Source organism: Lutra lutra, chromosome X (assembly GCF_902655055.1).
Source record: "Lutra lutra chromosome X, mLutLut1.2, whole genome shotgun sequence".
In the NCBI taxonomy this organism is placed as follows: domain Eukaryota; kingdom Metazoa; phylum Chordata; class Mammalia; order Carnivora; family Mustelidae; genus Lutra; species Lutra lutra.
In genome coordinates, this window is record NC_062296.1 from 86,617,420 (window position 1) to 86,733,360 (window position 115,941).

The 115,941-nt window shown below is 42.3% G+C and overlaps 2 protein-coding genes across 6 annotated transcripts; one reads left to right on the forward strand and one right to left on the reverse strand.

The window, feature by feature from the left end:
* Positions 1-15,162: 15,162 nt before the first annotated feature.
* Positions 15,163-37,392, forward strand: RBBP7 (RB binding protein 7, chromatin remodeling factor). 3 transcript variants are annotated; one of them, XM_047714697.1, is made up of 12 exons: positions 15,163-15,443; positions 16,286-16,430; positions 21,109-21,254; positions 24,481-24,654; positions 25,701-25,816; positions 29,547-29,707; positions 30,461-30,587; positions 30,708-30,785; positions 31,564-31,640; positions 33,532-33,589; positions 36,127-36,237; positions 36,939-37,392. In XM_047714697.1, exons 1-12 carry the CDS (start codon positions 15,428-15,430, stop codon positions 37,005-37,007), a joined length of 1,278 nt encoding a protein of 425 aa, XP_047570653.1. In that variant the 5' UTR covers positions 15,163-15,427; the 3' UTR covers positions 37,008-37,392. The 3 variants fall into 3 exon arrangements, with proteins under 3 accessions (XP_047570653.1, XP_047570652.1, XP_047570651.1); XM_047714696.1 differs by lacking the exon at positions 15,163-15,443 and adding an exon at positions 15,798-16,004 and having other exon boundaries at positions 24,508-24,654; XM_047714695.1 differs by lacking the exon at positions 15,163-15,443 and adding an exon at positions 15,842-16,004.
* Positions 37,393-38,184: 792 nt separating this feature from the next.
* On the reverse strand, positions 38,185-95,854 carry TXLNG (taxilin gamma). Of its 3 annotated transcripts, XM_047714692.1 has the most exons (10): positions 95,702-95,854; positions 64,816-65,119; positions 61,749-61,840; positions 55,951-56,121; positions 55,064-55,258; positions 51,783-51,902; positions 50,179-50,253; positions 44,629-44,721; positions 41,981-42,076; positions 38,185-41,153 (listed from the first exon to the last, which is right to left on the reverse strand). In XM_047714692.1, exons 1-10 carry the CDS (start codon positions 95,804-95,806, stop codon positions 40,833-40,835), a joined length of 1,572 nt encoding a protein of 523 aa, XP_047570648.1. In that variant the 5' UTR covers positions 95,807-95,854; the 3' UTR covers positions 38,185-40,832. The 3 variants fall into 3 exon arrangements, with proteins under 3 accessions (XP_047570648.1, XP_047570649.1, XP_047570650.1); XM_047714693.1 differs by lacking the exon at positions 50,179-50,253; XM_047714694.1 differs by lacking the exons at positions 50,179-50,253; positions 51,783-51,902.
* Between the last annotated feature and the right edge of the window lie 20,087 nt (positions 95,855-115,941).

Here is a 115,941-nt window from a genome sequence, read left to right on the forward strand (position 1 = left end):
TTACAGCCATTCTTGTGGGTGTGGAGTAGCATCTCACTGTGGTTTTATTTATATTTCCCTCTTCATAAACTTGTTGGTCATGGGGTTCAGAACATGCTACCTCCGTTTACTTATTCATAACTTTTCTGTCTTATCATTTTCCCATGTTTGTTCATTCTTCATCAAACCTAGCATGAAAGCACTTCAATTTACCTGCTTCATCAGGTCTTCATTTCCTTATGAAAGCACTTGTGTGACATAAAACTTATGTTAAATAAATTTGTATGCTTTTCTCTTGTCAATCTGTCTTTTGTTACAGGGGTCCCAGTAGAGAATCTAGAAGGGCGGAGGGGAAATTGTTTTTCTTCCCCTACATCAGCCATTTGTATATCTTTTTTTATTAATTAATTTATTTATTGTTAGCAAGGGGGAGAAGCCAAGGGGGGAGAAGAAAGAGAATCTCAAGCAGGCTCCACACCCAGTGCTGAGCCCGAAGAAGGGCTTGATCCCAGGACCCTGAGATCATGACCTGAACTGAAGTCAAATGCTTAATCAACTGAGCCACACAGGCGCCCCTCCTTTGCCCATTTTTTAAAAGGCTTTATTTATTTATTTGACAGAGAGAGAGATCACAAGTAGGCAGAGAGGCAAGCAGAGAGAGGGGGGAAGCAGGCTCCCTGCCGATCCCAGGACCCTGAGATCATGACCTGAGCCGAAGGCAGAGGCTTACCCCACTGAGCCATGCAGGTGCCCTGCCCATTTTTAAATTGGGTTTTCGTTTATTATTGAGTTGTAAGGGTCCTTTATATATTCTATATACTTTCCTTTATCAGATACATAATTTCCAAAAATTTTTTCACATTCTGTGGGTTATCTTTTAGGTGTCTTTATGGTATCATTAGCAGCACAGATGCTTTGATTTTGATGAAGCCCAGTTAATCTTTCCTCATTTGTACTTTTGGTGTGTCATAGCTAAGAAATTGCCTAGCTCAAGGTCACAAAGATTTAGCCCTATAATTTATTCTGAGAGTTCTGCAGTGTGAGTCCTCCAACTTCGTTCAAGATTGTTTTGGCTTTTGCAGGTCCCTTGACCTTCCAACTGAATTTGAGGGTCAGCTTATCAATCTTACAAAGAAGTTAGCTGAGATTGGGCTAGGAATTGCACCGAATCTAGAGATCACTCATCCTGTTTCATAACCTGTTTTTTCCCCCAGTTAAATATATTGAGAGCATCTTTCCATTTCAATAATTATACTATGTCATATTTTCTCTTATGTAATAATTCAACAGATATTTATTAAACACTTACAAGACATGAAGTTTTCTGGTTGCTGGTTATATGGAGATGAATCAGACACATATCCCATCTGTGAAAAGGAGCTTTCTACCTAGAAAGGAAAATAAGACATGAACATAAATAACTCTAAGTATAAGAAAGAGATAAAAAGCTTCCAAAAATAAAGTTATTTACAGAAATGAGAAAGGAGGTAAAACTTCCACATACATATAGTCATTTGGTTAGACTAGGGTCTTTTAACCTTAGCACTATTGATATCTGGGGATTTTTCTTTGTTGGGGTGGCGGGGGGGGCTGGCCTGTGTGTTGTAGAATGTGCAGCAGCATCCCTGGCCTGTACCCACTGGATTTTAGGAGCACTTCCCTCCCCAAGTTGTGACAATCCAAAATGTCCCTGGACATTAACAAATGTCCCTGGAAAGGCAAAATCACCCCTGTTTGAGAACCACTGAGCTAGAACTTACATGATCATTTTTAATGCTGGTGTGGTACATCCATGGACAAACTATAATTTATGCAACTAATACCCTATAATTGTACATTCTTGTTGTGTTCAATTTTCTACTGCTTTTTAAAAAACATAACTTTTAGGATCTATTACATCAGTTCCTTAGGATAAATAGATACATCATGCTAGATTTTTTATGATAAAAGTTATACATGTTAAAATTTTTAAAACGTAGGCAGATAAAATTAAAAGGTGCTCACTCTCTCAGTCCCACTCCCCAGAAACACAGTCTATGGAGTATCAATTTTAAGTTTTTATATTTATTCAGAAGTGAAGTGGTCTATTCATTGCACATTTCATCTGGAGCTTTCTAAGCTATGTTTTTGAAACTGGGGTCTTGGTCCATTAGTGAAATCAAATTAGAGAGTCATGATTGTATTTCATTAATCAAATAGAACAGGATAGAACAGAACAGATCAGATCAGAGAGTATTACCACATAGTAAGAATAGGTACTACTTTTGTTTCAGTATCATAAAAAGAGAGATAGATAATAGGTAATGTGAAATGTACATGTTACTGTGGGTTCGGGCCAAGAAAAAAATTTAAAGCCACTGCTTTAAGTAATCTAAATATATATGCAACATTCCTTTCTATAATGGGAGTGAAGTGGTGGATGTGGCAAGTCTATTTTTTCTTGACTAAAGGAAAACAATTAATATAACATAAGCAAAAATACTTAGTATTAACAGTTACTCCCCAGAAAAGTAGCAACACTAACTCCCATACTAAATATTGGTTTTAATGTAAATTTAGAATCAGGGCTCCATCAACTCAAGTTTCCTTAGGAATTAAATGATGCAACAAGAATCATCTACAATGCTTTTACTTTTTTTTTTTAAGATTTTATTTTAAACTTTTTTTTCTTACAATTTTATTTATTAGTTTGACAGAGAGAGAGCACAAGCAGAGGGAGTGGGAGAGGGAGAAGAGGCTTCCCGTAGAGCAGGGAGCCTGATGTGGGGCTCGATCTCAGGACCCTGGGATCATGACCTGAGCCAAAGGCAGATGCCTAACAACTGACCCACCCAGGTGCCCCTAAGATTTTATTTTAAAGTAATCTCCAAACCTAACACGGGGCTCGAACTCACAACCACAAGATCAAGAGTCACATACTCCACCAACTGAGCCAGCCAGGTGCCCCTATAATGCTTTTATATGTTTGCAATTTAAATAGCATTGTTGTATATATTAAGAGGGTTGCTGATGGGGGCACTTGGGTGGTTAAGTGGCTGTCTTTGGCTCAGCTCATGATCCCAGGGTCCTGGGATCGAGTCCCACATGGGACTCACTGCTCAGCAGGAAGCCTACTTCTCTCTCTCCCTCTGCCACTCTGCCTGCTTATGCTCTTTCTCTTGCTCTTGCACTCAGATAAATTAAATTTAAAAAAAAAAAAAGAGGATTGCTGATGTTTTTCAGTCTGCTTCTCTGGTACCTCTTTCTTCATTCAGTTGAATCATTAGATATCATTATCAAACATTTATGACTATCTGTAGGGAACACGGGATGCAGTAACTTATATAAATGTTGTTACTCCCTTCTGCTGGAGTGGCGGTTTATACAGCCAGGATGTTCTTGAATGTCTTTATTTCATACCAGGATAACACAACAAGGTCCTTGTGACCAACTGATTTTACATTATCATATAAATTTTTGTGTTTATTTAAGACTAAACTATTGTGATATTTGCTACAAAGCCAGGTCATTGAACTTTTAATATAACTAAGATTTCTCCCAAAAGTTAGAATATTTACCCTAACTTGAAATTATCACATTTTCAAGGTTGCTGAAGCCTAAATTGTAGCTGAACACACAAAGCAGCTTTCAAACAAACATGGACAGGAAACACGTGATAGACATAGAAACAAATTTTCCCTGAAGTTCTGTTCAAAATATCATCGAAAAGATTTGATAAAGAAAACTTTTCTGCGTGAGTCTATTCTTTGCCGGAACACACCCACCCAAGTGATACCAGCTCCAATGCAGGGCTCGATCCCAGGACCCCAGGATCACGACCTTAGCCGAAGGCATACACTCAACGACTGAGCCACCCAGTTGCCCCAATTCATCTCTACTTCTAAGGACAAAATTTCATTCTGAGATCTAGTACAATTCCTCACTTCTGAGAGGAGGAAACCGAAGCTTCCAGAGGATAAGACTTCAATTAAGATACTTTTGTGGGGGGGGCGCCTGGGTGGCTCAGTGGGTTAAGCCTCTGCCTTCGGCTCAGGTCATGATCTCAGGGTCCTGGGATCGAGCCCGCATCGGGCTCTCTGCTCAGCAGTGAGCCTGCTTCCTCCTCTCTCTGCCTGCCTCTCTGCCTACTTGTGATCTCTCCCTCTCTCTCTCTGTCAAATAAATAAATAAAATTTAAAAAAAGAAAAAGAAACAAAACAGATGAATATAGGGGAAGGGAAAGAAAAATAAGAAAAACAGAGGGAGGCAAGCCATGAGACTTAACCATAAGTAACAAACTGAGGGTTGCTGGAGGGGAGCTGGTGGGGGAGGGTGATGGGATAATTGGGGGATGGGCATTAAGGAGGGCACTTGATGTAATAAGCACTGGGTGTGATATGCAACTGATGAATCACTAAATTCTACCCCTGAAACTAATAATACATTATATGTTAACTGACTTGAATTTAAATTTAAAAAATACTTTGGGGGCACCTGGGTGACTCAGTCGGTTAAGCATCTGCCTTTGGCTCAGGTCATGATCCCAGAGTCCTGGGATTGAGTCCCACGTTGGTTCCCTGCTGAGCAGGGAGCGTGCTTCTCCTTTTCCCTCTGCCTGCCACTCCCCCTGCTTGTGCTCTCTCTCTCAAATAAACAAATAAATAAATAAATCTTTAAAAAAATTTTTTTCACAATAGTTTTGCTGTCCTAAAAATTCCCAGTGTTCCATCTGATCATCCCTTCATCCTCCTGAGCCCCTGGCATCCTTGCATGTCTCCATAGTTTTTAGCCATTCTAACAGGTGTGTAGTAGTATCCCACTGTTTTCATTTGCAATTCTGCAGCGACATTTGATATGAAGTATCTTTTCATGTGCATACTTGCCATCAGTATATCTTTTTGGTGAGGTGTCTCTTCAGATTGTTTGCCCATTTTTAAACTGGGTTGTTTTCTTATTCTTGAGTTTTAAAAGGTCTTTGTATATTTTGGATACCAGTCTTTTATTCTATATGTATTTTGCAAATATTTTCTCCAAGTTTGTGGCTTGTCTTTTCATTCTCTTAACAGAACAGAGCAGTCGTTTTTAATTTTAATGAAGTCCAAAATATCAGTTTCTTTTTTCTTTTATGGATCATGGTGTTGGTATCATATCCAAGAAGTCATCAACAAATCCAAAGTCACCTAGATTTTCTCCTATGTTATCTTCTAGGAGGATTTTTTTTTTTCAGCATTTCCCCCCAAACCTTATTCCCCCCAAACTAATTTTAAGACATTTCAAGTGTACAGGGGCACCTGGGTGGCTCAGTCCATTAAGCATCCAACTCTTGATTTCAGCTCAGGTCATGATCTCAGGGTTGTGAAATCTGGTCCCCCACCAGGTTCTGCACTTAGAGTGCAGTCAGCTTGGGATTCTCTCTTTCCTTCTCCAGCTGACCCTCTCCCAGCTCTCATGCATGTGCATGCTCTCTCTCTCCAAAAGAAATAAATATTTTTTTAAAAAGTATACAATGTGATGATTTGCTATACATATACATTGTGAAAGGATTCCCCTCACCAAGTGAATCATCCATCACATATTTACCTTTTTAATTTTTTTGGTGAGAACATTTAAGTTCTAGTGTCTTAGCAAATTACAAAGAAACAACATAGTGTTGTTTACTAGAGGGACCATGTTGTACATTAGCTCCTCAGACCATATTCATCTCATTTCTGAGAGTTTGTACCCTTTGAACTACCTCTCCCTATTTCTCCCACCCCCAGCTCATGGCAACTACTTTTTCACTTTCTGTTTCTATGAGGTCAACTTTTTTGTTATGTCTTTTTTTTTTTGTTATGTCTTTTTCTAGGTTCCTCATAGAAGAGAGGTACACATACCATGAGGTATTTGTCTTTCTCTAGCATAATGACCTCCAGATTCATCCATGTTGTTCTAAATGATGGGATTTCCTTTTTTAAGGCCAAATAATATTCCATGGTACATACAGACCACGACCTCTTTATCCATTCACCTGTCCACTGACTCTCAGATTGTTCCCATACTTTGTCTATTGTGAATTATACTGCAATGAAACATGGAAGTGCAAATATCTCTTTAAGGTAACGATTTGGTTTCCTTTGCCTATACACCCAGAAGTGGGATTGTTGGATCATTTGGATACTTCTATTAATTTTTGGTTAAATATAAATTTTGGATAAAGAATTTTTTAATTAATATATGGAGGAACCTCCATAATGTTTTCCATAGTGGTTGCATCAGTTTGCATTCGCACCAACAGTGCACAAGGGTTCCCTTTCCTCCACATCCTCGCCAGTGTTTATCTCTTGTCTTTATTTTATTTTATTTTATTTATTTGACAGAGAGAAGCACAGAGAGAGAGAGAACACAAGCAGGGAGAGAGGGAGAGGGAGAAGCAGGCTTCCCGCTGAGCAGGGAGCCCGATGCCGGACCCTGGGATCATGCCCCAAAGGCAGACGCTTAACGAATGAGCCACCCAGGCGCCTCTATCTCTTTTCTTTTTTTTTTTCTTTTTCTTTCTTTTTTTAAATTTTTTTTATTTTTTATAAACATATGGAATACTATGCAGCCATCAAAAGAAATGAAATCTTTTCTTTTTGATAATAGGCATCCTAACAGGTGTGAAGTGACAGCTCATTGTGGTTCTGATTTGCATTTTTCCAATGATGAGTGATGATGGCCATCTACATGTCTTCCTTTGGAAAATGCCTATTTGGGCCCTTTGCCCATTTTTAAATTCTTCTAGGAGTTTTATAGTTTCACACTTAGGTCTATGATCTATGCTGAGGTAATTTTTTGTAAAAGATGTAAGGTCTGTGCCTAGATTTCATTTTTTTGCACGTGTATACCCTGTTGTTCCAGACTGTTGTTGAACAGACTATCATTTACACATTGAATTGCCTTTGCTCCTTTATCTTAAAAAAAGGGTAAGACTTTTCAGCAATACATCCGGGTGTTCTTCTCATGTCGGTTCTTTTTGCTGATAAACTGACCACAGCCGTGTTTAAGGGAATTCCTCTGGAGTCAGAGACTTAGTTTTTTAATCTAAGCTCTTTCAGTTACAAACTGTGAGACCATGGGCAAGTTACCTCTCTGTGCCTCAGCCTCCTCAAATATATGACTTTAATAATAATAGGATTGATAATAACATAGGGCTATCATGAGACAAATTAGATAATATATGTAAAGTATCGGACATATACTAAGTGCTCAATAGATGTTAGCTGTTATTATGATAGTATTCTAAGTTTAACTTGCCTTCTGCCTCAGGAGCTCACCATCAAAATATATAAAGAAGAATATGCATATATTTTTGTTTTCTTTTTTTTTTAAGATTTTTATTTATTTATTTGATAGACAGAGATCACAAGTAGGCAGAGAGGCAGGCAGAGAGAGAGGAGGAAGCAGGCTCCCTGCTGAGCAGAGAGCCCGATGTGGGGCTCGATCCCAGGACCCTGGAATCACGACCCGAGCCGAAGGCAGAGGCTTTAACCCACTGAGCCACCCAGGCGCCCCGCATATATTTTTCTTTAGTCTCTATATTCCCTTCTAATTTTTATAAAAGCATGTACCATTTATGTTGTTGTCTTCAAAACCACACTTTCTGTAAACTCATTTTAGTGACAGAAAGCAGATCGGTGGTTGCTTTGTGGCCATAGATGGAGGAAAGCCATGCAGGGGCCCCTCTGTTATTTTGAATTTTTTAAAAAAGGAACTTGGGGTGCGTGGCTGCCTGGCTGGGCTCTGTCAGTAGAGCATGTGACTCTTGATCTCAGGGTTGTGAGTTTTTTTTTTTAAAGATTTTATTTATTTATTTGACAGAGAGAAATCACAAGTAGGCAGAGAGTCAGGCAGAGAGAGAGGAGGAAGCAGGCTCCCTGCTGAGCAGAAAGCCCGATGTGGGGCTTGAGCCCAGGACCTGGGATCATGACCTGAGCCGAAGGCAGCGGCTTAACCCACTGAGCCACCCAGGTGCCCCGAGTTTTTTTTTTTTTTTAAGATTTTATTTATTTATTTGACAGAGAGAGATCACAAGTAGACGGAGAGGCAGGCAGAGAGAGAGAGAGAGAGGGAAGCAGGCTTCTTGCTGAGCAGAGAGCCCGATGTGGGACTCGATCCCAGGACCCTGAGATCATGACCTGAGCCGAAGGCAGCGGCTTAACCCACTGAGCCACCCAGGCGCCCCTCAGGGTTGTGAGTTTGAGCTCCACATGGAGCAAAGAGATTACTTTGCTCAAAGACCCCCAGGGGCGCCTGGGTGGCTCAGCCGGTTGAGCCTCTGTCTTCGGCTCATGTCATGATCTCAGGGTCCCGGAATTAAGCCCTGCATCGGACTGTCTGCTCAGTGGGGAGCCTGCTTCCCCCTCTCTCTCTGCCTGCCTCTCTGCCTACTTTTGATCTGTCAAATAAATAAATAAAATCCTTAAAAAAAAAACTCTAATACCCACAAAAAACATCCTCAGTAAAAAATAAATAAATAAATAAACTGTTAAAAAAAGGGAACTCTTATATAAAGATGCATGTAGAAATATTTACAAATGACATGAGACGTGTGAAATATGCATCAAAATAATGAGGGATGGCACGATTGGACGGGGGCATAGATGAAACACACTTGACCATGAGCTGATAATTATCAAAGCTGGGTAGTGTGTACATGGGGGTTCATTTCACTGCTCTCTTTTCTTTTGTATTTCTTTGAAATTATCCATAATTTAAAAGTTAAAAAAAAAAACCACACATGCTGGGGGGGGCCACCTGGGTGGGACAGTCAATTAAGCATCTGACTCCTGGTTTCAGCTCAGCTTGCAATCTCAGCGTCCTGAGATCCAGCCCCACATCAAACCCATCAGGTTCCATGTTCACAGTGGAGTCTGCTTAATTCTTTCTCTCCCTTTGCTCCTCCCCACCGCACCCTCTCTCTCTAAAATAAATAATCTTTCTTTTTTAAAAAATCACACATGGTGGCGCCAGGATGGCTCATTCTGTTGGGCATCTGCCTTCGGCTCAGGTCACGATCCCAGGTCCTCGGATCGAGCCCCACATCAGGCTCCCTGCTCAGCAGGGAATCTGTTTCCCCCTCTGCCTCTGTGCTTCACCCCACTCATGCGCTTGCATGCGCATGTTCTCTCTCTCTCTCTCTCAAATAAAATCTTTTTTAAAAATCACCTATGTAGGAACTATTGACTTTAATTCAGTTAATAAATGGACCAAGACTGAAAGCATTGCGAAGGTTTTTTTTCATGGTTACTGTGCACCACTTTTAATTTTAATTTTTGGTTAAAATTTTTGAGATAATTGTAGATTCATCCTGCATAGTTTCCCCCAAAGGTAACATCTTGCAAAACTAAAGTCTAATATTACAACCGGGATACTGGCATTGATATAATGCACTCGTCTTCATCAGACTTCCCCCAGTATTACTTGTATTCATTTGTGTATGGTTGCTTGTGTATTAATTATATGCAATTTTATGACCTATGTAGGTTTGTATATCCACCACCACTGTCAGGATACCAGAAAGTTCCAATACCACAGGATAAGGATTCCTCACTTTGTCCTTTTATAACCGCACTCACATTCTTGAATCTCCGCTCCCAACTCCCTAACCCCTGGCAACCAGTAATCCCTCCTTCATTTCTCAAGTTTTTGTCACTTCAAAAATGCTATATGAATGGAATCATAAAGTATGTAACCTTTTGGGTTTTTTTTTCCATGCAACATAATTCCCTAGAGATTCATCCAAGCTTTGTGTATCAATAGTTTCTTTTCTTGCTGAGTAGAATTCTGTGGTATGGATGTACCATAGTTTAATATCTAGGCTGATTTCAGTTTTTGGCTATCACGAATAAAGCTGCCATGAACATTCATAGACACATTTTTCATCTAACATTTTGTTTTGCTACTAGTATAGTAATTTTCCCTTCTATTCATTAATCATAGAAGACTAGTAATTTTGCAAACTTTCAAAATAAAATCTGTTGGCTTAATCAGTCTATACTTTTGAAGCATGTGTAATTTCCCTTAAGTGAGACTATAAAGTATTTTCTCAGTAAGATAATGAATTTCACTGGCTTTTCTCCTAGCATATTTTGAAAAACAATTCTCAATAGGAATTTGTAAATGACCTTACAATTACAGATCTTTTGATGACTAAGATAGGTCTACATCAAAGCTGGTTTCCTCTTTGTAATAATCAAAGAGAACAATTTTGCCATGCATCCTGAACCTCATAAATATGCATTAGGAGACAAATTTTCCAACTGATACACCCATATGCCATCACTAAGGCCAGACAACATGTTACAGGTTTGAAATTTGAGCCCTTAGGCCTTTCAGCATAAAGTATAATAATGATGCAATTTATATTTAGCCACAGATATACTGAAAATTTCCAATTTGCTTGGGAGTTCTATTTTCAGAAACCACTACTGGTCCTTTAAAAAGCAAAGCATGCTTTTGTCATGGTTATTTACCTGCCACCATCTCTTAGCTCTCAACTACCTCTTTTTTCCTCTTCTCTGTGATGCCAGGGCTGGGATTCTACAAACTGCTTTTTCCAAATTCCCATGCCCATTTCCTTCTTATTATGTTCTGTCAATGGAAGGTTCTGATGGCAGATTGAAAGGAAGAAGGGACCTCTGGTTGCCACCTTCTATCACCCCGAGGGTGAGGTATCTTGATGGACAATCCTACCAACCTGTAAGACGTTTGGAGAAGAAAGAGGAACTCAACCAAAAGAAATTTAGCATGCTGTTTCCTCGAGAAGGAAGAATGGATGATAGCCAGCAGTTATAACAAATTTTCACTATATTGAACTTCAGAAGCAGTCTTCCGTTGTAAATTACAATGCATCGTGTACTAAAACTTTGAATAAAAGAACAACGATCTTGGGGTGGAATGCTCAGAGCAATTTTTCTAAAAGAAGGTTCTACATGTGAAGCCTTGTTATCACTACTTATGGACTGGGACAGACCAGGAGGAGTTTCCTATTCAATATTTTTCATTTGACAAATATTTATTTACTCCGCCCCAGTGATTCTAAGTCTAAGCCCCAGGGATTCTGGTCTAGGTCATTTCCTTTATACACTGTCACCAACGCAGAGCTCATGTTGCTTAACATTAACAACCAGCACAACGGGGTAAGTTGGCCTTTCAGAAATCCAGAGGGACACCCATGAAAGTTAAATATTAACACATATATAAGTATAAAACAATGACCTCACTTTACCTAATAAAATATCACAATACTAAATGAAAGCAAAGTACAAGTTCAAACAAGTACAGTGTTTTCTATTTTCCAGTAATTTCCTTCAGCTCCCTCTAACACAAGTGCATTAAACAATATTTTAAGAGAAATGACTAAGAATTCTATTACATTAAGACAATTCATTTGTGTGCCATTCTTCGTATTTTTTTTCAAAAATGTGTGGGGGTTTTTTTCCCTGCTTATAAGAGTAGTGTTTGTCCACTGGAGAATTCTTTTAAATAGAGCAATGTATGAATAAGAAAATAACCATCATTCATAATACCAGTAACCAAGAGACAATAGCTATTAATGTTTTCTGTACCTTCTTCCACTCCTAACAATTTGGATGAAAATCATTTGGTCAGAAACAAAATTGGTATTCTTTATGCTCCTTTTTGCTTGTGTAATTTTCAGATTTTTCTGTAATGAGCTTTGCTTTTGTGATTAAAAAAAATAAAGGAATGTATAAAATAGAAGGAATGTTTGTACAAACAAGGACTGTATAGAGTAGGAGCTCTATATGTCCTGTTCATACCAGGTACCTTCGGTTCCCAGAACAATGCATGGAACACAGTAGGTACTCCAAAATTTTTTTGAACAGCTAAGATTTTCACCAGAAACTAGTGAGTGTTGCTTACAAACACAGAATGTCTGGGTATTATATCCCTCTCTCATTTCTTTTGGTAAACAGTTCATTCTATCACACAGAATCACTTTTGCTGTCTTGCTATATAAGACAGATTGAATTCAAATTCCAAGTCCAACACTTACTAGCTATGTGGCCTTGGCAAGAAACCACCATTCTCTGTCTGAGGTTCCTCATGTGGTAAGCACCCGTCCTGGTACTGGGGATAACAAAACAAAGATCCTGCAACTTATATTTTAGTGTAGGGAGAATAACCTATGAATAAACATTTTTCAGGTGGTGAAAAGCATTATGAGAGAAAAGATAATAGAGTAAGGGGGATAGAATGCAATTACCTGTGTGAGGGGGGCATGGGGTATGTTGGTATTTTTTTAAAAAAGATTTTATTTATTCATTTGAGAGAGATAGCAAGATTTAGCATGAGCAGCAGAGGATGGGGGAGGACAGAGAGATAAGCAGACTCCCTGCTGAGCGGGGAGCCTGGAGCACCTGCCCACTGGCCTTGATCCCAGGATCCCCAGATCATGACTGGAGCTGAAGTCAGACACTTAACTGATTGAACCACCTCGGCACCCTGGTATGTTGCTATTTTATAAAAGATGGTCAGGGACTGGCTAGAGGCTTCAAAAATATCCTAGTGCCTGTGTTTTTCAAACTTCAAGTTGTGACTAAGTGTGATCATAAAAGTGCAAGGGACAGGGTAATCTGTATATTTTTTAAATGAAATAAAATACCAGACTGCATCACACATATTAAAGGTCAGCACGGTTTGGTGTAACCTGTTTCAGTTTATAATACAAGTAAAACACAGTAGGCATGGAGAAAGTGGTGGCTAACAATATAGCAACTTCAATGTAAGCAGTCTTAGGGAAAGGTACCTAAACAGGGCCTCTCTTCGGTAAGAGAGCCCATACTTTAGGAATGCACCTGTTCATCCTTGCTCATTTAGCAGACTTAGCTTAGTGTAAGAGAGACAAAAACATAGAGAAGGTGGGAGAAAAAGGACCAGAGGTAAAAAGCTGGGGTGAAAAACAAAAACAAAACTGAACAGTTTAGCAAATTGAAGGAAAAGGTATTTCCTTTTTGAGGCAAAAAAAAAAAAAAAAAAAAAAAAAAAAAAAAAAAAAAAAAGGACCTGACTGGAAAAACAAAAACAAAACAAAACTCAAAAAATTAGAAAAAAGGATTAACAGATTCTCCTTAGGAACAACAACAACAAAAATCCAAAGCTAATAAAATATGTTGTACATGATACTTTTGGATTAAGTATATGATAGTGCCTGAGTATTTTCAGAAACTCCTGAAATATCTACTTCATACTTCTGCCTCTGACCCTCAAGTGAGGTGGACAGAATAAAGATTTTAAAGCCATAATGTCTGTGAAGATTTCTTTCAACTATTTACACATGTAATAGTTTTTGGAAATCATGCCTACTGATCAAAAGGCAGACTGGAAATTGGCAAGCCATCTCTTACTGTGTACATGAGGACATTCCCACTGAAGCAAAGCCCTTAAGACAATTATTCTAGAACAAGTTGGACAAACTATAGAGTCCTCTGGCTAAATATAACCCACCACTTGCTTTTGTATAACTCGGAAGCTAAGGATGATTTTTCCATTTTAAAGTAATTGTAAAACAAATCAGAATATTTTGTGGCACGTGATATTTATATGAAAATTCAGTGAAAATTTATACAAAATTTCGGTGTCTATAAACTTTTATTGGAATACAGCCAGGTTCGTCCATATTGTCTGGGGTTGCTTTCTCACTGTAAGGTGGCAGAGCTGAGTAGTTGCTCCCAACGCCTAAAATATTTACTCTGACCCCTTTCAGAAAAACGTTTGCCAACCAGTGTTCTAGAATACAAGAACTGTGCAATTTAAACACCTTCCAACCCTTGTCCCTCTCTAGCCGAGGCCCTCTCTGCCCCAGCTTTAGTCCCTAACAAGATTCCTGGGCCTGACATGAAGGCAGAGTGTTATAATAATGAATTGTAACCTATTGGAAAGTAGAGACACCAGACAGTAAATTTCTATATAAAGTAATATTACTGGTTCTGCCACCGACTACAGTAACGTGTGGGTTTGTTTCCCGATCAGAAAAGCGGGCATGACAGAGGCAACTGAACAATTTTGTCTGAGGATCACCATGGTCATTCTCATGAAAGCACTTGGAAAATACCAAAGCAGCGAACGTTCTGGATTGCTTTTGCAGGGAGAGTCTCTCTCCGAGTCTAGATGTGCACTGAGGCTCCCTTTGCACGCAGGCATTTTGGCCACCTCCCCCCACCCAGTACCATCTCGCCCTTCGGGCCCTGCAGCCCCCTTTCTCTGCATTCCCACGCACTCCTCAGGGGCTACCAAATTCCAAGGTAGGGCTGCGCTCAAGCAAGCCATCCCCGGTCAGCTTAGGGCAGCTCTCCCCAGCTTCGCCATCGTGGAGTGGGGTCGCCCCAGAACCCCTGCAGGTGACAAGAATGACTCAGCAGGGGCTCGGACTGGGGCAGAGACAAGAACGCCGGGGTAAGGACAAAATCCGCTGCAGTTCGAGAGGGCGCAAATCATTTTAAGGACCCAAATGTGCAAACAAACGAAAATGTAATTCAAGTCAGCTTTGAGCTGTCGGCGGCCTGTGCCAGTACAGGCCGCAGGTTTAGCCTAATAGGGAGGCCCGGCGGCTTCAGCAGCCAAAAGACGCCCGCGGCCTCTGTAAAAGGTTCCCTTCGCCTCCAACGAACCCCACCTCAGCTCGACCAGGCCCAAGGAAAAACCAGTCGGCTGGAGGGAAACCTTTCAGGGTGCACAGAACTGCATGCCCATGATGATCGGGGAGACTTTGAGGGCACAGTAATCTCTCGAGACTAGAAACCATTTTCCTCCCTCGCTCTGAAATTTTGCTTGGCTAAGCGGCGGCAGTCTCCCTGCCCCCTCCTATCCCACCGCCACGGCCGCTGCAAGCAGCCACGCCCCGCGGCCCCGGGGCTCGCGGGCCCCCGCGCAGCCCGCACGCCGCGCCCCCATCCGCCCCACCCCCGCGCGCCCCCATCCGCCCCCGCGCCCGGCCCTGGGAGCGCTGGGCGAGTCCTCGCGCCTGCGCCTCGCCAACTTCCTGCCGCGGAACGCCCCGCCCACCCTCAGAAGCCCGCCTCCAAATGCCGCGTGAAACCTACCTGACGCACCTCATTGGTTGAAACGACCGAGCCGTTGGCTCCCAGGCCCGCCTCTCCGCCGCCTCTCACTTTTCCCAGGGCGGATGCGCCTGCGCTCAGCTGCCTGGGCGGGCTGGGAGGCGCGGGTTGAAAAGTCTCGTTCCAAGTTTGGAGAGAGAGAGAAGAGCGCCTCAGACCTCGGTACCCGCGAGCGGGGAGGAGGCAGGAGAAAAAGACGCAGCGTTTGGGGAGCACCCAGGCTGTAAGACGGAGCTCACGCTTCGAGAGCTAGAAGAGTGTGACGCGCCTGGGCGAGGCAGGAGCGCCTGCGTTTGGGCTGCTGTTGGCTAGCGAGGGGAGTCCGAGGCGGCGGCGGCGGCGGCGGCGAGGGGCGAACGACCCGACGCAAGATGGCGAGTAAAGAGAGTAAGAGGCCCTGCGGGGCGGCGCGCGCCGGGACCGCGGGGGGCGGCGGGCGCGCGAGGCCGCGGCACGCGCCGGCGAAAGGCGCGAATTGGCGTGAGGAGCAGGGGGCGGGGCCGGGCGCAAGGCTAGGCGCGCGCCTCGAGGGGCCTACTCGGGACGGGACCAAGGCGCCGGAGGGCTCCGAGCACTTCCGGAGCTGGCCGCGGGGCCGCGAGTTGGGCCCCCTTCCCCCTCTGCCCCCCCCACTCTCCCTCCCCCCGCTCCGGCGGCGGCGCTCCCTTCGGCGCCCTTGGCTCTCGGGCGGAGGCGGCCTCCGCCACCGGAAAGCGGACACGGCTGCTCCTTCCACGCGCGCGCGTCGATCGCTTCGGGGTCGCGGCCCTTGTCCGGGGGATTCTGGAACACGCCGGCCTATGGCTGCTGACGCTGGCTTCGTGGAAGCGGAGGCCGCTCCTGGTGGGGGATGGAGGGAGCGGGCCGAGGGGTTGCTGCTACACGTGGATTCGTCTCCCCGCGTAGGTCGTGGAGCCTCTGTACAGACGGGTCGTCATCTTAGAACAGGTGCGAACAGCTGTAACTGGCGGAACAAAATCGTTGTCTTTGTAATTACCCAATTCTGTATGCGCAAGCGGTATTGATTTCTAAGTGCAAAAAATAAGCTTCCTGGTGTTAATAAATATTCTCTTCACGTCCTGGAAGAGTAGTTAGTTCGTGTCCAAATTAGAGGTAAATCTGAGTGGATTAGGTGTGGCCATCTCGAGGTGACCTCCAGTATCTGTGTACAGATTCTGACTTCGATTTTTCTCAGCCGCTTAATTGTATGGGCTTTCTCCAAATTTCAGTGTTTGAAGATACTGTGGAGGAGCGTGTCATCAATGAAGAATATAAAATCTGGAAGAAGAATACACCGTTTCTGTATGACCTGGTTATGACCCATGCTCTTCAGTGGCCGAGTCTTACCGTTCAGTGGCTTCCTGAAGTGACTAAGTAAGGGTTTTTGGCACCTTTTACTTTGCATAGATTTAACTATTGCCGTGGATTTCCTAGTTTCAGCATTTCGCATATAGAACAGGAGTATGTAATCAGTTTAGCCCTTGGATGAGGTAGCAGGTGATTTATATTTTCGAAACTTAAGTGATTTATGGGATGGCTTCTGATATGTAGATGTGGGGATAAAGTGCGATTAATGATATTTGTGGGACTCATCTGATATATTTGACATTTTTTTGGTTTAAATACAGAGCAGCATTTTGGGGGGCTGCTGACCCCAAAGAAATCCAGCCGCTGGGGGCCGGATTTCTTTACAACTTTATTGAAAAATACGGTATACACGGGAAAGTGCACAAATCATAAGCATATGGCTTGGTGGATTTTTACCAAGTGAGCATATCCATGTAATCAGCTACTCCAGTATGAATAGGTTTTAATTGGCAAAGGGGGGAATAATTTAGCAACGGTTCGCCAAAGAAAAGATGTTAGTTAGGCTAATCATGTGGAATACACTTTGAGGTTGTTGTTGGTCTTCGTAAGAGTGTTCTTTTCAGCCATTTCTAGAATTTCCCTGGTAACAATTGCTGGCGTTATTGAACACTTAAAGTAAGGCCTGGCACATCTGAAGTTTTGTGTCCCCTTGTTTGGTTTAATACTCAAAAGTGTACTGTGATTACTTTTTGTCATCCTTGTGTTATGGAAACTGGGGTGGAGACATTGAGTAAAATTCCCAAGATCACACATTCTGTAAGTGGTGGAAAGGGATTTTGAGCCCCCAAAACTGAGTATCCCTGAGTTGAGCCAAGCCCTGTATTAAATCACCTTTCTCATGCCCTTGCACTTTTTCTAGTAGGAACTTGGCTATATACTTTAAAACTATAAAACTTAGGTAATGCGAGCATACAATTTAATGAGCATTAACAAAATTAATCTAGGAAGGGGATTTTGAGACAAGTTATGGAAATAAGAGCAAGTTACTTTATATAAGGTTACTCCTTTAACGGACAGATTCTCCATATGCAAACACCGTCTTCCATACAGGTAGGACTTCCATTGGGGTTCCCAAAAAATCATAGTGTAGATATACAAATGTGGGAAGAGTAGCCAAGAAATAAATGATGGAGACTTCAAAGCACTGATATAACCATTTTGAGCATCAAATACTTAAGGGTATTCGGGTTCTCAGAGCACCACTTAATTTTGATTCTTGGTGCATTCCTGTTAAGTAAATTAAAAGCTTTAACAGCTTAATTTACATTCTTCTAGATCTTTTTGACCTACCTTAACAGAAGAAAACAGTGGGGGTCGGTGGGACTCTAAGGTTAGAAACCAGAGTTTGAATCCTGCCCCCTGCTTCTTAGTAGCTAAATTAAGGCACATTGGTCAGTATCTGCCCCCAAACTGTCTGATGTGTAAATGGAGGTGCTGGCGGTTCTGACTGCTGACTTTTGAGAGAATTAAATAAGATCCTGCACTGTTGAAGTGCTGGCATGGAGTAAGTATGCAGTAAGTGGTGACCGGTGCTGATTTTCCCACCCCTTTGTATTCAGAAATAATTTATTAGAGTGTAATAACTGTATTTCATCATTTGGATTCCAATGAAAACTGCGTATTCGAGTCTTTTAAAAATGTTACCTATGATATGTTTTGTGTAGCAGCTTTAAAGATGATAGATCTGTAAGTTCTTAGCCCAGATACTGCTTTTTTAAAGAGTTTTATTTTTTTAAAAGATTTTATTTATTTATTTGATGGAGAGACAGTGAGAGGGAATACAAGCAGGGGGAGAGGGAGTAGCAGGCTTCCTACTCAGCAGGGAGCCCAGTGCAGGGCTCCATCCCAGGATCCTGGGATCATGACCTGAGTGGAAGGCAGACACTTAACAACCGAGCCACCCAGGTGCCCCAAGATTTTTATTTTTAAATAAACTGTACACCAAACGTGGGGCTCCAATTTACAACTGAGATCGAGAGCTGTATGCTCCACCTACTGAGCCAGCAGCCCCCCACCACCATGCTACTTTTATATTAACACTTAAGAACTTAAGAGAAGATACTCTAAATTGTGTATTCCATGGTGTTCTTTGCATGCAAAGAAGTGGGATCTGGTTGTGGGATGTGCAGTTGCTCTGGGAATGCAAGAAAATGCCAGGCAGCCTGCATTCTTGGATGTTGAGGATAGCTTTGTGGTGCTTTTGCAGGATTTTGTTTGGAATATGAAGGGACTTTGATTGTGTTTTGTTACTATATGGAACACTGGAAACGTTGGCTATTCTTACTCCCTGAGTCTTTGAGGAACTAGATCCTAGTCAACCTCATAAGGCCTGCCTTCTACCTACGTACTACATAGAGCATACTTCTAATAGTTACTTACAGTTTCTGAACTCTTGTCCTTAAAAACTGAGTTAGGTAATTGTCCACATAGTGGATTTGCCTTTAAAAATTTCTATTTAGGCATTTCTAAGAAGTAATTTCATTATTCCATATATCTTTTATTAAATAATTTGCTATTAAACACATTGAGACTAAATCTCTACTTAAGAATCTTTGTAATCATTCAAATTCAGGTGGTACAAAGTGCATGGAGTGAAATATAAGTTTCCTTTCCGTGTCCCCTATTCTCCTAGTTTTATTACCCAAAGCAGAGACAGTTATTTTTGGCATTTTTTAAAACCCATCCAGAAATAAGTACATATACATATTTCCCCTCCATCTTTTTTTCTTTTAAGAGAGTATGTGCACATCAGCAGGAGGAGGGGCAGAGGGCAAGGGAGAGAGAGAATGTTAAGCAGACTCCCTGCTGAGTGCGGGGCCAACATGGGGCTCAATCCCAGAACCTGTGAGATCATAACGTAGCGGAAACCAAGAGTTGGACGTTTAACCAAACGAGCCACTCAGGTGCCTCTCCTGTCCATCTTTTTTTTATAGTAGCAAATTATTCATTATTCACTTCACTTTACAGTTGGTAGTTTGTATTGGAGACTTTTTCTTCTCAGCATGCTTAGATAGATACGGTCTTTTGTTTTAAGGGCTCCGCAGAATTCCATTTATGAATATATTATAATTTATGTCACCAGTTCTTTATTGATGGATATTTAGGTTGTTACCGATCTTTTGCCACTAAGACAATGCTGAGAATAACCTTGTAATAATCTTTGCTTGTCAGGTGAATTTCTTAGCAGTGGAGTCCAAGTGATCAAAGGATTCTGGCACTGAAAATGGACGAGGTGTTTTAACATTAGTGCTTCTGCAGTGTTAGGTTCATTCAGCATTGGAGGAAAACATTGTAATATTGATTGGTTCAGGAAAATAGGTTTGTATTTTAATGATGGAGATGAAAGGATTTCCAGTTAAAAAAAAAAATCCTTATATGATTATTGTGTCAGGGGATACGTGAATTGAATTTTAGAGTCAAGGAATTTTTCACAAACTCCAGTCCATGTTTGGACCATGCTCCTTAGAAAGGTGCTGTTTTTTTCTGTTTAAGCTCCTAAAAAGTCACTTCTTTTTATGTTAGCCATAATATTGCTCTGCAATGCCTCCTTTCTCTCAAGCATTCCTATTTCTCTTCAAATGATTCTAATGAGATGTGTTTAAGTTCCCTTTCGTTTTGAGCTACAAAGATTTTGTTTTGTCTCAGTTCTCCCATACTATATTGCTTAGAGCCTAGTTTTCTAAGTATGTCTTTTTTTTTTTCATTTAAAAACAAGTGGGTGTGTGCTCGCATATATTGCCTCCCCCCCCCCCCCCATGTAAGTGCATCTAAGAGGAAATTAACTGTTTTGGTAGCCGTATCCTGTTTTTGGCCACCGAACATATATTGACTGAGACTCATGCCTTTTTTCAAACAAGCTGCTATTGCTTAGCCATGGCTGCCTTATTCTGTTCTTGGACTTGTGTATTGTATTTATTGTTCTTTTTTACATTAAACCAAATCATGGTAAAATTTCATCTTGTATTTTTATTAGTTATTAGTAAATTATATTTGTAGAAGCAATCCTCAACCTTTTTTTTTTTTTTAAATCCACTGAATCCTTTGTACAACTGAACTTTAGAAACCTAAGTAGCCTAATTTGTCTGGTGTTGGGGCCCTAGAGCCTTAGGTTTTGGCCTTCTTCACTGAGGTGGGACCACAGAGCATAGGCGAAAATTGCTATTCTAGATAATACAAATGGGGAAACATTGTTAATAGATACTGATGTAAAACTCACTGTTTGGTCCACAGTGCCAAGGAGCATCAGTGGGTCTTTAGTGTCAGAATGAGTTCTATGGAACCAAGGTAACAACGTCAGCCCTCCCCCCATAAAATTGAGAAACCCATTTCATAGACTTTAAGCACCATGAACATTAATAATGAGTTTTCATGCCTTTTGCCCTCATAACCTGTTTTTCGGGTGAAGAGACTGGGGCCCCAAGGAAGTTGTGATTTAAGGAATTGCATATAGTTAATTTTAGTTTGAGCCAGGATTTGAACCCAGTTTTTCTGGCTCAGTGCTTAAACTTTCTATTCTGTCTTGTTGCCTCTTACTGGAAAATTTAGAAATGTCTAGTTTCTTAAAATGGAAGATATTTTTTAGGTGAGAAGTCAATGATTATGAGTGTGGAGATTGGAGATGGACTGAATTTGTTAGCAACTGATTTCTTTAGGGTTAGTGTGACTTATTTTCTTTCCTAAACAGACCGGAAGGAAAGGATTATGCCCTTCATTGGCTAGTGCTGGGGACTCACACATCTGATGAGCAGAATCATCTCGTGGTTGCTCGAGTCCATATTCCGAATGATGATGCACAGTTTGATGCTTCCCACTGTGACAGTGAGAAGGGTGGTAGGTATACCGTATATTCCAGTATTGGTGTTTAAGGAAGTGTGCCTTCTTTTCTAATATGTTTTTACAGTTTTCTATTAATATCTTTGGGCCCAGCAGTTTAACTTTTAGGAGTTTATCTCATAGAACTACTTGCTCACATGTGTACAAGGATTTCACAATAGCGTTATTTGCGGGATTGAAAAATTAAGATAAGCCTAGCAACCCAGATGTTAATTTATAGGAAATTGGTTAAACACATTATGGTATGTTTGAAATACTGTTCAGCAATTCCTAAGACTGCGATAAATTTGAAATTTCACACAGACTCACAATGAGGCAAATCTGTATGCCCTAGTATGGAAAGCTGTCCAGGATAGATTAACTCCTTTGTGTGATTATAGTACCCATTTTGGTAAAAAGTAATAATATGTATTGGGTGTATATAGGAAAAAGTCAGAGGAGGCGTATGTACCAAACAGTTAACAGTGGCTTTTTTATGAAAGCTATTGATTTCCCCGTTTCCCCTGTCAAACGTGCATTCCCCTGATTTGGTCTTCCCACCATCACCCAAGGTTGGTCATTGTGCTAGAAGGACTCACAAGACTCAGAGCAAATTATACGTATGGCTAAAGTCTGTTACAGTAAAGAATACAGAACAAAAGCAGTGGGGAAAAGATACACATCAGGGAGTCTAGGGAGGTCTGGCACAAGGCTCCTCCAGGGTTGCACACGACGTGCTTTCTCTTTGGCAGCAAATAACAGGGACATGTGCAGAATCTCTCTCTCCGGCCCAGGGAAACCCATTTGAGTGTCAGGATCTGAGGCTCTGGTGGGGGGTTGTTTTCACAGGCACGTCCTTCTGGCAGCCAGTTAAGACAACTGAAACTCAGGACCCCAGTAATGAAACCAGGTGCATGTCGTCAATCTTGGTATCTGTGCAGAGCAACCCTGACAAACTGGTACAGCATGGTCCATTGCTCCAGGTGTACTCCACAAAATCATCAATCCATCAGTGACGTTGAGAACATTCTGAGGTCCATGTTCCCAGGACTTGGCTGAGGGTCATTCATGGTCCCAGTGTCCCCAGAGCTGAAAAAGCTAAGCAACCAGACCTGTTGGGTTAGCGCTGTCTGCACAGCCCTAAAAGGTTTAATCTTAACATTTTAAGGAATTTACTTTAGTTTTTTTCATATTGAAAATAAAACATTATAGCTAAAATCCTGCCACCCCATACCCCTTTCCTAACCTGCCTGCCTTTGAAGAATTTACCACTGTCCTGAAATTATTGTGCCATTTTTAACTGTTTGTATTTTTATTATTCATACAGTAGTAAATCTGTATAAAGGGTTTTTTTTTCCACTTTTTTTCTTTGGGTACTGTTTTGTGTATGTGTGTAAACCACGTAGATGTCTGCCTCCTTTTAACTCCCATGTCGTGTTCCGTTGTGCTTAAACCTTCCTTTATTCATTCTACCAGGGGGCAGTTGGACTGCCTCTGTTTGGTATTTTACAAACGGTGCTTCGGCGAACATCCTTGCCATGTCTCCTTGTACACATGTGGGAGAATTCATCTAGCGGAGTAGGATTGCTGAGTCCTATGGTGTATTCATTGTCAGCTTAATATAGTCTAAAACTATTTTCCAAAATGATTTAATCCCTTTGCCACTGCCACAATTCACAGTCCGTTTCCCTACAATTTTATGCGTTATTTCTGTAAAAATCGTAATGAGAAATTTTCAGTGGATTTTAATCCTAAAGTATGTATTTATTGGACTTTTGGCTTCAGACTTAGTCTCTGTGCATAATTTATGGATGTATCAAGTTACCGAAGTCACTTGTTCTTTGTATTCCATTCCAACAAGTGACTGAAATAATTTACGGTTAACACCTCTCTTTATTTTCAGTTGCGGTATTTTTTAATGGATAGTATTTTATCATTAAAATGGTGGTTTTTATTTTCGAACTTTTGAATTTGAGAAAACAAGGCCCTGTGTTGAAAGTAAATCTTACTGGAAATCCGTTTTTTTAGAAGAGGAGAGCTGTTCAGGTTGTTCTAAGTAAAGGAATTAGGGAACTTGAGCGTCTTTATATTAGAAATGTTAGAGCCCTTAGCATCCACGGTGGAGGGTTGGGTGGTGGGTTGAAAAGCAAAGTTGGGGCAGGTTTGGAGCAGAGTCTCAGGGTGAACAGCAGTCTTAGAAAGGCTGGGCCAGATTTCTCCCACTGACAGGATGGAAAGGGAACATGCTGAGAAGGAAAAAGGTGATTGTATATGGTTGTGTAGGCGTAGCCGTGCGGACTGGTCTGTGATTTTCAGCCACACAGAAGAGTAAGCTACGTTTGCCACAGAGAAGAGTGGCCGAATGCCAGTATTAAACCATGGGAGCCAGTGTTCATTAAGCGTTCCGGTATAGCAAGAGCTGGCTGAACCTGAGAAGTGGTTTGCTGCTTTCAGTTGGTTTTCTTTAGGACCCAGCCAGTCCGTTTTACTTGTTACCTGCCTGGCTCCATCAGGCATTTGAGTTAGTGTTCCCGAACCTGAGATACGGGGGAACAGAAAAGGAATATGCGGAGAAGCGGCATTATAGGTCAGGAAGAAGTAACACAATCACGAGGTGAAACCTCCAAACTTTTTAAGCATCAGCAACTATTCCCGTTCCTAATCTTTGAACGTAAAAAAGAAAATGTTCTTGTTTGCTGTTATCTGCTTAGATGTTCTCTACATGTACTCTTTCTGCTATTATTTTGCTGCTTCTCAGAAGTTCCTTATACTTTTTATATGACTTTGTTGTTTTTCCAAGGCCTTTTTAATAACTATTCAACACTGTAGTCTCATTCACACCCAGCCCCCTCATTTGAGCTTTGGCACTCCGCTAGCTGTTGAATTCAGTACGCTGGTGGAACCAGTGTGTCTCTGTCTTAGGGTTAGGTGGGGATTAGTTAGCATCGATTTCTGATTTTAGGAAATAATTACATCCTCTTTACAACTGAAAGAGGCCAGTTTTTAATTATTCTAAATCCAAGGTAAAACAATTAACTTGCATAAAATAGCTATCAACATTTTCCAATTCAAATGGGCTTTGAGAATAAACTAATTCCACGTGGCAAGTAAACCCAAATTTTTGTGTTCTCTAGTTAATTTGTGTTGTGTTTTGCCAGGTTAAAATCTGTTGGGTGGATTAAACTAAATGACTTGTGATTTTTAATCGTAAGTGTATGTGTTTATTTCTTTCTTCTCACATTAGAATTTGGTGGCTTTGGTTCTGTAACAGGAAAAATTGAATGTGAAATTAAAATTAACCATGAAGGAGAAGTAAACCGTGCTCGTTACATGCCGCAGAATCCTCACATCATTGCTACCAAAACTCCATCTTCTGATGTGCTGGTTTTTGACTACACAAAGCACCCTGCTAAACCAGGTATGTAGTAATGAAATCAGGCCATTGCTTGAACATTTTTCTTGAAAAATAATTGCTGTGAGGTCGTTCAAACTAGTGTAATCTATAATTTTTAAAGGTTTAAAAATCATCTCAGGGGTCCCATCACCACCCTCAAAATTCAGTTGATGTAACGGAAGGACCTCCCAGACAGGTTCTACTCCTGGCTAGACTTACTATAGCAGAGACTACAGAGCAAAAGCAGGAGGAAAAGATATGCAACAGGCAGAATCCAGAGAGGTCAGGCACAGGCGTCTGAGTCCTTCCCCACTAGGGCCACGTAGAGCATGCTTTTTCTCTAGCAGTAGACCGAAGGGGCATGTGATCAATGTCTCTGCTTAGGGAAGCCTGTATGACTCTCAGGATCTAGTGTTTTTATAGAGGTCTGGTCACATAGGAACATGCTGTTCTATGACTAGCCATGGCAACGGCAACTCAGGACCCCAGCAGTGAAGCCAGATACATCATGAATCTTGCTAAACAACCCTGCAAGTCTTGACGAGCTGCTACGGCATGCCTCACTGCTCTGGGCATACACAGCTTCATCAGTCAGTGACATGAATTTTGTGAGGGTCACATTCCTAGGGGTTGGCTAAGGGTCAGTCATGGTTGCGGGCTACCCTGGAGACATGCAGGGGCTGAGCAACCAGACCTGCTGTGTTAACTCTTTCCTCACAAAAGCGTTTGAAAAAAATTGATCCGGGGTGGGGCAGGTTGCCACTCCGATCTGAGGGCATAGCTGTAGTTTTTTCAGTGTTTTGCGTTGGAGCTAGTACTCGGTTTCGCAAAGGAACTCATTACTTTATGGTCTTGAGACTTGGTTTGCGTTGAGTATTTGAAATGAAGCACAGAGAACAGCTTTTCAGAGTGGCTGTGGGTCAGACCAAGTCCCAAGTCATCATTTGTATGTGACGCTTCTTCAAACATTATAATGAATGTTAGGGCTCATTCAGTGAGGACCGAGGATTGCTTTTACTACTATAAACAGAAAATCACTTCGTAGTTAATGTGTTTCTTTCCTTTTTTAGACCCAAGTGGAGAATGTAATCCTGATCTTAGGTTAAGAGGCCACCAAAAGGAAGGCTATGGTCTTTCCTGGAATTCGAACTTGAGTGGACATCTCCTAAGTGCATCAGACGATCATGTGAGAGACTTATTCTTCCTAATCGCATGTACTTAAAGACTGTCGTGGAGAGCTGTGCACTGAAGAGCGCTGTGTAGTTGAAAGGTTTTCTAAGATAATACTTCTGATTATTGTGATAACGTTTTCACAGGATTTAGAGCAATGGTTATCAGACTGCCCTGTTGGAGCCTTAGGATTCCACAGAGCTCTTTTTTTTTTTAAAGATTTTATTTATTTATTTGACAGACAGAGATTACAAGTAAGCAGAGAGGCAGGCAGAGAGAGAGAGAGAAGGAAGCAGGCTCCCCGCTGAGCAGAGAGCCCGATGCGGGGCTCGATCCCAGGACCCTGGGATCATGACCTGAGCCGAAGGCAGAGGCTTTAACCCACTGAGCCACCCAGGCGCCCCACAGAGCTCTTTTGAAGCAACCTTAGAATGGAGGGAAGGTGGGCAAAAGGTGTCCCATTATTTCCAAATGTATCTTTGTAATGGAAACTATGAAGTGTTTGTGAGACAGAAATTACCTTTTAGTTTATTTTTTAAGTGTAGAATTCATTGGGTTTTAGTATATTCACAAAGCTGTGCAGTCATCACTACTATCGAATCCTGAAACATTTTCAGCAAATGGCACAAAAAAGAAACTCCAGACCCCTTAAGCAGTCACCCCCCCCCCCTGCCCCGCTGCCCCCAGCTCCTGGCAACCACTGATTTACTTTCTATGTCAATAGAGTTGTCTCTTGATAAATCATATAAATGGAATCATATGTGCTTTTTCCCTGTCTGGCTTCTTTTCACTTAGCATAAGTTTTTCAAGGTTCATCCATGTTGAAGCATAGGTCAGTATGTCACTCCTTTATATGGCTGAATAGTCCATTATATGGATGTGCTGGAATTGATTCATTCGTCAGTTGATGGACATTTAGGTTGTTCCTGCTTGGGCCTTTTTGCTTTTCTTTTGTCTTTTTTTTTTTTTTTTAAACACTTTGGGGCTATTTTGGCTGATGCTGCTGTGTGAACATTTTTGTATTAAGTTTTGTGTGGATGTAGGTTTTCATTTCTCTTGGGTAATTACCTAGGAATGGAAATACTGGGTCATATGGTAACTCTGTGTTTAACTTTTTGAAAAACTGCCAAGCTTTTCCAAGGCAGCTGCAGCATTTCACAGTCCCACCAGTAATGTGTACTCCAGGGTACCAGTTTCTCTACTTCCTTGCCAGCACTTGTTGTCGTCTGTCTTCTTTATTCTAGCCATCCTGGTGTGGGTGAAATGGTTTACCTCCTTGTGGTGATGATGACTAATGATGTTGCATATCTTTTTTATGTGTTTATCGGCTATTTATAGCTCTTTGGGAAAATATGTATTCAAATCCCTTGTCCATTTTTAAATTTTGGTTTTTTATTGAGTTGTAAGAGTTCTTTATGTATTCTGGATACAAGTCCTTTATCAGGTAGGATTTCAGAAGATTTTCTCCCACTCTGTGGGTTGTCTTTTCATTCTTGGTGATGTGCTCCAAAGCACAAAAGTTGAATTTTGAATGTAGTCTATGTGTTTTTTATTTTGTCACTTATGCTTTTGATATCGTGTCTAAGAAACCATTACATGATCCAGCATCACAAAGATATTTACATCTGCATTATCTTCTAAGAATTGCACACCTTTAGCTCTTACATTTAGGTCCTTTATTCATTTTGAGTTAATTTTTGTATATGGTGTGAGGTAGGGGTTCAAGTTCATTCTCCACTTGTGGTTATTGTGTTTTTTCTAGCACCATTTGTTGGCAAGACTAACCTTTCCCTATTGAGTTATCCTGGCATCCTTAATACAAGTATTTTAACAAAAGTACCACACAAATGGAAAATGATCTTGTTAATTTATTGTAGATCAATATTTGTAGCATTCTTTCCACCTACAGCTCCATACCTTCCTTCATGGATCCCATACTGTAACTAAAACATGTTTGCTGTAACTCTAGCCCAGAGCTGAGAGTAGACTTCTGGAGCTTTTGAAAGCTCTTGTAACTTGGCCACAGGTTCTTTACCTTCTTCCTTCGTATATCCTCCTGCCTAGAACGGGGCCTGTCATGTCACAGACCTTCTTTATATTTCTACTGGTCACAATTTCTGTTATGCTTTTTTTTTAAATATTGAAAGTAGGTAATTGGCCCAGTTAAGAATCTTTAGGTACAAGCAAGCAAAACCAACTCTGGCTGATACAAACAGAAAAGAAATTTATCAGAAGGACCTTGGGCAGCTCACAGAATTGCTGTGCTGTCTAGAAAATGGCCTACAACCCAGAGAGGAGGCTAGTGGATGTTACTCTCTGCTGTGTACCCTCCCCACCCACCCCCCACACTGGCAGTCATGAGAACAGATTTCCCTGTTGATGTTCACAATTCAAAATCGTGGCCAGACTGATGGAGCCAACATCGTGTCCCAGCCACAAGAGAAGCTGGGAAGCAAGGGTCTCCCTTAGTTCTCTGAAAGGAAGCTTTCCTCCACGTCCCTCAAAGTGGGCATGGTTGAGTCCCTAAAACAGGGAGGATGGGTTATGCTCAGTAACTTAATTACTAGTGCATTCTGAAGACTCCAGGCTGGGAGTTGCTAGTTATAATAATAGCTGAAGTTTTCCAAGGGCTCTGCATGTGCCAGCCTTCTTGCTAATCTTCCCAGGATCCTTCTGAAATGAGCAGGGGAGGATGGCAAGAGCTCTACATGTTACTTTCTCTTCAGTGCTTGTAAATTGTGCATCTGAGTGTGTATCAACAAAGACTCAGGGTATGTGTATTATATAAAACTTTTTTTTGGTACTGGGTAAATAGCTATTACTGGGAAATAGCTTTGTTATAGAGACTCGGATAAGAAAGTGATTTTTGAAGAGATGAACCCCCTACCAGTGTCAGTGGAATTATTGCAGCAAATTTACACTTTCCTCTTAACTTTGTGATAATTATCATTTGAAGCCTCAGGTTGCAGAGCCTACTGATCTGTGATCTTTGGGGCCTGGGGAAGGCCCATGGCCTCTCCTTGGGTTCTGCTGATGTTTTGAGGAGTGCACTGTGGGGATCTGTCCGCAGGCCCTAAGCTTTGGCCTCTCAAAGTAGCCTAGTTGGGGTTTCTGGGTTATTCACCTGTCCCACTTCTTAATGTTTGTAGTGGTTTCTGCTATGAAGTCAAAGATTTATCCAAATATTTTTGCTGTTGAAGAAGCATGTTTTAGTTTTAATTTCCAGTCTCCCAGCCCTGTGTGAATTTCTAGGACACAAATATCTGTTCAGTAGATACTGAATGTTGGGCTCTGTGTTGCATTGTGTAATCTAGATGAATTTTAGATACTTGACTGAAGATAATGTCAGTAGAAACTCGGAAGGCAGCTATGCTCACCACTATACCACCAACACTGTCAGTAGAAACTCGAACCTGATTGTCTCTTGCCTGCCGTCATGCTCGGTTTCCCCATCCCCCTTACTGTATCCTTACCTTGCCCTCTGCATCTCAGATGATGAATGGTACAAGCATACACTCTTCTGTTTCAGAAGCTTCACTTTTATTTATGTTTCTTCTCGTGTTTATTTCTACCTTTTATATAGTTAGATAATTTTTTTGAGTTTATTTAAGTAATCTCTTCACCCAGCACGGGGCTTGAACTCATGACCCCGAGATCAAGCGTCACAAGCTCTTCTGACTGAGCCAGCCATGTGCCCCTTGTTCAATAATTTTTTAATGAAGGTTGTTTATTTTTTCCTTCTTTAGACTGTCTGTCTGTGGGATATAAACGCAGGACCAAAGGAAGGCAAGATTGTGGATGCTAAAGCCATCTTCACTGGCCACTCGGCTGTTGTAGAGGATGTGGCCTGGCATCTGCTCCACGAGTCCTTATTTGGATCAGTTGCTGATGATCAGAAACTTATGATGTAAGGTGGAAGGTTCAGTGGGGTCTTGCTATGTAGGTGTCCTGAATGACCATCAGTGATTGTGGTGGCCTGTGGTTTGACTTACTTATTTTTTTAAAGTTACATACTGGCCTTAAAAACTTCACTGAGGTATAATTGACATACAGGAGACCATACATGTGTAATGGCTTTTTTGTATAAAAGTCACTGTGACATATGAGTAAACACCATTTTTTATTGGAAAAAAGAAAACAGATAAGTAAATATGAAGAAACATGCTTGGCAGTGGCAAATGTCAAAATTGGGGTCGCGGTGACTTTGAAGATGAGGGCTAAGAATGATTCTGTCGGGTCATGGCCACGGGGCTGCATTCAGCTGCCTGTAATGTGTTTGATTTCATAAACTCCTATCTGAGGCAAATGTGGCCAAGTAGTAAGACTTGACAAGGCTAGGTTGTAGGTATCAAATTGTTAAATTGTTCTCTGTGTAGTAGTTGGTGTATGCTTGAAATAGTTGGTATTAAGACAGGAATCTAATAAACGAGTAACTGGAAATGATAGCCCTAATTTATTTTCTGTAGGTTTAGAATATGTCGCTTAATGGTTGGCAGTCTGAATTGGCAGCTCTGTACATGGTTGGGGTGTCCATGAAGGGGCAAGCATGGCAGAAATAAGGGGGGTGTGGAGTGGCGTGGACCCGGAAACAGGTGTGAGAAGCTGGGGAGGGGCGGGTGGCTCTGTCTTGTGCTGTGTGCCTTGTACCTTTGTGTTTTAGATGGGACACCAGGTCCAATACCACCTCCAAGCCGAGCCACCTGGTGGACGCGCACACTGCCGAGGTCAACTGCCTGTCGTTCAACCCCTACAGCGAGTTCATTCTTGCAACTGGCTCTGCAGATAAGGTTTCCAAGTCTTTGTGTATTTGGTGTTTATGAATCCAGTTGTCTTGTGCTAGTCAGATATTCTAAAACTCAACGTAAAGTGCAGAAATGAATTCCTTTTCATTTGTTATTTTTCTTCAGACTGTAGCTTTATGGGATCTGCGTAATTTAAAGTTAAAACTCCATACCTTTGAATCTCATAAAGATGAAATTTTCCAGGTATGTGGCAGTTTTCTAGTGTCTCTGTCAGGTTTTGGTAATTTCTGATGGGGGAAATGTAAAATCTTTTTGCTTTTATAGCAGGCATGCTATTTTTTTTTTTTTTTTAGTTCCTCTTCTGTGTAGGTTAACTAGTCGGAAGTAACTTGGAGCTCTGTGAGATTATAACTTTAGAAGTAGAAAAAGTCTTTCAAAACAGGATCAGTTTAAAAAGTGAAATCCAAGGATTCTTTAGTTAAGGTATCCAGCATGGTAGGTCCTCTGGTGGGAAAAAAACAAACAACCTTGTATATCGTTTTAAGTTGTTTCAATTGCATAGGTTTGTTTTTTTTTTTAAAGACTTTATTTATTTGACAGAGAGATCACAAGTAGGCAGAGAGAGGGGGAAGCAGGCTCCCTGCTGAGCAGAGAACCCGATGTGGGGCTCGATCCTGGTACCCTGAGATCACAACCTGAGCCGAAGGCAGAGGCTTAACCCACTGACCACCCAGGCGCCCCTCAATTGCATAGGTTTAAGATACACTTAATTGAAAAGTTGAAAAGCTTCTGGGGTAGTTAGGGGGCTGAGTAACTTTATGGGGATTCCTAGCTGAGCTCCCTGTATTGGGGTGTGACCTTCCTGGAAAGCAGGCTGAGGAGATGGGCCATTTAAGAGCACTTGAAAGGATAGGACAAGAAGAGGATAGAGAACAGAAGATGGGAAGGTCTCAAGGATTAGAATAATACCCACAAACGTAGGAACAGATGATACTTGACACTTTCCAATCTGTGTTGCTAGGTCCACTGGTCTCCACATAACGAAACTATTCTGGCTTCAAGTGGTACTGATCGCCGCCTGAACGTGTGGGATTTAAGGTAACTCCAAGTCCAGTGACAAGAAACTGCATAAGTATGCCGATCTGACAGATGATGTAATTCATGAAGTCAAGAGTCGTTTGCCGATCCCCGTTTAATAAGCCAAATTTTTTTTTAAGATTTTACTTACTTATTTGACAGAGACACAGTGAGAGAGGGAACACAAGCAGGGGGAGTGGGAGAAGCAGGCTTCCTGCTGAGCAGATAGCCTGATGCGGGACTCGATCCCAGGACCCTGAGATCATGACCTGACCCGAAGTCAGACTAATAAGCCAAATATTAAAGCAACTTCCAAGTACCTTCCTGAAGAGTCTTGGTTCTGTAAAACAGAAGTGAATCAGCAAATGGAATGCAAAATGAATTTATATGATGAGTTTTTGTTGTTGGTATTCAGACATGAAGTTGGGGGTGTGTGTATGTCTTAACGATCCAAATAATTATATTGAAAACACTGTTGGCATGGAAAGGGGTATAGATGTTAGCTGTTTATGTCTTGTATGTGCGCTCTTAGTTTATGTCTCTTACCTGCACTCTTAGTGTTTCTATCATTTGCTCTTCTGTGCTTTCATTGTTTCATTTTGAGGAGCTGAGCTCCTGCTGTGGTCTGTGTAGCTGCTGGGGATACACTTGGGAACGGGATAAGCACAGGCCGTGCTGTAAGCGAGCTTACGTTCTTTTGGGGCTCAGTATAGAGTTCTTCCAATTTTGTAAAGTTCCTTGATCTCAGAGTTGCCATTCTAAGAATTTGAGACTCCTTTACTTTTCTTGAGCCTTTAGAGCCATTAGTAAAGATGTTCAGTTATATAAACTTCCTTCTCAGATATCATTATCCTAAGTTTAAATCATTACCAAGAAATAACTTATTTAAAATCCTTATTTTAAATGTATTGCTTTGAAGTAGACTAAGTTTTTAGTTTATTAAAACCAAGGCCGCCTTCATCACAGACCGCAGACCAGTTCTTCAGTGCACAGAACATGAAACACTGGAATAAAATACTTGTAAAACTTCTGAACATCTAACGTTCTGTGTTTGTACAGAACAAACTCTAGCCATGATTGAATCTTGGAAATGTAGAGAATCTTGAAAGCGGATATTTGAGTCTACACTGTTTGATTTGAAAACAATTTTAGTAGTAAAAGTAGAAACTGAAAACTCCGAAGTCAAGCAGCAGGCTTTGACAGTCTGATGCCCTGGCGGCTGAATTGTCCCTGGAGGTGCCAGTCGTAAATTTGGAGGCTTTGTGAAGTTTCTTAATTCTTTTATGACTTGCGTACTGTTAGAATTACATTGCATTGGATAGAATTACAGATTGAAATAGTCCTGACCGGAGGATATACATCATTGTCTAGCAGTCCCATGTGTCTGGTTTAAATTTGGTAGGAAGGAAGAGTATCACTTGGAAGGTTAAATATGTATTTTGGCTGCTTTTTCGGCAGTTCTTACTAGAAAGCCCATCTTGGGGCAGGATATCAAGGCTGATACTCGGTGTGTGACTTAAAGAGTGTTGGGGCTGCTGGCAGATTTGGCATGTTGAAGTTGTTAGGCTAAGTTTTTTTTCCTCTTTTCCTTGGCTTATATCTTAAGTTTTACCTTTTAAATCCAGTGCAGCAAACAGCCACAGTTAAAAATAATGAATTTTAAATTAGTATTTATTAGAAACAATTTCTGTGCTGCATCCTCAGTTATGAACAGCTTTTATCATTTCCAGAAGGTGAACATCCCACTGTCCCACCAGTAACTAATACAGAAGTTGTCATTGGCAGTAGTATAGAAATGTCTCTAGAGTGTGTGCATTTTAAGACGCCTTTTGTGGGCTGATGCAGGTTTTGTGAACGCTGATACCTTCCGCAAGAATTTCAGTGTTGACAGCAGTATGTTCTTTTTTGATAGCAAAATTGGAGAAGAACAATCAGCAGAAGACGCCGAAGATGGGCCTCCAGAACTCCTGGTATATATTGGCTTTCTCATGCAGGATGAAATGTCATGTGCAGATTGGACTGCCTGTCATTGATCCATGAATCTGGAAAATGAGTCAGAACTCCAAATGCTAGCTCTTGGAGAGGATTTCAAATTGGTCTTAAAGGTTATTCTGACTGGGTTTTGACATTTGTTGAAAATAGTAAATAGAGCACAGTAGGTTTTATGAATATTTCACTAAGAACTATTGGGGCTCCTGGAAAATCATGAAATTTCTCACTAATTCCCACTTGTAGTATTTCTGAGGGGGTTTTGGGGGGGGGGGGGCTCGGTATTGATACCGAATTAGCAATACTTCACATTATCTGACAGTACAGAAGTATTCCAGTGACTTGATTTTTAAGTTCCCTGTCCAGAAAAAGAAAGCATTCTGGATCTTGTTGGTGCCAAGTGTTTACCATCTCCCTCCTGCTCCTAACTGAATCACTCGGCATCTCTTCGGCCCTTGAAGGTTTTGTGGTGGGTCTGTCCTGTCAGTCCTCATCCTTCCCGTTTCCGAGCTCTGCAGTGTGCGCTTCAGGTCCCCTTACCGTTGCGCGTGGCTGCACTTTGCGGCGGTTCCCCCTCACTCAGAATCCACGTTTGTGTCCACCAGTCGTTTGGCGGATGGTAGTCCAGTCCACTGTAGCGTATTTCATTCCTAGGTCAGTACCAAGTCTTGGTACACTTGGGCTTCGCCCACCGCTTTTAAAAGGTAAAGAAGGCCCTCGAAGGTGAGCCCTACGTACCGGAGATGCTCACTGAAGACCACGTGGCACAGACGCCCTGGATCCCCGCACTCCTTGAGCAGCGCATTGCCACACCCCACCGCAGTGGCCAGAAAGGGACACACAGGGTGTGACAACACAGACATGCCAGGGTGTTCTGTGCACTGCACTGCTGATTAAAGAAGAGCAATTCTCAATAAATCCCCTAGTCAGACGACAGCACCTAGACGGTGTATTCTCTGTTGAGTGACTTAGTCTGCAGAGTCTGTGCTGTGCTGCGTGGCTTCATAGTTCTAAAGTGTCTCTAGCCGAGGCGTTGCTGTCACCTGTTGTCCTCCATCGTCCAGCCGTTTGTACTTACTTTACTTTGGTAAAAACTTGGAGATAGAACTCACATACCATACAGTTCACCTGTTTAAGGGCTATAATTCAGTGGTTTTAGTCTGTTCACAGAATTCTACAACCGTCGCCACAAGCCAGACGTTTCCTTCCCCTCAGAAAGGAGCGCTGCTCTTCAGCACCTCCCAGTCCGCTCCTGTCCTCGGCCCCTGGCAGCCAGCGGTCCGCTTTGTGTCTGGGTCAGCCTAGCTAGCTCCGTAGAAGTGTGATAGGAGGTGACTCTGTGACTGATTCTTCGGCTTGGCGTGCTCTCAAGGTTCCCAGCTATTTTGGGGTACCCTGTATAGTACGATTCTTTAACAGTTTTGTGGTCCTTGAGGAAATTCACTGGGATTTTGCTCCTTTCACAGGAGAGCCTGAAATCAAAGGACACCTAACTTGTGGCAAGCTGGATGCTCACCATAATTTTAGTACCACAGTGTCTTGATTTGAGGACACTCTGTACATCCCAAGCCTGTAGTCTTAACGTATTTTCTCTCAGTGTCCCCCCTTAACACGATTCTGAAAAGCCATTTTTCTCCTGTCATTTTTAAACTGAAAAAATGATTAGGTAGAACAGTTAACATGTAACATGTAACAGTTACATAACTTGTAACCTAATTGTCAACCTGAGTCAAATTAGACTTCGTTAGGAAATGTGACTTCGGTCCAAGACTGTGCATTCACATTGTCCCCGTGAGAATGGTTCCTTCTGATTCTTAATTCTGAGGTAAGGGAGGTCCAGTGCTTTCCCATGAGGCTGTGTCTTGTAGGGAGGGAGTCTCTGCCGCCTTCATCATTGTACAGCAAAGCCCTCTGCTTACCCTTTGGGGGGGCTTTGCTTTCGGACCCTGGGGGTTGGTTGGTTTTTTGAATCCCTACTGGGAGTGATGCCCCTTGGGGAGATGGAGGGTGGCTGGGCGGTGTGCTAGAGGGAGAAGGGAGTGTGTGCGGGCTGCGGAAGAACCAGGAGGCTCCTCGGGTGGGCCAGTTTGGAGTCTATAACAGAACTTGAAGATTTATTGTCTTAACTGTTTGTACCGAAGTACATATATTTGATAATGAGACTGAATTAATGTTAAATGTATTAGGTATAGAAATGGCATTGTGGTTGTGTAGGAAGATGTCCTTACGTCTGGGTGATGTAGGGTGAAAGTACTTAGGGGGGGCCGGCTTAGGTGTGTGTGTGTGTGTTTGTGTGTGAAAAACGCACCTGTGCACATACATGTATCGGGAGTGTAGGCAAAGGGTAGCCAGGCGTTCCCTGGACTGTCCCATCTTTCTTGAGGGTCTGGAATCTTGCAAAGGCAGCAAGGGGTGGATTACTAAGCCTGTAAACCCCTCCTTTTAAACCTCAGTTGCAAGATTGATGCTCTGAAAACTAAGATCTGAAACAAAGGCTTTTTAAAATTCTTATTAACAGTTTATTCATGGAGGACACACCGCCAAGATATCAGATTTTAGTTGGAACCCCAATGAGCCTTGGGTCATCTGCTCGGTGTCTGAGGATAACATCATGCAGATATGGCAAATGGTGAGCTCAAGTGTTTATTTTTCCTGAATGAAGAGACATCCACTCAAAGTGTTTCTATTACAGATTGTTGCTTTTCTTAATTTGGTGTAATGTGCACAGTCTTAAAAGACATTTCTCCATTTTAACAAGTCTTTAAGTTCAGCATGCACCTGTCAGGTCAGGAGAAATCTGTGTCTGCACACAGACGGGGACACGGCCTCTGTTCCGCTTTGCGTGATGTCGTACGCTTCGTCCACTGGGCTCTTGGCGTCACTGCTGTAGGTCCGGGGTCTGCTCCGTCATGGGCATGAAGGATACAGGAGCAAAGCGTCCACGAGTCCTCGGAAGCGGAGTACTGAGCACCTAGTGTTTCTGAGGTGGTGTTAACCCTCTCATTAACCCGCAGGGCCGGTGCTTCGTCTCAGGGATGCTTGAGATGCTTTTGGAAAACACTTTTTACTACAGAAAGTGGTAGCACGTGGGCAGCTTGGTGGCTCGGTGGGCTCCTCCGCCAAATGAGAACACTGGCCCTGGGTTTTCCTCATTCAAATCCGGGGGGGGGGGGGGGGGACTGCTAAGTAAATTACTCAAAGTGTCCAACACAGAAACACGCTGACCAGTGAATCCTAAAACCTAGACACAATTAAATGCTGTTTTTAGGCGGTTTTGTAAAAAAAACAGGGGGAGTTTTACCTATGCATTTATTTGGTTGTCCTCTCCAGGCTGAAAATATTTACAATGATGAAGAGTCAGATGTCACAACATCGGAACTGGAGGGGCAAGGATCTTAAAACCCAAAGTACAAGAAATGTTCCTGTTGAATGTAATGCTACATGAATGCTTGGTTTATCAAGCGCCGAAAAGGCCTTGTGTAGTAGGAAATGTAAGTGGGCTGGCGTATGGCGTTCTTTACCTTCTGATTCTAGCACTTTCAAGTGAGCTATTGCGTACTGTATCATATTGTAGCTTTTAGGGAAGAAAGGAATGTTGTTTAAGAAAGAACATCACTGTTGTTTTAAAATACCAGTAGCAGGGTACTGCCTTTGATTCAACTATTTTAAGTCCTTGTTTTCTCAAACTAAGTGCTTGCTGTTCCCAAATATGCAAGAATAACTTTTACACTTTTCCCCCCAACACTTGTTGATTGGCTTTGCAGAAATAAAGTTTTAAAATAAATTCGGTTTTGTTTTCTTAGAACCCGGGTAGGAGAGTATGAATGTGTTGTCCGTGTGCGTCCCTTCCCGTGAGAAAGCTGGTATGTGTGTGCGCGCGGAATTACTTTGCAGGATACGGGAGTGTCCGGATCCAAAGATTGGGGAAGCAGTTAGACTTGGAGACACGGACCTACTGTAACTTCTACCCGCCCCCGCCAAGAAAGCTTGCTCGCTTATGCAGCAGGGCTCAGCCAAGGGGATATACCAGGTTGGCCCCTCAGCCTGTTTTGCAGGAGCCGCCAGCGTGATGGTTTTTAATTTTAACAGATCAAAAGTCGACAACAACGACCTTGTAGCCCATTAAGTCTAAAATAATTACAGTCAAATATAAGCGGGGCCAGCCAACTTTAATGTGCTTAAATACTTTTTGCTCATCTTCAAATTAAATCGTTCCCTATATGCCTCTGTAATATGCCGAATTCTCTTGCTGTTCACATAGGTGCGCCCTGAAATGTGCTGGGAAGCAGCTCAGAGCTGTGGAAATGCAGGGTTGGGTTTTTTTTCCTTTTTTTAAACAGTTTGACAGCAGCTAAACTATAGGATTTTTTTTAGGGTCCTTTTTTTTTTCCCCCTAAAGGTGCAAAAAAGTACGCACAGGGGTCTGGCTCCATAAAAGGAGTCCTCTGCCACCCAGTCCCAGGGTGAGCCAGTGGCCCGCCCTTGCTAAGGCCTGAGAACCCAACCGTGTGCAGCGGTCCTTGCGGTGGCTCGACAGGTGAGGTCGCGTGGGCAACGGAAGGAGACACAGACGCTGTCAAATTTATCATACATATTTACTTAATCTATACAGAATCGCGTAGATAAAATCAGATTCACATTAGTGAAAAATCTCTACAAAATGTCTTTGAAAAGCAAAACAAGACTGCCTCTGAACAATTCGTATCCTCATGAAAGACGTGGGCTGTAAAAATAAAGCCGTGTGTTTAGCACAAACTAGAAGATCTCTGCATCTTTTGTTTTTCACAGTTATTTCCATCTACAGTCTGAAAGAGGTAGATTTTTCTGCAACACCTGAGAATTGGATTGTGATAACCAGGTGTAATAAAGGCAGTTGCATACATAACTAAAAAACACTGGTCTCAAGACGAAGAAATGTACTCCTAACACGTCTGAGAGTGAAATGGTCCATGATCCAAGACCCAAGTATTCTCTACTCCTCGGAGTCTATGGCCACTACGAGTAACACACAGCAAGATCCCATGACGGTGCGACAGATGCAGCTGAAGTGAATGTGACATTTAAACCTTTTCTGGACCAGCCTAACAGCGGGACAGTGTTCTAGAACACGGACACAGGGCGTGCTACAAAGCCACAACACTGGGCTGGTGAGGTGATCGCTCTAGGAGGGTGTCTGCAGAGGGGCCTGTTTGTATTCGCAGGGTGATGGGCGGAAGGATTCCGAAAGGACCCCTCGTGCATCCCAAACAGAATCGACCTCCTTTAAATACCATGACCGCATCTAGCTACAGATACATAGTCAAAGCCGAAAGCAGCAGGCCAAGGACTGTTAATCACATCGCTTTAGAAAGCCCTTGAGAATAGGCAACGAGTCCGAGAATTACCTCTTCCACACAGGACAAGCACCACAAAGACACGTGGTGGGCTACACGAATGGCTTCAGTGAGAGCTGTACATCCAGCGGAGTTCTTGTGAAATAGGATCATTAGTACTAATTGTAAAGTAGATTATATTTCTGATAAATACCTTCATTCCTCTAGGGGAAAGGAGTCCAACATTTCATCTAGTAGCTGAAAGGAGTATTTATACGAGGCCGTCGGAGGAGGGGATATGTTTTTAGCTTCCGACTCATTTTTGACAGTCATGAGAGAACTGGCTCTGGTTTTCTTTCCCTCCACTCTCTGGCCCCTTGATTCCTATGACCAATGGTGGTGGAAGCTTCTATGAGACAACTTTCAATTCATTCAACCCACTTTAGACCATGAATAGGACAGGACTTTACAAAGACACTTTTAAAGAGAAAACCCTCTTAACTGGACAGAACGGACTTTGATTTAGTCCAGTGAGCAATTTGTGTCCGTTTGATAGTTTTGCTCTGTGGAATGTGGTAATACCAATTCTAGTAGAGCCTATTTCATAAATTATTTCAATGCAAGTTTTATCAGGGACAAAGTCCAAGCTTGCGTGGTACAACTTGACTTATTTGCCTATCTCAGCCATATTCAACACCCTTAGGAACAAAGAAAACTAACTGAGAAGTGACGTGCTTCATATGAAAAGTTCCCCCTTGATCCTACTACTGGCTCTTTTCTTAAAAAACAGTAATTAAGAAAAGGGTTGAGAACCAGACCAAAAGCATCATCGATCTTGACTACTAAAAACTCTCTGCCAAGTCTTCCCACAGTTAAAAGTGTGGGTTCCAGTCTTTATGTTTTAGAAATAAAACCCATTTCAGTTAGCATGATCCGCAATTCAAATTAACCTTTTTAAAAATCTGGAGAACTTCGCTGGCGGGATTCGCAAACAGTTGAACACCAAATTTCAAGTAGCTAGGAGGGCAGCGCAGTAGCGGAGGGACTTCTGCTTGGTGAAAGCTACACATGAACTTAACCCTCATTGTCTTACAATGACAACTACCGATGGCTGCCTTCTGCGGGAAGGGGAGGATGCGTACCCAAATCCCGAAGTAAGCAAACAAGCCGCCATACTCCAGAGCGAACATCTAGGTGGTCCGAGCTCAAACATGGATTCTAGTTCTAACCTGAAACCAAAGCAGTAGGATTGTTCTTAGTCACAAACATTAAGCCTGTTTTGTTTGCCCAATGATTGGTCTGTATCTACTACTGTAGAAGTGACACCTTTATGTACATCTGCCACGACTGAGTATTCGAGGCTTGCAGCCATGTCAATTTGATATAAATATTATCAAAAAGCTAATCTGAATCAAAGATGCTATGCTTATTTCTGACCCAACCCTAGTTTAGTTTTACTTGGCATTAAAGTGGGCTATTAGAGAAAACTAAATCATCTTGATTTTTTTTTTTTTTTGAGTTATATTAATGGAGGGGCGGGATGTTTGAATCAATATTGTTTTCACATCAGGGAACCATTATCAGAACAAAGTTCCCTTGTGATGATCGGCCCTATCTCGAGTGAAATTTGAGTAATTCTGTCCAAGGAACAGGGAAAATAGGACAAGGTGATGGTCACATGCATTCCATGGAAGGGAAATGAGGCAGATGTGCAACACGGCTGAGGAAAATGTATAGAGGAAAACTATTCAAAACTGCTAAGCAGCCTCCTGTACCACGTAAGTCCAGTAGTTCTAAGAAAATACAGATATGGTAGAAAAAGTAAGAAAATTTTCACCACAAAACCAATAGGTACTACTAACAGAAAGTTATACACAAAATAGAGCTCTCGATACAGTGATCATACTTCCTTTCAGTCAACGGACTCGATGCCCGGCGCGGCACCTGCAGACACGGCCGGTTTCTCCTTCGCGGGCCTGGGGGCGGCGTCCAGGGGGGCCCCCGGGGCGCTTCTAGAAGCAGTGTTCAGCTCCTTGGGGGCCTCCGGGCCAGGGCAGGGCTGCGTGGCGGGCAGCGCCGGATCCTCGGCCGCAGCTCTCCCGGAGACCTGCTCCTTCAAGACCTCCACCCTCTCGTTGAGCTCGTTCCGCTCCGTCTGGAGCGCCCGGCACAGCTTCTCTAACCGGTCCAGTTTGATCTGGAAGGCCTTGTACTCTTTATCACGGACAGTTTTCTGGAAGGGAAAAAGAGGGCTTACGTAACCTCGCTGAACACCAGTCCGTTCACGGGACACAAATTAACCTGAGCCGCGCTGGAAACCACTTGTTCAATCACGTCTCGGAGGAGGCGTTAGGTCTCCTCCGCCCGCACCTGAGCGGAAGCGGCTGCTCCGCCCAGACGTCTACGCGCACCAGGTGGGACTCACCGGTTCCCCACTGTGGGGGGGGGGGGGGGGGGGGAGGCAAAGAAATAACCGAAATGCCCTTTTAAAAGCATTTTGTATTGATCAACTACTAAGGAAATTTCAAGATACTCATCACAAAGCTAAAGATCAGAAACTTAAGGGCCTGATTAAACACGGAAAAGGATTCTCTTCCACATAGATTTCTCTTGTTCTACCACTTAGGTGAGAACGGGAGCGAGCCGGGAAATTGCGGGCGCGCACACGGTACATTTGGGCCGCAAAACCCCTCCTCTGCCGCCTTTTCCGAAGCCTCCGTCCAAGCAGGAGGGCAGGCAGCGGGGGCCGGTGGCGGCATCGCCGGAGGTGGGCCCCGCGGCGGCGGCGGCGACGGCCCCACCCGGATTCTTGCACACCGCCGAACTCGGCGATCAGACCGCGTGGACCCCTGCGACCCTCACAGGCTGCGGGCCCGCGACACCCCGCCGCTCTGCGGCCGCCCCCGCCCCGCGAGCCCCGAGGACGCTGGCAGACCGCGCGCAGCCGTCCCCGCCCCGGCTCTGGCAGCGGTGTCACCGCGCCGCCCTGCCCTGTGCGGGGCGGCAGCTCCATCCGTCCCGTGACGACGAACACACCTTAGTCGTGGGAAACCACCTCACCTCCTCAGCCATTTGCAGAAGCGCTTTGTTATTGTTTTCCCATTTGGTACGCCATATTATTGTTTCTTTTTCCAGTTTTTTAATTTTCTTTGTCATCTGTCAATCAACACAGTTGCAAATGTAAATTCTACGTTCCATCTCTCGCCACCCCGTCCCACCACAGAACCACGTTGCTCCCCCCGCCCCTCACCGCACCGGCCTGGCGCAGGGCCGCGCGGGAAGCGAAGGAGGGGCCCGCAGCGCGGGACACGCCGACCTGCCCCGCTCCGGAGGCCGCGGCGCGCGGAGGAAGCGGCCCGACGGCGCACACTGGCCGCTCTGACCTCGGCCGCCGCGCGCCTTTCCTTCTGCCTGGGGTTGACCGGGAGAGACCCGTCCCCGGGCCGGACGGAAACATGTCCAAGTTGGGGTCTTCTATTCACTAATCTGTCTGGTTCTTGGCAGGACAGGGGTGTCCAAGCTCCCTGCGAAGATTCAGAACTGATGATCTACCACAACATCCAAGACCACATCCGTTTCAAAACTACAGGCAGGGTCACTTCGGGAACATTCTAGCGACCAAGAAAAAAAGGGTCGTTTTATCCTTCGCTTTGGGCATCCTCCCAACTCTGCAAGACTGACTTTAGGTTTTCCTGAAGAGAAAATGGGCCCCCAAATAAGCGGAACATTCTTAAACCTGTAAGAACCCAGTTTTCAGAAATTCACAGCGAGACTTCTCTCGCCGCCCGGCCCCGAGCCCCGTTTTCAAGATTCCTCCGCGCACTGCTGACTGCGCCCCCGCTCCGATCCCACGCGGGGCGCCAAGCCAGGTGCCATCAGGGGAACAAGGATAGGACAGAGCCAGCGCCCTGCCACAAAACTGTAACACGAGGCAGGGTGGGACAAAGACCACGGGAAGAGCTAAGATCTGGGTCGAGTGTTGACCGACCGCGATCTCCAAGCAGAGAGCAGCAAGGACAGTGACCCCCAGAGCCTGTCTTAACCTCTGTTCAGCCTTAACAGGGCGCTCGCTGTGTGCAGGGACCCTCGGCTGGAAGGACCGGCTGGAAGAACCTGCTGGAAGGACCGGCTGGAAGGACCAGCGGGCCGCACTAATGCGCCACTCCCCGCACTCCCCGTCGCCTGGGTCCAAAAATACCGGAAGGTGGTAATTTGAGCACTTAACACGGCTAAGCAATGTCTGAAATAGTCCACTTTAGGGAGGTAGGTGTTTGTTATTTATACAGAAGACCCAGAAAGGTTCAACAGCTTGTCCCCAGCCACACATTATATGACGCAGCTGGGACACGACCCAGAGCCCACTCCCCCAGCCACTAAGTAAGACCTAGTTATAGTCACGACGAACATCTACTGGATGCTTACGAAGTGCCAGGCAATGCTGTACTTCTACCCAACCCACCACCATTTCATAAAGTCCCATTTTAAGGGGAATATGCCACATAAAATAAGGATGGATGGATGGACGGATGGACGGATGGATATACTCTGGTTCTCAGCTTGGTTATCAAGGATATTGCTTTCCTTAACGTAGACAAGAAAATTAAAAAATAAGTCAAATAAAGAATGAGTTTGGTTGAAGGAGAAAGAATTTAGTGGGAGGGGCGCCTGGGTGGCTCAGTGGGTTAAGCCTCTGCCTTTGGCTCAGGTCATGATCCCAGGGTCCTGGGATCGAGCCCCATATCAGGCTCTCTGCTCAGCAGCGAGCCTGCTTCCTCCTCTCTGCCTGCTTGTGCCTACTTGTGATCTGTCAAGTAAATAAATAAAATCTTTAAAAAAATTTTTTTTAGTGGGAGTATAGTCTAAAAAAAAAAAAACCAAAAAACTAAAGGTAGAGGGGCGCCTGGGTGGCTCAGTGGGTTAAGCCACTGCCTTCAGCTCAGGTCATGATCTCAGAGTCCTGGGATCCAGCCCCACATCAGGCTCTCTGCTCAGCAGGGAGCCTGCTTCCTCCTCTCTCTCTGCCTGCCTCTCTGCCTACTTGTGATCTCTCTGTCAAATAAATAAATAAAAATCTTAAAAAAAAAAAAAAAAAAAAAAACAAAACTAAAGGTAGAAACACTGGGGCACCTGGTTGGCTCAGTCATGGAGCGTGCAACTCTTGATCTCAGGGTTGTGAGTTTGAGCCCCATGTAGGGTGTGGAGATTACTTAAAAAAAAAAAAAAAAAAAAAAGATGGAAACACTGACATTTTGATTACATATAAATAAAAATACATAAATACAAATATACATAAATGTGTATGTGTGTGTGTGTATGAAATCAACCAACCAAAAGGTGTAATTACTATTCCTGGCTTGGATATCTTCAAATAATCTCCAAAAACACAAAGCTTTGGGAAGGAGGGGCGGGGTGCAACTGAGCGAATAAAACAAAAGACACAACAAAAAAGAAACCACTTTATGTGTAACAACAAGTTGAATTTAATACAGGAATTCACTTTAATAAAGCTGGTATTTAAGCACAGAGACCACTGGCTACATGGGGCACACCAAGGGCAAAATGACCAAATGGGATGCCACTGGACGGTCAGAGAAGAAATGAAGACTGTACCATAACAACAGCAACTCATCCAGGTCGTGTTCGTGCTTAAAACAGCTTCTTATATAAATTCCCTTTTAGGTAATATTCTACTAAAAATATGCAAGTACCTTTTCCATTTCCTGCCGGAAGGTTGTAAACAATTCATTGCTTTTTGCCATGGTAGTCTGGAATTCTTCAAACTTATCCATATAAAGAGAAAGCTACAGAAAAAAAGTAATGAAATATCCTGAGTTCCAGGTAAACAATTTAAAGCAATTCCTAAAGACTTTCTAAAAGGACATAATATGGTTAAACATTAGTTATCTGATACAAGTGACAGAAAGAGGAACACACACCCAGCCCTTGGCTACCAGAGACACCTGAAGTTCTATAACCCACTGAATCCCCTGAAACTGAGGAAATTTTGTTGACTTAAACATCTTTAGATGTAAAATGTTTAAAATGTACAAACAGGGGTGCCTGGGTTGCTCAGTCGGTTAAGCGGCTGCCTTCAGCTCTGGTCATGGTCCCAGGGTCCTGGGATCAAGCCCTGCGTCCAGCTCTCTGCTCAGCAGAGAGCTTGCTTCTCCCACTCTCTCTCTGCCTGCTGCTCTGCCTACTTGTGATCTCTGTCAAATAAATAAATACAAATTTTTTAAAAAATAGAATGTACAAATATTTACTAGCTCCAATCCACCAATTACCTCTCCTTACATTTGAGAAATTGTCCATGGAAAAAGAACATTCTTTTAGAACATCACCTGCATAGTTCCTAGCTTGGTATCAAGGATAGCTCTCTCTTTAACATAGGCAGGAAAACAAAACAGAAGTCGAAGCACTGGCTTGGGGGGCGGGGGAGGGGGGGTGGCGCAGGTGTGAGAATTCAGTGTGATGGATTGTTTGGACATTCGATTTGGACTGATTTGGGTATTGGGGGCCATGGCTCTAAAGTACACTTCAAATACTGGAAATTGTGATAACTATAATAATATTCCTGGTGTGTTATAGAATATCAAAAGTTTTAAATGCATGTTCATAGCTGTTTTCCTCGAAGATGGAATATCCAGGTAGACTGTTCCATCTGAGAGCTCAAAACTGGCCCATACTGGGTAGTCAGTAAGTGGCAACTACCATGACACCGAGACTTACATGCCTGCATTACAGAATAACGGGTCAACAAACACCAATCCAACTCTCTCCTCAACAAATGCTGGAAACTGACATGGTAAGAGTATAGAATGAGACCAACACTTGGCAAGGACAGCCACATTTAGACTAGGAAAAGTAAGACGTGACAGCCAAGGAGACAAACTAATGATCAAATAACACGACCCAGGGTGACACATATCGCTGACAACAGAAGTTTCACTGGTTAACAATCCAGCGGAATCCGAGCTGCCTGGGAGCTTCATAGAAGGGTCCTCTGGTGCTTTGCCCTGGAGAATTAGCAATGACTCCCACATTTAAGTCCATCTTCCAAAGCCATCTACAAATAGACTATATGCCTTTTCCACATCAATACTCTTCTCCATTTATATGGACAACTCAGAGCTAATAAGAGGTTCAAATTTCCTAGACGCAATCTAGCACAATCCTAGGTTATAGTGGAAAGTTAAAAAAAACTTGAATTTTCAAAGTTAGGCTACCTTTACAGGAAATGAGCATCACCACATCATAAAACATGCCCAAAGACAAAACAGCATTCAAAAGAGGTGCTCTTAAAGATTCAGACCAGTCTCAGGGCGCCTGGGTGGCTCAGTCGTTAAGTGTCTGCCTTTGGCTCGGATCATGATCCCAGGGTCCGGGGATCGAGACCCGCATCAAGCTCACTGCTCAGCAGGAAGCCTACTTCTTGCATTCCTCTCTGGCTGTGTCTCTATTAAATAAATTGATTAAATCTTAAAAAAAAAAAAAGATTCAGACCAGTCTCAATGTATCAAGTGCATTTTAGAACTAATTTAGAGACCTTACAAGATTAAATATAAATGTGTTGTCTAAGAAACTTTTAAAATAAACACTTTTCTCAACAGAATGTAATCTAGTTACTTGGAAAAGGGTGGACTATAGGTAAATGCCTAATTTCACCTGTCCATAAAGACATCAGAAGTATTTTCTGTACCTTTCCTTTGAGTGAGGAGGCAGTATCTGCTACCCTTACTACACATTAGACAAACACAGTGAAAGACTGCATTAGCACAAACAAGGGGTTTGGACTGAAAAATAGGGAAGCAACAAAGAAAAGCCTAGGCCCAGATGGTCTCATGGGTGAACTCCACCAAACATTTAAAGATGAATGAATGTCAATTCTTCCTAAAGTCTTCAAAAAAAAAAAAACAAAAATACTGAAGAGAAGGGACACTCCCCAATTCATTTTATATAAGGTCAGCCTTTACCCTGATATTAAAGCCAGATAAGGATACTATTAGAAAACTATAGGCCAACATCCCTGATAAATATAGCTGCAAAAATTCTCAACTAAATACTAGCAAACCAAACTCAATAGCACATTAAAAAGATCACAGACCATGACCAAATGGAATTCATCCCTGTGATGATGCAAGAATGGTTCAACATACACAAATCAATAAATGTGACATTCCACATTGATAAAATAAAGGAGAAAAATCATGATAATCTCATCAGGTGCAGAAAAAGCATCTGACAAAATACAACGTCCATTCATGATATAAACACTCAACAAATTGGGGACAGAAGGAATATACTTCAATGTAATAAAGGCCATACATGACAGACTCACAGCTAATATCGTACTCGACCATTAAAGGTTTAAAAGCTTTCCTTCTACTAGAATTCCTAGCCAGAGCAATTAGGCAAGAAAAATAAAAGGCATCCAAATCAGAAAGGAAAAAATAAAACTGTGTCTGTTTGCTGACAAAATGATCTTACATACAGGAAATCCTGAAGACTCCACCAAAAACCTGTTAAACTCAGTAAAGTTTCAGAATGTGAAACCAACATACAGAAATCAGTTGCATTTCTATACACTAACAACAAAATATCTGAAAAAGAAATTAAAAAAAAAAACCAATCCTAAATTTACAATAGCATCAAAATCACTAAAATACTTAGAAATAAATTTAACCAAGGATATAAATGATCTACTCACTGAGAACTAAGACACTGATGAAAAACTTGAACAACACAAAGTGGAAAAATATCTGTGTTCAAGGATCAGAAGTTAATATTATTAAAATGTCCGCACTACCCAAAGCCATCTATATTTAATCCCTACCAAAACCCCAATGGTATTTTTACAGAGATAGAAAAAACAAACCTAAAATTTGAATAGAACCACCAAAGAGCTGGAATAGCCAAAGCAATCCTGAGAAAGAACAAAACTGGATGGAGGCACCATGCTCCCTGACTTCCAACTATATTACAAAGCTAAAGCAGTCAAAACAGTATGCTACCAGCATAAAATCAGACACACAAAGGAAAAGAGTTGAGAGCCCAGAAATAAACCTATACACTATGGTCAACCAATATTTGACAAAGGAGCCAAGAATACTCAATGGGGAAAGGACAGTCTCTTCAATAAATGGTGTTGGGAAAACTGGACCCCTCTCTTGCCACTATTCACAAAAATTAAAGACTTAAACATAAGACCTGAAACCATAGAAACTCCTAGAAGAAAACACAGGTAAAAAAATTCCTTGAGGGGCACCGGGGTGGCTCAGTGGGTTAAGCCTCTGCCTTTGGCTCAGGTCATGATCTCAGGGTCCTGGGATCGAGCCTCGCATCAGGCTCTCTGCTCAGCGGGGAGCCTGCTTCCTCCTCTCTCTCTGCCTGCTGCTCTGCCTACTTGTGATCTCTCTGTGTCAAATAAATAAATAAAATTTTTTTAAAAATTCCTTAAAAGCAGTCTTGGAAATTTTGGTCATGATACCAAAGGCACAAGCAACGCAAGCAAAAATCAACAAGAGGGACTACACTGAACTAAAAAGCTTCTGTACATCAAAAACAACAAAATGAAAAGGCAATTATGGAATGGGTAAAAATACCTGCAGACCATATACCTGATAAGGGGTTAATATACAACATATATAAGGAGTTCACACGACTCAAGAGCAAAAAAACAAATATAATCCAATTTAAAAATGGACAGAAGACCTGAACTGACATTTTTCCAAAGACCTACAAATGGCCAACAGGAACATGAAAAGGTGTTCAACACCACTACTACTCAGGGACATGCAAATCAAAACCACAATGAGATGTCATCTCACCTGTTAGGATGGCTATTATCAAAAAGACAAGAGATGACAAATGTTGGCAAGGGTGTAGAGAAAAGAGAAATACTGGGCACTGTTGGTGGGAAGGTAAATCAGCAGTTACTGTGAAAACCAATATGGAGGTTTCTCAAAATTAATAACAGAACTAGCATGTGATCTAGGAATCCTACTTCTGGGTATATACCTGAAGATGATGAGATCACTATCTAAAAGTGATACATATGCACTCCTATATTCACTGCAGCATTATTCAAAATAGCCAAGATATGGAAACAGCCTAAGTGCCTACTAACAGATGAATGGATAAAGAAAATGTGGTATAAATACATAATGCAATATTATTCAGTCATTAAAAAAAAAAAAAAAAAAAAGAGGGGTGCCTGGCTGGCTCAGTGGGTTAAGCCTCTGCCTTCGGCTCAGGTCATGATCTTAGGATCCTGGGATAGAGCCCCGCATCAGGCTCTCTGCTCAGCGGGGAGCCTGCTTCTCGCTCTCTCTCTGCCTACTTGTGATCTCTGTGTCAAATAAATAAATAAAATCTTAAAGAAAAAAAGAAATAAATCTTTCCATTTGTGATAATATGGATGGACCTTTAGGGCATTATGCTAGATGAAATAGGCCAGAGGAAAGACACTGTATGATCTCACTTATATATGGAATCTAAAAAAGCCAAACTCCTAGAAATAGAAAGTGGAGTGGTGGTTGTCAGGAGCTGATGGGAAGGGGACATCCAAAGATAATGGTCAAAGGGTACAAATTTTCAGTTAGAAGATGAATGCGTTTGGAGGATCTAATGTACAGCATGGTGACTACACTTAATAGCGTGTCATATACTTTAAAGAGAAGAAAAAAGTAGGGAAGGCCCCATTAAAATTACCATCTCCATGGCTCTGAGAGTAGAGTGGTTAATAGGCAATTTTTAAAACGGGTTATATGTTCTCACAGCACAAAATTGTGAAGATTTTAGGTTCAACTATATGAAACTGCCATTTCTGTAGGTCAAAGAAGTATCAGCGATTTCATGTAATTCAACTTAATACAAAAGAGTGCCGATCTGCAGACTCCTCGGTTCTTCGTTAGTTGAAAATTAGCAGACCCACATGGAAGCAGACTGAGAAAGGGACGAAACACCTGGGGTATTGGAAAGGGGACGCTGCAGACAGTATCACCAACTGTCCCAGTCTACTGAGACCTAAGTGCTTCCTGGGACACAGGACTCTGAGTGCTAAAACCACAAAAATCCTGGGCAAATCAGGATGAGCTGGTCACCCTAAATGAAGAGGAAAACTCCAAGAGGGACACGTGATCTACTCTCAGTTCTGGCTGGGAACAAGCATAAGCACCTTAGAGAAGATTCAAGGTATATATCAAATGAACCATAGATTTTTTTTTAACAAATGCTACTATACCCTGCTGTCAAGTTACCTGCTGTTTTAGTTGTACTTCTTGCTGTTTCATTTGTTCATATTTGTGCCTCGATTCTGTTGCTTCTTTTAATAACTAGAAAACAGAAACATTCTGGCAAAATACTAATAGTAATTACAAATATGATTATAATGTCAAATGACCAGAGAGAGAGAGTTAGGCTTAATCCTTCCACTCATTATTTTACAAAAACTACAAGCCTATAGATAAAATTTTCGGTTACATCAATTGCTCATTACCTCTCCAATCTGTTCTACTTGGTAACATTCAGGAATGTTGGAACACTCTTTTACTGCTTAGAAAGAGTACCCTGGAGGCCGAATAATAGGTTTACAAAACTCAGGGTTAAACTGTTATGTTTCAGGTGAAAATAATTAGAAGTTTGGTATTAGCAGAAAACATGACTAGGAATCTTGACAGTATCTCGACGACTCAGAAATCCACTTTACTCCTTGAGAGTCAGGATGAGGCAGAGTGAAGGAGTATGGAGCAGAGCAATGAAATCAGAGACCAGTTTCTGATCACTTCTTAAAAAGCAGGGGAGAAGTGGTTGAGAGCTTTAATTTATATACTTGACTTTTCAAGAAAAAGTTATACAGTGAAACAGTTAGTAACTGTTGAAATTCAGCCCCTGAAGTAAAAAGTCACATGTAGCCCAAATAAGCCCTAAAAAGTCATTAAACCAACTATAAAGTATATACGTGCAATGTATGTATGTGTGTGTGAACATATGAAATTTATACCCTCACTTTGGAAAGAACGGTTTCTTCAATTATACACAGGAAAGCATTATTAATTCTCACAGAAGATGGTGCTGTATGAAAAACAGGTCTCTCTTAAGCCTAGACCCACACTCAACATGGTAAGTTCACATCATGAGGGCCGCTCACAGAGCCTTCACACCAGGCTTGCCTCAAGGCCTGTGCTACTTGAGTGAGAGCTGGATGAGCAGTCCTCATTGCCATCATCATTTCTCATCTTTATTGGGGGGGGGGGGCGCGCTAAGCACATAAAGTTGAATTTGCGTTTGTTAAATATACATACCCAATGAGACTCCACTGTATTCACAATTACTGACAGGCAATATAGTCTGAACATACACTCTGGGAACGAAGCTGAGTGATTAGGTATAGAGAATTCTGTTAAAATTTTATCATAAAATTATACCAGAGTAAATAGACAAATAGGTTTCCTAGTTTCAAGTTACTTGTTTGAAAGCAAAGTATCAGGGTATATGGGAGACCAGTGTTTGGTAAGCTCAATATTAAACTGAACCACCACATTTAATGTGTTGAATACTGGTATAATTCTTAAACCTGGTGACCATTACCAAAGTGAAATAACTGTAAGCATGAAAAAGTCGAATGAGTGCAGATCTTTCTACTAATTTGGTCTAATCTCTCCCATGTGTCTTCTGTATAAAAAAAAAAAGTTAAACAGAAATAAATAGCCAAATACTTTCTAACACACACATGGCCTTCTCAGTCTAGAACAAAAAACCAATTAGCATGACCCAGGTGCTCTATTAACATAGAATAAGTATTTTGAATGGCTTTGGTTACAATTTTGACAATAAATTTCTTTTTTTAAGAAAGAGAACTTACAAACTCTCTCTCTCTTTGATGTTTTTCATCAGCTTCTTTTATTAGCTGTGTCGTCTGCTGAAGCTTGGCATCCACAAGCTGTTGTTGTAATTCCTTATGTTTGAACACTTTATCAATATGCTATGGGAGAAGTAAAATTTCTTACATCACTTAATGAAAAAGGAACACAGTGATGAGGAAACAACACGAGTTACAATACCTTGCTTATTCTTACCCTGCTTTTCCTGCTAATACCCCCATAGCTGAGGACATTGGGTCCATGAGTTTCTAGAAAAGTGAGCTTTACCTCACCTTGCAAGCCCTCCTGGGTTTGCACTTGCAGGAAAGGAGCCTTCCAGCTGCTACCCTGTACCCCTCCCTTTCGGAGACGGACTGTCAAGGAGCCTCATTAACCACACACTTGTACCTCCTATTCCTGCCTTACAATGAAAATGAGGCTCAAAAATGTATCAAGAAAAAGACGGATGAGCTCATCAAACTGTTGGCCCCATATACCAGACACAGCAACTCCTGGGTATTTTTCTCCCCTTTAAGTTTCCCAAATTTCTCAGCCGGACGCAGCATGCTGTGACAACTGAAGTGGCCCCAGGTCAAGTCCTGGCTGGCGCGTGGCCTGGGGGAGATTTTGCCCTTGCTGACTCTCGCATCCCTCCTCCAAGCGGAGATAGCCACATTTGCCGCAGAGCTCTAAAAGCCAATGTGGTGGTTCTGCTGTGTAAGGTGCCCGGTGCCCAGCACATATTAGACATTTGCTAAGATGTCATTACGATTTCCAAACAAAATTGTTAAGTAGTTATTTACTACAATACAGTCATCAGAACACCCCTTCTCAGATGTACAGAGTAACTCTTCCTGACCAAAGAACATCCGATAACGCTCAAAATAAGACTCATATGTAATGTGCTTAAATGTACATAGTTTAAGTTTCCTACATCTATCATGTGTCAGACTGTCATATTAAAAACTAAAAGAACAATTTTAGGAAAATTGAGGCCTTTATAATCTAATATAAAATTTATTCTCTAGGGCAAAAAAGTTCCTTCAATAAACACTCAAAGGAAAAAAAAAAGAGTGAAGAGGAAATCATTTTTTTTTTTAAAGATTTTATTTATTTACTTGACAGAGAGAGACACCAAGAGAGGGAACAGAAGCAAGGGGAGTGGGAGAGGGAGAAGCAGGATTCCTGCTGAGCAGATAGCCTGATGCGGGACTCGATCCCAGGATCCCGGGATCCTGACCCGAGCCCAGGGCAGATGGTTAACAACTGAGCCACCCAGGCACCCCTGGAAATCTTCATGCTACAGACTTGAAACCGATCAATCAGTGAAACAGATGCACTTTGTTTAGAGCTTGATTCAAAGAGCTTAAAAAAAAAAAAAAATTGGGGGGGGGGGGGAGAGACACAACTACAGAAAATTCAACGATGACTCAGTGTTTAACATTAAGTAATTACTGTTAATTTTGTTACGTGTGAAAACAATAGCGTGGTTGTGCTTAAAAAAAGAATCCTTATCTTTTTGAGGTACACCCTCAAATATATATGAACAGAATGGAATAGAACACCTTGAAGTTGTATCAAAATAACCCAGGGCAAGCTGATGGGAATAAAGCTGAAACTGTGATTTCATCTGCTAAAACCAGATGACATATTCTCTACTTTTAAGTTTATAATTCTCCATTTAAAAAAGGGAGAAGAAGGCAGAGAGTGATTAAGGGGCACTGGGTGACTCAGTCAGTTGAGTGTTCAACTCGTGATTTTGGCTCAGGTCATGATCTCAGGGTCCTGAGATGGAACCCTGCTTTGGGCTCCTGGGCTCCGTGCTCAGAAGGGAGTCCGCTTGGGATTCTCTCTCTCCCTCTGCCCCTCCCCCCACGCCCGCATGCACTCTCTCTCAAATAATAAAGAAACAATCTTTTTAAAAAAAGTATTTTTTGAAGGGCTGAATGTAAGACTCTAAGTTAGCATGATCTACAGTTTGCCTTCAAAACTGAATACAGTAATCCACAGAGGGGCCAATCTTTTTTTCCCTTTAACCAGCTATTTTAATCTACTTGTGTAGGGTTACAACACACACAAAAGCACGTTTCCCTAACTTCAAAGGCAGGGGATGCACTGTATAAAAAGCCTGATGCCAGCAGAAAGGACGGATACCTACCATTTGCATCGACATGGATGAACTGGAGGGGATTATGCTGAGTGAAATAAGTCAAGCAGAGAAAGATAGTTATCATATGGTTTCACTCATATGTGGAATATAAGGAATAGTGTAGAGGACCACAGGGGAAGGGAGGGAAAACTGAATGGAAGAAATCAGAGAGGGAGACAAACCATGAAAGACTCTAGACTCCAGGAAACAAACTGAGGGTTACAGAAGGGACGGGGGTGGGAGGATGGGGTAAACAGGTGATGGGCGTTAAGGAGGGCCCATGTGGTGACGGGCACTGGATGCTATATGCAACTCATGAATCACTGAACGCTACATCAAAAACTAATGATGTGCTCTATGCTGGCTAACTGAAAATAAGGGAAAAAAACTTTTAGCAGATAAACATGTGAAAGAAATAAACATCATTTTCTTTGAATAAATAAATAAATAAATAAAAAGCCTAATGTCTCTAATCCTGCCCATTTGGCCTGTAAAAATGAGAAGGCTTTAAAAAACAAAAAAACAGACCATCACCTGTTTGCTTTTAATTAACACCTCTGAATTGCCTGACTAGCCTGAAAAAGTCTTAGTCGGAGACCAATGACCAAGACCAGCAGGCATGGATCCTTCCAATAAGCTTTTTACTTCAGTGGGTATGAGAGTTTAGAAATAGGTTCTATTTTTCCTCTCAAATAGTATAGAACCTCCACTAAAAGAAAGAATCTAAAACGCAGGTATAATACAACGGTAATGTAGACTGTATAGGTTATCACAGATGTCTGAGTTACAGTGTATCTGAAGGCCAAATATTTATTATTAGTCTAGATAAGGGGGGAAATCTGCATGCTAAAGATGCAATCTTGTAGCATCAGGTGGAAGACAAGGAGCACTTAACACTTCTCTAAGAAACCGCCTCACCTACCCACAGCCACAGACTCTTCTCAACTATCTAAGTGACAACCCCCAAGACTCCTGTTCTTGTGGTGGCTAAAGTTTTCCTGAGAAAAACCCAACTTGCACTACGCAAATATAAAAGTTCTAAAACATCCTGTGACGGTAGTATTCCTCTGGCAGTGAATGGGGAGAAACCCCCGTTGATCACGAGAAGCTGTCTAACCAACAGAATGGCTTTACCTCCTCCCTCAGAGCGTACTGTTCAATGAGCTTCTTCAGCTTCTCTCCCAGCTCAATGTTTTCCTGGCGGAGCTTGGCGTTGTGTATGTCATGTTGCTCCAGCTGAGCCTGGATTTCATTTAAAGTGATCTGGAAGTGTGCGGTGGCTTCTTTACGTCTTTCTTCCTCCTCTCGTGCCTGCTGCATATTTTCTTCCTTATTATCCAAAAAAACTCTTGTTAATGGTATAGACTTACACAGAAGATACTCATAAAAGCTGCCGCTGCTCCAGGGGTTTACTTATTGTGACCCTAAACGGTTGCTTCTGAACTCTGATTCCCCTTCCCTTTATCTGGAACCAGAAGGTGATCATCTGATAAGCACACAGCTTTTCCTGAGTAGACAATCAGAGAGGCAAACTGCCCTGCTGTAAAACGAGTGCTATGTGCTATTCTAAAAGTACTTAGCCTCTGGGTACTGGGGGTAGGCAAGGGTGGTTTGGCCATGCAGCTGGTGAACAGCTCCTAAGGAGCTCAGCGGCTGTTTTCCCTCCCCAGATCCAGTCTCTGCCTCAAGTCTGTTTCTGTTCGGCTTCGCATTCATGTCAGCTTCTCCTACGTGGTAATCAACTACCTCAGTGCTCAGCAAAAAAATGGCAACTCTGAGTTTCCTAAGCCAGGGCTCCAGGCAGGTAAGCTGTGGTCTAAAAATCAATCTCAATTAGATTTCCCATGGCCAGGTATGAGGTCCATTAAGAAGCACGAGGCCAAGCAAAATAGTAGACAACTGGTTGCTATCTGTCTCCATGTAGAGACAAAAGATTTACTTCAAATAGGTACACAGTGATTATAAAATAAGCCAAGCCAGTGTCAGTCCCTCCTGAAAAACAGAAAACTGAACCAACTAACCTTTAATGTCTTATTGTGACGCTGCAGTTCCCGGCAAAGAGACTCTAGTTTGCTTCTTGCCAATATAGCCTTGCTGTGCTCACTCTGCAAGTGAACTTTCTCTTTCACAATTTGGGCTTGTTTCTTCTGCAGAATCTTCATTTGCTTCTGAACATTCCTGCTTTCCTCCAGCTAAAATTAATAAACACTTTACAATCAGGAAGTACAATGAAAACCTTTGAGTTACGGCTGGAGGAATTACACTAAGAACTATGGAACTACATTTTCGAAAACCAAGTACTACAGTATTTTTTAAAACTTATTTTGTAACATATTACTCTGCCAACCTTCTCTTTTCTAGTCATGATAGGAAAGTAAACAAATAATTAAGGATAGGGGAAAAAACAATCTTAATCTACTTAAAAAAAAAAAAACAAACAAAACTCTACCCCTAAAGCGGGGCTCAAACTCACAACCCTGAGATCAAGAGTCACACGCTCTACCGACTGAGCCAGCCAAGCACCCCTTAATCTCTTATTAAAAATTGTTAAATGGTGTTTTTGGAAAAACTTTAGAAATCAACACCATGGAGTTTTACTTTTCTGAAAAACACAGAGGCTGCTCTATTGAAATGGTCCTCCAAATTAGAATAAGCAGTACTGGGTCACCGGCGTGGCTCAATCAGCTAAGCATCCAATTCCAGATTTTGGCTCAGGTCAGGATCTCTGGGTTGTGAAACTGAGCCCCGCACCGGGCTCCACGCTGGGTGTAGAACCTGCTGAAGGTTCTCTCTCTCTGTCTCCCTCTGCCCACACTCCCCTCCTCAGCTCAGGCACATGCACGTGCTAAGAAAAAAAAAAAAAACAGAAAAGAAAAGAAAAAGCAGCATTCAAGTTTTTTGTGAGAAAGAGAGGAATTGCTGCAATTTTAGGTTTGGAGCAAGTAAGTATATCTCAAGGTTAAATCAACGCTAACAGATTAAGACAGCAATCTTCCTGACGGTTTCACAGAAAAGATGCTGAGTCAATTTCAAGAGCAAGAGTGACACCTTGTGGCCTATCAAAACACACCAAGCATCCTTAAATGCCATATGCTCACAGCTATTAAAAACATCCTTACAGAAATTCTTGCAGAAAAAATAATTTTATTTTTGTATAATACTTTTGCAAAGTAACGTTATTATGACCACAGGTGCAGCACAGCTGCAGGAGGCTCCCCGCCTGTGCAGACGATCTGTAACTCCGCAGAGAGCTGCAAGCCCCGCCCTCTCGGGCTCAAGGTGATCACAGTCCCGAATCCCAGGATCACCGTTCCTTTGCTCTTCTCGTTCACCTCATTTGTGTGTGGTCCTAAAAGAACTGTTCTGGTTTCAGTTATTTTGACTTTTCTGTGGCTAGTGCAATTAAAAAACTGAATATCTTCTTGAATTTAAATTGAGCTTAAATAGCTGCGTGTAGCTAACGGCTACCATTTTGGACAGCACAACTGTATATTATATTGCTAGAACGCATCCAAATTGTTTGCACAGATCAAGAAACAGAAAACCGTTTCTGTAAATGGCCAAAAAGTAAGTGTTTTAGGCTTTGTGGGCCACATACTCTGTTGCATTGTCGTCTTCTTTTCCTTAAACACTTTAAAAACGTAAAACCATTCTTAGCTTGAGGGCAGTACAGAAACAGGCCTCCGCAGATTTGGCCCCACTGGTTACAGGACATCTCACTTAAAAAATATGCCACACACAGCGTACTTTACTGACCCATTCTCAAGCCAATGGGCATTTGGGTTGTTCCCAGACTTGACTGCTTACAGTGTCATGAACACTGTCCTATGTGCTCCCTGCTGTACACACGCAAGAACTTGTCTGGGTGCAAACCTAGGAGTGGGACTGCTAGGCAGTGACTCATGTTCTACTTCACATGACAATGCCAAACTCTTTTTGAGAGTGGCTGGCAAATTTATTCTCCCATCAGCAACTTAGAAGAGATCATGTAGATAGAGGCACATCCTCTCCAAAACTAAGTACAATCAGAATTCTTAATTTATGCCGCTGCAGTGGATATAAAATCACATCTCATTCTGGTCCAGATTTGCATTTCCCTGATCACTAATAAAGTCGAACATCTCTTTATATGTTTATGTACCTTTATGTTAAGGTATCTTTGTATCTTCATGTTTTTCCACTTCTCTAAAATGCCTCTTACCTGTCTCTTGCCCAGTTTCCCATTGGGTTATTTGTTCTTTTTGTATTCATTTGTAGGTGTTCCTTAGATATTCCTGAAACTAAATATTCTGTTGGTTGTATTTGCTGGAATATGTTCTTCCCAGTTTTTTTAATGTGACGTCTCACTGTCTTTTGAAGTGTCTTTTGCTGAACAGAAAGTTAATTTCAACACAGCCAATTCTTGCAATCCTTTCTCTGAGAGTGCTTTCTGTGTTGTAAGAAATCCTTCCCTTGCGGCGCCTGGGTGGCTCAGCTGGTTAAGCATGAGACTCTTGATATCAGCTCAGGTCAGGGTCTCAGATTTGTGAGACAGAGTCCCGCATTGGGCTTCACACTTGACAGTGAGTCTGTTTGTGGTTGGTTCTCTCTCCCTCTCCTCCCACTCCTCTCTGTCTCTTCCTAAAATAAATAAAATAGGGGAGCCTAGGTGGCTCAGTCATTAAGCATCTGCCTTCAGCTCAGGTCATGATCCCAGGGTCCTAGGATCAAGCCCCGCATCAAGCTCCCTGCTCAGCAGGAACCCTGCTTCTCCCTCACCCACTCCCCCTGCTTGTGTTTCCTCTCGCCATAGCTCTCTGTCAAATAAATAATAAAATCTTTTAAAAATATATCTTTTGAAAAAATCTCTTAACCCAAGTTTAGAAAAATATTTATTAATATATCTAAATAAATCTAAATATCTAAAATCTTTAAAGCTTAATTTTTGACATTTAAACCCTTAATCCATTTGGAATTAATCATTGTGTGATTAATTTCTTTCTTCACATTGTGCGTAATTTCTTTCCCATAGGATATACACTTAAAAAAAAGATTTATTTATTTAAGTAATCTCTACACCCAACATGGGGCTCCAACTCATGACCCCGAGACCAAGAGTTGCATGCTCCATCAATTTAAACAGCCAGGTGTCCCAGGATATACACTTTTTAAGTTCCATTAATTTCATGAAGATGGCAAGTCTCCCCCAAATGCACCAACAGAATCCATGAAATGTTCTTCTAAATCCCCAAATGGTGTTTTTTCCAATATTTCCCAGTAAGTTGAACCTAAAATGTAATAAAGAGCCAAGAATAGCCAAGATACTTCTAACAAAAAGATTAGTAAGAAGAATATATACACCTACCCCAGCAGATATCAGGATTATTATTACACTATAATAATCTACACTTGTGATGCCTGGGTGGCTCAGTCAGTTAAGGGTCTGCCTTCAGCTCAGGTCATGATCCCAGGGTCCTAGGATTGAGTCCCGCATTGGGCTCCTTGCTCTGCGGGGAGCCAGCTTCTCCCTCTGCCTGCCACTCCTCCTGCTTGTGCTCTCTCTGACAAATAGATAAAATCTTCAAAAAAAAAATAATAATAATAATAATCAACATCTACACAAACGGACTCAGGAATGGGAAATAGCACTATAACACATACTTAAGAATCAGGTTACAAACCTAATGATACCTTAGCAAGTGAAATGTGAGCATTTCAAGAACCCATACTATTTGGTAAACATGGAGGCCACAAGGTCTCCCCAGTAGCCCATCCCAGTTACAGTGCAACATGCCATACCATCTGCTCTACAGAACTTTCTACTTATCCACGCCACAAGCACCAATGATGTCAGATGATGCTATCACAAAAAGGACAGAGGACAGTGATGACAAAAGGGAAGTTTTCTAAATAGCCTTAGGAAGAGATTACTCCATTGATGGTCTCACTGCTACAAATCTGAGGCAAAGAGAGGTTACTACTAGGCAAGTCTAATGTGTCACACATCCTAAAACGAATGTAGCGATTATTACTGGGACTTAAAAAGAACCATACCCACCTACACACGCATGCGTGCACGCACGCACACACACACACAATAAAAGCCACAAACAAAAACAGCCTAGACCCCTGCTACTTAAAGTGTGATTGAAAGGCCAACAGCATTAACATCACCACCTGGGAGATTGTTTAAATACAGACTCTCAGGCCCCAACCCAGACCCACCAAATCAGAATGTGCCTTTTCACAGAAGTCCCGATGGTACGGGTACGGGTGAGTCCGAGGACTGCCCCAGGCGGCTACCAGCCCTTTCTTCTCATCTGTTCATGGCTGTCTGCCTTCCACCGTTCTTACAGGATTCTCATGCAGATGGAACCAATAGGAACGGTTTCCACAGACAGTGGAAGATTTCCTTTCCTGAAGCCAGCAACCTGACCACACTGTGTTTTCTTCCATCTTTGTATCTGTGACTGTTCTAGGCCATTTATACTGACGCACACGGCTTCCTGCTGCTCTGAACAGAAGGTGCTAAGCTGCTGAATGCCAGCTCCGGGGGCACATACAAACACCCCTTTGTAAAGCAAGGGAGATTAACTGTAATCCTTTGAATAATAAACAGAATTGATATTTAGAGCTGCCCAGTGACAAAAAGTAGTATTTGTGCTATGGAATATCTGCTTCAGCAAGAGATGAAAATGCATAAAAATCCTCAATAATTCACATAAGTTTTTCACAAAAGGCATTACTTTTAGCATTTATATTACACTTACTCATTCTAAGTTTCCCACAACCCTTACACTTACACAAAGGGTTCTAGAACGTCCCCATTCTTCAACCTAAACAGGATGGCAGGGTTTCCATGTTGAGACTTCATAATTTTTTTTTAAAGATTTTATTTATTTATTTGACAGAGAGAGAGAGATCACAAGCAGGCAGAGAGGCAGGCAGACAGAGAGGGGGAAGCAGGCTCCCCGCTGAGCAGAGAGCCTGATGCGGGGCTCGATCCCAGGACCCCGGGATCATGACCTGAGCCGAAGGCAGAGGCTTTAACCCACTGAGCCACCCAGGCGCCCCAAGACTTCATAATTTTTAAAAGAGAATTAATGCTACTTGAAATAACATAGGCCCAAAACAAATGAGGTCAGTTTCTCTAGAAGAAGGAGAAAGAAATGCCTGGCACATAGTAGATGTGAAATAAATTATTTCCTGAGACACAGTATTGTTTTAGTAGACTATTTCATCTAACTTACAATTTCAATCACAATGGGTAGAACGTTTATCTCTAGAATTCCCCTGGGAAAAGTTAAATACAGGAACCACTACACCCAGACTAGCATCTTCAGCATCATATTATAGTACTTCTTTTTTTTTTTAAAGATTTTATTTATTTATTTGACAGACAGATCACAAGTAGACAGAGAGGCAGGCAGAGAGAGAGGAAGGAAAGCAGGCTCCCTGCTGAGCAGAGAGCCCGATGCGGGGCTCGATCCCAGAACCTTGGGATCATGACCTGAGCCGAAAGCAGAGGCTTTAACCCACTGAGCCACCCAGGTGCCCCATACTATGGTACTTCTAAGTCAGCCTTTTCACTTCTAAAACTGAGTTTTAGAAAATCTATGCCCTATCTTAGCATTATAATGTCCTATAGGTATCACCTTATAAAATGAAGTCATACAAGGCATCAAAAAGCCCCAAGAAATAATATACTCCTCTTCAATTTTGGAACACAATATAATTTTTACATCTAAAGCTGTATCAAAGTATTTTTAAAAGCTTATAAAGTACATACAACATTTTGCCACATTTCATATGAACTTTACCCCCTTGATTTAATACTCACAAGATCCGCGTATTTCTTACAGAGAGCTGCCAGCTTCTCCTCTGGAGTTGAAAGGGTGTTTAGGGCTTGCATCAATAATAAAACTTCTTTTCCTGATGATTAACAAGATAAGAGGAATAAGATCAAGTCTAACCTGTAAATTCTACATAACACTTTCTATGTTCTGACATCCAGAGTAAAACAATTTGTGCCTGTATCTAGACGTAAGAGATTTACCAGCTAAATTAAGAAAGCTATTTTTAAATTCTGGATTAGCAGGCACCCCTCCCTTCCCACCCCTACCCCGAATTTTTTCACTCACTAATACTGCTAGCTATTTGTAACTCTTGCTGAAGGCTTAAAAATTCCCTTGCTTAACCATTGATGTCCAAGCTAAGACAAAGGGCAAGTTACAAAGGGCAGAATATTTTTAAAAGCTTCCTACCCAAGTACAAATATAGAAGCAAGTTCAAAGAGAATTTCAGTTGGTACTCTCTAAGATGCACATAAATCACTTGTGGCATGTATTTTTTCTATAAGCAATTTAAATAACTTCTGATCATTTAGTAAGCACCTTCTGTGTGTTAACCAAATTTAGTGTAAATAAAAGGGTGTCAACCTAAGTTCTTTCCCCCGAGGAGCTAGCAATGGTATTTTAAAAATCTTTGGCAGGGGAGAAGCAGGTGGCTGAGATAGAGGACAAATGGTCTTTCAAAATAAGTGATAATATTTTACTTCTAAAGTAACCATTTTATTTTTTAAATATTTACTCTTATATGTAGGATATTTCATTTAAAAATATATATTTAAAAGGACTTTGGTATGTGGTATACAGACTGCTATGAAGAAAAAATGCAGGCTGACTTCAAAACAGAACACCTTTCTATCCACACAAAATTTCAGTAACAAAACCCCTCAAAGCCCAAGGCCAGTACAAATTTTAAGAGATGACTCAACATGATTATTAAATATGATAAGAAGTAACCATAATGTAACCTGCAATTTTTAACCATATTCCATCTGGGGTTTTTTTTTTTTTGAGAGACACAATTCATATACTATAAAATTCACCCTTTTAATTAGAAGCATAGGATGGAGCACATTCACATTCACAGAGTTGCGCAACAATCACCACTGTCTAATTTCAGAACATTTCATCACCCCAAAAATAACCCCCATATCCTTCAGCAGTCCCTCCCTCCTGCTCCCCCACCAGGACTGTGGCAACCACTATGCCACTTTCTGTCTCCATGGACCTGCCAATTCTGAACATTTCATATTAAATAGAATCTTAATATGTGGACTTTTGTGTCTGGTTCCTTTCATTCAGCATGTTTTCAAGGTCCACCCACGTACAATGTTATCACTACTTCATTCCTTTTTATAGCAGATATAATACCACATTTTGTTTATCCATTCATCAGCTGATGGATAACTGTGTTGTTCCAACTTTTTGGCTATTATGAAAAAGGCTGCCATGAATACTCATGCACACATTTTTGCATGGTCATGTGCTTTCAACCCTCCTGGTTATATACCTAGAGGTAGAGCTGCTGAGTCACATGGTAACATTATGTGAAACTTTTGTTTTTAAGTATTAAGTCATCTCTACACCCAACGAGGGGCTCAAACACAACCCTGAGATCAAGAATTGCATGTTCCTCCAACGGAGCCAGCCAGGTGCCCCATTCCCTGTAACTTCTTAAGACTCCATATCTGCTTTTACACATATAATTGGGGCTGCTGATTTTGAAGACATTTGTTTATAAGGAATTAAAATTATTTTATTTATTTGTCAGAGAGAGAGAGTGAGAGAGTGAAGGAGCACAAGCAGGGGTAGTGGCAGGCAGAGAGAGAAGCAGGCTCCCCGCTGAGCAGGGAGCACGATGCGGGGCTCAACCCCAGGACCCCGGGATCATGACCTGAGCTAAAGCCAGATCCTTAACCGACTGAGCCACCCAGGTGTCCCCGGAATTAAAATTATTTCTTGTATTTGTATAAGAATTTTTAGGTTTTCCAAGTTAGTGAAAAATATATTTAATAAAAATATATTTAATAATATTAATAATATTAAATAAATAATATTTAATAAGGATAATTCTGTACAGAAAACCATACAAATCAAACACTGTTAATCATAGGTATACTAAGTATAAAAAATTTAGGGGCACAGCACCTGGGTCACCCAGTCAGTTAACCATGTGCCTTTGCTCAGGTCATGATCCCAGGGTCTTGGGATCGAGTCCTGCATCGGGCTCCTTGTTCAGTGGGGAGCCTGCTTCTCCCTCTCCCCCTGCTTATGCTCATTCTCTCTGTCAAATAATTAAATTTAAAAAAAATTTAGAGTCAATGAGTAAGGCTAAAATAAAAGGGGATTTCAGATTTCATAACAAAATTTAACATATTACTGGGGCACCTGGGTGGCTCAGTGGGTTAAAGCCTCTGCCTCCGGCTCAGGTCGTGGTCCCAGTGTCCTGGGATCGAGCCCCACGTCGGGCTCTGTGCTCTGCAGGGAGCCTGCTTCCACCTCTCTCTCTGTCTGCCTCTCTGCCTACTTGTGATCTCTGTCTGTCAAATAAATAAATAAAATCTTAAAAAAAAAAAAAAAATTAACATATTACCTTTTTAGTCCTAAATCTCAAACACAGAAGGAAAAAGAAAACGTACCCTTGAAAGTCAGTCTTAACACACTTCTGAACGACAGAGAACATTATGTTGTCTCTAAAGCATTGTGACTAGATTTTAAATAAAACAAGCCAATAAATGCACAGTCTTCACAGTAAATTTCAGTCAGACTACATTAAAGATGCAAACAAGGCAAGTCAAATACTACTTTGTCAAGCTGGCTCCAAATTCTGTGAAGAAAGCTTATTCCTGATTACTTACAGAAAACAACTTCCTCCTTTGCTATCTTTGTCTCCTGCAAAAAATGCAGTAAATGTACACACTGACCCCACTGAGGACAAGAGTTGTATTAGCTAAACATCCGCCTCAACGCTGGCCACATTCATAACCACCTGCGCTGTGGGGAACAGAAGTAGAAAGAGCAGCACACAGAAATGTCCAACCACTGAGCACAGATTCTTACCTAAAGTCTTCTCTTTGCTCCTGCTGCATTCTGAATCCTGCTGACCATCAGGAGGATCTATGCGAGCTTCTCTCCCAGGAATTTCCTCTCTGGACTCTTGCGTGCAATACGCTGGGCTCATCAAACTCCTGTTCTTTGTAATAAAATCACTGCCTTCATCCTCTTCCAATGAATGCTTGTTACTTGTGCCACCACAATTTGAGTCTTGATGTTGAAGAATATCATTTGATTGAGAGTTGTGTAACAGATCGGCCTTCACCCCTAACCCACACATTCCAGCTTCTTCCATTGTGCCAATCACAAACTAGAGAGAGGAAAAGAAAAAATATGGAAAGAGGGGTTAAAGCTAATGTAATTAATGTTTACATCCAATAATACACCACAGATTGACAGTTTTTTTTCCCTCCTTTAGTGATTTGTAAAATTGATGTAAATACGGTAATTTCTAAGTTCCAGAGTGGCGACATAACTGTAAAGTGTAAGAAAATTAGGGGCGCCTGGGTGGCTCAGTGGTTAAGCCGCTGCCTTCGGCTCAGGTCATGATCTCAGGGTCCTGGGATCGAGCCCCGCATCGGGCTCTCTGCTCTGCGGGGAGCCTGCTTCCTCCCCTCTCTCTCCCCTCTCTCTGCCTGCCTCTCCGCCTGCTTGTGATCTCTCACTCTCTGTCAAATAAATAAATAAAATCTTTAAAAAAAAAAAAAAAAGAAAATTAAAACAAATCACACAACTAAGTGGTCCCAAAGGAAGTGAGAAATGCCATTTTTTTTTAAAGATTTTACTTATTATTTATTTTGACAGAGAGAGATCACAAGTAGACAGAGAGGCAGGCAGGCGGGGAGAGAGAGAGAGAAGCAGGCTCCCTGTCGAGCAGAGAGCCCGATGCGGGACTCGATCCCAGGACCCTGAGATCATGACCTGAGCCGAAGGCAGCGGCTTAACCCACTGAGCCACCCAGGCGCCCCGAGAAATGCCATTTTTTAAAAAAATTTATTTATTTGACAGAGAGAGATCACAAGTAGGCAGAGAGGCAGGCAGAGAGAGAGGAAGGAGGAAGCAGGTTCCCTGCTGAGCAGAGAGCCCGATGCAGGGCTCAATCCCAGGACCCTGGGATCATGACCTGAGCCTAAGGCAAAGGCTTTAACCCACTGAGACACCCAGGAGCCCCTTCCATTTATTTTTCTTTAAAGATTTTATTTATTTGAGAGAGAGAGAGCACACGAGCATGAGAGACAGAGAGAGAGAGAGCATGAGAGTAGAGAGGTCAGAGGGAGAAGCAGACTCCCTGCCAAGCAGGGAGCTGATGCGGGACTCGATCCCAGGACTCTAGGATCATGACCTGAGCGGATGGCAGTCGCTAAAGCAACTGAGCCACCCAGGCGCCCAAGAAATGCCATTTAGTTGTAAATCTAAACTTATTTCCCTAAGGGCACCTGGGTGGCTCAGTCACTTAAGTTATCTGCCTTTGGCTTGGGTCCTCATCCCAGGGTCCTAGCATTGAGCCCTACATCTGGCTCCTTGCAGACTGCTTCTCCCTTTCCCTCTGCCCCTCCCCACCAATCGTGCTCCCTCTCTCCCTGTTTCAAATTAAAAAAAAAAGTGGGGGGTGGGCACCTAAGTGGCTCAGTCAGTTAACTAACTGTCTTTGGCTCAGGTCATGGTCCCAGGGTCCTGGGATCAAGCACTGCTTCGGGTTTCCTGCTCAGCAGGGAGCCTGCTTCTCTCTCTCCCTCTGCCTCTCCCCCAGCTTGTGCTCACTCTCTCTCAAATAAATAAAATAAAATCTTAAAAAAAAAAATATTGGGGCGCCTGGGTAGCTCAGTGGGTTAAGCCTCTGCCTTCGACTCAGGCCGTGGTCTCAGGGTCCTGGGATCGAGCCCCGCATCAGGCTCTCTGCTCAGCAGGGAGCCTGCTTCCCCCTCCCTCTCTGTCTGCCTCTCTTCCTCCTTGTGATCTCTCTGTGTCAAATAAATAAATAAACTCTTAAAAAAAAGTACTCACACTTCCTTTCAAAAATAAACTTTTTTCCCTATAAAAATTCACCATTAAAATAGTATCTTAGAAATGAAATTATCCTGTTAGGGAACATTAATTATTCTGTTCTTATCCCTGATGAGACAGTAGAGCACAGGTGGCTCACCAGCTGTCCAGCAAAAGCCCTCGCCCCTCCAATACCCTCCAGCCGGCGCTGCTAGACAAATGCTCAGCCTGGGACTCCATTTCCCAGCCCCCTTGTATCTAAGCGGAACTCCCATGCAACGTTCCCACCCATGGACTAGAAGATGAAATAATGACTGTCCCTTCTTCAACAAGACTTCCATTCCTAGAAGCATACATTCTTTCCCCACCATTTCTTCCCCACTCCGGCTGAATGCAGAGATCTCCCAGACTCTGAGAGACGGCACAGCTACAGGATAAAAGAATTAACAGTCTAGGCCCCTAAATCCCATGTACATACAAAGGCAGGCTGCCCTTCCTACAAAGAACTCCACATTGGACTATTAGATGAGCACAAAAATAAAGTTCTCTCAGGTTAAGCCACAGAAACTTGGGAGAATAATGGTTTAAGCAACTATCCCTGCCCAAACAAATGTGGATAGTGGCCATGGGAGTAAAAGCATTATTCTAGTATTTTATTCTCAAATCAGTAAAATTGACCTTACTCTCTCTTCTATTATAATGTTAACCCCATTTGTTTATGGGCTTCTTCCTCTTAACATGATGTGGCACAAATTTGAATTTTACACATTCTATACATTCCCTCTCTGTATGAAAGAGGGCCTCTTCCCTTTCTGAATAATACAACTGGTGGCCGGAGGGGAGGGGGGGTCTAGTATCTATCTTTTACCACAAGTGGACAAAGTTACTTTCCAAAATTTATAGGAGAGCAGAGATTCATTATTTCAAGTTACAAGAGTACTTCCAACTGAAGAACTAAAACTGATTTAAAGTATCAAGGTAGCAGAGGAGACAGAGATTGTGGGAATAAGTCCTTATCTTTTATAGTCTAATGTTGATGAACCAGGTCCTATACTTCTGGAGGAACAAACTGATACAGCCACTTTGAGAAACTCTTTGACAATACGGATACATTCCAACCCAAACCCTGCTCTTAGGATTTTACCCAAGTATGCACATATGTGCAGCCAAAGGCCAAGAATGTTTAAAGTAGGGCTATCTGTAATTGTCCCCAAATGGAATTAACCCAAATTTCTATCAAGAGAAGGGATACATTGTACTATGCTCATACCATACAGCAACAAGAACTAACTACTGCTAGATGGAATGATACCAATCAATTTAAGTCTCACAGACCAAACACCATGAGGAAGGTGCCGAGGAATCCACACTGTAGGAAACCACTTACATGTAAAGTTCAGAATCAGGCAAGGCTAGGGGCACCTGGGGGTGGCTCAGTGGGTTAAGCCGCTGCCTTCAGCCCGGGTCATGATCCCAGAGTCCTGGGATAGAGCCCAGCATGGGCTCCCTGCTCAGCTGGGAGCCGGCTTCACCCTCTCCTCTCTACTCGTGCTCCCCAGATATTTCTGTCTCTGCCTCTCTTTCTCAAATAAATAAAATCTTCCAAAAAAAAAAAAAAAATCTGGCAAGGCTAATCAGTTGTGCTGGATATCAACAGAGGGGTTAATACTGAGGGCAGGGTCTTCTGGGGTGCTTGGCAATATTCTATTTCTTGAGCCAGATGGAGTCACATAGACGTTCACTTTATGAAAATTCATTAAGCCTAGGGGCACCTGGGTGGCTCAGTGGGTTAAAGCCTCTACCTTCAGCTCAGGTCATGATCCCAGGGTCCTGGGATGGAGCCCCGCATCGGGCTCTCTGCTCCTCGGAGAGCCTGCTTCCTTTCTCTCTGCCTGCCTCCCTGCCTACTTGTGATCTCTGTCAAATAAATAAATAAAATCTTTAAAAAAAATTCATTAAGCCTAAACATTTATAATTTGTCTACTTTATTGAAGTAAAACCTATTTCAGAAAAGTTTATTTTTAAAGTTGCAATTTATACATTATTCAAGAGTTATGAAGAACCAAAACAGAATATTTTCCTCAGGACAGAAAGATTAGCAATGTGTTGCTTTTCATGATACTTTTAAAATAATGTGCATACAATACTTTCATTTCTTAAAAAAATTAATGCATTAAGGGGAAAAGGGTTGTCTATCTTCAGAGTTACTGTTTGATGCACATTCTAAGCCTAAAAACTTAGAAATATTTAAAAGACTCTTAAATTCTTTCAAAAACATTTAAAACTCACTTCCATATGCAATGCATTCTGTAGAATGAGATTTCACAAGTGTAATCCGCAGGTATTAAATTTATAAAATAGTCATGATGGGACGCCTGGGTGGCTCAGTTGGTTAAGCAGCTGCCTTCGGCTCAGGTCATGATCCCAGCGTCCTGGGATCGAGTCCCGCATCGGGCTCCTTGCTCGTCAGGGAACCTGCTTCTCCCTCTGCCTCTGCCTGCCATTCTGTCTGCCTGTGCTCGCTCTCTCTCCCTCGCTCTCTCTGACAAATAAATAAATAAAATCTTAAAAAAAAAAAAAAAAATTTTAAAAAATTTATAAAATAGTCATGATGAAGTTTCAAAAACTTCAAAACAAACATCTTTTGTTAAATTCCTGCAGAAACTTCTTAAAGCCATGAATATGCCCAAATAACATACTACTTAAGTATTAATCTCAAACTAAATGCAAAATGATCATTTATTGCTACATTATATATACAGCTACTAAGTTCCGCCTCTACTTTATATCAAATACTGAACTGCCATATACTACTGGGCACATGGATAATGTTAACAGCCCCCCTCTTTACAAAAGCAGTACAGGCAAAACAATAAGTGCTATTAATATCATCTTTCCCAATTTTTATTTTATTATTTTTTAAATATTTTATTTGCAGGGAGGGGGGCAAGCGTGGGGAGGGGAAACAGGGAGAAGCAGACTCTCCCACTAAGCCTGGGAGCCCAATGCGGAGCTCAGTCACAGGACCCCAGGATCATGACCTGAGTGGAAAGCAGATGTTTAACTGACTGAGCCACCCAGGCACCCCTTCCCCAATTTTTTAAAAAAATAATTTTTAAACCTTTCCCCTGAAAACCATTAGTATAAGAATGGGTTCACAAAACCACAACATTGGTTTTTGTTGTTGTTGTTGTTTTTATTTATTTGACAGAGAAAGAGAGAGAGATCACAAGTAGGCAGAGAGGCAGGCGGTGGGGGAGCGGGGGAAGCAGGGCCTGACCTGAGCCGAAGGCAGAGGCCCAACTCACTGAGCCACCCAGGTGTCCCGAACATTGGTTTTAAATACTGATGAAAGTCTGTTAAACGATAATTAAAACGGAACATTGCTATCTCTAATACATGACAGAATTTCTCAGGAGTTGTAATGATGATAAAATCCACCTTATCCCAGAAAATGTTTTGTCAAGACACACCAAAAATATAATGAGCAAGCAATCTGTTGGAAGAAGGGGGAGCCATCATTTAATTAATGGGTAATTTTATTTTTTTTTTTTTAAGTTTTTAAAATTTACTTAATTGACAGAGAGAGAGAGATCACAAGTAGGCAGAGAGGGGGGGAAGCAGGCTCACCACTGAGCAGAGAGCCCGATGTGGGGCTCGATCCCAGGACCCTGAGACCATGACCTGAGCTGAAGGCAGAGGCTTAACCCACTGAGCCACCCAGGTGCCCTGGGTAATTTTCATTCAGGAAAACCTGAAGCCTCTCCTAGGATCAATTTTAATAAGAAAGGTACCTGAGAAATGGAATTTGTTAATTTCTCATTTTTCAGCTCTATTAGTGTTTTTCATAACCTTTATTGAGGTATAATTCACATGTAATTCACCAATTTGAAGTGTACACTCCACTGGTTTTTCGTATATTCACAGAGTTGTGGAACCATCACCACAATCAATCTTAGAATACTCTAGTCACCGGGACGCCTGGGTTAAGCCTCTGCCTTCGGCTCAGGTCATGATCCCAGCGTCCTGGGATCGAGTCCCACGTGGGGCTCCCTGCTCAGCAGGGAGCCTGCTTCTCCCTCTGCCTGCCACTCTGTCTGCCTGTGCTCACTCTCTCTAACAAATAAATAAATAAAATCTTAAAAAAAAAAAACAACAAAAGAATACTTTAGTCACCTCAGAAAGAAGCCTTCCCATTACCCCCAGCCCTAGGCAACTAACGTACTGTCTTTACAGATGTGGTTGTTCTGAGCAGTTCACCTAAACAGAAACAGATAATACGTGGCCTTTTGTGTTTGGCTTCCTTCACATAGCATGATTTCAAGGTTCATCCATGTTGTAGTATGTATCACTACTTCAGTTCTCTTTATTGTCAAATAATATTCCATAGTTTGGATATACCATGTTTTATTTATCCATTCATCAGTTGACAGGACATTTGGAATATTTCCAACTATTGGCTATTATAAATAAATCTGTTATGAACATTAATGTACAAGCTTTTATGTAGACATATGTTTACATTTCTGCAGGGAATATACCTAGGAGTAGAACTGCTGGGTCATATGGTCACTCTGGTTAACCTTTTGGGGAACCGTGACACTATTTTTCTAAATGACTACACCACTTTATATTCCCACCAGCAGTGTGCTAGGGTTCCATTATTTATACATTCTCACCAACACTTGTTATTGTTGGTCCTTTTGATAATAGCCACTACAGTGTGAAGGTATCTCATCTAATGACTAATGATGTTGAGATTCTTTTCATGTGCCTATTGGTCATTTGCATACCTCCTCTGGAGAAATGTTTATTCACATCCTTTGCCCCCTTTCTAACTGGGTTATTTTCTTATTGAGTTCTAGGAGTTTTTATATATGCCAGATACAAGTCCCTTATCAGATGTCTGACTGGCAAGTATCTTCTATTACTGTTCTCTCAATTTTGGAGAAAAGGCACAATGTATTCACCTATTTCAAAATGTCATAAATTTAATTAAAAATCACTCTGGCTTTCAGATTAAAGGGAGATAGGTCAATTTCAACTACCAAACACAGAAAAAAGATGAAGGACTAGAAAAGTCAAAATGTTTACATAACTCAAAACAGTAGCTGATGGCACTGAGCATAAATAAGGACCCTGAATGTGTAGTATGAATAACCATCAAATCTCATGCTGTCCTTCTATTTCATTGTTCTCTATTTTTTTTTAAAGATTTTATTTATTTATTTATTTATTTGACAGACAGAGATCACAAGTAAGCAGAGAGACAGGCAGAGAGAGGGAGAAGCAGGCTCCCCGCTGAGCAAAGAGCCCGATTCAGGGCTCAATCCCAGGACCCTGAGATCATGACCTGAGCCGAAGGCAGAGGCTTTAACCCACTGAGCCACCCAGGTGCCCCATCATTGTTCTCTCTTTTTAGTTAATACTACTTCTTTTTGTCCTTTTGGACACTCCACTCTTTGGCCTCTCAGCTCCTGTCACACACATTACATTAGCACCTATTTGGTATGCATATCCAACTAGACAGCAAAAGCTTATGCATAAAAGGTACTCAATTGCCAACTGATGGAGAACACATGGGCCAAAACGGTTGCTGAAAACAAGCCATGGAAAATATCTAAACATTACAAGTTAGAGGAAAATACCACTATGACTACTTTATCTTTAGAAGCAATACAGTATTACATTTCCTTTCTCTCCTGTACAACTAATTTTGATGTATTTTTCACATTTGCTAATGAAAGACCAACTTTGGCACTACAAAATCTTGGTTTATGAATAAGCCCAGGTCCAGCTGGACTCTTGAAATAGCAGGCCCCAATTTTTCTACTGTAAGGACTGTTTGTTCAAGAACCTTCTTGAGGCCCTGCACTGGGCCATGATATGAAGCAAATTCTTAAGTCAACAACTTTAAATGGTAAATTATATGTATAAGCCCTCACCTCCTTAAGCAGAGACCTCTATATCACATGGCCAATACAACTTCCTATTCTGCTTTCTCTGATACCCATTCTGGATGCCTTTTCTTGGGTATTCATCTCCTGTATAACCAGCAGCAGTTAGCATTTATGCAGCAAATACTACATCCTGGCACAACTGTAAGCACTTTCTTATATTAACTAATTTAATCCTCACAATAATGTCACAAGATAGGTATTATTATTATTTTTAAAGATTTTATTTATTTGACAGAGACATCCAGAGAGGGAACACAAGCAGGCTCTCTGCGGGACTCAATCATAACCCAAGCCAAAGGCAGACATCACAACTGAGCCACCCAGGTACCCCCGAACATATGTAAATTTTATTAAAATTTCTACACAAAGTCATTTAAGTTAAAAAAAAATGCTTAATTTTATTTTTAACTTTTGAGAGAGAGAGTGTGTGTGCACTCGGGGCGGGCGGCGGCGGGGGTGGGGGGGGGCAGAGGGAGAGGAAGAGAAAGAATCCCAAGCAAGCTCCATGCCCAGCGCAGAGCCAGACATGGCGCTCCATCCCATGACCCTGAGATCATGACCCGAGCTGAAATCAAGAGTAGGATGCTCAATTGACTGAGCTACCCAGGGGGCCCCCAAATTAATTTATTATTTTCACATAAATGCATACTCAAATGAAACAAAGAATGTTAAGACCCACAACCCAACAAAAATGGGCAAACAATACAAAGCAAGAAATCATAGAAAATACAAGTGGCTAGCAAACATATGCTTAACTTTACTCACAATAAGAGAAGTGCAACTTAAAACTATCAGATACCATTATTCACATCAAAAACTTTGACCACACAGTGTGGGAAAGGGTGTGGGGTACTCGCAAGCATTCCTGGTTGGGGAACAAATTGGTTTAACTACTAAAGAGTCTAATTCAGGGCAGAGACTGTGTGGAAAGGGGTGCAAAGGAACTTTCCAGGATGATGGGAATGTTCTATAACTTGATTAGGGTTTGGGTTACAAAGCTGCATGCATTTGTTAAAACTCAGCATGTACACACTTAAAGTGGCTTCATGGGTGAAAGGACCAACAGATGGATAAATGAAAAGGTATGGTAGTGGAGAATCTAGGTGGTGGCAATACGGATGTTAGTATCAAATTCTTTCAACTTTATATTTAAAAAATTTCCACAATAAGGGGCACCTGAGTGACTCAGTGGGCTAAGCCTCTGCCTTCAGCTCAGGTCATGGTCTTGGCATCCTGGGATCGAGCCCCGCATTGGGCTCTCTGCTCAGCAGGGAGCCTGCCTCTCTGCCTACTTGTGATCTCTCTCTCTCTGTCAAATAAATAAAAATCTTTAAAATGTTGGGAAAAAAATCACGCCACATAGCTTCAATCCACCAAACTCCTTTCTTATCAATTTATTCTACAGACAAACAAGTACATCTATGAAATTATATATATGATGACATTTATGTAGCAGTATTTGTAGTAACAAAAAAAAAATCAGAAATACCCTAAATGTCCATTAATAATGAACTAGATGGTAATAACTTTGTATGGTGAGAGATGACAAACTGGTATTTTGTGGTATTACACTAATGTAATACTGCATGTGAACTGTACTTCAATTAAAATAAATAATAAAACTACATACCCCCCAAAACCAAAATAACGGACTGGAGAGATCAACTGTGGTACATCCATATTACGGAGTACTATAGCACCTATTAAAAAATAAGGTAGATGGAGAATTACTGATCTGTAAGGGTAAGTTGAAAGGGGATAAAGAAAAATGCCCAACAGCATGTACTGCATGCCACGATTTGGGTGTGGGTGTGTGTGTGTGGCTGTGTAAGTTTATGAGTGGGAATCATATACAATCTCCGGAAGGATACAAAAAAACCACACTAATGGAGAGAAACTGGAAGTGGTGGGGGAGGAGGGGGACACCAAGCTTTCACAGCATGCCTGTTTTTATCTTTTAAGGTAGGGACCATGAGTTACCTTCATAACACCTCCCTGCCTGGCAGGAAGCCTGCTTCTCCCTCTCCTACTCCCCCTGCTTGTGTTCCTTTCTCACTGTCCCTCTGTCAAATAAATACATAAAATCTTAAAAAAAAAAAAAAATCCAATCTCAAATGAAAATGAAATGGACAATAAGTCATTTCAAGATAAATTTCTATTCGAACTTTTCCCTGAAAATCATAAAACAAGCTATCACATTTTTATTTTTTCATGAGTCTATAGTCAGGAGCAGCACACATGGCTCTTATAGCTTGAAAGACACAAGGGAGAGTAGGTCATTCAGCCACAGCAGTGTTTACTAGAGCCCTAAACCCCAACAATCCTCCACCCCATTCACTCCCCTTCTGTCAAAGGATACATTTCTCAACCTTCCTCCCACTGTCTAAATATTTAGAGCTAAGAGGATTCCTTAAGTGAAGAACAGACGCCTTCAAAATGGATAGCCACCAGTTCAGCAACCATTAACTGTAGGAGCAAACAGCTATTATAAAGTTTTGCGAACATGAATACACTGTATTCATCTACTACTTGTAATAGCTTTTCCATCAATATATTTGAAACTGAGATCGCATAGGAATTAAAAACCTAAAGAAAGGGGCACCTGGGTGGCTCAGTTAAGCGGCTGCCTTCGGCTCAGGTCATGGTCCCAGGGACCTGGGATAGAGCCCCAGATTGAGCTCCCTGCTCAGTGGAAAGCCTGTTTCTCCCTCCCCCTCTGCCTGCCACTCCCCTTGCTGTGTGCTCGCGCTCTCTCTCTCTGTCAAATAAATAAATGAAATCCTTAAAAAGAAAAAAAAAAAAAAAACTAAAGAAAAAACTATTTAAATAAGTTTCTTTCCTTTCTACTCTGTAGATAAAGATGAACAATTTTAAAGTTTAAAACTTCCAGTTACGCTCTTTCAAATAATACTGAAGCTAAAGAGCCATATTTCTTTGGCTTATTTTCTTTAAAGGGCTTAAATGTTTTTAGTAATGACTGTTCTTTTACTAACACTCATCTAAATAAAAACAAAAAAGCCAACGCCCACATCCACTTCCTAATTACTTCAACTACCATCTGCTTAAATGAGATCAAATGTCTTCAACTAGTGCCAGGCATGTGTTCAAAGCAGAAATAATTCAAACCCTGCCACTGAAGGCTAGGGTGGCCCTTCAGAGGAAGCAGGTGGGAAAGACTATGCACATTTAGGCATTTTCCTGAGGAGGAGCTGTACCTTGCCTTGGGTTCCCAGACAGTCCTGAAAAATTTTTATCAAGTAGGTGAAGAGAACCTTCACAACCTGCAGGTCCCTTTATAACCCCCATTTAACCTTCCCCTTGGAGAGGTTGGTCTTATTGTTCCCAGATAAGGCAAATGAAACTTACTGAGTTGAAATAACTTGCCCACGATCATATTAAGTCAGCAAAAGGAACTCACAAAATTCAAAACCAGGTCTGTCAAACTCAAGAGCCTAGGTTTTCTTCATTACACAACTCCCCTCACACTTCATACATTAGCCTTGAAAAATCAAAGGTCAAACAGATCTCTTGTGCAGTTAAAAAATAAACCTAAGAAGTTAAATGATGTCTAAAAATATATAGCATGCTAGATATACAAGGATGAAATAGGAAAACACTGGGAAAGAGCTTTAAATTTTTAGCAGTGATGAACTCTGGAATTTATAGAAGTGAGACAGGACTAATTTGGGGGTAGGGCTCTCTTTAAATAATTTAAGTGGTTTTTTTTAAGGTATTGAAGTTGTTATGGTTTTACTTTTTTGGCCCAACTTGGGGCTTGAAGTCATGACCCTGAGATCAAGACTTGAGGAGAAATCAAGAGTCAGATGCTTAACTGACGGAGCCACCCAGGCACCCCTACTTTTTTGTGTCTTAGGATAAACTGAATTATCTCTAAAAATCCCTTCAACCCTATGTTTCTAATAACTTGCCCTAAGAGTTGTCAACTACCAAACAGGAATGTGATGACAAGAGTGCATGCTTGACAGACCCAGTGGGGGCCAGAGAAGGAAGAACCACCCAAGGAAATAATGAAAGATACCAAAAATACTCTGTATCTCTCAAGACATCAGCTATCAGCCTTAGTTGATTTTTTAAAAATATGAACCTCCCTCCTAAACGTATCCAGTATTTTGAGAAGCTTTTACATTTCCAAATATAAATTTTACAAACTTATTATAACATTTACATTTTCATGTGCTTTTTAATTTTTTTAAATAGGTGGATGGAGTTGGTGGGGATTTCATGTACTTGGTGGGGGTTTCATATACTTTTTAAATCAGAAAAGTGACTCTAGCTGTATATAAATCATTTAAAATAGTTTATATACTAAAGCTATTTTAGTCTTTCAAAGAATTATTCTGGATAACAAACTTTTCCACACAGTTAACACTGCATCAATCATTCATCTCAAAATTCTGTTTTAAACATTTTGGACCAAAGCCTTTAAAATATATATTATATAACCTGATGCCTCCTTAAATAGTAGTCTGTTTCACTGTGTTAGAACAAAGGAATGAAATGAAATGAAAGGATTTTAATTTTTAACAGATAAAATGACATATTACTGTGCACTAGAATATAATTAGATTCTAGAGTCCATCTCTACAATATGCCTGTACTCTTTTCTGGGGGGTGAGGAGGGACAGAAGGAGAGGGAGAGAGTCTTAAGCAGCCTCCACGCTGATCTCATGATCCTGAGATCATGACCCGAGCTGAAGCCAAGAGTCGGATGCTTAACCCACTGCGACACCCAGGTGCATCCCCCATATTCTTTACGATAACAAACTCTTAATATCTCAAAATATGAACTCCCACAGATGAAACCTTATTTTTATTTCAAGCATGAAATACTTGTCAGAGGCTTCCTAATTATATAGCACTGTCTTCCAAAACAGACCATGCAGACCCATATATGGGAATTCACTATATTAAAAATGATGTCATTTCGGGGTGCCTGGGTGGCTCAGTGGGTTAAGCCTCTGCCTTCGGCTCAGGTCATGATCCCAGGGTCCTGGGATCAAGCCCCGCATCGGGCTCTCTGCTCAGCGGGGAGCCTGCTTCCCCCTCTCTCGCTGCCTGCCGCTCTGCCTACTTGTGATCTGTCAAATAAATAAATAAAATCTTTTTTAAAAATGATGTCATTTCAAATTGGTAAAGGAGATAAATAATTTAAGGTATCTCCCAAACCATATGGGAGAAAAAGAGTGATACCCTGTAGCATCCCTCCAGATGTACCAGGACTAAAAAACAGAAAATGAAAACCACAAAGAACTAGAAGTCCTAAGTAAAATTTTCTTCATAACCTTGGCATGGGAAAGAACGAAGTAAACCAAGAAGCACAGAAGATGTTTTTTTTTTAAAGGAGAGGAAGATCAATTTGGACCAGCTTCAAAAGGCCGGATTTGTACGGGCTTCAAATGAGGCAGAGACCCATTTGCAAGGGTTTGTGAACAAGCAGATCACAGTTACAGAACATGTTTAACCTCACTCATAACAACAGAAATACACATGAAAACGTAAATCATCTTTAACCTACCAGATGTAAAAAGGTTGATTTAAAAAGAACAGAACAAACCTTACTGTGAGCAAACAAGTCCCTCAGTACAGTCCTGGGAGTCTAAACTGGTAGAGCAGCAGTTTTGTAGGGTATGGTAGCAGTACCTACCAATGTCTGAGTACACATTCACTTTTATGCAGCAAGTCCACCACTAGTTTATTCTGAAGATATTATCACTCAGGGGCAAAAGCTATTCACCAAACTACTGACCGTTAGCACACAAAACCACCTAAATATCTACAAATAAGGAACTGCTTAAGTAAATAATGCTCATCCATACAAGGTAAAACTGCAGCGATTCGAAAGAATAATGCAGATCCACGTCTATATGGACAGATCTCCAAGGTATAATTAAGTAGGGAAAAATACAAACATCTAGTGCAGGATGAACATCTCAGTATAAATTAAAAATTTATTCATAGGGGAGACTGGGTGGCTCAGCAGTTAAGCGTCTGCCTTCGGCTCGGGTCACGACCCTGGGGTCCTGGATGGAGCCCCCCCCCCGCCGCTTGGGCTCCTTGCTCAGTGAGGAGCCTGCTTCTCCCTCTCTCTCTGCTTGCACTTTCTCTTTCTCTGTGTCAAATAAATAAATAATATCTTTTTCAAAAAATGTATCCATATTTAAGGCAGTATATTAGAAAATATTTTTCTGAGAATACCCTCAAAATTGTTCACCATAACGGATGGGCCTAGAAGCTGGAAATGAACAGAGACTTACTTTTCATTTTATACTTTTGGGTTCTATTTTATTTTATTATGTGAATGTATTACTTTCATTTAAAAAAAAAAAAAAAACAACTTTGGGGGGGGCGCCTGAGTGGCTCAGTTGTTGGGCTTCTGTCTGCCTTCGGCTCAGGTCATGATCCCAGGGTCCTGCGATGGAGCCCCACATTGGGCTCCCTGCTCAGTGGGAAGCCTGCTTCTCCCTCTCCCACTATCCCCACTCTCCCTGCTTGTCTTCCATCTTTCTCTCTCCCTGTCAAATAAATAATTTTTTTAAAAAACAAAACAAAAAAAACCTTTGAAGTTGATTGATTTATACTTTAGTTATTTTGGGAGTGATATCACAGTATATGGTGATCCTTCTGCCCTTCCCCACACTCAAATGTTCTCTCTCCCTCTCTCTCTCTAAATAAATCTTTAAAAAGTAAATTAAAAACTCTCAACAAAGTGGAGGCAGAAAGAACATACCTCAACATAATAAAGGCCATACATGACAAGCCCACAGCAAACAACATACTGAACAGTGAAAAGCTGGAAGCTTCTCCTCTAACAGGAACAAGACAAGAATGACCACCTTCACCACATTTATTCAACACAGTATTGAAAATCCTAGCCACAGCAGTAGGCAAGATAAAGAAAATAAAAGGCATCCAATTAAGGAACAGGCACCCAAAACTGTCAGTATTTGCAGATGATATAATTCGACACACAGAAAACCCTAAAGAGGGGTGCCTGGGTGGCTCAGTGGATTAAGCCTCTGCCTTCAGCTCAGGTCATGATCTCAGGGTCCTGAGATTGAGCCCCACATCGGGCTCTCTGCTTAGTGGGGAGCCTGCTTCTTCCTCTCTCTCTGCCTGCTTCTCCCTCACCCTCTGCTTGCCACTCCCCCTGCTTGTGCTCGTTCCCTCTCTCTGTCAAATAAATAAATAAAATCTTTAAATAAATAAAAATAAAAAGCTTCTGCACAGTGAAGGAAACTATCAGTAAAATTAAAAGTCAGCCTTTATATATTTATTTTATTTAAGATTTTATTTATTTATTTGACAGAGAGAGAGATCACAAGTAGGCAGAGAGGCAGGCAGAGGGGAAGGGAGGAAGCAGGCACCCTGCTGAGCAGAGAGCCCAATGCGGGGCTGGACCCCAGGACCCTGATCATGACCTGAGCTGAAGGCAAAGGCTTAACCCACTGAGCCACCCAGGCACCCAAAAGGCAGCCTTCTGAGTGACAGAAGATATTTGCAAATCATATATTCAGTAGGGGCTAATATCCAAAATACATAAAGAACTCATATAACTCAATAATAAAAAAAGAAACAATCTGATTAAAAATGGGCAAAGGAGAGGCGCCCGGGTGGTGCAGTAGGTTAAGTGTCTGACTCTTGGTTTCGGTTCAGGTCATGATCTCAGTGTCATGAGATCAAGCCCCATGTTGGGCTCATGCTCAGTGTGGAGTCTGCTTAAGATTTTCTCTCCCATGGCACCTGGGTAGCTCAGTCGTTAAGCATCTGCCTTTGGCTCAGGTCAGGATCCCAGGGTCCTGGGATGCAGCCCTGCATCCAGCTCCCTGCTCAGTGGAGAGCCTGCTTCTCCCTCTCCATCTGCCCCTCCGCACAGCTCGTGCACACACGTGCTCTCTCTCAAAGAAATAAAATCTTAAAAAAAAAAAAAAAAATTATTTCTCCCTCTCCATCTGCCCCTACCCCCTGCATGAGCACGTGCACTCTCTCTCAAATAAATCAATCTTTAAAAAAAAAAAAATGGGCAGGGACGCTTAGGTGGCTCAGCCGGTTAAACGTCTGCCTTTGGTTCAGGTCATGATCCCGGGTCCTGGAATCCAGTCCTGCATTAGGCACCTTGCTCAGCAGGGAGCCTGCTTCTCCCTCTGCCGCTGCCTGCCACTCTCCCTGCTTGTGCTCTCTGACAAATAAACAAAATCCTAAAAAAAAAAAAATGGGCAGAAGATCTAAATATACATTTTTCCAAAGACATACAGATGGCCAACAGGTATATAAAAAGATGCTCAATGTCACTCATCATTAGGGGAATGCAAATTAAAACCACAATGAGGTATCATCTCATACCTGTCAGAATGACTATTAGCAAAAAGACAACAGGACACCTAGGTGGCTCAGTAGGTTAAGAGTCTACCTTCGGCTCAGGTCATGCTCTTGGGGTCCTGGGATTGAGCTCCAAATTGGGCTCCCTGCTCAGTGGGGAGTCTGTTTGTCCCTCTCCCTCTACTCATGCTTACTCTAATAAATAAAATCTTAACAACAACAACAACAAGAATTAATAAGTGGGGGTGCCTGGGTGGCCCAGTCATTAATCATCTGCCTTCAGCTTAGGTCATCATCCCATGGTTCTAGGATTGAGCCCCACATCAGGCTCCCTGCTGAGCAGGAAGCCTGTTTCTCCCTCTCCCACTTACCCTGCTTATATTCCTTCTCTCGCTCTCTCTGTGTCAAATAAATAAATAAAATCTTAGAAAAAAAAAAAAGAAAGGAAGAAGTGTTCGAAAGGTTACAGAAAAAAAGGGAACCCTTGTGTACAGTAGGAACGTAAATTGGTGCAGCTTCTATGAATACCAGTATGGAGGCTCCTCAAAAAGTTAAAAATACAACTACCACATGATCCAGCTATTTCAATTCTGGGTATTTATCTGAAGAAAATGAAAATATAAATTTGAAAAGATATAGGCATCCCTGTGTTCACTGCAGCATTACTTACAATAGCCAAGATATGGAAACAATCTAAGTATCCATCCGTGGATGAATGGATAAGGAAGACGTGGTGTATATACACTATGGAGTATTACTCAGCCATAAAAAAAGAACAAAATCTTGCCATTTGCAACAACAGGGATGGACCTAGAGGTATTATGCTAAGCAAAATAAGTCAGACAGACATAGACAAATATCACAGGATTTTAATTTTATGTGGAATCTAAAAAAACAAAACTCACAGATGCAGGGAATAGGTGGTTATTAGAAAGGAAGGGGGTTGGAGGTGGGCTAAAGGAGGTCAATCATGGTGAGGGATGGTAAATAGACTTATTGTAGCAATCACTTTGTAGTGTATACAAATACTGAATTATTATAATGTATATCTGAAACTAATATAATGTGATATTTCCAATTTTACCTCAATTAAAATAAACTGAGAAAAAAAAACAGCCTAGTGTTTGAGATACATGGAATTTACAAAAGAGGGTTAACATAGTATATCTAAGACTAAGTTCTGAGTAAAGGGAGGAAGGAAAACACAGAACATCTACTAATTGCTATGTGCTAGACTTTTTAAATACATTATGTAGGTTAGCCTTAGAATTCTAAGACAGTGAGAATGTACTCTATTATACAGATAAACTAAGGAACAAAGTAGGAAGTAAGAGGGAAAAAGTCCATTATTTGAGACCTACATTTATTGAGTGTGGTATGGAGATAATGCTTCTATGGGGGATGTCCTAAAGAATCACATTTGAAGGTAAGAATCATGACATGGGGTTCCTGGATAGCTCAGCCAGTTGTGTCTGCTTTAGGCTCAGGTCATGATCCCAGGGACCGGGGATGTAGCCCCACACTGGGCTTTCTGCTCAACGGGGAGCCTGCTTCCCCCTTTCTGTCTGCCTGCCACTTGTGATCTCTCTCAAATAAATAAATAAAATCTTTAAAAAAAAAAAAGTTCTTTCAAACCTTTAGCAAATAAAACCTAACTTTATATTGGCCATTAGGAATTAAATGTAAAAATATTCTGGTTGCTAGGATTACTGAATTGCTCCATTAGCAAGATAAAGCAGTTGAGTCAGTAATAATTGGGATTCCACATTCCTAGAACAAGGTTTAGGAACAGGGCCAAGAAAAATAAGCCTATTCTCTTCTGAGAGAATGGTCTTGGGAAACATGAAACAAGGAAAAGCAGAGCCCACTTCTGAGACAACTCAGGGACAGTGGTTCTCAAAGTATGGTCCCTGTGGACCCTTCCAGGTAGTCTGCAAGCTCAAACATTATTTTCATAATACAGAGATATTGTCTTCTGGTGTTAACATTTGCACTAATGGTACAAAAGCAGTAAAGAGTAACAGTGCTGGGGCGCCTGGGTGGCTCAGTGGGTTAAGCCTCTGCCTTTAGCTCAGGTCATGATCTCAGGGTTCTGGGATCCAGCCCCTCATCAGCCTCTCTTGCTCAGCGGGGAGCCTGTTTCCCCCACTCTCTCTGCCTGCCTCTCTGCCTACTTGTGATCTCTGGCTGTCAAATAAATAAATAAAATCTTTAAAAAAAAAAAAAAAAAAAAGAGTAACAGTACAGACTCCTAAGAACAGTATCAAGGCGGGACACCAAACTCTAAGTCATGGTTTTCTTCACCACCATGTACTCTAACAGAGGAGGAGGGGGGCATTTTTACTTAAAAACTTGAGGAAGCAATAAAATTACAAATTTTTATTAAATCTCAACCAATGAGTACACATCTTTTTAAAGACTTTTTTTTTTTAATTTGACAGACAGAGATCACAAGTAGGCAGAGAGGCAGGCAGAGAGAGAGAGGGGAGAAGCAGGCTCCCCACCAAGCAGCTCGATCCCAGAACCCTGGGATCATGACCTGAGCCGAAGGCAGAGGCTTAACCCACTGAGCCACCCAGGCGCCCCCACATCTTTTTAACTGTTTGAAGACAAAGAAAGTACACATAAAGCACTTCTGCTACAAACAGAAGTGAGATGGGACCCTAAAGAAAACCACTAATGCAGTTATTTGAACTACAAGTCCCACTAGTAGCTTTTTTTTTCATGGATCACCTTTTTTTTCTTTTCTTTTCTTTTTTTTTTTTTTAAGATAAACTGTGCTGGAGCACCTGGGTGGCTCAGTCGTTAAGCAGCTGCCTTCGGCTCCGGTCCTGATCCCAGGGTCCTGGGTTAGAGCCACGCATCGGGCTCCCTGCTCAGGGGGAAGCCTGCTTCTCCTTCTCCCATTCCCTCTGCTTGTGTTCCCTCTCTCACTGTGTTTCTCTCTGTCAAATAAATAAAATCTTAAAAAAAAAAAAAAAAGATAAACCATGTTTATTTATTCAGACTTGGGTATTTCGCAAACATATTCTCCAAAATAAATATAATGAGCTTGTTACTTCAAGGCAAACAACAGATAGTATTTGTTGTCAATGACAAATTTTGAGTTTTTAAGCAAAGTCTAGAACTTTTTTAAAACTATCTGCTAGGGCGCTTGGGTGGCTCAGTGGGTTAAGCTGCTGCCTTCAGCTCAGGTCATGATCTCAGGGTCCTGGGATCGAGTCCCTCATTGGGCTCTCTGCTCAGCAGGGATCCTGCTTCTCTCTCTCTCTCTCTCTCTGCCTGCCTCTCCATCTACTTGTGATCTCTCTCTGTCAAATAAATAAAATCTTAAAAAAAAAGAAAAAAAACTATCTGCTACCATGAGTTTGGCAGCTTCCCAATACCTAAGACTTTTCTGTACAACACAGAACTACAGTGAATAATAATATAATAGCACTGTATGGTGATATATGGAGACTATACTTCCGGTAGTGAGTAATGTAAAGAACTGTTAAATCACTATGCTATACACCTGAACTAATAACACTGCTAAAAAAAAGAAAACCACAAAACCTCTCCTGATGACATCAATGATGATACTATCATTATTTTGGATTATATAACAAAATGTGTCAACATTTGGAAGATCGACACAATCTGGTACACCAATACTTTTCAGATGACTAACATGATATTACAACATGATGGGAAAAGAACATGCATTCAAAGTGCAGAACAGACCATTAGATTTTAATATAACAGTACTAAAAGTTTAGTAGAGTTTCAGAATCTACTTTGACAACTAACCTTCAAGAACTACTACCTGCCAAGTTTTGGTGTAATACCAAAGAATTTCCCTGTCTAAAAAAGCTATTAAAACACTCCTCCCTGCTCCAACTACATACATGTGTAAGGCCAAACCGTCTCCGTATACTTTAACTGCAACGGCATATTACCATCGACTGAATCCAGAAGCAGATTTGAGAATTCAGCAGTCTATTAAGCCATTCATTAAAGAAACCTGCAAAAATATAAAACAATGCCACTCTCACTTTAAAAAAAAAAAAATCAAGACATCTTGATTTTATAATTCCCTTCATCTATTTCACCCATTCCCCCACCCACCTGGAAACCACCAGTTTGTTCTCTGTATTTAGGAGCGTGTTATTGTGGATAATCAGTATTTAATTTTCAAAAACCATTATGCTGATATGTGGCAGGCAGCTTCTGACATGGCCCTCAGTGATCCTCCTGGTATTCACAGCCTTGTATAATTCCCTCCCCTTGAATGCAGGCTAGACCTAGTGACTGATTTTTTTTTTTTTCAAAGATTTTATTCATTTATTTGACAGAGCTCACAAGTAGGCAGAGAGGCAGGCAGAGAGAGAGGAGGAAGCAGGCTCCCTGCGGAGCAGAGAGCCCGATGTGGGACTCGATCCCAGGACCCTGGGATCATGACCTGAGCCAAAGGCAGAGGCTTTAACCCACTGAGCCACCCAGATGCCCCTAGTGACTGATTTCTAATGAAGAGAGAATCTGGCAAAAGTGAGGGGCTGTCACTTCTATGGCTATGTGACAAAAGACTGCAACTTCCTTCTCTCTTCTGCTGACAGTCTTGCTCGTTCTAATGAAGCCAGCAGCCATGTTGTGAGATGCCTATGGAAAGGCCCATGAAACAAGGAACCAAGAGAACCCTGGAGCCAAAAGCTCATAAGGAACTGAATCCTGCCATAACTACATAAGTGAGCTAGGGAGTGGATCCATCTCCATCAAGCCTTCAGATGACTGCAGTCCATGAGACTCTGAAGCAGAGAACTAAGCCACACCCAGATTCCTGACCCATAGAAAGAGATCATAAACGTTTCAAGCACCGAGTCTTGGGGTGATTGTTACACAGCACTGGATAATTAGTATGATATGAGTTCATTTAAAATGAGTAATAATTTAAAACTTGTTTTAATTTCTAATCTGGGAAATATTAGATATAACCCATAAAAACAAAAGGATACTTAAAAATTATGCAAAAAGAGTCTGAAACCAAAAAGTTTGAGAACTGCTGTCCTGGTTGTGGCAGAACAGGAATAGAGAGACTAAAAGGCCAACACACTCAAACCATGGTCTGAGAGGGGTCCTCATCTCAGCACCCTTACTCAAGCAGATCCATCTCTAGAGAATACGGTCCTGGGACCAAGTACAAAGACAGGGAGCCAGGAGTGCCATTTCCTCTGATTCATTAGGAAGCCTCTCCAACAGTACTTGATATACTTCCTCATTTAATCCTCAGAACTATCTTATAGGCAAGTATGATGAACAAACAGGCTCATAGATATAAAGTAGTGTGTCCTCGGTCCTGAACCTAAGGGCTTGGAAAGCAGAGACTGAATTCTTAGCTTTTTCTCTATCATTCCAGAGAATACGTTCTTCCAAGGTTATGTTAAAAATAAATGCGATGATGATCACAAAACTCTGAATACACTAAAAAAACCACTGAACTGTACACTTTAAGTGGGTGAATTGTATGGTATGTGAATTATACCTCAATAAAGCTGTTAATAAAAAAAAAATAAATAAATACATGAGTAAAACCAGAGCAATGACAGAGTTCTGAGGAGGGATATAAACTGGAGGCAATAAGTTCTAGGAGTTGTCCCAACTCCTAACTTTTGGCAGCAAAAGGCTGCCAATGATCTGTCACAATATGTTATGAGCATGGGGAGCACACAGAGGCATTAATAGGTAAATGAGAAAAAAAGAGGGAAAGCAGTGCTGAAGTTAGGATGAGGGAACCAGATCTCCCCTACTGGCAAAGAAGCCAAGAAATGAGCAAAGAGGTCCAGAAATGGTCTAGGTGGGACATAGCTTTTTTAGCCTTATGATCTCTCTTCTAGTAGTGTTACTACACCTACTAACATCTGTGGTGGGTGCTAACATCTGTATCAGACTATGCACATCATTTGCCTTTTAAAGCAAGGATGATGGCATTGATTTCACAATTTCTATGACTATTTATTTTATAAAAATAAAGGATGCCAGACTCTATGATTTGCAAAATCATTTCTGCCTCTAAAACTGTAATTCAATGATAATCTGCAAACTGAGATATCTGCATTAGCCTAAACACCTATCTAGGCAGCAAAAGTATCAGGAACCCCCAAAATTTTAATGCCCAAAGCTACTGAAATATGCTTGGGCCTGACCTATTTTGCAGAAGGGCAGGGGCTGGGTCACACAATTAGTATCTTCAAGCTACAGACTCCTAAGATGTTAAATGGTCTACTTTTATGGGTTACCGAAATGGAACACCCGTCCCAACTTTATGAAGCCATACTTCATCAGCTCCATGTGGACCAACCATGATGAACCTCTGAATATCAAGCTTTCTCTTTTTTCTTGTCCTGCTTACCCAGACCACTTTAGTTCTTTGTTAACACTCTGTTGTGTGGACTTTAAGACAGGTTTTTATGGACACCTAGGTGGCTCAGTGGGTTAAGCCTCTGCCTTTGGCTCAGCTCATGATCCCAGGGATCGAGCCCCGCATCGGGCTCTCTGCTCAGCGGGGAGCCTGCTTCCCCCTCTCTCTCTGCCTGCCTCTCTGCCTACTTGTGAGCTCTCTGTTAAATAAATAAATAAAATCTTAAAAAAAAAAAAAAGACAGGATTTTACAAAAAGGTTGCTCTAAACCCTTTATCTTTCAATTTATCCAAATTACACTCATACAATTGGAGGTGTTTTTGCAGAGAGTTTTAAAGCACAGCATACTTCCTAAATCATTTATCTTAAGGTTGACCCAAGGCCTCAGTGAAACAAAAGGTAGGAAACCTGTGAGGCTCAAAATCCCCCTCAAAACTTCCCAGATCATAATAGCTTTTCTATACCCCCAGTGATCCAACCCACCCTTCACAATTTCTTTTCATTTAACAAAAATGACTACTCTTTTGACCCACCACTGAGTTTGGCTTACATTCAACAAGGAGCACATTTTTATTCACTATTCTCAAGAAATGTGTTAAGAGAGCACAAGACACATGGCACATGGGTAACAACTTTGGAGCCCAAAAAGTCTGACCTTCAAACATACCACTTACTGCCTCCTGTGCAGCCACGAGGGAAATCAACCTCTCAGTTTCCTTATCTGTAAACTAGGGATATACATTATCTACCTTCTAGAGTTGTAAGATTAGATAGAATCAATATAAACTGCACCATGCAGAACTGTTATAATATCTGAACAAGGATGCATTTGCAAATTACACAAAATGCCTATATTCTCACTTTTAATATCACCCACATGCCCATTCATACAATACTCGGTGACATGTGCTTCTAAGCTACTGGCACATCTTCCTTGCCAAACCATTCTACATTGACCTTTCCGAAAGTAGGCAAAGGAAAAAGGGAGAAGTGCTGGTTTAGCAGTACTACTTACGGCTGACTACAGAGTGGGAAGTTGGGGAGAATGGGGGTCGTTCTGGGGGACATTTTGGAAATGTAACACAGAATGCAAATCAAAACCCTGAGCAATAAATGCTAAGGCAATTATTTTGATAGCACAGAAGGACAACACTGGTTATTTTATGTATCTTTTCCATCAAGGAATAAAATTTAAGTAGTTACAAGTACCAAGAGAGTTTCAACTAGGAAATGAATTGAATCATATATACTCTCAAGGTTCAAATCCTTAAAGGGTCACCTCCCCTATTTTTATTTTCTTCTAGAAATGCTCCACTTGGGAGAAATTTAAACATAGCTAATTCTAAGTGTTAATGAATACTACATTAAATTTGTACATTATTTTATACATTTAAAATACTGTCACAACTGGTATAGTAACTAACAGTTACTGATAATCAGTTTAGAACCAAAAAAAAGAAATTGAAGGAGGGGAAAGGAAAGGTGAGTAGGGGAGGAAAAAGCAAAGGAATTTCTTTGTGATATTAGATTAAAATTTGCTAGGTAAGCAGAAACTGTCCAAGCAACTTCAACTCTAGGCCAACTTCATCAACTCTGAGCTATGTTATTTAAAGCAAGTTTTCTGTTGTCTGACTGGGCCTTAGATGTCGTGTCACCCACTCTGTAAAGGTAAGGAGATATTAGAATGGAAGCACATTTTAAGTGCCTAGTGCACTGCAGGTAACAGTGAGGAGTCAGATTTCTTTCCTTTGAAACGCAGCTCTCTGTAAAGTGTACAATCTGAACAGCGTATCTACTGAAAAATCTATTATAGTGAATCCTTCTGTACACAAGCAAATCACACACACCCTGTTTTATAGATTTAACATACACATTCCTACATTAAACTTCTCTAGTCAATTGGGATGGACCTAGAAGGCATTACGGTAAGAGAAGTCAGAGAAAAACCAGTATCATGACTTCATTTGTATGTGGAATCTTAAAAAAACAAAACAAATACACAAACAAAAGAACAAACTCACCCATAAATACATACATACATAATACCATAAATACATAATACCATATACACAGAGAACTGATGGTTGTCAGAGGAGAGGGTGGTAAGAGGATGGGCAAAATGGGTTAAGGGGAGTGACAGGTACAAGCTTCCAGTTATAGAATGAATATGTCACAGGAATAAAAGGTACAGCACAGGGAATATAGTCAAAGGTATTGTATTAGCACTATATGGTGACAGATGGTAACTACGCTTGTGGTAAATGTATAATCTACCATAATGTGTAGACCTGTTGAATCACTATGTTGTGTACCTGAAACTAATGTAATCTTATGTGTCAACTATACTTCAATTAAAAAAGAACAAACTTCTTGGGGTGCCTAGGTGGCTCAATCAGTTAAGCATCCAGCTCGGTATCAGCTCAGGTCTCGATCTCAGGGTCGTGAGTTCAAGTCCCACACTGGGCTCCACGCTGGACATGGAGTCTACTTAAAAACAAAAACAAACAAACAAGAAACACAAACAACAACAAAAAAACCCCACTTCTCAAAAACAATATAAACCTGACACACATAACATACAAACCACCTTCCAATAAAATGGTATATAAATGTGGCATATTATAATTCAAAAACAGGGACTTACTAAAGGATGTGCTAGATCTGGTCTACTCTCATTACTGCTTTGCCTCTTTGGTTCTCCTTGAAAATGAAATTGACCAAAGTTTGAAAATAGACAACAATATTGTAAAGAGAAGGTCACTTAGATTATTATTTAATCTCTGTGCCAGAAGAGTGAAGTTCAAATCCACAAATGGGGAGCAAAATAAGATAATGAAATGGTTTCTTCCTACCCCATACTCTTGCCACACTGAACCCCATACTCTTGCCACACTGACTGGACTTCTCATTTTAGCTATCCTAGAGAGATTCTAGGAAGAGAGAAAACTCCAAAGCTTGGTAAGTAGATTTACCAAATTAACAGTACCCTAAAAGCAACAGAAATGGATCTTTCCTATAGTCTCCCTACCAGACCAAGGAAAATTCTATATGCCCGGCAATGTACTGAGTGCTTCTCATCAACTCCTATTTTTTTTTTTTAAGATTTTATTTATTTATTTGACAGAGAGAGATCACAAGTAGGCAGAGAGGCAAGCAGAGAGAGGAAGGGAAGCAGGCTCCCTGCTGAGCAGAAAGCCCAATGCGGGGCTCGATCCCAGGACCCTGGGACCATGGCCTGAGCCGAAGGCAGAGGCTTTAACCCCTGAGCCACCCAGGCGCCCCAACTCCTATTCTTTAAAACAATCCTGTGTGGTAGGTGCTAGCATCATAGCCACTTTACAGATGATGCAACTGAGGTTCAGAAAGATTGAGAAACTCACCCAAGGTTGCACAGCTAATAAAGCAAGTGGCAGAGAGCCAAGAGTCTTGACTCCAAAATCCATACTATTCACCCACTAGTACACTACTTATTACCGTAGTCTAGATGACAGGGTATTGGTTTTTAGACTTGGCTTCACCCCTTGGGCAAATCACTTGACCTTGCTGAGCAGTTTGTCATCTGTAAATGAGGGCAATGACAGTTCCTCCAGCCATCTCCACAGCATCCAGTGATGCTTAAGAGTTAACAAAAGTGCGAATAGCACTGTAAAAATTATGGGTCGCTATGTAGTTACAAGATTTTGTTCATTTGAGCCTTGGTTACATACCTTTATCCTTTCCAAATGGTTTACGGACCTAAAAATATTTTTTAAAGATTTTATTTGAGAGAGAGAGAGAGAGACAGATAGCAACAGAGACAGCAAAAGAGACCACAAGCAGGAAGAGTAGAAGAGGGAGAAGCAGGCTCCCCGCTGAGCAGGGAGCCTGATATAGGACTCGATCCCAAGACCCTGAGATCATGACCCGATCTAAAGGCAGGCACCCAACCGACTGAGCCACCCAGGTGCCCCTATAAATAAGTTTAACAGCAATTCAATCATTTTTAACATTCCCCATCAAAAATCTAGTATTAAGGGACACCTGGATAGCTCAGTCAGTTAGGCTTCTGCCTTTGGCTCAGGTCGAGATCCCAGGGTCCTGGGATCGAGCCCCGCATCAGGCTGCTTGCTCAGTGGGAAGCCTCCTTCTCCCTCTCCCTGCTGCTCATCCTGCTTGTGCTCTGTCAAATAAATAAATAAATTTTTTAAAAATCTAGTATTAAAAACCAAATCAAACCTACCTTAGACTTTCTGGAAAAGGCAAAACTATACAGATAGTAAAAAGATCAATGGCTATCAAGGAGGGATAAGTAGGGGATTTTCAGGGCAGTGAAAACTATTCTGTAGGATACTGTAATGGTGGATGCAGGTCATTATACATTTGTCAAAACTCTTAAACCGGGGGTGCCTGAGTGGCTCAGTGGGTTAAGCTTCTGCCTTCGGCTAAGGTTATGATCTCAGGGTCCTGAGATCGAGACCCGCATTGAGCTGTCTGCTCAGCAGGGAGCCTGCTTCCCCCTCCCCGACTCTCTGCCTACTTGTGATCTCTGTCAAAAAAATAAATAAAAATCTAAAAAACAAAAAAACAAAAAACCCAACCTCTTAAACTGTATAATACCAAGAATGAACCCCAATGCAAATTATGGACATTTGTTAATGGCAATGTATCAATATTAGCTCATCAATTCTAACAAATGCACCACACTAATGCAAGATGTAAATAACAGGGGAAACAATGTGTGAAGGAATATATAGGAACTCTATAATTGATATTCAATCTTTCTGTAAGCTAAAACTGCTCAAAAAACAGTGTCTATTAATTTTTAATTAAATCTCCTAAAACAAATTCTACATAGAAATTTACACAGTAAGGGCACCTGGGTGGCTCAGTGGGTTAAGCCTCTGCCTTCGGCTCAGGTCATGATCTCAGGGTCCTGGGATAGAGCCCCACATTGGACTCTCTGCTCAGTAGGGAGCCTGCTTCCCTTCCTCTCTGCCTGCCTCTCTGCCTACTTGTGATCTCTCGCTCTGTCAAATAAATAAATAAAATCTTAAAAAAAATTTACACAGTAATGTAAATTTCTTTTACACAGTAATTACCTTGGGTTTTTTTAAGATTTTATTTATTTATTTGACAGAGAGTGAGCACAAGTAGGGGGAACAGAGGGAGAGCGAGAAGCAGTCTCCTTGCTGAGCAGAGAGCCTGATGTGGGGCTTGAATCCCAGGACCCTAGGACCATGACCTGACCTAAGCCTAAGGCAGACACTTAATGACTGAGCCACCCAGGCGCCCCATGCCCTTGGTGTTCTAAAAAATGCCTCTAATACTTGACAATGTATATTCCATCTTTTTAGATGTTGTCCAACAGAATTTTATGCAATGTTGTAAATATTTTGGATCTGCTCTGACACAGTAGCCACTAGCCATATTGGCTACTGAACCCTTGAAATGTGGTTAGTATGAGAGAAGAATGGAATATTTATTTTTATTTAATTTTTTTTAAAGATTTTATTTATTTGAGAAAGAGCGAGAGAGCACGAGTAGGGTGAAGGGCAGAGGGCAGAAGGCCTGAATGGGGAGCCTGATGTAGGTCTCAATCCCAGGACCCAAGCCAAAGGTAGATGCTTAACCGACTGAGCCACCCAGGCACCCCTTACTTAATTTCAATTAAATATGCAGCTAGTAGGTATCATATCAGATAGCACAGTTTTAGACAATTCAAGAGACCCTTAGAAATGTACTGTAATATTAACTTCAGAAGAAAAGAGTTACCTCAAGAGACCATTCAAATGGGATGTAGTTATGAAACGATGCCACAATTAGCTGGTGAAGAATGACTAAGTGGATGGTTCAAACAACTAGGAGCCAATAAAGCCTGTCTCCAGTTGTTTTTCCCTTTAAGTCAGTGACTAAACAGTCACTCTTCTTTAATTCCCTCAGTATTTTCAAAACATTCCAATTAAATATCATTTCTGCTTCCTGAAAAAATACAGTACAAGTCAAGTTAAAATTAGGAATATTTTCGGGGCGCCTGGGTGGCTCAGTGGGTTAGGGCCTCTGCCTTCGGCTCGGGTCATGATCCCAGGGTCCTGGGATCGAGTTCCGCATCGGGCTCTCTGCTTAGCGGGAAGCCTGCTTCTCCCTCTCTCTCTCTCTGCCTGCCTCTCTGCCTACTTGTGATCTCTGTCTGTCAGATAAATAAATAAAATCTTAAAAAAAAAAAAAAAGAATTAGGAATATTTTCAAGCTGGTAACCCAGAGGAAATAAAAAAATTAGGAGTCATAAAGAAATAAGTTAGTTTCACAGACACAAGATAGTCACCCAATTTTTTAAAACGAAAATTCAAAAACTAATATTTAACCCGAGTATTTCAATTCCAGGTCAGAGCCAATTGTAAATCAAAAGGAAGAAGATGCCCAGAAAAACATGAGCAAAAGAAAAAAGGTACAGGAGCTAAGAAAACAAAAATGAGACAGTACAGACACACATGACTATGCATGTCCAGCTGTTCCCCAGAGTGCTGCCTCAAAGGGTCATTACCTCTTATCTCGGTCTTTTAAAATGCTAGTCGATTAAACCTCAGTTCCTAATTCAGACGTTCGGTCCTTATCCTAGTGGCATAAACGGGAACTTATGTCCTCAATTGCAGTGGCTTTTTATCAGAGTCCTCCCCTGGGGGACCTATGAAATCAAACACTGAGATTGGCTCCCCACCCTCAGGGAATAAATGAAGTGTCCAAAGTGACAGTTTTGAAACCCTAGAGTACATTAAATCCACAGCTTTTTTTTTCAGTCCTTCAAGTACTGGATCTTTATTTTAGAGTACAAAGAAAGAAAGAGAGAGAGAGGTAACTGAGAAGTAGTAATACCCTTATGCAGGGAGATATGAAAATATCCACCTTAGAAAGAGGCCCCTTAAAGCCAATTCTTGACACTTTGCTCAGATGTAAACCAAAGCTTTGTTCTCCTTTTTCAAGCTCATAAATCTCATAAGAAAAATATTATTTCGTAATTTCACAAGGAGTGATTTTTGAGAGTATTCAAATGCATAATTAAGTAATATTAAATAGCTGAGTGAGCAAGGCAAGACGTCCAACAAGTTGAACGTTTCAATACGTTCCACTGTAAGGAAAAAGAGACGGGATTTCCACCTTTCCAGCGCCTTTCCCCACGGATTTCCATTCCTGTGCTCTGAAAGCCCTGTACCCCATTTGTTGTGCAATCTTTTTCGAACTCCACCCACTGACTCCAGAACAAGTGGAATTCTCCCATTCTGAAGGTCTCGATTTTCCTGTATCCAGGGAGACACTGAAAACTCCTTGACGTGAGTCAAGTAAGGCAAGGGGAACGGTCCAGCCTGTCTCCCAGATTAAGAGAGACCAAAGGCTAGGGTGGGGGAGGCGCTCAAGTTTCCGCTCACCCAAAAAAAAAAGAAAGAAAAGAAAGGAGGGTAAATAAAGAAAGAGCAAGAAAGGGGAGAGAGGACTAAAGGGGAAGACCGGCTATCACGCGATGCTGCCCCCAACCCTGTGCGACCCAGGTCCACCAGCAGCGTCTTCCCATCGCGGGTCCCGGTCCCACGTGTAACCAGGCCCCTAGTGCCCAGAGACGAGCCCTGTGACCCGGGAGCCGAGTGGCTCCTCCAGCCCCGCGGCGCTCGCCCGCCCGCGCAGTGGCGGGGAGCGCAGGGGGGCGGGGGAAGGGGGGCGCAGTGCAACCCCAGCTCCCGCGCTGTTATCTTACTGCGCAACAGCCTCGCCCGCGCCGCCGGGGCGCACCCCGCAGCGCGCCCTGCGCACCTGCCCGGCAAGAGCAGGGCCAGCCCCTGACCCAGGTAGCCCTCCGACTGCGCTGGGAGCACGGAGAGCACGCCGAGGGCGGGGGCTAGGAGAAGGAACACCTGGCGCCCGGGGTTCCCCGGCATCCGCCGCACGTGGCTGTCACACCTGGCGCGCCCCCGCCTCGCACCCCTTCCCCCTCACACCAGGCTGCGCCCCCTGCCCTCTCCCACCTCTGTCGCGCGCCCCAAAACCCCAACCTTCGCTCCCTCCTATCCCATCCACCTCAGTCCCAAATCCCCCCAGACCCGCTCCCGCTGTCGTCACCCCCGGGAAGGAAGAAGGCCGGATGTTCGTCCCGTGGCTAAAGGTAACCAGATAGAGTGAAGATGTGGACCCCGAAAAATCTAGCCCGGGCATTTCCCCGGCCGGACAACAACGCAGACGCTTCCCAGACTGACCTTCTGCCGCGGGCTGCGTCGCCGTCCGCCCCGTCCGGCCTCAATAGCCTCTTCGGCGCCGCCACCGCCTCTACCCCGCGCTGCCTCTTCTAGCCGCGTCGCCATGAGGTGACGGCAGCAGCCAAACAAGCGGCCCTACAAGGGGGCAAGGAACCTTTCAGGGCCCCCGCGCCCCGCCCCTGAACCCCCATGGCCAATCGCCGCATGAATGGCTTCCCACGTGACCGGAGGAGGTTGGCCCCCGAGGAGATGGAGCGGAATGGGGGTGGGGAGCATTGAAGTCTGGGCTGGGCTTCTGCAGGGCCGAAGGGCGAACACAGGCCGTGCGAGTCTGCGCAGACAGGGAAAAAGAATCTGAAGCGGACTACAAGTCCCAGCAGGCTTCGCGGCCATGGCTGGCAGGCCCTGCTCAGGATTGGAGCGTAAGGCGGTGTTCGGAACGGGGGAGAGTGTCCGCCGGCTTGCGCGTGTAGCCTACTGGGACTTGTAGTTTTCTGGAAGCGATGTACTGGTACCGGAAGGTACTCTTTGATTATCCTGAGGGAAAAGTTTAGGAATTGTCCCGTGTTTGGGAGGGAGCAGGAGTGGGGACATGTTGTTGTGTTTTTGTTTCTGTTGCTCCTCTTCGGATTTGAACCCAAATGATTAGGGATAAGGGGAAATCATGACTTTCAAGGCGGGAGAGATGTAATGGCTTTCAGAATTTGAGGTTTCTGGCTGGGACACCTGCTCTGAGCCTTAATCATCCACCAGAGCTCTCAGCACTATTTACCTGCCCTGAACTCCTGCGAGGTGGGGGCTGCGTCCTTTTCACCTTGGCTGAACCACCGGGTCTTCTAGCATAGTTCTCCACTCTTAGTCGGCGCTTAATACATGTCGAATGTATTCTGTTTTCTCCTGTAGTCGTTTCGTTACTGAAATTTTTAAACAAATTACGTTAGCGGGGCGCCTGGGTGGCTCAGTCGTTAGGTGTCTGCCTTCGGCTCAGGTTGTGATCCCCGGGGTCCTGGGCTCCAGCCCCACACGGCTCCCTGCTCGGCGGGAAGCCTGCTTCTCCCTCTCCCACTCCCCTTGCTTGTTCCCTTTCTTTCTTTCTGTCAAATAAAATCTTTAAAAACAACAACAAATCGGTTTGCTGAATCGGTTTTTTTGTTTGTTTGTTTGTTTTCTTGACAGGATTGGGGCAGGGGGTGCAGTTTTGCTCAGGAATATTCCATTTCCATCTGAGAACTAGATCTCTAATGACTGAGCCTCTGAAAGTCATGGACCCTCATGAAATTCTGATATATTAGATAACTCATTATGAAACTTTTGTAAATTCTTTACTGTTTTTTTTAAATATTTTATTTTTTTATTTGACAGAGAGATCACAAGTAGGCAGAGAGGTGGGCAGAGAGAGAGGGGATGCAGGCTCTCTGCAGAGCAGAGAACCCAATGCGGGGCTCCATCCCAGGACCCTGAGATCATGACCTGAGCCGAAGGCAGAGCCTTAACCCACTGAGTCACCCAGATGCCCCTGAAAACCAATTTCTAACCTTCATTCTGCTACTTAGCAAAGCTGCTGGTTTGATGAGCTATGACTGACAGAAGCACTTGTAGCTGTAACATGGAATATGGACTCCATGATTAATACAGCTGACCACCCCTGGTGGGTCAAGTCCTGAGTCATTGCCAGCCCTTAATTTAATGCAACACACACACACACACACACACACACACACACACTGGTGCTACTACTACTACAACACTTTTTGCTGACAGTAAATTACAGACCTCATCAAACTGTAAGGGACAAGGGCAAGCTCCTCCAAAATGTGCCACTTTATTTTTTTTTTAAGATTTTATTTATTTATTTGACAGAGATCACAAGTAGACAGAGAGGCAGTCAGAGAGAGAGAGGGAAGCAGGCTCCCTGCTGAGCAGAGAGCCCGATGTGGGACTCGATCCCAGGACCCTGAGATCATGACCTGAGCCGAAGGCAGAGGCTTTAACCCACTGAGCCACCCAGGCGCCCCAAAATGTGCCACTTTAATGTGCAGATTATTTCAAGTTGAAAATAACTAATGGCCAAAAACACTCAGGAAGAAACCTTCTTACTTATTCCTAACTGCCTAAAAGAATCCGGAGGACCTGTTGAGAGAGAGCTAGCACCGTAAGTAACTGTATTAGATAAGAACTAGGTATGGTAGACAAGAAGGAACCCAGCAAGCCTGTTTGATCAAATTCCTCTTTGTGTCCCATTGTGTGGGTGGCCCACCAAATGCTTGTTTACCAAACATTTTTTCATCTTCATGAAAGTTGCTTTCCTTCCCTTTGAAGTTCTAGACCCCTACTCTCTTCTTGGTTCAGGAGTTCCTTTATACTTCATTTTGTCTGTCTTTGGACGCTCATGTCTGTGTTGATTCCTCATATGTATATAATTAAATTTTAGGGGCGCCTGGGTGGCTCAGTGGGATAAGCCTCTGCCTTTGGCTCAGGTCATGATCTCAGGGTCCTGGGAACAAGCCCTGTGTCAAAAAAAAAAAAAATTATTTTCTCCTGTTAATCTGTCCTTTGTCAGTTTGATTCTCAGACTAGCTAGAAGAATGTTGCAGGATAGAGGGAAAATCTTCTTCCCCAACAATACCCTATAACATGATCAAAGGTATTGACAAATCTAAAGAAGCAGTGTTTCTATTAGAAGATTAGAAACCGAGGGGCACCTGGGTGGCTCAGTGGGTTAAAGCCTCTGCCTTCGGCTCAGGTCATGATCTCAGGGTCCTGGGATTGAGCCCCGCATCAGGCTCTCTGCTCAGCAGGGAGCCTGCTTCCTCCTCTCTCTCTGCCTGCCTCTCTGCCTACTTGTGATTTCTGTCTGTCAAATAAATAAATAAAATCTTTTTTAAAAAATGAAGAAGAAGATTAGAAACCGAGAAAACGGTGAGTCAGGGAAGCCTGGCTGACAAAGCCATCCCTGCGAAGTTTGGGGGAGAGAGAATCTTGTTCCAAAAAAAGAGAAATTCAAAAATAATGGCCCTATTCACAAGCTTAATTCCTAGGGTGGGGATGGAGGCCTCATCCTCCTCATGCCTAATGTGAATTTATCTAGAGAAAGAATGTAGAGATGTGTACCTTTCCCTCCAGTGAACCACTTTCATTGCTTATTGTTAATAAAGGGACTTTTTGACTTTGTAAATCAGGCCTGAGGGCTGTGTTTTGGAGAGAACATATTCTGCGTGGTCCCTCCAGGAAGCCCCTCTGGTGCCGAGTGTCTGGGGTGTAGCAAGTTATCCATCCCTAGCATGTCGTCGTTCTCACCCCAAACCAGTCCAGCTTTCCAGTGGAAAGGCTTGTTGAATGGACTCACCCCCCCCAGGCAGGCGGTCAATGAAGTCAGGGTGAGGACTGTGCCCATTGAACTCCTGGATTACCACTGCCGGGCAGAATAGAACACTCAGAAAGCTCCCAGTACTTATTAAAGCCTCTGAATAGATACAAGGTACTAATTTTTCGGGACCTGTACAGATGAAAGCCAAACCCTTAATTCCCCAAGGTGATATACCTTTTTTTAAAATTTTTACTTTATTTTGTCAGTGTTCCAAGATGCACTGTTTATGCACCACACCCAGTGTTCCATGCAATACATGCCCTCCTTAATACCCACCACCAGGCTCACCCATCCCCCCACCTCCCTCCCCTCCAAAACCCTCAGTTTGCTTTTCAGAGTCCACAGTCTCTCATGCTTCGTCTCCCGGTGACATACTTTTGTGCAACCTCTTGGACAGTTTCCTGGTAGCAACAGTCCCCAGCTACACGGAGACCTCAGCCAGCCACAGGATCAAGATCACCCCAGGATAAACTTGGTGGCAATAGAAAATTTTCACTCATGAATTAAACATTTGAGCACCTACTTCATTCTGAGCACTGTATTAGACATGATTTAGAATGAGGGCATCCAGACCTGTAATGGGCAGGGACATATACAAACAACATAATTCATAAGATACAGGTAACAGTTATGCAAGATAACTTCTTGAAGGCTATTTTCTTCTGGTGGTAGAGCAATTTAAGGAAGGTTTATGTAACATCTGAGCTATGTCTCGAAGGGCCCATGGGAATTAAATTAACTAGTTTGACTAGTCCACCTCAGTATTTTCAAAGAAAAAAAAGCTCCTATTAACCTTTAAAGCAGCCAAGAAATTAAATTTCAGGGGCATCTGGGTGGCTCAGTGGGTTAAGCCTCTGCCTTCGGCTCAGGTCATGATCTCAGGATCCTGGGATCGAGCCCCGCATCGGGCTCTCTGCTCGGCGGGGAGCCTACTTCCCCCTCTCTCTCTGCCTGCCTCCCTGCCTACTTGTGATCTCTATCTCTCTCTCTGTCAAATAAATAAATAAAATCTTTTAAAAAAAGAATAAAATTTCATGTTTGTTGAATACTACTGGGGTTGTAGTAGCAAAAGGAGTATTTGCCTTTTCAGAGAACAGAGAACTTATTGTTTGATTACCCAATACCATCCTTCTGAGTTAACCCTGATTCTAGTCCTTATAGGAATTTGGCCAACTTTAGTATTTGCTATACACTTCCACATTTCTGGCAGACACGAAAAGATTGAGAAAATGATTTTACTTCATACCCAGATTGCTCAGGCATATTGATGGCAGGCCATGGTGGGTTCTAGTAGATCGGCACACACTGGGGAGCCACCTCCAGCAGGAAGTGGATACATCCAAAGTTCTTGTCACGTATGGAATATTGGGAGAGTACCTGCATTTCAAAAACTCAAATCTCAAATACATATATTACATATTTGAGTATAGACATTCATGAATTTTGTTCTGATTTCCCCAAGACTCAGCTTTAATTATATACTTTCAAGGTAATAGAAACTATGTTTATAAAGACAATGGTAAAGAACACAAAATATTCATGGGTTAAGATCTCTTAAAAACACACACACACACACACACACACACACACACACACACACGCCTGCGCACACACGTGCCTAAGTGGCTCAGTTGATTAAGCAGTCTCTTGATCTTGGCTCAGGTCTTGATCACAGGGCTAGGAGTTCAAGCCCATGTCAGGACAGGACTTACTTAAAAACAAAAACAAAACAACCTGTTTCTGGCATTATGGTCTAGTCTACTCACCAGTCTTCTCCAGGTTCAGTGCCTCTAAGTTACAGATATTTTAGAACTGGTGGGGTCCCCGTCTTAGGATTATTTTTAGCATAAATATATTATTACTACTACAAATGTCTTACTTTTGAATAGTTATCTGATGATTGGGCCCCACCAAATACTTCTGGATCCACTGAAGAGTATATCTCACCCATAATAGGTGCTTTGGTGAATATGGTTAACCAACCATTTCTTCTGTAAGTTGTTCCAGGATAAGGATTCATTATATTTCCAGCTGGTTTTAGTGCCAGTAGGGTATCCAAATCCCCATTCTTTAGTTCTTCTGAGGCTCTTCAGGGAATATTGGGGCTAGTATTTAATTAAGTCTAGATGTAGTACCGAAGCCATTATAAAGAGTTTTGTGGTCTTCCTAAGGGTTACGAGCTTATGTAAGACCCTTCGTAAAGGTCTGGTTGATTATTCCCTTGGGGAATCAAACAATTTGGAGGGTCCTCAGCATTGGACAATAGCTGATGGGTCACCTTTGCATCCAGCTCTTTGTTGTCCTTGATTCATAAAACTGCCCCCATCCATAATCATTTCAAAGTCTGGAATTTCCAATGGCAGATCCATCAACTCAGGATGACTAGAACAAACTTGTTCTGGTGATCTTTCTGAGTGACTCATGCAGCAACAGACAAGCATGGGCCAGTGTGGTGATTTTCTTGGAGGTTTACTTCAAGTTCTCTAGCTTTGGTTTGCAGGACTTCTGGAAAAAAAGGGCAGGTTTAATTTTAAATCGTTTCAAGTCAAGAAAATGGGAGAAAATTGAAAACCTTAGTTTAAACAAAGAACTAATAAAGACAAAACATACAAATTTTGTTGTTCTGGACAGATTAAAGATAAAAACCTTTGGGGCTCCTGGGTGGCTCAGTGGGTTAAAGCCTCTGCCTTCGGCTTAGGTCGTGATCTCAGGGTCTTGGGATCGAGCCCAGAGTGGGGCTCTCTGCTCAGCAGGGAGCCTGCTTCCCTGCCTGCCTCTCTGCCTACTTGTGATGTCTGTCTGACAAATGAATGAGTAAATAAAATCTTAAAAAAAAAAAAAGATAAAAACCTTCACCATTTGGGGCGCCTGGGTGGCTCAGTGGGTTAAAGCCTCTGCCTTCGGCTCAGGTCATGATCCCAGGGTCCTGGGATCGAGCCCCGCATCGGGCTCTCTGCTCGGCAGGGAGCCCGCTTCCTCTTCTCTCTCTCTCTGCCTGCCTCTCTGCCTACTTGTGATCTCTATCTGTCAAATAAAATAAATAAAATCTTTAAAAAACCAAAAAAAAAAAAGGGGCGCCTGGGTGGCTCAGTGGGTTAAGCCTCTGCCTTCGGCTCAGGTCATGATCTCAGGGTCCTGGGATCGAGCCCCACATTGGGCTCTCTGCTTGGCGTTGAGCCTTCTTCTCCCTCTCTCTCTGCCTGCCTTTCTGTCTACTCGTGGTCTCTCTCTCGCTTTGTCAAATAAATAAATAAAATCTTTAAAAAAAAAAAACCTTCACCATTTAGACCATTAATCTCAAAGAACTGTCATTTTGATAGAGGAAAACCAAATCCCAAGCTTATACCACGTACTTGGTATTAAAACTCTTACTCCAACAAGACATATTTTTTAATTTTTTTCTTTTATTATTTCTTTGAGACAGAGAGAGAACACGTGCAATGGAGGAGAGAATCTTAAGACGTGGGACTCCATCTCATGACCGTGAGATCGTGACCCAAGCCAAAATGAAGAGTTGGATGCTTGACCAACTGAGACACCCAGGCGCCCTGCAATAAGATGAATTTTTAAAGACTTCATGCAGTCTTTTTCCTGTCACCTCCCATGTTGATATAAACTTAGTTTAACAAGAAGATCCAGGGCACTGCATGGATCAGAGTTGCTGTGGCCGCAGTCATACACTGACCGCAATCTCTACTAGGAATGAAAGACTCTTAGGTGTGAGGAGGCTGCCAACCATTCCCAACTCTGAAGCCATCAGGGATGACCTTGACCGAAGACAGCTGCCTTGGGACAGCCCTTCCCTCTTCCCAGGTGGTCACATCAAATGGCTGTTCTAGAAGTTCAGGCCCCTTCCCCCAATTTAGGATGGTTCTGAAGGGTAATCCAACTTTGGAACTCCTCAGAATCAGCTAAGGCTTCTGTTAATATTTTATTACTGTTCAACTTCTGCCTTATCTTGCTCTTTTACTCTTTCTTTTCTTCCCCAGGCGTTGATTACTCCCTTATAAATGTTTTCCGTATTCCTTCTCTATAATCTTAGTCCTATGTATAAAATTCCTTACCAAAGACTTCCTTCTCACAAGCCTTCTACTACAACTTTCCTTTTCTACAGTCAGATTTTGTTTTAACTTTTCCCTGTTTAAATAACCAGTCTCGTTTTCCTTGCATACAGAGTTGTTACCCTTATTATTTCCAGTCTTAGATCACCCATAAAACTCCATGGAGTGTTAGACAAAGCTCTAAGGTTTTTCCCTTTTCTGATAAAATTTGCAATCCAAATAACACAGACTTTTACATTCAATGGTGATAATGCTAAAGACATGTCCATTGTAATTAAACCGACAGACTTAAATTAGCTTTAATGCCAAATATTTCCCAAGATCATGTGAACTTCAACGTTTCGGTTAGTTTCCATCTTTCTGAGTTTTAAAATGCCCAATTCTGGGGCATGTGGGTAGCTCAGTCAGTTAACCCTCTGCCTTTGGCTCAGGTCATGATCCCAGGGTCCTGGGATGGAGCACTGCATGGGGCTCCCAGCTCAGTGGAGAGCCTGCTTCTCCCTCTCCCTTGGCCACTCCCCCTGCTGTGTGCACGCACTCGCTGTCTCTCTGTGTCAAATAAATAAATAAAATCTTAAAATATTTTAAAAAATAAAATAAAATGCCCCATTCTTACAAGTGCTTGCCTTTAAACCAACTAAACAGAGCTCTTTTACAAGTTAATCTTAGCAATACCATCAGGCGGTAAAGAAAATAGCTCCCATGTATAACATACATGGACACACCTGCAAAAACACAAGATGCAAACAAAATCTTAAAGGACCAATTTCTCAACAGGTCTTTTTTACAAAACAAATCTAATTGCAAGATGATATTATAATTTTTGGATCCGTCAATTGGTCATTGTTCTCCAGGATCTAACGAATATCATAGCCAAGAAGCGTTGCACGAAAAGATTGCCCAGTTTTGGAGACCACAGCCTTAAAGGGCCACATTCGGGAATCGAATCCTCATTTCCCATTTTCCCATTACACCATGGCTGGTTTTCTTCAAAGACACCAAAAGACATTACAACACGCAAAGCAGACAAAGCCCAGAGTAGCTCTGTAAGCGTTAGTTCCTCCCCAGAAAGCTGGGGCTTCACCGACTGAACCAAATGGCATCCTCGCCGGCCTTTTTTTTAAGCATGCAAGAAAAGGAGACTAAGGGAACCAAAACTTGTCAGGGGAAGGCCACCGAATGAGAGGAAGAAATCTAAGAGAGCCCAGCGGAACGGGAGGAAGAAAGAAGGTCATGTGCGGTCACACACAAAGTACTCACCAAGAGAAGGCTGTGCGAACCAAACCCCCACTCCGGTTCCTTGCTGTAAGAATCAAATTAGGCGCTGAAGGCCAGCAGTGTCCACTCGGGGTGGGGCCCTGGGGCCAGTCCCTAGGGCAAAGAGTGTAGGTAACTGCTTAGACTTCCCTCCAGACTCCTGTTACTGGCTGGGGGCCCAAAGAGCCACGGGCAAAGAGCAACCAACCGGCTGACTTGCCAAATTTGTAACCAAGCCCAAGCTCACGGTGCCCCGTGCACGACAAAGCCAGTCACCGAGTCACCGAGCGTGCAGCAAGGGAAGAGGCAGCGAAAGGACTGACACAAGAGAATGAGCCCCAAATCCACCTTCGACAGAGGAAGGTCAGGGAAATGTAAGTGCCAAGGAAAAAGGTCTGGGTGAAAAATCTGCCGCCGAGTTTATTAGTCCGCAGCTGCAATTAGCCCCACTCAGCAAATTTGGTTATAATGTCAACGAGACGTTTACTCCACAGATAAAATGTAATATAAGGAATGATTAACCAAGGGTTGGGGGGAGGGGGGGGAAGAATGATCAGCCCACATATTGAAGAGCCGAAAAGGCAAAAAGGAAACACTAAGGTAGGCGTTTCCACGAATTGCTCCTGGGACTGGAGGGGAAAAGAAGCAGTTGGAATGATTGAGGCTGACCAGCTTGGGGAGAAGGGGACCAGACCTGTGATGACAGGGCCTCGATGCCAGGGTCTCCTGGGGCACCATGAGGTTGGTTCTGGGGGAAAGCTGCAAATGGGAATTAGCTGCTACGGCCGAAACGAACTAAGGCCAGGTGAGATTTCTGCCCATAAAGCCCAGAAACAAACAAGTCCTCTCGCCCCTCCAGCCTGCCCTCTAGCGCCTCCCAAGGGCAGGGCCTAACAGGGAGCCGCTGGCCAAGGTGAACCGAGGCACCTGGGAGGGCAGACTCCCAGAGGAGTCTTTCCTTCAGACTTTCCTTCAGAGAGGAAAAGCTTAATGACTGGCACAGGTTGTCAACTTCTGGCTGACTGGGGTCCTGGAGACCCTCAGCTTGAGCTGGGCTATAGTGGTGTCGGTGGCTGGATCATGGGGAAGTCTTGGGGGGCAGGGGAGGGACTCCCGGGGAGGGGAGCTGGGCAGCCCAAAGGGCCGAGGGATGTATTCATCGTGTCACTATCAATGCGCAATTTCTAACAATAATTTTTTCCTATCATCCAGTATCCAGTCCATTTTCAAATTTACCCTACTGTCTCGAGGATATATTTTTAAATATATAATACATGTATAATATGTAATACATGTATTAGATATAAAATACATATGTAATCTAATAACATATTTTTAAATTTATTGAGGTGCAATTCACATAAGAATAGCCATTTTATTTATGTAAAGGCTTTATTTATTTATTTGAGAGAGAGAAAGCATAAACAGGGGGAATGGGGAGCAGGAGAAGGAGAAGCAGGCTCTGCATTGAGCAGGGAGCGAATGCAGCACTCGATCCCAGGACCCTGGGATCATGACCTGAGCCGAAGGCAGCCGCTTAACCAACTGAACCACCCTGGTGCCCCAATGATTTATATTATTAAAGTGATATATACCAAGTGAAAAACTTTCAGGCAGATACAGTGAAAAATGAACACCTATAGTCTTACCACCAAGATAGCCATCTTTAACTCTTTGCCGTATACCCTTCCAATTTTGTTTCCTATATACACCAATGGACAGCACAAATGTTTGAACACATAATTGTTTTCAACTTTTCAAAACCTGTGGTGAAATATACACAAAACTGGCTTTTTAACCATCTGGAAATAGAATATCACCATTTTGCAACCCTCAGCGAAGGAATGAACCAGGCACTGCCTATCAGTGGCTCCCACCCAGAGAAGCCAGCACCATTTTATGTCTCCCAAGCTTATGACCCAGTGATCAAACAGAGTGGACTCGAGGCTGGGCATCCAGCTGCCAGCTTGCAGGAAATTCCCAGGACACAGTGGCTCCTGGAACCACATCTGGAGTTCATAATCCACAACATTCAAGCTGCTGGGATCAAAAGGCCCAGTTTCTTCTGCAGAAAAATTATAAAGGGGGAAAAAAGGGGGGATGGAGGGGAAACTGCAGATAAAAACAATTTGAAAGACATTGACACAAATGGGCAGGATTAAACTGTGGTACCTGGGGATGCACGTTTGGGTGAACCATAAAGAAAGGAGGACAAGGGAGGTAGGTCTTCCAAGAAAGGGAGTGGTGATGGGGGCAGGCCTTCAGAGGGGATGCTGGGTGGCTGGCAGTGTTCTATTTCTTGACATGTGTTGTGGTCACTGGGAGGTTTGCTTGAAGATATATTAAGCTGCACATTTGTTTGTATGTTCTTCTTTTATTTTCCAAAAACAGGTTAAGAAATATCACTTTCCAGATTTACACATCCCCATCCCTCAACCCCCACTATCTAGAGGCCACCATTTCATCTCTTTAAAAAGTCTCTTGGGGTGCTTGGCTGGCTGAGTCGGTAGAGCCTGTGACTCTTGATCTCAATCAAGGTTGTGAGTTCAAGCCCCACGTTGGGTGAAGAGCTGACTTAAAGAAATAAATCAATCTTTAAAAAAAAGAAAAAAGAAAAAGTCTCTTACTTGACATGAGCTGTTAGGGATTATTAAAGCTGTTCTGTGATTTACGCCGGGGTGTGTGTGTGTGTGTGTGTGTGTGTGTGTGTGTGTAGTGTGTATGTGAGATTTTTACTTTTAGGTCATGGTAGAGACTTTTTGTTGCCCACTCTGAGATCAGTTTCTTCCTCTTCCTTAGTAATACCCATCCCCCCCCCCCCCAGTTATTAGTTGGGAAGATGGACATGGAAAATAAGACCATATTTCTCAGCCTCCCTTGGAGCTGGGCTGGCCAAGTGACAAAAGCCTGGCCAAGTGGCTAGGAATGGAAATGTGGTGTGGTTGGTTTCTTCTTACGGGGCTGAAGACGGCGCCATTGCCTGTTGTCCCTTTCCACCAACCAGACGCCGGGAAGCCAGATAACCCCTTCAGGGAGCAAAAGACTGGAAAGGCCAGAGTCCCTGACTGCTTCTTGGAGCACACTTAGCCTTGCTTGCCCTCCTATAGACTTTACTGATGTGAAATAGAAATACGCATCCAGTTTAGACCATTGTAATTTTGGGTTTTCTGTCGCATGCCACCAAATTTACTCCTGCATCATGGTAAGATACTACACATAGATTTGCTTCTAGGGGAGAAGAGCCTCTAATGCTTTTTTTTTACCTGCTCTCCCACATCACCCCACAGAGACAAAATGAGAATCCTAAAAGCTTCCTGAGTAAAAAGACAGGTCACATATCAAGATTCAAGAATCAGAAATGCATTCCCAACAACACTGCAAGCTAGAAGGCAGGACAGCAACACCCTTAAAATCTTGAAAGATGGGCCACTCGGCTGGCTTGTTCAGAAGAGCATCTGATTCTTTATTTGATTTGTGGTTTTGCATTCAAGCCCCACATTGGGTGTAGAGATTACAAAAAAAAAAAAAATCCTGAAAGAAAACTTTTTCCCACCAAGAATCATATACCCAAAGTATAGATACAGAATGAACTCAAGAGTGGCTACGTGACCTGTTTTGGCTATTGGAATGTAGGCAGAATAAACACATATGACTTCTGAGCAAAGGCTTAAGGGCCATCTCTGGCTAGCTACACCCTCTTTCCCTCTGGTTTGAGACCGATGTCCCAGTCAGGGGCTGCTCCATCCCCTTGGTCCTGGGAAGAAAATGGATAGAGCTACAGCCAACCCATGAGGGACACCTGAGAAAGGTTTGTTGTTGAAGACCAGCGGGGTGTTAAGGTCATTTGTTACTGAAGCATAACTTAACCTTGGGTGACATACAAGGGGTAACTGAGAAAAAAGAAAGATATGAGATCCAGAAAAAAAGGACCCAACAAAGGGAAAAAGGGGAAAGCCCGGAGAAAGAAAGAGAAAGAAAGAGAGAAAGAAAGAAAGAAAGAAAGCAAGCAGGCCCTGATTCAAGAGAGCAAACGGTCCAGGTTGGAACAGAAGGGCATGGGATTCCTGGAGGGATGTCTCTGGAAGTAGATAAAATGACTAAACTAGCCGAGGTGTCACAATGTACTGATGTATTGAAATGAGACTGTGCTGAATGTATCTATAGCAGAGACTCTGGAAAAGAACTGGGCAATGGGGGTATAGAAAATCAAGAAAATAAAAACATAAGGCAATTGTTCAGAGACGAAAAAAGAAAAGTTGAACAAGAATACTACTATATTCATAAGACAATATATGACTAAGTTGTAAATAACACTCACCTGGAAATAATGTAAAAAACAGATTAACACAATTAAAACATAACTATTTTGGAAGGATGATGATGCCAAAGTGTGTGTGTGTGTGTGTGTGTGTGTGTGTGTGCGCACCCACACGTATGGGTGTGCTGGAAGTTTCTTTTTTTTTAAGATTTTATTTATTTATTAATTTGTCAGAGAGAGAGAGAGAGAGATCACAAGTAGGCAGAGAGGCAGGCAGAGGCAGAGAGAGAAGCAGGCTCCCCGCCAAGCAAGGAGCCTGATGAGGGTCTCCATCCCAGGACCCTGAGATCATGACCTGAACCAAAAACAGGCTTAACCGACTGAGCTACCCAGGCGTCCCTGTGCTGGAAGTTTCTTTAATTCTTTCATAATTTTCTTTTTTCCATTCTGTTTTCTCTTTCTGGACTTCCTTTAGCTAGAGGTTGTACATTCTGGAATGATCCTCTAATTTTTTTTTAAGGATTTTTTTTATTTATTTGCAGAGAAAGAGACTGCAAGGGAGGGAACACAAGCAGGGGGAGGGGGAAGCAGACTCCCCACTGAGCAGGGGGCCCAATGCAGGGCTCCATCCCAGGACCCTGGGATCACGACTTGATACGAAGGCAGATGCTTAACAAATGAGCCACACAGGAACCTCCTGAAGTTCTAATTTTTATCTTTTTTCTCCTTTCTACCACCTATTTTGCTCTGCTTTCTAGAAGATGGTCTCAACTTTGTCTTGTAATACGTTAATGAAGTTTTGACCTATGCCATCTTATTTTAATTCTCTAGGCCTATTTCTTGTTCTCTGAATGTTCTTTTTTGTTATACGAAAACTGTTATTTTATCATGGCTACAATTCTTTCTTTTTTTTTTTAAGATTTCATTTATTTATTTGAGAGAGAGAGAGCACAGAGGGAGAGAGAGAGGCAGACTCCCCGCTGAGTGGAAAGCCTGATGCAGAGCTTAATCCCAGGACCCCAGGATCATGACCTGAGCTGAAGGCAGAGGCTTAAACCACTGAACCACCCAGGCGCCCCTACAATGCTTTCTAATATCTCATTTAAGATATTAGAGTTTTTGTTTTAAGTTCATTATAAAGTTTCCCATCAACCTTTCTCCTAATGGTTTTAGCATCACTAGTGATGATTAATTAGATCCTTACTTCATTTGGTACCCCTTTTGTACCTCTTATTAGCTGGAGTTCTTTTATACAGAAGAACTTTCCTTCATCAATTCTGCGTGCCAATGACTCCATCTATATCCTGAATACGGTAAGCAAAGGCAAAGGAGAGCCAAGACAATTCCTCAAGAATAAATACTTAGAAACCATGGCTCTTGGAAAAATGCCTGATTCTAGGTCTGAGTTGGAAAATATAAAAGTTGAGTATGAGGGCACCTCGGTGGCCCAGTTGGTTAAGCATCTGCCTTCGGCTCAGGTCATGATCTCAGGATCCTGGGATCAGAGCCCCACATTGGGCTCCTTGCCCAGTGGGCAGCCTGCTTCTCCCTCTCCCTCTGCTGCTCCCCCGGCTTGTTCTCTCCTACTCTCTGTTAAATAAAATCTTAAAAAAAAAAAAAAAGATGAGTATGAAATATCCTGTCACCTTGTGTGTGTGTGTGTGTGTGTGTGTGTGTGCAGCAAAGCAATGAAGCTATTTCAAAGGCTACTAAGTTGAGTCAAAATCTTAGGGGCCTACTTGAAGAAGCTCCTATTGGACTGAGATGACAATTTAAAAATCAATAAAGACAAAAACTGCAATGGATAGACATACATCAAATATATTTAAACCCACTAATTCATGAGGATACTTATCTGACCCCTGGTTTAGAGCTTCAATTGTCCAAGTTAAGGTCTCTGCAATTCTTTGACTTTTCTTTCTTGGTCTCAAAGAGGTAACTGCAGCTCCAGCTATCACATCCATATTCCAGGGAGCGGGAAGGAGGAAAGAACAAGGTTGACTCAGTTTTTCTGGGAGTTCTCCCGAAGACTTTTACTTATTTCTCATTGGCCATTCTCACTGGCTAGGGACACTGAGAAATGTACTTTTGTTTTTTGTTTTTGTTTTTTTAAGATTTTATTTATTTATTGGAGAAAGAAAGATAGTGAGAGAGAGAGAGCGCGCGCACAAGCCAGGGGGAGGGGCAGAGGGAGAAGCAGACTCCTGGCTAGGCAGGGAGCCGAATGTGGGACTGGACTCAATCCCAGGACTTGAGTAACACGACTTGAGCTGAGGGCAGCTGCTTAAATAACTGAGCCACCCAGGGGCCCCTGGGAAATGTACTTTTATTCCCACAAACTGAGCACATTGCTGACCTACAGACACCTTGTTAGTAAAAAGGAGAAAAATGTTACTGGATACGGAGCTAGCAGGGTCAACTACACTTTTGTATCTTTAATTATATCCCATTTCTAATTCCTAATATTATTTGTGCCTTCTTTTTTATCTTAATAATAAAAAAAGCTCTTAAAAAATCATTTTTGTTTCTCTGATTCTTTGTTTTGTACTCCTGCTAATTTATTATTCTTCCTTTCTAATTTTTTCTTTGCTTATTATGAAATCACTTTATTTTTCTTATTTTGCCTTACTGTGTCAAACACAGACATTTCTGAAAATGTAGACAAAAACAAAGAGCTTGCAAAAAGGCATATAGCCGGCATTAACATTTTGGCGTAAGGATCCTTTTGGTGTAAGCATTTTTTTATGCACATACGTGACCGACGTACACATACGCATGCATTTTTTGTAAAGAAAAATGTAATCGTATTAAATACAGTCTTGTAATTTGCCTTTTATATTTCATCTAACGTTATATTCTGAACATTCTTTTGTGTAAAATGCAGACCTCTGACATTTTCTTAGGCAGGCAACAAAATCCTTTATCCCAAAGAAATCACACCCAGAGCCTCCGTGAACAAAACAGATGCAATTAAGGGTCGGGCTGCCTAGGGAGGGGGCCAGTCCCTGCCAGGCAGGCATCCACGGAGCTCGGAGTTACGCGTTAATCTCCAGGGCGATGACTCAGCTACCATTTGCATTTCCACGGTGCACTGCAGGCAATATATTTTCAAGTTAAAAGCCAAAGGTTTCCTTTAAACCTCTTTTTTCAAAGAATGAGACTTTTCTTTACCCAAATGACTGAAAGAGCCGCTGCACTTCTTCCTTGGGGATGGCGCTCTATTCCCCTTTCTCTTCAGATGGCACAGATCGTCTGACTTTCATTAAGTCTTTTTGCGGAGAAGAAACAAGCTCGAATGTTGGTCTTTTTTGAGCCCTTGTACGTGCGGGGCTGGTATTTGGGTAGAGTGGTAGATCTCGTAGCTACCGGGTTTTGCGCAGTTTTGATTTTCTATCTTTCTTTTTCTCCTAGATTGTGAGAAGTCTGTTATTCCCCCCCGGCCCCCAGGTCGGTAGTACTGATTTTCATGGTGGTTGTCTTAGTTTTTTACTGCTTATAGTTTTCATTTTTCACCTGTATTTCAGGGTTATGTAGATGAGGTCGTTCTGTTCTTTTGGCTCTTTTTTTTGCTCATTTCATTCGTGCGATTCAGAGAGTCATTCACATTCTCGTGTGTAGCTGTCACTCATTTACATTATTTGCTTTTCACTATGGTATATATTTCCATTCTATGTTGATGGTCCTTGGGGCTGGGTGCAAGCTGAGGCCACTAGAACAGTATTAAGGACATTTTTGCACATATGCTGGATATATCCTTCCTTTCATCTTCCATTTTACTAAGTAAGGGCAATTTTCTTCGTAAGTAGTTCTATCATTTTATATTCCCTGGGAGAGGAATTCCTAGTCAAAGAGAAGGGCATATTCAAGCATTCATTTAAGTGATGCCGATTTTTGTTTTTTCCGTGAACCAGTGTAGACACTTGCCAGCAGTAGATCTACAGTCCAGTTGTCTGACATGCTAACCAACTTGCTATTATCAGACTTCTTACATTTTTTGAGCATCTGGTGGGTGTGAAATCCATCACTTAAAATGTTTGCATGTTGGGGTGCCTGGGTGGCTCAGCGGGTTAAAACCTCTGCCTTCTGCTTGGGTCATGATCTCAGGGTCCTGGGATCGAGCCCCGCATCAGGCTGTCTGCTCGGCGCGGAGCCTGCTCCCTCCTCTCTCTGTCTACTTGTGATCTCTCTCTCTGTGTCAAATAAATAAATAAAATCTTTTTAAAAAAATGTTTGCATGTCATTCCATTGTATGGATGAGCCATCACTTGTTCAAATGACGATTCTGGTGTAGAACAAGCAGGTAGTTTCCCATTTTCAGTTTTATAGTCAAAGCAGTGCTTGTTTAGTTCCTCAAGATAAATTCCAAGAGTGAAAATGCTGGACTAAATGTTCTCTACATTTAAATTTTTGGTCTGTATTACCCAATTGCCATTCAGAAAGGTTTTACAATTTTACATTCTCATCTACAGTATTTGCATAACTTTTCCCTCATACCCTGGTCAAAAACCACTTTTTTTTTTTTTTTTTTTTTTTTTTTTGGTCAGAGAGCATGTGAGCCCGCAAAAATGGGCTTGGGGGGGTTGGCGAGGGCGAGCAAGGACCCTGGGATCGTGAGTCCACTGCAGAAGCTTTAACTGACTGTGCCACCCAGGCGTACTGTCAAAAATAACTTTTTAAAAAAGAGCTCTTTATAATCCTAATTTTAGAAGTCAAATGATGAAGTCTTTCTGAACGGCAGACCCCTGACTTGACCTTCCCCATCCCCAATTCCTAGGAGCCATTGTTTTATTTATTTTTTTCCAGGAGCCATCGTTTTAAACCTTTAGCTGTTTCATCTGTTTGCTTCTGTAGCTCATAATTTGCTCACACCATTCTTTCTTGATGATTTTTCAGTTGTAAATTGTGGGAGAGGCCTCTAGTCGCCTACCTTATCAATTTCCCCTACTTTTAGAGGGAGCACACTTTTGGAATTCCTGAGCCTTTCAGGGTTCTGAAACATCGAAATGTCTTCCTTCCGCCTGGCTACTGTTGCCTGCTCTGCTGTTTTTCTTACTATGAATTTATACCTTTTGTTGTTACTCTTTTACTGTCATTTAGTGGGGGTTGTGGATGGAGTGGAACTAAGTCCATATGTTTAATCTGACATAGTCAATCTGAAAGCTCAAGACATCATACACTCCAGAAAATTAAAAACCACTTTGAAAACAGAATTAAAATATTATCTATCTGGGCACCTGGGTGACTCAGGCAGTTAAGCTTCTGACTCCTGACTTCAGCTCAGGTCATGATCTTAGGGTTGTGAGATCAAGCACCACATCGGGTTCTGTGCTGGGCGTGGAGCCTGCTTAAAACCCTCTCCCCCTCTTGTCTCTCTCCCCCTCTTGCTCTAATTAAAAAAAAAAAAATTTATAAAGTCCTCTCTTAAAATAACATTTAGGACACGGGATGGACTTTAAAAACTAGGGGCACCTGGCTGGCTCTGGTGGTAGAACATGTGACTCGATCTTAGGGTTGTAAATTTGAGCTCCACATGGGGTGTAGAGATTACTTTAAAATCTTGGGGCGCCTGGGTGGCTCAGTGGGTTAAGGCCTCTGCCTTCGGCTCAGGTCATGATCCCAGGGTCCTGGGATTGAGCCCCGCATCAGGCTCTCTGCTCGGCGGGGAGCCTGCTTCCTCCTCTCTCTGCCTGCTTGTGATGTGTCTGTCAAATAAATAAATAAAATCTTTTTTTTTTTTAAGTTTTTATTTATTTATTTGACAGAGAGATCACAAGTAGCCAGAGAGGCAGGCAGAGAGAGAGGAGGAAGCAGGCTCCCCGCCGAGCAGAGAGCCCGATGCGGGGCTCGATCCCAGGACTCTGGGATCATGACCTGAGCCGAAGGCAGCGGCTTAACCCACTGAGCCACCCAGGCGCCCCAAATAAATAAAATCTTAAAAAAAAAAAAATCTTGAACGGAAAAAAAGAAAAACAACCCCAAACCAAAAAAACCCAGGCAATTCCACCCTTTCATTTTTCTAAGGAAGCAACTGAGTGCTCCCTAGTTATCTTGCCCAAACAAATCTTTTTCCCCCAGGCCTCTTTCCCCTAGGCCCAGAGATTTGCAATTCTAGCTGCTCTTCAAAACAACTTGGGGAACTTATAAAACAAAAACTGAAACAGCCCTATGCCCAGGCTACAACCTCAACTGGTTAGTCTCTCTGGGGAGTGGGCCTTGGACATCAGCATTTTTAAAGCTCCCTGGTGGTTCTCAAGCACAGGGTCACTGCTTTAGCCAGGGTCCTAAAAGTGTGGTACTAAGGACAGCAAGACATGCATCCCATGTTCTTGTTATGAAATTTTGTATGTTGTTCAGATTTAACAGTGTCTGTTCTCATGCCTTAATTTCACAAGCACTCATTCTGTTCATTCAATAAACAAAGAATGCTAATCTTGCTGATGGCATTATTTTAAATAAAGATTTGACAGGGAGAGGGGGAGAGAATGCACAAGCAGGGGGAGCAGCAGGTAGAGGGAGAAACAGGCTCCCTGCTGAGCAAGGACTCGGTACAAGGACCCTGGGATCATGACCTGAGCCAAAGGCAGAAGTTTAACGGACTGAGCCACCCAGGTGCCCCAGATTTTTTTTTTTTAAAAGATTTTATTTATTTATTTGACAGAGAGATCACAAGCAGGCAGAGAGGCAGGCAGAGAGAGAGGAGGAAGCAGGCTCCCTGCTGAGCAGAGAGCCCGATGTGGGGCTCGATCCCAGGACCTGGGATCATGACCTGAGCCGAAGGCAGCGGCTTAACCCACTGAGCCACCCAGGCGCCCCGATTTTTTTTTTTTTTTTAAGTAAACTTCAGGCACAACGTGGGGCTTGAACTCATGATGCTGAGATCAAGAGCCACACTCTTTCGGTAGGACACCATTTAGCTTAGTTCCCACATCACGTTTATAACCTGCAGTGTCTCCATGGGAGTTAAGGTTGTTGAGTGAGGCGGCCCTTTTGCTGTGTTTGGATTTTTGCACGAAGTGCAATATGGCAGAGGAGAATATAACGTACTTGCTGGCTATTTTCATGATTATAATGTGGATTCTTCAGTGGTAGTTACCCAAATCCTCTAGTGTGTTGATCTATTTTATCTATTTATTAGGATAGTGTTTTAAGTAAACTCTAGGCCCAACGTGGGGTTTGACCTGAACCCCAAGAGTCACATGCTCTACCGACTGAGCCAGCCAGGTGCTCCTATTAGGACACAGGCTGGAATTCTTTCCCCTTGGCTTTACTGAGAACTGGTTAACCTTGGTGAGTTTTA

Bases quoted from the DNA above. Each gene is read 5' to 3' on its own strand.
- RBBP7 (XM_047714695.1), top strand. From the start codon at position 15,857: ATGGCTGCTGACGCTGGCTTCGTGGAAGCGGAGGCCGCTCCTGGTGGG. The intron at 33,590-36,126 runs GTATATATTGGC...TCTTATTAACAG, and splicing joins ATGGGCCTCCAGAACTCCTG to TTTATTCATGGAGGACACAC. The intron at 36,238-36,938 runs GTGAGCTCAAGT...TGTCCTCTCCAG, and splicing joins TCATGCAGATATGGCAAATG to GCTGAAAATATTTACAATGA.
- TXLNG (XM_047714692.1), bottom strand. From the start codon at position 95,806: ATGGCGACGCGGCTAGAAGAGGCAGCGCGGGGTAGAGGCGGTGGCGGC. The intron at 56,122-61,748 runs GTGAGTATTAAA...TATTAATTTTAG, and splicing joins GTAAGAAATACGCGGATCTT to CTGGAGGAAAGCAGGAATGT. The intron at 44,722-50,178 runs GTAACTTGACAG...TTTTTTCTGTAG, and splicing joins AAGTACAACTAAAACAGCAG to CTTTCTCTTTATATGGATAA.